We start from the raw sequence: 121,896 nt of genomic DNA, 5'->3' as shown, positions 1-121,896 counted from the left end.
TGCACGTGACAGTGTATGCTTTTAATGAAGCGGAAGGCATACATCATATCTCCCATGATATACAGAAGTAATCCATTCATCTTCTAACCTCTTCTTCCAATTCAGGGTCACAGAGGAGTCAGAACCTATCTTTGCAAGCAATGTGCTTAAGGCAGGGTACACTCTGAATGGGACACCAGTCCATTTCAGGGCAGACGCAGACACATCTACACTCACACAGGGCAATTTTCGCAGAAGCTAATTATATTACCTGTATGCTTTTGGACTGTGATAGGAAACTGGTGCACTTAGAAACCCATGCAAACATGGGAAGGAAACATACAAACTCCACACAGACAGTTCCCAGCTCTGGAACTGAACCCAGGGCCCCAGTCCTGTGAGGCAGCAATTCTAACCACTGCCCGCACCTAGAAGTACATTTCATATACCAAGTGTCATTTGTGAATATGGATTTATACAGATGGGAAGAAGTGTGCAAAAGTGAGTTCTCCACATGAATTATTGAGCTTTATATGCCAAAGTAGTATTCTTTTTGTACTGAGGTCACATTTCATTCTAGAGAGTCATGGGACATTTCTTGATAGTGTGATTGGGGGAATCATATCTTATGAATTTATAGTTAATTCCCCTCAATTTCCTATAAATAGAACATCTTCAAGGTGGACTAAAATATTTGTATCAGCAGTATACTGGGAAATGTAGATGAAAACTGTGAATTGGCATATTATAGTAAGCATACCAACAGCAAACACGAAAAAATACAGGTGATATTGCTAGTAACTACTAGGTTATTATTTTGGGTTAATTGCAAGAGTGGCAATGTTAAAATCCCAATATTAAACTTGGGCAATTTGCTAGGGACTTTTCATTTTAACTTCGTTTGATCTGCAATGTCCAAATCGTCATAACCTGAAATGAAAGAAATAAAATGGAATTTCTGAACCAGTATCATGTTCATTCTTTTCAAAGTAAATTCCAGAAACTTCCAGAAATGTGCTTTTATTCTGATTACCCCGCTCCCCTTTCAGGTGTACCTTACATCAGAATGATTGAAAACACAGAAAGCCAAAACCTTCTTTGCTTTTGAATTTAAAGATTTTTCAAACATTTCGTGGTAAAGATAACGTTACTATACTGAGCGACCCAATCGGTTACAACTGGATGAAGAAGAATAAAAATCCAGGTGGGTAGCTGCGTCAGCATGCGTAGGCTGCAAAGGAACAAGTAATAGGTTTATTCCATGCTGAAAAAAAGAAGAAAGAGAACACAACGTTTCCGCCGTGGAGCCTTCTTCAGGTGTGAGAGAGACAGGGCAGTAGGCAAAGGTAAAGTAGTGGGAGAACAAAGGTTGGGAGGGAGGAGGAGTGAGAGGCGGGAGCAGGGGACAGAAAGAGAGGCCAATCAAGAGGTGTGAAATCAGAATGGGTGCAGAGAGGTGTGAAATGAAACTTCCAATGAATGGAGAAAATTTAAAAGAACAGTAGTCTGTCGTTAAGGGAAGGGAGAATGTGTGATCCTAGCTGCAGAATAATTTTAGTTTCGGTGGTCTTTCTGATGTATGAGTTCGGAAAACCGTCTTTGAGAACACAGACAGAGAGATTAGAGTGGTCGTGGCCGTCAGAGGTGAAATGAGAAACAATGGGCTTGGAGAGATCTTTAATCTTCACAGTCCTGACGTGTTCTCTGAAGCGGTCTCCGAGTCTCCTTCCTGTTTCTCCAATGTAGATGGCTGGGCATTTACTGCAAGAGATACAGTAAATAAGGTTGCTGGAGGTACAAGATGCTGTCTGGGTGATCCGGAATTGTCCTGAGGGGCCTTGAATGAGTGTGGTGGTGGCTGTGAACTTGCAGGTGATACAGCGAGCTCTGTTGCAAGGGAAAGTGCCTGGTGTGGATGGTTGTTGAGGGCGGTCAAGGGAGCTGTGAACAAGGAGGTTACGCAGATTAGGTGGTCAGCGATATGAGATGATAGGGCGATCAGAAAAGAGGGCCCCAATGGAGGGATCATCCTGTAGGATGGAAAAGTTGTGGTTAATGGTCCTGGGGATAGGAAGTGTGTTAGGGTGGTAAGGAAGCACCAAAGGAATGCGGTTGTTACGGCAGGAGTTCCTGATCGGGTTGATGGTCCGGGGGGTGTTTTTGGCTCGGGCAAGGGCCCTGTCAATCACACTGCTGGGGTATCCTCTGTTGATGAAAAATGAGTACATTTCGAGGGCTTGGTTCTTGAAGTCGATGTCGTCGCTGCATAATTGTCGTAACCTAAGGAACTGTGAAAAAGGAAGAGAGTTTTTAGTGTGGTTGGGGTGAAATGAGCTGTACAGGAGGTAGCTGTATGAATCCGTGGGTTTGTAATAAACTGAAGTGGACAGTCGGGGGTAGTTGATAGACAAGTGGATGTCTAGAAACGGAAGAGTGGTGGAAGATATGTTAACCGTATATTTGAGGGACGGGTGGAAGTTGGTGAAATGGTGCAGGAAGAATTCAAGCTGATCGTTGGAGCATGTGGCGGCACCGACGCAGTCATCAATATATTGTTTGTAGAGGTCAGGGACATAGCCAGTGTAGGAAGCGAAGAAGCGTTCTTCTACTCAGCCGACAAAAATGTTGGCATAGCTGGGTCCCATTTTGGTGCCCATGGCAACTCCACTGACCTGTTGGTAAAAGAGATTATTGAAAGAGAATGCGTTCAGTGTGAGGACCAATTCTGCAAGGCGTACCAGGGTGTGGGTGGGTGGATCAAGCACTGTGCGTTTGTCCAGCGTGTGCTTGAGGGCTGTAAGGCCGTCATTATGGGGAATGACGGTGTACAGAGATGTGATGTCCATGGTAGAAATGTAGCATTCGGTACCCTGAAATTGGAAATCATTAAAAAGTTGGAGCACGTGGTTGGTGTCTTTGATGTATGAGGGAAGATCTTCAACCAGCGGTCTCATGAGGCTGTCGAGAAAGGCTGAGATGTAAATAGTTGGACAGTTACATGCTGATACGATGGGGCGTCCAGGGGTATCCGGTTTGTGGATTTTGGGGAGGAGGTAAAATTGAGATACCTGTGGATGTTCCATGATGAGCCGGTTTGCCTCCTGGGGGAGCTCATTGCTGCTGATAAGAAGAGAAATGGTGGATACCACTTCCTTTTGGTAGTCAGTGGTAGGGTCCTGTTGGAGAGGGAGGTAGGCAGAAGTGTCAGTTAGTTGTCTAGAGGCTTCAAAGATATATAGATCCTTACGCCACACCACAACAGCACCTCCTTTGTCCACTGGTTTGATGACGATATCATCCCATGTTTACTGGGTATAGAGAGTGCCTTGGGAGCTTGATTAGTGCATTGGTTGATGAAATAATCAACTGGTGGAAAACGGCCAGAGGAGGGAGTCCAACAGCTCTGTTTGGGATTAATGTTGTTAATGACATCAATAACCGGGTTGTTATCAGCTGCATGTGAAGAGGAATTGTCGGCAAAATGTGCTCTGAGACGGATCCTGCGGTAAAAGCGGTTAAGGTCGACATTGGTCTGGGGGATGTCCAGCTTCCTGGGAACTGGTACAAAACTGAGCCCTTTGCTGAGGAGGGATCGCTCATCCTGTGAAAGGGAAAGGTCAGAAGGTATGGTGACAACAAGGTTAGGGTTGGTGAGGGTGTTCGGGGTGTTGATGGTTTTCTTCTGTAGAAGATGACTGAGTTTTTTGTCCTTCTCTGTAGTGAGAAACTGGTAGAGTTTAGAGTTGAGAGATCTAATGAGGTTAGTTATGAAGGGAAGATGATGTGGAGCTGTCAGCCGTAGAAATTCCTTAGCCTCTTTGATGTTGTTGTCGGAAAGGATAATCTGTTTTTTTGAGGGAGAAAATGGTAGAGAGCATTAGTTTCCTAGAAAATTGTTTTAGAAGTCTCTGAGTGTTACTCTGGGTGGTATCAGAGTCAAAAGAAAAGGTATTAAATTTAAGGCGAAATCCTTTAGGATTTAATCTAGCTGATTATGATTTCCTCTTTGACGTTAATTAAAAAATACGAGCTTTCTTGAATTGTGTATGTGTTTTTTAAAATTTTATACAGGGTATCAAACCAACTAAATTCACGCATGTAATCAAAACGTCTTTTAGTATGATCAGCTGTGAACTCCATGTCTGAGGTCTATTTCCGCTTCTTTTAGTCTGTATCATACTTAAGAAAGCAGGGGATATATATTTTCGTTCGCGTTGCTTTTGTTAAACTTAATTCTAATATGCTTATGGTGCATACTTACCGTATGATTGTACCTGCGAGACTAAGAATATGCAGTTTCTGTAATTTTACGTTTATTTGGATAATCATTTTATTCAGTGCTAGCCAGGTTGCAAAAGGGGGAGCTGATATACCTGTAGTACTTAATGGGAACAATCAGATACTGAACTGTGTGCATACATTTATTTGTAGATAAAACGCAGACAAATTGTTCATGGTTTTAGTTTTATTAAATGTATCATGGGATTATTAATAATAAAAATGTATCTTACGCCTTAACCAAGGCGACTTAAAGTACACAATACTGAACTGTAAAAAAAAAACAGGACACAACTATAACGACCTGCACACAACAAAAAGGTTATTATTTGTATTTTCTTTTTTTTCCTTTTTATTGCATTTTTGTTCAATTTTTACTGTATTTACCTTGTGCAATATGTGTAAGTCGACCTGCTTAATGACGTCTGCAAAGCTAATCATATTAGCTGTTTTGGAGATATTAATGAGTGTGCAAGTCAAATTTTTGTCATAGCTCTCGTAGCAAATAGGGATCCGGGGCGGAGCTACAATGTGTTTCAAGCCACAGAGTGAGCAAACCAGACGTAAAAATGTATGAGGCAACCTGATACTATACCTTGCATCAGAGACTGAGTACTTCTGGCCACCTGTCAAAACCAGTATAACACAGGGACTACAGTATATTACTAGATTCACTCAGTACTTCCTTTAGCTGGTCCCTTGAACTTTGGCACCTCGGCGATCGTCTCCTACCGTCCGCATTTCTTCCCAGTGTAGAGCTGCAGCACAAGGTAGGTGCATCACTCCTTTTCCAAATCGTTACAGCAAAACCTCTTGTTCTTAATTAAGCGCGGGGACCTTCGTAAACCCCGCGTTTTTGTGCGTACCATTATTGTGTGCGTGTGTTTGTTTTACGTGAATACATTTTCACATAAGTGGTAGAAAATGTTAGTACGTGATGCGACCACATGGTTTTTAAAGCTGATGCAATACACAAGACAAACGTCAGCTTGACCCGAGATCTTCCCCCTCCGGTTAGTACGTCGTCGCACTGTCAGACGGTGTAGGCCGGTGTATCTTTTAACATTAAGTCGTTTATTTTTAGTGGAGCAAAACGTTGCTTAGTGGTAGATTTAATTATGTTCTGTAGTAGTATTCCTTGTCGTAGCGCCGCTTTTCAATAATTGTATATATCTAATTTAGCGTGTCCTAAGGCAGGGCTTGTAATGAAGGGCAGAGCAGCACACATTGTGCGTAACTAGCTTGTCCACATGTTCAAGAGTGATGTTAGCTCGGGGGAATGCAGAATAAAAGCACAGAAATCATAAAACAAATGTAATTCATCGCCGCTAATTGAAGCGAAGCATTAAGATTTACTCTGTTTCGTGGGTTGTTGGTTTTAGACTTGCTTAAAATTTAAAGAAAACGTATGGTTCTAGTTACCGGCTACAGAAAGGTTGCGGAAGAAATCGGAAAATGTGCATGATAATGAGCTTAGCAGAAAGGATTTAAAGATGTGAAGCGGTGAAAGCCGCTGTTTCGATTTGAATTTGCAAAACACCATTGAAGTAAACTAGATAGTGAGGCTAGATATCGGTAAAACAAACGGAAACAAAAGTGTACAATCTAGCGAGCTGTGTAAGTACATAGTAGCAAATAAAAAAACAACAGGCAATTAAATTTAAATGATTTATGTTTCACTTTAGTAAACATTATTGTTTACTATAATGTTTTATTGTTTTAGTAATGTTTGTTTAGACAGTGTTGTTTAGTAAATAATCTTTACTTATCACATTCTCGAGACGTTTGTATCTGCGGTGAATGCTACAGTTTTAGGAACGAGGTGTGTATTTTTATTTAAAAGGTTACCAGTTGTAAAATAAGGTATTAAATCAGATTTTATTTTTTGGTGCGCGGTGTTGATTATCATATGCATTTCATGACTTATTGTATTGTGGTTTTATTTGTTGACAGTATTTTCTGAAGTCTCTCTCCCCCTTCGATGGAAGCTAACTAAATTCAAATCCAGCATCTATTCATTTTGGAGAATTATTGCAGCGAGTCTGTGATGCCTTCATTTTGTCAAGTGAGGTGCACACTTCACAGCCCATGTTTTCACAGTATTTACATACTGTAGATATCAACCTTTGTTAGTGTGCCTAGCCAGCCATAGGTGTCTAGATAGCTTCCCATCATTTTTAAAAAGGGTCCTGTAGCTTTTTTTAGTGTTTTGTCCCTCCTGATATCTTATATAAGAAGACAATGTATTACTATAGTATTAAAGTTAGGTAATGTAATTAAACATATATTATTTGCATGAATAAAGTGAGCTTTTTGAAACCTGTAGTGCCTAAGTAATTTTTGAGTAATAGCAGGGAAATACAAAGAAGGGCTTAATTACTTACAGAAGGATATACTTTGCATACTTATTATTTGCTGGGTTATCTTTGTGTAAAGCCGAGTTGGTTTGCTTAACTTTTGCTTGCTTAGCTCGTACACTGAGTTTGTGAGTCCCGATGCACACACCCATGCAAGTAGTGTGGGAGTATTTAACAATGCTGTGCTCGTTTTTTTAGGGCAGACTTGTCTTAAGTTGGCGCCTTTTTTTTTTAGAGGCAGATGATTTTGTACTTTGCTTCTTCTCTCTGCAGTATCTTTGGAATTTGGTTTATTGCGCAGTGATTAGCTTGCAGTGATGGGACCATGTGCTCATTTCCAGATCTGGGATGCTGTCTGCATAGAGTTTGTATGTTTTCCCTGAGTGTGTGTGGATTTCTGCTGGGTGTTCTAGTTTCCCCTCTTAGTCCAAAGTTATATTTTACTGGTAGGTTAATTGACTGTGTGTGTTTGTCTCTGTGTGTGCCCAGTGATGGATTGCTGTCCTATCCGGGGTATATGCCACCATGCTCCCATTGCTTGCTGGAATAGGCTCTGGTTCCCCTGCAACCCTGAATTGGATAAAATAGTTAGAAGTTGTATGGATAGATAATAATTGGGAGATGTGCTTGCTCCAAACAGCTTGAGCTCTGGATGTCAAGCCTGGGTCATGCCACTAAACATACAGTAGGTCATGTCATGTGACAAATCTTATTTGCAGACAACAAGGTAGAGTTCGGGAAGAGTAGTCCAGGGCATCCATAGTTTCCCTTGCAAAATAGCAACACTTACAACTTCCTGGGTGACTGTAGGTTAGAACTGATGTCGGCCAGAGAGGCATCTTGCCTCCAATCAGTGCCGACACTCCTATAAGGCACTGAGGAGGTTGTGGACCGCATGTTGAAAAATAAATGGGTTGCAGGAGTTGTCACTGTAAGCCAAGATGTAAAGAAACAATTGGTGATTACAAATTTTAAAAAAAAACATGAAACACTTACCTTCTTTGGCCCAGGTCTGGTCTTGTGAAGCTGCTTGTAAGATCAGAAAGTTATTTGCGTGCGTCTGTTACATTGCAATATGCAGTAAAAAACATTTCAAAACAAATGCATCCTTTTAATCCTTTTTCGGCATGTGATTGAGACAGATTATATTTAATATGCCTTGATGTGTGGCCTTTAATCCAATAAATATTTAACAGTATAAATTAAAGTTGAAATTTAAAAGGCTTCTAGGACAAACTTATATGATTATTCATCTGTGTCACAGACTTAAAGAGAACTTAAAAACATGAAATTATCCCCCCCCACAGCATATTTCTCCTTAGGGTGTCCATGGAAACCATTGAGAGCTAAAACTGAGACATCAGAGATTGTAATTTCTGTAGCAAGGGGAACCAATCTAGGTCACAACAGAATGGGTAAATGCACTAGTGTTTCCTGTCTGAGCCCCAGCTTGAACTGAAAACAAATGCCTGTTTGTAGTGTTAAATAAGACTGGAAAATTCAAGCCGAGTTTATAGTTGGGTACCTGAAAGTTTGCCTATAATTAGGAAAATACTGTAAATCTGTTAGAAGCCAGCTATTCTTAGTTTGGGTTGTTAATGCATCGAGTTAAAAGAATGCTTTGTAATTAAGAGGCCCATGTTTCTTTGAAAAATGCTCATAAATGTCTCGGTTTGCAATTCCGAAATACAAGCAGCAGTGCTTTGTCTGAATCCAAGGATGGAACGCCCAGATAAAGAGCTGTTGAGTACCCATGTGACAAGTGCAACTCTCCCTGCTCCTTCTGGGATTTGATCCTGGTGGTTCGCTGGCTCGGAGCACGCACAGCGGGACTCCCTGAACAGCGCGTAACCTCTGCCACACCTTTGCTGTGGCTGAGGTTGACCTTGTCTAGATTTCAGAGGGGGTGACTTTCACTCCTGTAACTCACTCAGCACACTGAGCCCTGTTACACCCACGTAACGTACGTCAGACTTGAGTGACTGGCTGAGGACTCGGCTGCCTCGACACCTTCTGTTCCATGCAAGACTCGGGCAGTGATACGCTGGCGCAGGAAGGCTGTCTAGTCATACCTCCGATTAACTGGCATCCACAGAGCGAAAGGATAAACCTCACTTCATTTACTCAAACCTGGATGAGAGATTAGTCCAACTATATGTGGAACAGGACGTGTGCAGCAGTGTCTTTTTTTTACCGCTTGTGAGTTGGAAGTTGGAAAAAAGGCCGTACAATATTGATAATTGGGTGCAATGTTGAATCGGTAAGAAAAAAAAGGCAGCCGTGACAAAATATTAATCTTATTAATCTAATCTTAATCTAATATTTTGCCAGAGCTCGTGTGCTATTCCAGAAATAATAGGTGCGTTCACATCCTTTTCACAAATGTTTAGTCTTCATTCTATACAGTAGCTGTCCTGTGTGGTCCATATTAACACCACTTGGAAGGAGCTGGAAAACCTTTTCTTTCTTAATGTCTGATTATTAGTCTTTTGGAGGTGTTGGACCCCGTAATTTTTCACCTCAATACAGCTTGACATCTTTAAAGTAAATCTTTTCCTTGTTTTATTTTTTTTATTTTTCTGTTTAATTCAGGCAGAGCACATTACATTGCAGACAAGGAAATAAATCCATAACCTTTTTGCTGTCATTTAAATTATTAATAATTCAACATATGTTTTTTTTAATTATTAATAGATATTGGAAATAGAGTGCAACATATACCTTGTGAAGCACTCACTCAGACCTCCCATACTGATTACTTGTTACACGATGCACAGGGCATTACAGATGTACGGGGATCACTACAGGGAAATATTTGTCCCTGGCTACAAAAAAGAAGAGCACTTTATAATTTAATGGAACATAAGAAGCATTTTATTCCAAACAATTATGACTGCATATAGGAAGTTAAACACCTCAATGTTTTTAATGTAGTTTTTGCTTTGTCACGTTACCGTTTCTAGAGGTGCTATGGAAACAACTGAGCTTTTATCTAAAAAGGCTTCAAGATACATCTAAAAAATGGAAGTAAGATATGTTTCATCTGGAATTCATACCTAAATGTTGGAGAGCAGTGCAAGAATGCATTTTTTTGCCTTTCCCCTTTGGGCTGACGTTTTTGTACAGGAAGAGCTTTAGAATTTTCTACAGCAGTAAAGCTATGAAAATTCCCCTGAGCCGGTGCATTTCCTGCTGTGATCTTCCTCCAGTTGAACCTCAGGGTCTTCTTCATTCCTGCCACGGCGCATTTTCCAAGTACAATCCTCTCTTTAATATTGCGCTTGACTTTAGACAAATGGTAAAAAAACGGCAAAATAAAATCTTTTATTACTGCCAGCAATTTTAGTAGTTTAGGTCAAGAATTTTCCCTCTTTTCCGCCTTAAATTCTACTATCCACATGGAGCTAAACTGGAATTCCATGCTCTTAAGACTAGTCAGATGCTAAGGTGATTGCTAAAGCAGTAATATTGGATTTCACCGCTTTGTAATTCAGCATCTTAATATAGTTGCTCATATATTTGGTGTGTTCTTGGAATGTGTTATATTTTCATTATTATGCTTTAAAATTACAAAGTAGCATTTTTAATGTTAAAATTAACATAAGTATTCATATTAAGGGGAAGCTACATATTGTGTGGGAGTGGAGGGATCTGTGCTTTACTAATAACTGGGCCTTGAAACAGCAAATTTCCTCAAATTTCTCTTTTACCAAAAGTAGTACTTCATCCTCTACTGGTTCTTATTACAGATGTTTACAAAAACCTGTAAGAAATGTATCCAAATAGAAAGTGTAGGACTCGTGATACATCTATGAAAGTTGTGTCATTCCACAGTCAACCAAAACACAGCAGTTTTTGTACTGACCTGCTTTGATTTTAATTGTTTTGCAAATATATTTGCTATTGGGAGAAATGGTTACGGAGTAAATATTAGCTATAAGTGCCCTTCTGTTCATAAGCTCCAGGCTGTCAAATCCGGACTCATTTTGACCGCCACCTACTATTTACATAACCAAAACTTCCTCCATTAGGTACAGTAAGCTTTTGAGTATGGGACTGTATTTTTAATGTCTTTAAGGTTTCTGTGAAATTTCACTTCACCTCACTCAAAATGTGTGACCTTGGATTTTGTTCAGATTTTTGGTATAGGCCTATTTTGTCCTAGATTTTGACCTTCTTTTCCTACATGTTTCATTTTCTTTTGTCCAGTTACAACACAGAGCTGAAAGTCTCTACACAATAGGCTGTATTATAATTAAACAAAGGCTTTACTTGTAAGGTAATATTCTCTTCAGTTAATGACACGATACAGAGAAATTAAGTCCAGAAGACCATGTTGTGTAAAGAGTTTAAGGGTTTTCATCTTTCTCTGTCTGACACACCACTTTTCATTTTAAAGTTGGCCACACTTTCAATAGGGACCCTCCACTTTGCAGTCTTAAAATAAAACAGAAGTTTGTAAATTATTACAAATGATATTTTTATTAGTCATGTAATCTTGCAATCTAATAGCAGAATTACTGGTCAACAGCCCCAGTGCTGATATTTCATACAAACAATACTTGGGAGTTTTGTTTTTGAGTTTCACCTGAACAAATTCGGAGTGCTCTCTTTTGCACAATTTATTTATTTTCTTGCCACTTCTTCCAATCCAACAGGCATAAGGCAGGGTACACCGTGGACCTGACATCAGTCCATTGCAGGGCAATAACACAGACACAAACACACACACACTCACACCTAGGGCCGGTTTTCCCAGAAACTATTTAACCTACCCGTATGTCTTTGGACAGTGTGAGGAAACCAGAACACACAGAGGAAACCCATGTGCACATGGGCAGAACATTGAAACTCCATAGCATCCCCAGTGTTTTTTTTACACAGAGCTTGAAATGAAAGAAAAAGACAAAGCAAAAAAATGGTCATACAATGTAGCATGTGATTCTTTGCACTGGTAGGATTTCTTTTTGCTACACAAGAAAATGTGAATGTTCTAGTTTTCCATCATGTTTTGATTTGTCACAGGAGCCAGCCAGCACCAGTCAGGCAGAGGGCCAAAAAATGCAAAACAACAACAGATGCTTGTTTAGAAAGGACAAAGAGGGGAACACAGGTGTAATGCTGACATGGGTCTCCATGTGAAAACAGTCAATTCCTTGAATAATACCCCACACCACCGGCCCCAGTCACATGCGATGTTGTTTTGAGTGAAGCTCTCCTGTCAGGTCATGAAATTTCATTTGTTCTGCAACCTTCACATTCCTAGTATGTGGCCTTCAAAACAACATTGTCAATGTGTCATTACTACTTAGAAACAATTTTACTTTTTCTTTATATCCTTAACTTCTGTTGTTACACACTACTTCATCAAAAGCTGCCAGTGTTTTTTAATGTATAAATTTTACTAGTTTTTAATTTTACTAAAGACTTTAGTATTTATTTTCTCCAAACTGGCTTATTTTACCCCTAATGCCAGTCTTTTAACATGGCTATCTTTGTTTTTATAAAATCATGTTAATAATCCCATTGATTTAAACTGTGCTGCCACTAAATATATATGTTTTGGAGTTGAATGTAATGGCTGCACTAGAAGTGCAGAGTTAAGGGGATAATTTAGACCTTCCATTCTTTCTGTGTAATAAGTACTGTATTTCAATTTTTTTAGTAATATGGGTTTACAGCATTGAGTTAAGAACACTCAAGAGAGAAATATCTAACCAATTCCCCAGACATCTTCTCTTTAGGGATGGAATGGTATCTTATTTTTACTACTGACCATATCATTTTCTTGAACAAGTAAGTGCACTGGTAAAGTTGCCAAAGGATAAAACTGTAATAAAGTGATGCAAATGAAGCTGTGGTTTGCAATACTGCTGTATGACTCAACTAAATTTACTAGATTGATTGCCTAGCTTATGCATACCACAGTTCTAATGGTAGACAGTATCAGTTACCCAAAGTTGTTGAGTCAAAAGTGAAGGCAGCAAGGAAGTACTTTGCTCAGACCAGATTTTCCTTGCTTAAAATCGTTTTCACAGAAAACATGCCAGTTTTTAGTTATTGAAAGATAAACAATTTTCACCCATTTGGCTGCTTTTCCTCAGTCTTAGAACTTTTTTGAGTTTTCAAGGTGAGGTTTTTCCAGATGACGAGGAGGTAACAAATCAAGTGTGTGCTGGTGACGCTGGAAATATCGAAATCATAGCCTAGTCACCTGCGTGGAGGCTTGGCTGCTGTCAGGAGGGAGTTTTTCAACATGATTGGTGCACAGAGGACTCTCCCCCTCTCTGCCCATCTCTTAATTTAGCCCTGGGATACAGGCTTGATGTTAGACATGCTAGTCCCATCTTCTATTGCCAAGAATGTTCCTTCCTGCTTCACGGATGGGCCTACTTTGCCAGGTTCAAATGTAAACTGCTGGTATTGTGCCTTGTACTAAATACAGAACTGTATTTAGTATTTATAGTGCTTTCATTTTTCCATGCTCTGCTTCCTGACCCTTCAGAGGGTGAGTTGATGCTGGTATTTGTTAGAACCAGTTCAAACCTGTAATTTTCATGACCCCCTGACAATGCCAGATGAGCCTGTACCTTTTCATGGGGTGGTGATTGCAAGGTGAATTGCATGTCACTTCCGTTTGGGAAGTACTAGCTTTATCTTATGAAGGATCGGACCTTTCCAGAGCAGTGCGGCTCTGGCCTCCCTTGGTATTAAAGGAGTAACTTGAGCATGCTTCCCGTTAATGGAGGTCTAGCATATTGTAGCAAATTATAGGACTCAACGCATGAAACATGAGCAGAGTTAACATGGAGTAGAAAATAGAGCATACTGAAAAAAACTGAACAGGCAGTTTGGCACTACACAATATACAGGTCCTTCTCAGTTAGATGGTCAGTTACAAAATAGAAGTTTATACCACACTGTGTGGGAGTACTTAAACAGTACATGTTTTAACTTGCTCTGTAAATCACAATTAGCAATGTGTTTTTCTGTTAACCAGAGGCAGAAAACGAATACAGTATGTATACTGTAGATAACACACAAGGGTCTTTACATTAGAAATTTAAGGTCCCTCTTCTTTTGGCCTGCCTTTGATCACTGAGCTGTCTGTGACAGGTGGGATTTCAGTATTGGCTTTGACTCCTGTTTATGTTCAAGTGTATTTTAGGTCAAGGAAAGAGCAGTGCGCAGTTTGCAAAGATCTAGGACTTAACAGATAGATCATCAGCCTTTTCAGGGACTGAAGTAGGAAACAGCACATCAGACATGGTAATAAGTTTGTAGTGTATCCTTGAAGGAGAGAAGATTTTCTCTTTAGTGTTACCAAATGTGTGTGTATTAGGGACTCAGTTGAAGAAAAATGTGTCTTTCTATGCATTGTGTGTTTCTACCAAATGTGGGCTATGATGTGATTCACTTATTTGGCAACTGTGTCTCACATATTACTCAGCAGATCTGAGTACTGGTTAGCATAAGAAATGTACTAGAAACACTGTGTGTATTTTTTGTCTGGAATATACAGCCTGTTGTATTTTAATAAAAAACATTGCTCACAAGTCACCTTGCATATGTCATCAAACAAATGTACAGACTAAATAATAACTCAAGACATTTTTTCCCAATCTTGGTAAACAAATATCTTTTAATGTTACTGCTTATTTTGTAAAAGAACTGTTGATGTGCCAGTTTCAGAAGATTCACATTGCTTAGTGTGTGACGAACAGTACGGACATTATTGCTGACATTAATGTAAGAGGAACATACTGTATTAAGATTGGCGTAGTCTTTGGCACAAGAAGTGCATGCTAAATCCTGCAATAGGAGATTGCCAGGCTGAGTCTAGGCTATGCGTTCGAAAGGTTGTGTTAAAATAGATTAGTGCCAGTGGAATCTTCTTTGTGAAAAAATTTGTTTTCTCTATTTGTTTCATCTAGTTTATTATCAAAATTTGAAAAGAAAGTGACTAACCCTGGAGCAGCGGTAATGTGGGATGTGTAGTACTGTATGTGTGAATAGTTTGGATTTTGCTGTAGAGACTTCAACTGAATAGTTGATGCTGATTCACAATGAGTCATCAAATAAGAAAGGGACTGATTTGTAGCATTTGAAAGAATACTACTTCAGAAGATAAAGGTGCTGATAAAATGTTGTGTTTTCCCACATCTGATTTACGCAACTTTGCCAATATTGGCAATTAAAACTAAAAAGTCAAACCAAGTTTTAAATGGACTTTTTGGGATATTAGTTGCAGACAGAAAGATAATTATCTACACTGTATTGATACACAGCTGAAGTATGTATAATTTCAGTTGTGTGGTCATATGCTTTCCTCTTATTAGAAACTCAGAAAATCCTTTATTCTTTTGATTCTGGTATATTTAGTAAATTAGTCATGTTTGCAGACAAAACCATGTAGGTGGATAGGCAGTCACTTTAGAAGCAGCAAATAAAATTCTGAAGTATTTTGATTAATTCAAGACTGAATTTGGCAGTTGACACTTAATACAGAGAAATGCAAAGCATTACATGTACAGTAGATAGCAAAAACAAATAAATACAAAAATGGGAAATGCTTAGCATAAAGGTGACTCTTACCAGAAAGACATGGATGTTTATATTGACATCTTTTACACCTTTTAGACATTGTTGTGAAGTAATACAACATTAAAGGCTATATAGTTAAAAGCATAACATGTAAAGCAATGGTTATTTATCAAAAGGTTTAGCTGGTATGACATTACAAATATACTGCTGCTCTGGAGTTACAGAGAAGAGCAAGCAGATACCTTCATGGGCCTAAGGGAATGTGCTACATTTACAGGCTGAAGGAAGCAAACCTTTTTAGTCTTGAACTAAGTCTACAATGGGACCTGATCAAAGTTTTCAATATCCTCACAGGCATTGGCAAAGATCCACTGAAACACAAACCAGAGGACTCGAGTTGGAGTTATGGGGAAGTGCATTTAAAACTGAGAACAAGAAGCGCTTGTGTACACAATGGGATGTGGGAGTATGGAACAATCTACCAAGCCTTGTTGTCAATGCTAATAAACTGGCTTCTTTCAAGAAACGGTAAGATGAGATCCTTGGATCAATTGTCTGTTAACTAATGAGCTAGATGGGTCAAATAGCCTCCTCTGGTTTCATATATATATACTCCTTTATTATATTCTTTTAATTTATTATAAAGAGTACTGTAGGTTATCAATGCAGTATCTTCTCATACAGTATATAGAATTGAAAGGTTTTGGTTTGATCTTTATTTGATCATGTGTAGCAGACACTAGCCTACCCTGAGAAACAAGCAGACTGTCAGTTTCACCTCATTTCGTTGTCGTAAGCAATGGCAGTCATATCTTATTGTTGTGGCAATTTCCACCAGTCGGATGAGAGCTGGGAGACCATTGGCTCATGTTTTGTGTGAGAAGCCTCAGTAGGCGGCGCACTGCACAAGTACGTTAGAGTAACTTAGCTAAAAGGAGGCTAAAATGAGTTGGGGGGGGGGGGGGGTGAATTGCTTGTCACGGAATGGCCTGTACTATATGCTGAAACGTGATCTGGCTGTATAGTACAGAAAATAACTTTTATGCAGTGTTGTTTAATGTGCTGCTTAAACTCATGGCAAGTTGAGCAACTTAAATGTTATGATTCTTCAGTATATCTAGAAAAAAAAAGAAGTAAAACTTAAAAGGTAGTGGAAAATCACCCCTAGATTTCATTTGATTCTTCAGTAGTACAGTGACCAATTTAAGTGAAGTTGTATTGTTCAGTGGTAGTGCAGCTGTTGGAACTCCCGTGTTCCATCTGCAGAGATCGGAGACGACCAAAAACTGGAGAGTATCTATTCCTGTTGATATCAGTGGTATGCTGATATCAATAAAATTGTACACTCAGGTTCACAGACAAAGACTATTGTTAGTCTTGACACAAAGTTTTTGTTTGAGTTTCAAGAATCAAGACTTGATGGTTCAGGCCAGAGGTTTGTTTTGGTACTGGTCAGTTAAGACCTTGTTACAGATATATCCAAACATACTGTGCGTGTGGCTGCAGGTGATATCGGGTACAATGTAAAAAGCCAAGCTAGTGCTTTAAATGTGACAGCTTGGCGCGATGTAGGGTGAGTTTCCAATTGTCTGTGGTGAATGGAGTCTTGGGGAGGACGATAACGTTGCACTTCACTGCCCTGTGTGTGATGGCATGTGCAGCTGCTGTGACCAGGTCATGTGATGCAGCAAGTTGCTATTTGTAGGAGGGCCTCCTAACGGGATGTACTTAGTGGAGTGAGAAGAGCACGTTTCTGCAAGTGGACCTGTAACAGTGAACACTGCTCTTTCAAAATCTGAAGCCTTTTCTTTCACCGTGAGTATGCAGGAGTCCTGCTCTGCAAGTGAAGCTTTTATACATCTTCTTTATGGTTCTCCCTTCCTTAAAATAAGTAGCTAAACCATATTTTTGTGGACAATTTACTACATAACTATGCTTTGTGTTGCCTATTGTCATGCAGTTATAAAATTGAGTCTTCTGTACTACTTGTATCTAAAGTTGTAAAGGCTATTTAGAAAAAAAAGTATAAATAAACGGGCATTGTAAAAGTCAGCAATAAGCTTATTCATACATTTTTCCAAATATGTACAAATAAAAAAAATATTCTAAAGATTGACAAATACTGTTTCTGTACTTATTTCTCTTTGGATTTAGTTTTTCATTCTAATTTGTTCTGTTGATATAACATGTAAACTGGTTTTTTGAAAGAAGTTTTTAATTAATTTAATTTTCAAGCAGTTTTAATTTCTAGCATTATTTACAGTGTGCTTTGTCATGACAGGAATGTGTTTAGGAAAAAGTAAATATAAAAATTTATTCAAATTTTGAATTTCATTGAAACCCTATTTCCGCCTGTGTGAACTTTACACAGATAATAAATGATAATAAATATGTTTGATTATTGTTTTTCTCTTCCAAGGAGTAATATGGATACAAGGAGTTGAAAGAACTGTGTATTGTTTTTAGATTATGTCTGTTAATATTGGAGTGTTAGTTTCACTGTTTTGCTACACTGGTTACTTTTTGAAGAATAGAATACTTCATATAGAATACTCATAAGTGGTTAGAAAACCATTTGTTTTAAAAAAACTTATTCTAGATTACATAGCACATATGCAGTTTCCATATTTTCTTTGAAAATCTAATTTTTACATATTTTATGAGATTAACCCTAGTCTGCAAATTTGTAGCTATGAAGTTTGTTTTTCTTGGGATTGGACTTGTGCAAAGATTTGACACAGATGTCCATTGTGTGTCCTGTTGAAATTTTAAAGATTTGAAGATTGCCAGAGTTTTTTTTCAGGTTATTAAAATGCTGTGGCATATCAGGGACTATATTTATCTTGGCTTTTGCATTGAGTTTCTCGTGTGATTTAGGAGAATTGTAATTTCTGCTGAAAAAAACTGGTGTTGATACCATCATTCAAATTTGGCAACAAAATGGAATGTGTCTTACAGTAAGATGGATAATCCTGTACATGTATTCAAGTTTGTTACTAGTCATGCTTCATGGATTTCCTGCTGCGCTGTGAATTCTGTACTCATAGAAAAAACTTTACTTCTTGTATATGCTTTTAAGATAGTCTAGATCATAATGACAAGTTTCAGTTTCAGTTGATATTATTTGAATTATTTTTATTGTGTTGCTTGTAGGTCCAGTTAACGTTGTTCCATAGGCTAAGTCCATATAAATGTCAAAGCAGGTCCGTAAATATAATTTTTATTATGCATATCAAAACAGATACCTTGGTCCATCTTAATTGCTTGCCAAAGAGTTTGTTCCAGAGCCCAGGTGCATAATCATGGCACAATGCATAATTCTGGGAATTGCAGAATGTAGAATATGTGCAGTAATAGAGCTGGGAGTTAGACCTTTAAGAGGTCGTGGGTTCAGTTTTAAAATCAATTATTCCCTTAACAGAGAGCTGATGCAGAGAAGCCAGAATCACTGTAGGTTCTTAATGTACAGACAGCTACAGCTTGGATAACAGATTTCTGTTACCTGTGAACAGGTTGCTGTTGAGGTACTTGCAATCAAACCATTACATTAAAAGCTCCCAGAGGAACAATGCGCCATCTTCTCGAGATCAAACATTGAAACCATATAGCACATGTGGCCTTTTATTCCTTGATGTGGAAAAAGTGATCTTTTGAATGTGTGATTAAATTTGGGTTGAAAGCTACACCTTGATTCATGCTCTCCGACAGTTAAATTTCATCTGATCAATGACTACTAAACCAGTCCAGGCTTCTCATTTGATGAGGAGAACCACACCACATTGCCTCAGCATTACAATTCGGTAGCAGAAAAATGTGCTGCATTTTAATTTCTCTAAACTAGGCAGTTTATATAGATATATATAAGTGTATTGGCCATAGTCTAGAAATAGAATTATGTGTTATCCACAGAGGAGTGAAATCACATGTAATGACTGCACATAATCTAAGTTAAGTCACAACTTTTTGAGATTTTGAAAAGGTAGTGTTTCTAGATCAAATCACTGTGGCATAACTGTGGATAATGGACTAGGGAGAAATTAATAACAAGTTGTCCATCCATTTTCTAACTGCCTCTTCCAATTCAATGTTGGCGGGGGGGGGGGGCTGGAATCTATTCCGGCATGCCTTCGGATGCAAGGCAGGGTGCATCCTGGACAGGATGCCAGTCCATCACAGAGCAGACGGATACAGTTAAGCATACACTCACACCATGGGCCAATTTTCCCCAAAAGCCAATTAACTTACCAGTATGTGTTTGGACAGTGAGAGGAAACCGGAGCACCTGGAGAAAACACATGTGAATAAAGAGAGAACATACAGTACAAACTCCATGCAGAGAGCACTCCTGGTCAGGAATTGATCCCAGAGCCCCAGCACTGCGAGGCAGTAATGCTAAACACTGCACCATGGTGCTGCCAATAACAAGTCATAAAAATGCATACATTCTTTTAATTTAGCTCATAATCTCAGCAATACCCCATACAGTATTCCAAACTAAAAATAGAGTGGTTATTTCTGCAGATCGTATAGAACCAAAATGAACTGATGGTTAGCGGTTTTTTGGCAGTTTTAGTACTGTGGCTAAAACCTGGCAGGAGTGGTTTAAAGTTGTCATATTTAAAAAAAAAAAGAATCTGTAACTCAATCCACCAAACATTCTAGGATTCCACATACTACAGGACTAAAAACTGGAAAATGTAAAGAATTTGGTGATGTACTCTTTGGTAAGAGTATGCGGTGAGTCTGGTTAGAGGTGGGTTTCATAGGGATGCAGGCACTGCTATCTCAGACACAGGCAAACAAGCCACTGCAGATCAAGTGAATCCTGACATCAGGACATCAGCACTGACATAATGAAGCCAGACAAATTTACTGTAGCTGTCTGGCAAGCTGGCTGAACAGTCAGCTACAGGACTGGCCAGGCCAGGCGGACAGACAGCCAAGCCAAGGTCTGAGTACAGACATGGCCTCAGAGTAGCTTGTGAGCTGTAAGACTGAGGAACTGTAAGGCAGGAAGAGACCAAGACCCAGGGTTGCAGGCAAGCAAGGCTGGAGGCTTGCGGCATGCAGGCGATACTACAGATCCACCCACAGGTGAGCATCAGAGGCAGCTTGGATGTGGAAAAAACAGTTGCCAAAAGGCAAGTAAACTAAAACAGAAAGATGTAATGAAATAAACACTGTTTCTTGAACTTCTGAAAATCATCAACAGACCTAATAAAGCTATGAGTATGTAAGACCAAGTTAGAAAATAGGCCCAAATTGCAACAAATGATCTAAGTCTCGATCCCCAAATGCAAAGAACACATTGCATGAAAAACTAATTATCCAGACAACAGTTAAGGAACGACTGCCTATTGTGTCTCCTTAAAATTACACAGGAGATTAGAATTCTCCTTGATTATATTAATAAATAACTTGTGGTATAGTTATGATTGCTAGATTTGTATGACAAATTGTTTTATACAGTGTCATTACAGGAAGCTCCATTCTTGCAAAGAAAGTGTCATGGTCTAGTCACAGAGACGTTAGCGCATGGACACCAAGTAGTTACAAATCTGACTCAAGTGCTTTTAGTGCACTTTTCTTTTCTAACAGATATCTTTTGTACAGATATGTGGGAGAAGATTTTCCTGTATGTTTTGTAGAACATGGGCTGTATCATATTTTTCACATACTATTGTCTTTCTCCGCTATTTCCCTCAGCTTTTAAAAGAATTAACAGCAAAAGGACTTCCATAAAGGAATTACATCCTTTTATATAAAATATAAATGGGAACACTGCACTTTTAAATTCAAGCTGCCAGATTACTAATATAAAACTGAGCTTGTTCTTCCAAGATTCCAATACAAAAATGTGCTTCATTAATGAAATATAATCAGTGCGATGTCTCAGTTTGTGGCCGCTCCCAGTAACATGACTAAATTACATGTCTGAAATAAGTCCACTTCATCCACCATATAGGCTGGTTGAAGTTAAATTTAGGAAGCCGGTTTAGCTGCGACCACCTTAATTATTACTTTCCCAAAATATGCTGGCAGTGACCTGCAGATGTCCCAGACTGCCTGTTCTCTTTCTTAAGAGGTGTCCAGGATGCAGAGCACTATTCATCCATCCATTTTCTAATAATTTCTTCCAGTTCAGGATCACGAGGGAGCTGGAGCCTATCCTGGCAAGAAACAGGCAGGCTACACCCTGGGCAGGACACCAGTCCATTGTAGGACAGATAGATCCCAGTGCGTACTCACACCTTGGGCCAATTTTCCCACAAGCCAGTTAACCTAACAGTATGTCATTTGGAGGAAACCCATGCAAACATGGGGAGAACAAACTCCATGCAGAAAAGGTCCAGAATTGAACCCTGGAGCCCAGTGCTGGGAGGCAGCAATGTTAACTACTGGAAGGATTGTTTTACGGAACTGGATGTTCTGTTGTACGGGCCGTCTTGAAAACAGCTGCTTTGTTTTGTGAATTGTAACTTTAAAATTAGATGAGCTAGTGATTTCATTGTTTTGAATGTTTCAGATTTACATGGGTTGTTAAATTGTCTTGTATATTCAGACAGTACAGCTGCAAGGATATTTATTCAACTATCTAAAGGAACAGCATGTATCAAACTGTGTATAATATTTGTTTTGCAATATTTTTCCTATATGATTCTGTTTTAGTTCTGTTTACTAATCTTCTAAAATGTAGGCTAGGAAACATTTCCCTGAACCAGAGGAAATATGAGGTAAAGGAAATGATTACTGGTTCTACTGGGAAGTACGTTCTTCCAGCGGATTAGAATTAGTGATTGTGCTGGTAATTAAACCAGAAATTCAACAGCAGCTACACTTGTTTGCATTGATTAAGCAGTCCATTAAGGGACAAAATTAAACTGAGTGATTTAGGAACTAAGGAATTCTTTACATGCTCTGTTCTTTCCTTTATTCTTTTTGTTGACCTTATCAAATAGTAATGTTTTTTTTTAATGAGGTGAAATTTTGTTTGATAGTGAATTTTAAAGAGCTTGACATCTGATAAGTTTTGTTACTTTTAAATGTTAATTGTTAATCCCATCCAAATGATCAAATAACCATTTAGCATGAAGGTACAGTGATGTAAAATGGGTAAAGCATGTGAAGTGAAATTTTGTTCTAGTAAAATAGCACAGCTTCAATCACACGACCTCTTGACCCAGCTCATCCTGGAATGCATTATATTGTCATTTCTGAATACATATCCAAATGCTCATATCTAAACTGGTCAGGGTCATGAGAAAATACCGGAACACTTACCTTGTTGAAATGTGATGTTTTTGTGATTGATGGATATGACATGAAAAATATGGCCATATGAGACAATATGGATCCAGTTGAAGTCACTCTGTGTATCCAAAGTGGGATAACCCTATGTTCTCTCTTATTTTTTATTTGAACTTTTTTTAGGATTTTGATATTGGAGCTACTGTATGTATGCAGTTAAGAACAAGCTGGGGGGAATTTAGTCCTCCTACTTCAGTACCTTCTTTTGGGAGGGGTGAGTGATGTCTGTCCCTCTTTTTTTTTCCCCCCTCTTGGTACAGCTCTTCCCGCCTGTCCACGCAGCCCCGCTTGACTGCAGCAACCATGGCCTGCAAGATGCTCCTGGGTTTCGGGAAGCAGCTTCTGCGGGTGAAGGTGGTGGACTGCAACTCCGAGGAGTCCCGGCTCTCGCGCTGCCTCGACACCTTTGACCTGATCGCGCTGGGGGTGGGCAGTACACTGGGAGCCGGGGTGTACGTGCTGGCCGGGGCTGTAGCGAGAGACAATGCCGGCCCGGCTATCGTGCTGTCCTTCCTGATTGCCGCGCTGGCTTCTGTGCTAGCGGGGCTGTGCTACGCCGAGTTTGGGGCCCGCGTGCCGAAGACTGGATCCGCTTACCTGTACAGTTACGTGACTGTGGGAGAGCTCTGGGCTTTCATCACAGGCTGGAATCTCATCCTATCATACGTGATAGGTGAGTCACCACCCCCCTCCCCCCCCCCCCCCCCCACACACACACTTTCCCACCATCCGTCTTTCTTCCACCTGCTCTAAAGATTAAAATCAAGTTTGTCATTTATTTCTTGTGTATGACCTTCAGAGTTTGTAAAACAATATTTTGGTTAACTTAAATAGAAACTGAGCACTAGTTTCAATATGTAATTAGGCTGGAACATTTAAATGAGCGTGATAATACAATGGTAATTTTACATACAACAAGATGTAAATCAGTGACTCTGAATCGCAGCCTGCTTTTGCAACAGGAGCTCATGTAATAAGACTACTGTCTTTTGCTTTTACATTTAGGAAACATAAAGAGTAAACTTACCAGTTTTGAAAAGTCAGTCTTTTTTTTGCTGGGTTTTGTTTTGTTTTTCACTCTTTTTCCATGTTTACACTGTGGTCGGTATGCACTTGCCCATGTGTTAATGAAAACCAAATCTCATGACTACATTTCACAAGTTTCAGCCCAGCTCCATTGTTTTTGCTCCATTGCTTTTCTCGTCTAATTAGTTTACTTTTTAATTTAATAAGCTCACAGTGGTTCATTTCCCTTTTGGTTTACTTTCTTTTCCTGCAAACGTATTGTAGAGCATACAATAATAAGTTAGGCAACAGTGTAGCTTAGTGGACTCATAACTGGAAGGTTGAGGATTCAAATCCCAGGTGGGACAGTATCTATTCAGCTTTCAGGTAAAAAAAAAGGCAAAAACAAAAGACATAATGGGTATTGAAATGCATATTTGAACTTCCTGGGGAATTCTGCAGAGACCAAATTTTTCATAGTGAGTTAGTGACTTGTTAAATATTCACCAATTTTCTAACTGCTTTATCCAATATAGGGTTGCAGGGGAGTCAGACTAACCTGGCAAGCAGCAGGTACAAGGCAGGACACCCTGGAGAAGATGTCAGTCCATAATGGGGGACACACGGACACAAGCACACACACACACTCACACCTGGGCCAGTTTTCCCAAGGGCACCCAGAGGAAGCCCAGTGAAACAAGGAGAGAGCATATAGTTTGACAGGGTTTTGTAAAAGTGTCTGTGGAAGTCCCCAGAGGTCCTTTTACAACCTTTTGACTTGATTCTGCTAGTATTTTCACAGAAAAACAAAATCAGGCATTTTTGGTCCTTTCCCATGTTCATGCCCCATTACATTTAAACTACCATTTAAATACCTGGAAAAGTACAGTATTCCAGACAGTATTTGGTTGGATTCTAAAGACAGGTGATGCTGTGCTCTCGAATAAGGCAGATTAATCTGTCCTGCCTACACAAGTCTATAGTTACCTAAGGTGTATACATTTAATGAAGTGTTGTCTTTTTTTAATGCAAATGATTAATCAAAGTAACAGCCCAATGCTATCTTCTTGGTTCCATGTCTTTGGCAGAACTGTGGTGCACAGTTACACTGTGAAAAAAAGACTCATGCTCCACAAAGCAAATAATCCACCTACACTACAATTGGTATTAAATGCTGTAAATACTGCAATTAGCTTCCTATTCACACTTACTTCTTGTAACTCCCAATACTTCAAAGCTTGCCTTAATACAAAATTAAAGGCAACTGAGCTTAATCTACAGCTGTCTTCATATTGTCAGTTTGGCAAAATGACATCATCTGAACCTCTTTGGCACATGATGTTGGCAGTTGCATTCCTGATTCCAGTATGCTCATCTTTGAAAAAAGGCTACACATTAGCAGCTCTTTGACAGTATGACTACAGTATCCCTTTAGTATTATAAGGAACACAGGACTTTTCAGCCCAGAGGCAAGGGACATTAAGGGACATTATTTAATTCCTTTTTGATTATTTCTTGAAATTGTTTTCATTTTCTGGCAAAATTGGCAAGCTGGACTATTCTTGTTTTCATATTGATGTGGTTGTCAAAATATTTAATGGTCAGATGCATTCTCCATGTTCTGTTATCTCACAATATCATAATTCATACTGAGCTTTTGCTTTAATTCCTGATAATACAGGGTCCCTAAACAACAAAGTAAAAATACTTGATTTAGTTTACTTTAATTGTTTGTTTGGGGGCAGCATAATGGCACAGTAGTTAGCATTGCTGCTTCATAATGCTGGGGCCTGGGTTCACTTCCTGTGGTGCTATCTGCATGGAGTTTGTATGTTCTACCAGTCTTCACATAGATTTCTGCCTCCTTTGGTTTCCTCTCACAGTCCAAAGACATACTGGTGGGTTAATTGGTTTCTGGGAACACTGGCTCTGGTGTGAGTGTGTATTTGTTTCTGTGTGGCATGAGTTGGACTGGCGTCCCATCCAGGGTGTATCCTGCCTTGCTCCTTTTGCTTGTCTGGATAGACTCCGGCTCCCCTGAAACCCTGGATTAACCAATACAGTCGGGAATGAATGGATGTTTTTTTTTTGTGTCCTAATTCACAAAGAATATTTTCATTAGCCTTACATAATTAGGGACATTGGTCTACAACAAGAAAAAAAAAGCACTTTCATGTTACTGAAGAGAACCATATTTAAAAAATCATAAATGTCCTAAATGTCATAATTTTATTTCAGGGTAATCTTGGTCTCAACTGTTTCTCTGGTAAGGGATAGCCTTAATTTAAGTAGGTACAAATTATATATTGATCTTATAGTTCACGGACTGCCTGTAACTTAAAAATAACCTGGAAAATCTCAGAAATTAAACTGGAAAAATGAGGCTGAAATTGTTGTTACAGATTTCATGTTACTTTTCACAGGAACATCAAGTGTAGCTCGAGCCTGGAGTGCCACATTTGATGAGCTGATTGGCAAGCACATTGAGGAGTTCTGCCAAGCGTACATGTCAATAAAGGCTCCTGGGGTATTGGCTGAGTATCCCGATATATTTGCAGTTTTGATCATCCTGATTTTAACAGGTATGTTGCCCAGTGAAGGAACAATGCACTTCTTCTCATGTAATGCCTTAGGGGGCCAGGAGATGGCGTATCCAGTCAACAATCCAAAATCAATGTCATCTTAACTTATTTTTGTTTTCCTCTGAATTGAGGAAAACAATAGTTTCCTTTCTAGCAGCTCCATTCAACACATCTTGGAACAGGAATACAATTTTGAAAAAACAAAACAACAATAAATGACATCATTTGAATTTTCAAGCTCAGAATCAACACTTTGCTATTCAATCATAAAGTTGTCCATTTAAGCATCTAAGACAGGAGATTGGTTTTATTCTGATTGTCTTTTGTCACTTTGTTCTTGTACTGTTGCAGCCTTGTCTAGGCTAACAGCAGGCAACGTTGTCTTTTCCAGGGCTGCTGGCCTTTGGTGTGAAGGAATCCGCCATGGTGAATAAGGTGTTCACCTGCATCAATATCCTGGTGCTGATGTTTGTGGTGGTGTCGGGGCTGGTGAAGGGCACCCTGAAAAACTGGCGCCTCACACAGGAGGACATGACAAACCTCACCAACTCCTCAACTTACAAGTACGTTTTATTTTAATGGCGGCATACCACCATTGAACTAGCTCTTCTGTCACTCTTTCTCTGTACAGGACCATAGACCGCCTACCTGAAAAAAGACCATGGTTTATTGACTATCTAATGTTACTCAGAAATGGGTGACAGATCATGCCTTATTATACTCCTTAGTTGTCCCGTGCAGTCCACTAGAACTCAAGGAGCATTAGGTTTTAAAATGATTTAACTCCTATGCATTAGGTGGTTGGATTCTAGCTCAGGAAGCCAGGAATTAAATGATTACTATGATTTTTTGTAAATCCAGAAATTTTCAAGACCAAAAGAAACACAGAATCAGGAATTCACTATATGTATTTTGGAAGCAGAGCCAAATACAGATGCTCTGTATACAAATGCAGAGCCCCCACTTGTATTTTCTACTATTAGAACAATTTGAACTTATTAAAAATACAAAATGTCTAAGACTTTACACAGTAGTGCATGGAACTGCTGGACAGGTTAAATACCTTACTTTCATTGTACTTCAGAGGACTGTACTTCTTAATCTTTGTTCATCTCGACAGTTCTTAGCTTTTAGGTGTAGGAAGCTTTTCCAACACTTGATTTTAGATGCATTTGGGCATAACAAAAATAGACAAAACGGAAACCACTACAGGAAATTAAATTATTTTTTCATTTGGACATTGCAGTCCATGATTAGGCCATTCTGTAATTTACTCGGTTTATTTTAAATTAATTCAGCTTTAATGGAAAGTCCTAACCCTAAAAGTTCTTAGAACTTAGGCTATTGCAATGGAAAAGGATGAAAGTTGCCTATTGTAGAACATTATATGAATAATACCAAACACTGATGTTTTCTGTTTGGTAGTGTTTCAGAGAGGACAGCATCACAGTGGATCTATGGTGATGGAGGGTTCATGCCCTTTGGCTTCACTGGTGTTCTTTCAGGAGCTGCAACCTGTTTTTATGCCTTCGTGGGCTTTGATTGCATTGCTACCACAGGTAGGAAAAGGTGCCAAATAACAGCACATGACCATAGGAAAGGTTACAAACCAGAGGGGGCCATTTAGCCTACATAGTATGTTTGGAGGGTCTCATCCAGCCTTTTTTTTTAATGAAGCCAGAGTACTGGCTTCGACAGCGTTGCTGGGCAGCGTGTTCCAGATTCTTACAACACTTTGTCTAAACAAATGGCTGCTGTTATCAGTTTTAAATGCACTACTCTTCAGAGGTATTTGATTCAGGCCTTTAAATTTGGAAAGAAACTTTCAGGCTCAAGATCCGGAGAAGTGGATAGGTCAGGATAAGAACTTCTAATATACTCCTGTATAGTCCTAATATTCTGTAGAACTCCTAATATTACTGTAAAGTCATTTGGAATGAACAGTATGGGCTGACTGGCTTTCTTTCATTTGTGATCTTTGTGTTGTCATTTTATGGGGCACTTTTGTGTTGAAGAGGTCCACTAGTGAGCTGTATAATCTCACTTAACTTGACAGGACAAGTATCTGCCTTCATTGGAGAGCTAATATGCTCATCGGCCATCCTTAAAGATGATTATGTCTTTATAAGGACTTAAACAGCACTTTTAATCTGAAAACACTTTCCATATGAAAATTAAGAAAGGTTACAAATGAGATGAGGCCATTTTGGGCCATTTGTCCCACCTGGGAGTAGCTTATTGATCCGAGGATCTCATGCAACCTTTTCTTGAAGGAAACCAAAGCATGGATGTCAAACAGATGGCTGGGTATTTCGGCTGGAATCCACCTCATCCACTACTGAAATACAGCAGCCACCTGCTAGGTTACTGGCAGAGCTGTTATGCACCAGCAGTCCAACTGCAAAGCAGAGCAACCGAAGATTTGAGAAATTGCCTCATCAATTGATTTAAGGTGCAGTGGTTAGAACATTCTGGTCCAGAGGGAACAGTGGTACTGCTCCACCAACACCACTTACAACAGCAAGATCTCTTATTACAGCACTGACCAGGCATAGATGTGCTTAGCTTTGGAGTTCTTAGAAGGAAAGATTTTTTTTGGCTTTTTGTCATTAGACAGCAAACAGGAAATATATCTCCTCCCTAAGTATAGCTTCTAAGGCAGAGCCATTTAAAGAATGAACTCTGTATGTTCTAGACTTCCAGTAAATCAAAGAAAGCTGTCGTTGCTACAGGCTGTTTGCTGGCAGGAACACAGAGCTCCTAATATTCCTTTGGCAGCTACAAGAGTCAAGGCCAACCCCTAATGAAACTAGGTCTAGTTCACTAAATTCAAGTCCATTGACTTTCTAGTGTTTGAATCATAGGGCTGGGTGGAAAATTATATATTTTATGAAAACATCATATTAATCTGCTTAGTATTTAATATGAGTATCTACAGGAAAGGGACATGTTTTGTACTGTTTTGTTTTGTTAACTAAATTCAAGTCTCTCTTGTTGTTTCTTGTTCAATATTAACATCAAACAGGAAAGGTAATTTATCCATTTGAATTTATTTAGGATTTAGATCTACAGGGCTTTGCCCAAAATATTCGTCCTTCTGCAATGTTTCCACTTTTTCATGGAGATCTAAATTACAGTTAAATAGAAAATTAGATTCTGATTTGCTACAGCATCCTTAAATCCGTTCTGGTGCAAATGAATGTTTAAGTTGAACATCTTCTTTGCAGGTTATGCTGACGTTTGACCTGCTTCATAACTTCCAGAGAAAATTACTATTTTAATAGTATCCATCCTTGTGTCCATTTCCTGTCCGGCTTTTCATTTTCTCCAGAATAGTAGTTCACAGTCTAGGTACAGGTTCACAAATTCTAGTTCAAATTTCTCCTCCAAAAAATAACTATCTTCTAAACAATGTTTGGAACGACTCAGTCTCACTGTATGGCCCTGGCCACCCTTTGCCTTGCAAATCTGTCTAAAGATCTAGACTAGTATGTACAGTATGTAATGAAAAGAGACTAGAAGCAGGTGTTGTTCAGTTGTCAGTTTCCATTTCGTTTAACTTAGTAGTAGAGCACTACTGTATTACCCTGCCCCTTAGGTTGTCACACCATGTTCAGTTTGATCATATTTTTTATTCAAAACTACTGTATTTGCAGCTGACAGAATTTGTGTAGAGCATGTTTATTAAAGTTAATAAAAATGTGGTATTATTGGCAGGCGGTGAATATTGTTTACAAGGCACTGTATACATTTGGGGAATCAAGCTGGAAAAATTGAAAGGGAAATGCATGTTAGTTTGGGATCTTTTATATGTTAACAGTTACATCAAGACACTTGTATAAGAACTTTAGTGGTTACCTAAGGAAGATTTTAGGAGGATTAGAGGGAGCTACAGAAGTAGTGGACTGAATTGAAATTCGTTTCAATATGAACTTGTCATAACCCACTCACTCCAGATTTCCTGTGAAAATTGTAGTCAATTAAATGTTGTAATTGATGACCACTGGGGAAAAAAAAAGAACTTTGGAATTATACCTTTATACAATGTCTTTTGTATAAAGACAGCTTTATGTCTGTTCACTTGTTGGTGGAATACAATAAATTATAGTTCATCAAGGTGCAGATTATCCAAATAGTTCATTATTGTGAACATCCTCACTGACAGACTGAACACAGACTGTGTTAATTAAAATGTTCAGAAATCTTAGATGGACAGCCGCACTTGCACAATTACACGTTCTGATTGTTGTCTTTGTAACAGTGATCATGGTCATTTTGTCAGTCTTCCATCTTCTTTGTTCTTTGTCGGTAAGGAGTTACTGTAATTGCCATCGTTCATTCTAGGGATTTGGTTTGAGTTCTAATACAGAGCCCAAACCTTGGTACAGCTGTTCATTCTCCTTGCTAAAGTTGTACAGTGGCCTCTATTGGTAAGATAGCTTACGACCTTTGACCCTGGTGTTTTTCTCTGCGGGATCTCCAGGGGAGGAAGTGAAGAATCCTCAGAGAGCTATTCCCATCGGGATCGTGGCTTCCCTGCTCATCTGCTTTGTAGCTTACTTCGGGGTCTCTGCCGCCCTCACCCTGATGATGCCCTACTATATGTTGGACAAGAACAGCCCCCTGCCCGTCGCCTTCAAATACGTGGGGTGGGAAGGCGCCACCTACGCGGTGGCCGTTGGCTCCTTGTGCGCCCTGTCAACAAGGTAAGCTGGTCAGTCTTGAGAGTTTTGTCCCAGTGGTTTTCTGAAAAAGAATATCAAGACACATCAAACTCTGTGACAGAGCATGATGAACAGTATAAATGCTGTGATATATGTTTTTAGGGCTCCAAGAATGAATAATAAAATTGCATTTTTGCTTCATATCCACTAGTGAATACAAAAAGAAATGCTCAATGGAAGAGCTGGTGTGATATCTGAGCTCTGTTCTCTTCTAAAAATAAGTCCTAGTCATAAAGTCATAGCTCCTAAGCCTGTATTTTTAAATCCATCCTTTGGGATTTCTAAATCCATCCTTTGGGAATGTATTTAACAGTTTACCACTGTTATTTTAGATGCTTTGGCACTTGGCTTTCTTAAGTGTCTGGAATGGGCTTTTTTCTGTATTCATTTAGGTTTAAGATGGATAATATTTAAAAACAGACACTTCGATTATAGTAGTAGTATTGAAATAGTATATGTTGATAGTATTTAATACCTTAAACACCACTTGATGTATAGTAACTCAGTACTAGATGTCCTCAGGTGATGTGTACACAGATATTTCTGTATAGAAATTAATGTTTTTTATAGTCTTTCAGATTTCTTTATTTGTGCAGTATTTTTATTTTGATTGTCTGTTGATCTGCAACACTTTGCATGAAGCTTTGAATTTCCTAATTACACTAAAGCATTTATGCTGTGAAATTTGATTCTGCTTTTTTAGAACATATTTTGTGAAACTTTAAACCATTTTAAAGCAAAGCTAAAAGCTTTTCCAGATTAGATAATTAGAATATGGAATAGAATTATAAAATTGTTGGGTATTTTGGTGCCTTAAGACATCTTTTCTGTATAAATATGGAAGGTTGAGAAAACCCAATCTGCTTTCTGAGTTCTTCACTTCCATAATTACATAGTTGGTAACATTTACAACCATAACTGTTACTAAGTTACAAACATTTGGTAATCAAAACTGTACAGTTTGTTCTACACACAACTCTTAATATGTCACAGGTGATGATTAAGCTATATAAGATTCTACATTAATAACTAAGCATTCCTGAATCTGAAAGAAGCTGAAGCTTTGCTGCTTGGTGACTGCTTTCCCTTTGGCAGACATAAGAAATATCTACTGTATCAAACAAAAAATACCATCAGGTGACTGTTGGTATTTCTGTCTGCTTCATGGGTTTTGATCTAACTCCTGCCTTGTTTCTGTATGGGCCCAGCTTCCCAAATACTAGGCAGACATACTGTATATTGAAACAGCTTTAAAGTTGTAAAAGAGAGATTATAATCTCCTGTCATTTGTTAAAATGATATAATTAGTACCTTGTCCAGCTTTGTAATAGCAGTAATAATGTCATTTCAGAGAGTCTTAGGTGTTGCTGGTGGGACTCAATGTACCATCTCTACCACTATCCATTGGGTTTCGTCTGCATTGACATGCAGGGCTAATCTTCATTATAACAATATTCATCTTATTTGTAGGTTGTACTATTATGCTGTATCTGGATTTGAATATATCCGTTTCCCACATGTTGTACTTGTAACATCCAGCCATGCAAATTCAAAAATTTGATAAGTACTGTGGTCTGTAGATTTTTTTTATTCTTTAAATTAAAATTTAAGAGTATAAAATCAAATCTTGATTTTGTTAACTCAAGACGTTGTCTTTGACTTCTACCATATACCCATAAATCCATAAATTGTCCAGGATAGGATTACCTACATTAAAAATAAGTAAATTATTAATAAAATGATTTCTTCATTCATTCATCAAATGTGTATGTACAGGGTTTTGCTGATGTGTAATTTTTTGTACACTTAACTACCATCAATCCCTTTTCAAACCTCTTTCTTCAATTCTCGAAAAGCAGTGGCCACACAGTGGAGAAACACCCTGGACAGGTCACTGGTTCATCACAGGGCAAACACGGATACATACAGTACATGCTTACACTCATGGGGCCAATTTTCCCAGAAGGCATTTAACCGTCCAGTATGTTTTTGGACAGAGGGAGGAAAGAAAAGGACCAGGAGAAAACCCACCTGAACATGGGGAGAACATACAAACCCCATGCAGATAGCATCCCAGGTCCAGAATTAAACTTGGGCCCCAGCACAGCTAAACTTTAACTTATACAAGTATATTCATCCCCAAAATATAATATTTACCCACTGTTAATATAAAAGTGTTTTGTTTATATTATATTTATCTATGGCCATAACATAATAATTTGGAGTATCATGATGTTCCTGCTATGCTAAGTACAAGAGAATATACATTAAATATGATCGGAGGTATTCAGGAAATTACTGTACAGTATATTCCCTGGATAGAAGTTCCTGTTATTTAGTTGTTGAAAAAGGATTTAATGCAAGTGACCTGTGACGATTAAGTATTTTTTAAAGCAATATCAGGAGGTGTTTATTTTCGAATTTGATAATCTTTTTCTACTAAGCTATCATTACTATTTTTGTTGTTTCTTTGTGCTACTTTTTGAATACCCACACTCCAGGGGGTTTATAGGATCAGAATTGGCAGACAGTGCTGAAAGCAAATCTGAGCTCAGTCCCTTCATCAAAAGGGAAGAACAATGTAGTGTTTCATGTCCAGTTTTTTTTTTCTGGTGTCAGAAATATTCTTCACAAAACTGAAAATCAAGGCTGACTTAAAAGTGAAACACTTTGGTAGAGACTTCATAGACATCATAACAATCTCAAGGTCCCCTCTTGCTTAAATATCTGTCAGCCCTATATGTTAATCTTTCATTTTGCATAAAATGTTGTTAACAAAACAGGAGTTTTGATTATTATTCTGTTGAAGTGATAGTAGGTTCGCTGCATTATGTGGAACTGACCTTCACTAACTCAGATGGCATGGCCTGTTCTCTTTCTCTCATTAGCTTGCTTGGCGCCATGTTCCCAATGCCCCGAGTGATCTGGGCCATGGCCGATGATGGGCTGCTCTTCAAATTTTTGGCAAAAATCAGCCAAAGAACCAAAACCCCCGTAACTGCTACATTAACTTCAGGGGTTATTGCAGGTGAGGCTGAAAGAATAACCACTAACACTGTGATTACAGGAATGTACGTGCTTTCAACCGCACCTGTTCAAAATGCACCTTTACTGCTGGAACTCATCTTGAGCTATTTACCATCAGCAGGCATACAATTTTACTGCTCACTTAGAGATAGCCAGTTCCCAATGCAACAGACAAACATTCAGCAATCCACAGGCCATCATGTAAGAAGGATAAGTACTGTGGTCTGCAGTAATTGTAGGTATAAGCTGTCAGTCATTTGGGCACTACCAGTCATACAGACCTTGATCGTACAAAGCAAGTCACATGCCAACTCTTAATATTCTGTCATAAGAATATAAAAAAGGCTACGAATGAGAGGAGGCCTTTTGGCCCATCTTGCTCAATGTGTCTTTACTCACTGAATGGAATCAGACATCTTGAAAGGGAGTGCATTGGGCTCAAGATTTTAGGAACTAGACAGGATGTGAACAATGAAAAGAGCATTTCCTGTTAATGTTACCTAAACAATTGTAACATCACATGCAGATGTAGTATTATTAAAGAAAATAACCTTGAACCAAAAAACGAATTGCGGAAAATCTTGTCCATTTCCTTTTAGTTTTTTTTATCAAGAATTCCTGCTTTGTTTTTGTTTGTTCTAAAATCCCCTTGCTATTTGCAGATGGTTTTAAAAGGAGAACTTATAAAAATCTGAGCCTGGTGAAAGAAACATTTTGATGTTCTTTAAAAAGAGGTTGTTTTATATTTCTGAGTGGTACAGTCCATTTTCACAGTGTGCACATTTACTTATTCCATACCCTCCACCTCCATCAGCACCAGTGTGCATTCAGAACAGTTTGCAGCTGAATCCACGTAGTAACCTGGTCTCCTCCAGTCTGTATATGTTGTTTATTTAAAACTTCTTTACCACCACCAACCCCCTCCCACCCCATTCTAGTCTCTTGGGTTCCATGTTTCCCCTGCCACGGATTATCTTTGCAATGGCCAGAGATGGGCTGCTGTTCTCATTTCTGGCCCGAGTGAGCAAGAGGAAAACCCCCATCGTCTCCACCTTGATGGCAGGGGTCATGTCCGGTAAGCTCCAGTGTGAGCGAAAAAGCTTGGGCTGCCCCTCAGCTTCACATATTAACAGACTGCACAGCCTAAGCTCTGTGTGTGAGATCTCTTGGAAGGAGTTGGATTAATATGGGAAGGACTGGATGAAAGAAACATCTTGATATACAGGCTTTGCTCCTGGCTGATCCCAGAACATCATCAGTGTGGTGTTATCACAGTCTGCGCTGCCGTCCTGTTAATGCTGTTTGATGGTACCCACCCTAACAAATGTTTCCTTGTTTACTTACATGTCCCATTTTGCTGTTGCCCTTAGATGCTCAGTCTTCAGGCATGTTTCCTAGAGTGTTGGGAGAAATTACCTGTAGCAACTGAAGTACACTCTTCACAAGATATGCCCCGTGGGTTGGTTAGAGAGGGACTCACTTGCAAGAGTTGTCACTGGTTTCCCAAAATCAACCTCATTGTTATTAATATCACTGAAATAAAAGCGTCAAAAAGAGCCCAGGCAGTGCAGGTGACAAGGCATTCATCCTCAACAAAGTACACTGGCAAAATGGGATGTGTAGAAAAGAGGAGGAAGCATTTTTTTTGGTAGTGGAAGGAGTGGAGCAGCAATTAGAGCAATTATTTTTATTTTTAATGGGATATTTGACAAACTAAGAACTCTCTGCAGAAACTGTCTATTATTTAAACTTTAAGTAAGCTTCTTCTTACCTGTGATGATGCTTGTTTAAAAATTAAGAACTTGAGCATTCACAGCCTTTTAATTTTGTACACTTGCTCTTTTGTTACATCTCTTTAACAGCTACACAGTAGGAGATTGAACAGCACATGTCATTAAATAGCTTGTATTAAAAATGACCTTACAGATTTCTGTTGATTGAGTAAAATAATCAATATGAATATTGATTTATAGTATATTGGTTAAATTAACATAAAATAGAGAACTTCATTTTACACTAATGCAACAATATATTTTCACTCGTAAAAATGCATGTAAAGTTATTTTTATCAAGATTACACTAATATATATCTTTAGAAAGTTGAATGTGTATGTTATGTGCATTAAAGTTATTAATTTTTAGCTAATCTAAGAACTCTCATGTAAACTATAAAAATCTGAAAATGCACTCATCCATCAGTTGTTTTAAAGCTGCTTAGTCCTAGTAAGGTTTGCAGAAACCCCTATTTTCTTAGAAAAACAGGATGAGAGACTGGAATATAAATGTGATGCCAGCCTATAAGAGGACACACACACACAATTTATCAGTGAAACTAGCCATTATATCTTTGGAAGTTGCAAGGAAGCCAGAGCTCTGGGTAAAAACTTACACATACCTGAGGAGAGCAAGAATATTCCAGGTATATACAGAAGGTTCCCCAGTCCAGTATCAAGTCCATATCCAAAGAGCTCTTAGGCAGCAGTGCTGCAATGCTGTCATGCCGCAGGTTTGACATTACAGAGCAAAAAATATATACATAGAAAACAATTTTTACTTGTTATAAGAAGCCTTGTATTTTTTTCTTTCAGTTTTCCACTTTTGAGAAAGAAAAGAGGAAAGTGAAAAATATGAAAATGTCTAAATATTTTTCATTTGGTAGTGTTTTTCCTTTACTACAAATATTTTACATGGGAGTATAATATATACTTCAATATAGTTGAAGGCTACCTGTTGTATGCAAATATCAACAGTTGGGGTTGTGACATAATTGTTCACAGGATGTACTGTGTGATCTTTGTGTTTTTTTCCTGTGAGATAATTCTTAAGAGAATTCCACAAGCATCTATCAAGGACAGCCACAATTGGAAAGGTGAAAGGAATGACATTTGTTTGCTGTATTTTTTATGTACTCTTTCTTCCTTCATGTTCCAGCTATAATGGCCTTCCTCTTTGACCTGAAAGACCTGGTGGACCTCATGTCTATCGGCACCCTGCTTGCATACACCTTGGTGGCTGCCTGCGTTCTAGTCCTCAGGTTCGTAACGCAACCCAAGCCGGCTGTTCCTCACCTGCACAGCTGTCATCGGTAGCTGTAGCCTATAGATACTTTGCCTGTAGTAACTCGTACAGTAAAAGACAAGCTCATCACCTCATCCTCATTGTCACTTGTCAGCATTAGCCTCTTCAATCTAAAAGTTGATAGTCTGAACTTTGTCAGAAATAGTGTATCCTGAAAAGACTCCTCAGGATAAAGAGCAGGTTAGCTGAGATAATTTTGGCTAGAGTGTGTTGATAGTTCCATCTTCCAAGACAGTGCTTCTTATTATATAAAGTAACACGTACTCTATTCCTTTCTACAATTTTGTCAGAAACCCTCCTTGAAATTTGCTTCTGCAAGAACTGATGATAAAACCTTTTTTAGAATTTTTGCGGAGACATATTTGAATTAGGGGGAGGGGCACAGTGGTTAGCATTGTTGCACCCCCAATTCGCTTCTGGGAAAATTGGTGTGAATGTGTTTCTATCTTTGTATGACCTGTGATGGACTTGTATCTGTGGCTGTTGCTTGCCGGGATAGGCTCCAGCTCCCCTGCAACCATTTATTGGATAAAGCGGTTAGAAATTAGATGGATGGATACTTGAACTATTGTAGTTATGCCCAACACTAATTGGTGAAGACTTCAGTGCTGAAGGATATGAATGCATGTTTCTGATCCAGATACCAACCTGAACAGCCCAGTCTTGTCTACCAAATGGCAAGCACCCTAGATGAGAGCGAAATGACAGAGTCGGTGAGCAACAGCGAATCCCAGGCAGGGATACTACCAGATGGTATGGAGGAGTTCAGTATGAAGAGGATGCTCTTCCCAGAGAACTCTGATCCAAGCAGCATGTCTGGTTTGATTGTGAACATCTGTGCCAGCATGCTTGGTAAGCCTCAGGAATGTACATACGCATGCATTGTTTTCAACTACAATGTATCTTAAGCCCTCAATGCACTGTGCAATTTCCTCCCAATTTAGTTTTTTTTGCTTTATGTCTGTTAATGTCTCCGCTTTGCTCATATGTTCCAAGTTAGTTCTGAACTGCTTTTTCAAAGCTCAATGTTTTGTGTGAGCTTGATCCAAATCCATGAATGGTAGGTTGTCTTCTGTATTCAGTCTTTGGTTTTAATTGTATTACACCTTGAATCCTGCAGACACACCTGTAAAATTAGTGCATAATTGTAAGTTGTTGGTTTTTTTACTTCAGTCCAGTCAGTGTGTGATCTCACCCAGCAAACATTTTAAAATCTGCATTGGATAACCTGGTGAACAAAGCACCCAAATTTTAAAATGTAGGAGTGTTTGATTGACAGTATGCAATGGTTTGCTATTTTAGAGAGACAACTAAACCCTACCTATGTCTGAAGCCTACGGGGAGTCTTCAAGTTGTAACATAGCTATTGTTGTTGATTCTCTGTTCTTTTATTTACTTTCCAGGGTTCCTTGTCTTCATTTTCTGCATCATCGCTGTCCAAGGTGGCACAAAATCATGGTCTGTGGCACTTCTTACCATTTTCTTAATTATGAGCGTCGTCATCACCATCATCATCTGGAGACAACCGGAGAGCAAGACCAAGCTCTCCTTTAAGGTAAGGACCTTAGTTTTACTTCTTTAAAAGAAAAAAATGGTAAACATTAAAGATGTTGTAGTTGTGAATGTTTTACTTTGAGGCTTGGAACAAACACATTTTTTCTCACAATGTTATCTTAATACAGGAATTCTAAAAGGATAGTGTGTGCCTCATTCTAAGTATTTTATGGATTTTACTGAATTATGCTTACTAAATAATTTCCCTATCACTACTGTAACAGAGCATTATCTGTATCTGTAGTGTGAACTACCGAACTGGATTTTCTTTGAGTTGATGTTTGAAAATAATCATCTTTATTACACCCAGTTTGGGAATTTTGTGTGGAAAGATGAGTTTGTTGTATCATTATACAGCTGTGTGATACACAAATAATACTAAGAATAAGTGTAGCAGACTATATCTTGTTCTTATCATTGAAGGAACAACCATGGCAATTGTACCTGCCAATGAACAGCTTACATCACCCCAATAACTAATTCCTGTTAGTCCAGCATAGTCTGGAGATTTATTAATGCTATCCAAACCCACTAGTGTTACATATTTTCTAGTTTTATTCTTTTACTATAATTCAGTTTTAAGGTTGACTTTGAGTAACAAGCTTTGTGCCACAACTTATTACTCGGATAAAGCATTTTGTGTGAACACAATACCTTAAAGTGACAGGGAAAGCAGGTAATAAACTGCGACTGACTTTTCTGGCATACATCCAGGTGTCAAGGCATAAACACCTTCTAGACTAGATTTTGAAAGATTTACTAGGACATTAGCTGAATTAGAAAGTTGTGGTTTTCTGCTCCAGCATAAGGCCTGCTCTGTGTCTATGTTGGTTTTCTTTGTGTTCTCTGGCTTTGTTCCACAGTCTAAAGACATGCGTCCATATCGATGGACAATAATCCCCATGAACATTTGCAATAAAGATAGCTGATAAATAAATAGTGACTTTTTAGCTATCTTGGAAATGACTCTGTAATTTCTTTTTCACATCTCCAGGTTCCCTTGCTGCCCTTTCTTCCTGTTCTGAGCATGTTTGTCAATGTGTATCTCATGATGCAGCTAGACAGAGGCACATGGATCCGTTTCCTTGTTTGGATGGTGCTGGGTATGTTAAATTCTTGGTCACTTTTAGATCCTTCCCAGATGTAGAAATAAGGCTTCTGTTTGCATAACATTGCAGTGTGTATACTGTATATATATATATGACACAACACTAGGTTGTTAAAGCTTGTTGTGTGTTGCCTTTATCTACTGTAAGTAAACTTGTGCAGCAGAAAAAAAAATATAATTATAAATAAGCACAGCGCATATATTAGCTTTTAAGGTTTATTAATGCTTTTGCAGTAAAGCTTGTGGTTTGCAAACCTAACCTCTAAATGTCTATGCAATTGAATACTTATATACACTTATAAATGCAGCTATCACATCGATACTGTTATTTTCACACTCGTTTAGACCGGTCAGAAATTAGCTTAGTGAATGTTACAGCATAACTTTCAAAAATGAAAGAAGAGAGGGTGTGAGGTAGGATTAATAAGGAATGAGCTGAGAGTTGTGTACTTCTCTAGGTATGTTTTGATGTTTGCTCAGAGACATTAAGAGTTACTGTTGTTGCTTGCTTGCTCAGGTTTCATCATCTACTTTGGATATGGAATGAGACACAGTACAGAGGCAGCCCTTGCCCAGTCAGCCACAGAGAATGGATACAAACAGGCACGCATGTCAAACGGCGAACCCACAGTTCCTGAAAAAGAGGCCTTTCTAAATGATCCTGATGAGCTGGATGCCAGAAACCATTGGCAAGAGGAAGAGGGAGACTCTTAAAATCCCAGGGAGCACCTTGGTCTTCTCCAGCCTGATGTCTGCTTTAGTTGAATACAATTCTGAAAAACAAACAAAAACAGTTAAAAGGGAACCTAGACCGACCCTCACTGAGCTGTGTCGAGGAAGCCCTTGTGAGACACTAGCGGCTATTGCATTGCCTGTAGGTTTCAATGTGAATGTCGTCTCGTGTCAGTGCGGCTACACATTTTAGTGTATAAAAAACTTAAAAGAAGACTTTTAGGAGATGCTTTGGGGGGAAAAAAAGCCAGTCATTTCGTTCGAACATTTGAGTCACATTTAAGGTCAGTAGATACCCGCTTTTTTAGCCTGGAATGGAATCTGCTTCACTGTAACCAATTTCACATTTTCCTAGGAAGGTCTGCTTGCTTTTGTTTGGACCCTGGTACTCATACCAATAGTGACTGAAATCCCAAATCAAACATGTTCTTCATAATAAGATAACAATTTGGTTATAATGCCTGTCATCTTCCGTCCACTCTGCTATATGACTTGGTTGGTTACCAAACAGTACCAAAAGTTACAGAAGCAGTTATAGAAGTCTCTTAGGTTGTCCAGATGTTGAATGGTGTTGTAATGAGTCACTTGATATAGATTATGCTGCAGTAAATTGTCCGTCTGTATTACAGGACAAATTTACCATGCCAGTAATGTGACAAGAACCAAACAGTACAATCCAGAAACGAAACAAGACTCAGGACTGTTTCTGTGATTGAATTACATGATCTTTCTGGGAGTGAGTTTGGGAGAAGTCAGCTCTAGGTAACAGAATAAAAGTAATTCTTAGAAAGAAGTCATGATAAGTAAGGCTTTGGATTCAGTGTCAAACTATACTTCTCTGTAGGAAAGTGTCAAGGAGTGTGTGTGTGTGTGTGTGTGTTTTTGTTTGTATAAAAACAAATTGGGGAACTTATTATTCCTGATGTGTATAGACATTTATTTTTCCTTCTTTGTAAATACCTGCTACTAAACAAAATGATGCTTTATTTTTAGATTGAGTCATCTCTTTGCTATGGGTGATCTGGGATTCACAGTAGTTTGTCTACTGAGGTACTTGGCAGTACCGTAATCAGGCAGTCTGCACGGACCTAATGTCTGAAAATATCGGAAGAGAATCAAAGACCTCTCAATCATTCTGAACTGGTTTGTTCATGTTTTTTTAAATATGTGAATACGATACAGGGTAATGAAGAAACCTTCCAGTTTAAAGCTGCACAGCTTTTCTGCATCTGAAGCAGTGTATGGAAATAAATCCTACAGTACTGTACATGTGCTGTTTTCTGCTAATTTTGTTGAATGAAGTTACTCTATAGTGTCTGGCAAATGTCAGCCAGGAGTTTTGCTAGCCATCATATGTACAGTAAATGGATTCACTTGGAGCTCAGGGTCACAATGCAGGCCATTGGCTCTCCTGTGTTACAGTATATAAAATGGAGGCATACAGTATGTTTTGTTAGCACAAATTAAGCAAAGCAATCAGCTATGTATTTTAGAGAAGAATACATGAAAAAATTTTAAGCTTCAACAAGTAATTCGGTAATGTTTTTGGTTGAAATTTTTTCTCTAGATTGGATAATTGGATGTATGTGTTGTATCACCACCTCCGACTGTGATCCTGACTCACTGATGCTTGACCCGAGTATACAAACTGTTCTTGTTGGATTAGAAGAGATGTTGTGAGAAGATAGAGAATTGCTTGTCAAATGAGTAGTGAGCAAAGGAAGTGTCAGGTGAGTCGGGGCTGTTGCTGTTAGGATACACAGCGTAAACTGACTTCTAAGGAACCAGTGTTAGCCAGTAAATTTAGTGTTGGGACTCCTCAAACTCTGGCAGTGTCCAGGAACCAGTGTTAGCTGGAATTCAGATGGAGTTCTCTGCAGACCCCCATCCTGTAGCCTAATGCAGGATATGTCAGCTGATGCCAGACTGTAAAGAGTTTTCAGATTACATGTATTTAACGTTCATATCTTAATTTTATTTCAAAATTAAGTCACCATAGAAAATAGGATAAAACTGTAACCGATACATTTAACACTATGCATGAATGACTAGGGAGAGTAGCAACAAAATTAAATTCTCAGTCAAAAAAACACATTGTACGAGACACACTAGTGCAATAACAAATTGTAAGGCATACAAGCTTTAAATGTTAAATTTTAACCGTGGTTCATAAAAGATTGTCAGCATTGCTCTGTATCTGTGGGAGACGCTGTTAGATCCTGGTTTCAATTCTAAGCTGAGGTGCTTTCTGTGTGGAGTTCTTCTCTCCACAGGGGATTGTTCCAGGCACTGTGGTTACTTCCTGCCTTTCAGAAACATGCTGACTCGGTCAGTTGTCTTGGTCGGTGTCTGTAAATTGTCCCTGCAATGCACTGGTATCCCAACCCAGCTGTAGTCCAAACATATGCCTTATGCTTTCAGGAGAAGCTCCATGTTACTGCCCAATAAGTAGAATTCCTGAAACTGCTTGTTCTTACTAGGAAGAAGCAGCTTTCTCCTCATTAATAGATGGATGCTCCTTAGCTTTTCTGGCTTTATGTCCAACCTTTCAGGGTTGTCAAAAGTGAAAAAGTATCTGATTGTCAGGTTTTCAAGGAGGTGGTAGACAGTTATCGGAGAAATGTGGAAAGGGGGCAGATTGACACCCTAAATATGTGATAATTGTGGAATTTTATATATATTTTTTAAATAAATGCTTTACACAAGCTTTCATGGTGTGCTTTACCACACTAGAATGTTAAAATACCATGATTTACCAAAAGGAATATTTATAAAGGTCGATATATCATGGTATTTTCAAAGGCTAGCATATAATATTAGAGTGAAAGTATGGTAAAACCAAAGTGAAGGGAGGGTTAAGTGTGAAACGGAAATATAAAAATGTAGAAGAAATTATCTAGCCGATAATTTTGCTTCAATAAATTGTGCAAATCTTTTTTTTTACAAAGATGTAGTCTCCGTATAAACATGATATTTTTGTGAGTAATTTGCCTTTTGTATGTTGAACTTTTTAAAGTGATAATCATCCTTTGGCTGGCCGCTGCACTGTGCTTAAATGTTGGTACTGAGTTAAGTGTATTAAAAAAAATATCCAAGGAGACAAACATACAGACATGTCTGTTCAGTCTGTAGGTTTTTAGAAGCAGAATGGCTATTGGGTCACTGCAGGCTATAGTTTTGCTGCACTAGTCATTATGAAACTTGAAAGAGCTTGAAAGAAAAACAGCATCAATGAAGAAATATAAGACATACAGTAACTGTTGTAATATTGGTGTTTTATAGTATAGCTTGTCAGAAGCTGAGCTTTAGCTGTGCCTTGAATGTTTTAATGAGCTTTTCAGACAATAAGAGAGGGACAGGGGAGGGTGTTGGATTTTGTTTTATGTGAATAAATGTATTTAATATATGTAAAAAATCTTAATTGGTGCTCATTATCATCTTTACTGATTAAGTACAAAGAGTAGACATTTGCCAGTGACATCTCAGAATTCCCTGCAGAATGAGGTCATGTAATGGTGATATTATTCCATTTTAGAAATGTAAGTCATTTCTTGAATTCTGTATATAATCACTTAAAGAGTCCCTTAACTTGAAATGTGATGCAAGAATGTAGAGTAAGTGTGTATGTTTTTATGTGCAGGTGCTTCAAATATAAAGTATGTTGTTGATACAGTATATACAGTATAAGGTAAAATATGATTCATGTACGCTTATTGGTCAATAAAATAAGAACCTCCAATGTGTGATTTGCTGGAAGAGAAGAAGAGGGTCATCTTTTCCTAGTCAGAGCAATGCTCAGGTATCAGCCCTTTTGAAAATGTAATCATTATGCTCAACTGAACTTCAGTTGACAGTGATTGTTGTATTGATGGGATGAGATTGAGTCACATGTGCTGTATTTCATAGCTTTGAGACACAAATGCCTTATACAGTTTTAAGGTGGTTTTGTTCATCATTTACCCACCCCAGTACATTCACTGAGGATTCTTAAGATTTTGGCCATTGAGTTTATCTGGCCGATGCTGAACATTTTTTAAGATAGGGAGGTTATTACTAAAGAGCAAAATAACTTTCCACATTGCTGATAAGATAACATTGCTCAGAAATATTTTGTCCAAGTCCATTGCAGGGGAAAAAAACAGTGGAATTTAGAGTACAGCATAACAAGGAAGAATATTTTTTATTGCTTTGACCCGCTAACTTAGTGGGAGGTTATAATATTTAGGCATCTTGTCCTAAATTGCTGCTAGGAAATTTAGAGGAATCTTTATCCTGCTATGTTGAATACATGATCATGTCATACCCAAGTGCAAGTATTCACCTGTCCAAATATGCCTACAAATTTAATCTTATCATGCACTTATCATGATCATCACTTGTAAAGCTCTCTGCGGTCACTTATTACCAAGGGTGCTATACCAAATAAAAATCAATGTAAATCTAATACACATATAACATTGTGATAATATACACATAGTATCAGGGATTTTATGTTGCAATATACAGTACAGACATATTTGTATCAGTTGTACTTTTTGTTGAACACATTGAACATCTGCCTCAAATACCTGAAAAGCTGCCAAAGTGTATTACCGTTTCTTTACAATTGCACACTGTACTAAATCTCTGGGTACATATGGTATGCTTTAAACAGCACAGTTGAGTTATTTGGCAGAGCCTGTCCAGGGAGGGGATCATGGGGGACTGTATGGCCTGTATGTACAGTATGTCTCAAGAAAGGAAGCAGTTACTTATTTCATATGATATCATTCAGACTGTAAAGTCTGAGGAGAGGCAGAAAACAAAAAAGTGTTGGCACTTGTTGGCAAGCTTTTCAGGTTTCTGGATAAAGGATGTGCATTTTTATCTGGGACAAGAACATCTTTGAGATTGAAGGGCTACAGTTGAGTTGCCTCCTCTTTCTTGTCGGAGTGAATTGTGAGTCCCAGCATAGTAACATCAGCTGAGAAACAAATTTTATTGGATGAATGCAGGCGCTTGAGACAGAGAAAAACTGAAGAACAGATTTGAATAAAATCAGGATTGCGAGTAGAAATATCTTGTGACATCTTAAAAGTATCCTAGAAAGTACTTGTTATGCTTGTGAAAGCTCTACATGTGTCTTGCTGATTCCTTAATAAATATATTGTCTGAAGACCTGTAATAGTGCTACATGTATCCAGATTCCCTGTCAGAAGTTATTGGGATACTGGATACCCTATATTCTGCCTGATATCATTTTAAGTTATTAAGAATCTACAGGTCCTGAATGTTTTACTAACTGACCAGAATTAAGCCACATTTTGTGAAAAGGTTTACAATGTATGAACATGTAAAATGTATATAGACCCTTTAATTCTCCTTTATCACAATTAATTATTCCTATGTGATGAAATGGCCATGTAACAGCAATGTAAACTGCAGAAATTTTGAAATGTTTAAAATGTATTCCCATAGACTAAACCAGACATGTACTCATCCAAATTTTATATATTGAGCTACATAAGGATACTGTATGTACTGTAATAGAGAAAATGAGACCATGGTTAAGTACAGCCCCACAAGAAATTAGTGATTCAATTATTCTTTCTCACCTATTAAATTTATTTTACAGCACTTTAGAGACTAAATCTAGCAGATATTTATCTTTGTACATTGATTATCAGTTTTCAAAGCTGATGTTTCTTTAGTGTGAAAGGTATAAGGGGAGGAATGTGTGGCTCACAGTGATGGGTTTCAGATCATTAACTTTTCTGTTTGCTTACAGCAGGGATTTCATATCTCAAAATTCCTGAAGAGCCTAGTGTCTTCTGTTTTTTCCTTACTTGAGAAGTCAAACATACTAATTTTATTTGTTTGACATACTGTATATAGGTTTTCTCTTACTGCTTTTTACAGTGTATTATTCAAACTTTCACTTAATCAAACAGGTGTGTGTAAAACACCTCAGAATACAGTTGTACACTAAATTAACTGATTAGACCAACTATGTAAATTAGCTTTGGTTATGTAAATTAGCTTCAGAAACAAGAAGACACTAATCCCATCAGGAGTTGAGTTTGAGACTCTTGACTGACAGGGTTAGATGAAAATTTCATTTTAAGGCTGTATTGCACTTAATTTTATAATTCAAATGCAGGTCCATTTTTCTGATTTGTATACATACATCAGTAATCATTTGCCCAACAAGGGATAAGCAAACCAAAACTATCTTGTACAGTACAGTTCAATGTTATTTATGTTACAGTGGTTTTCAGCCTGTGCATATTGTGTGTTCCGGACCATTTCGAATGTCGTAATGCTACTTTGTGTAAATATAAGTTGATGTCAAAGTGTATTTCTTAAAATGCATTGTAAAATACAGCAGAGCTATTCTCTTATTTGCATATGTAAATAAACTGTGCTTTTGAACAAGCTAGTGTGTTCTGACAAGATTATTTTCATTCTTATTTCAGATAAAAATTGAACTACTGCATGAACCAGGCTAAGGTTTGGAGATGTCAGACTGCATTCTCTATTGTGTATCATGTTTCATTGAGTTTTCCTGTTGCATTAGGGGGATCAATTTAGTCAATTTTAGGATCTCAAGCAAGTGACGGTTTTGGAATTAAAACTTGATAAATTGATAATGCTATTCTCTCCTGACTACCATAAGTGAAGATGTGGATGGAAACGCCCTTTAGAACAATGTTACACTGTATGGTTCTCAAGAAGTTGAGTTTCACATTTATAAGTCCATCACATTTGTGGATCAGAACAGACCTTTGCAAAAGTTCTGCAAATTGTGAAGACAAACAAAGAAAATGAAAGGATCAAAGCATCTGTTGGGAACACTACTGATTCCTACTAGGGTCACTGAAATGAAGCGTCTAGTCCCAAAAGCACAGGGTGCAAGGTGAAACTTCGCCCTGGATTATAGGATGTCTATGGCAAGGCACTCACAGGGACAGTTCAGAGAGACATACTAACCTAGGGGGTAGGTATTTGTGATGAGAGAGAAAATAAGAGCACCCAGAGCAAGAGCACATGAACACTAGGGGGAAAAAAATAAATTGCTGTGTAAGAGGAAGTAGCATTTAGCAGTATAGCAGTGGCTCTGTGGCTAAGGATCTGTGCCTGTGGCTGGAAGGTTGCCGGTTCAAATCCCGCAGCTGGCAGAGGAATCCTACTTAGTCGGGCCCCTGAGCAAGGTCCTTAACCCCAACTGCTCTAGGGGTGCTGTACAATGGCTGACCCTGTGCTCTGACCCCAGGCTTCTCTCCCTGTGTGTGTGTCTGTGTCTCATGGAGAGCAAGCTGGGGTATGCGAAGAGACGAATTCCTAATGCAAGAAATTGTATAGGGCTAATAAAATGACGTTATGTTATGTTATAGTGTCCCCGCCACTGTAATGGGGCATTAGGACCCACACAGACCATAGGGTGGGCGCCCCCCGCTGGTGCCACAAACACCACTTCCTGCAGGCTCAACCCTGCTTAGTTTCAGTAGGTAGCCAGTTGAGAGCTGCAAGGTTGCTGGCCTGTTTATGAACTCATCCTGAGTGCCTAATATTTCCCATACTTGCAGCCTGCCAGTCTATGACATTTTCTGAATGAAGCTTTAGAAGGTTTTAGCCTTTTAACATTTTTTATAATTATTTGCAAGATTCCATTGAGATTCTATAAATGGGATTTCTCATACACTTATTGCTGCGTGTGTAAAACAAGGTTTGTTGCTGTGGTTGTTCAGGTCATCATGTAAATACTGCCTGGAAGATCATTAGAGATTTTAGTTGATTTGAAAGCAATAAGATTTTAGTTGATTCGAAAGCAATAATAAAAGGGCATAAGGATAGCTAAGCGCCACTCCAACAGTACTTGAAGGAGGATGGTGTTGTTGCCATAGCACAGTAGTTGGAGAACTGTATGACTAAGAGTAGCAGTACAAGTACCCATTACAATCACAAGACAGATGGTGTGGAGGAAGTAAAATAGTATGTGACAGCTAATGCTGCCATCAGAGGATTTGTTAATGAATAGATTTTTAACAATTAGCTGTGGTAACTGCTGAATTAAATGCAGCCAATCAGTGAGAAATCTGGTCCCCACCCCACCATATGGTTTCACCCTTCAAAATGGAGAGATATCTTTTACCCTTGGGATTGGGAAATGTGCATGTGTGCTTAGTCTCAAACCCCCCCCCCCATAAAATCTAGAAGAGGCCCTGGTGAATTATTAAAAACATAGTCCATAATTCCAAATGCCTCCTATCTTTTTAAGCAGATTGCAGCTATTTCAAAATTTAATAATCATTAGTTATTGTCAGGTCTTTGGGGAAATCCTTTGCAAATCACAATAAACCATAACAGAGTGGGGTTTGACAAGTTGGTGACTTAGTAATGAATAAAAGTGTCATATCATGGAGACATCTCAAGAAACATTCCTCATTTCCAAATGATCAATCAAAAATGTACTTCAAACTTACAAATGCTGTTCTGAAACTAACAAACAAGACAGTGTATCTAAAAATGAATTACACTCTTCTTGAAAACCCCCTTCTATCCCAAATATTTAAATTGAAGTTTATGTCTCTATTACATAAAAACATCAGACAATGATTTTCAAATCATTGAAAATATTTTTTATAAATAATGGAGCTCAGAACTTTAATACAAAAGAGACAGGAAAGCATGGATTCACATTTGTAGAAATGTGAAGTTTTGGTCTCCAAATAAAAAAAATTCAATTCAATTCAAATTAATGCATAGGATATATTTAACATCCAGAAAGTTTTTCAGATGAAATTACAAAAATACAATCACTGGAGATATGGTAACACAAGCTATTTTTTCTCACATGTTTTTTACACGTCCTAAGGTTTTAAAGATTTTGGAAGGAAATAACTAAAATATTAGAATGAATTTACCCTTTCCTTTAATTTATCCACCAAAATTATTTTAATGAATAACTTTTCTGATTGTACAGGTAAGTTGAGAGCTATTAAATTAAAACCAATTTAAGATATAAAACCTCCTTTGTTTGACACTTTGAACAAGGACAATATTAGTAGCAGTCTGCTAAGTATATAAAACTAGCCAGGAATTATTTCTTATATTAATTAGTTGAAATGTTTTTTTTGTTTTATTTCTACTTTTAGTATGTAATTCATACAATCTCTGATTTGATGTTTATTATATGTAAATGAAATATAATTCTGTGATAAAAAAGTACCCTGAAAAATGGAGGTGTATAATAAATCATGATGCATAGCTACAACAAAGAAAAGACTTAGTACAACTGACACTAATGGGTGCAGAAGGTTACACTGTCACGTCTCACCTTTTAACCCTGGAACAAATCTCAGCTTCTACAGATCCAAAGGAGTCTATTGTAAGCTCACTGTTCTCAGTGAAATCAAGATCACCCACTTCGTCACAGCCTGAAAGAGAAAACAAAAGTGTTTTTTTTTGGTAATCATATACACTCATAAACTGTTTGAGATTTGTAAGGGATGAACTGTACTACATTAACAATGAATTGCAATGAAAATGTATGCTTTTTTAAAAAAATGAGATGTCCTAATTGTGGACGCATTTCTAATATCCCCCCACACAGCTGGGGCCCAAGACCCCTTCAGAGTGCCATCTGGAAATATCAGTGTTATTGCTGCGCTAGAGCCACAGGCGGGAACTTGCTTTTCATCCAGTTGGTCAAGCATACAATAAGCCTCGAAATGAAAAGTGTTTGGTATTCACATTTCAAACCTCTGTCTTGTGGGAGTGGGTTTTTGTAATCTTTTCAATTTTTTTTTGTTATACCCAGGTGGTTTTTTTGGAATTGTTATTTGTTGTTTTTTAATGTCTCAGCCTACAGCTATGAACCCAGCAACCTCACACAAGGGAGGATGAGAAAGTGTGAGTAGATTCCTCCCACCTGCCCGCCTTTGATCCACTTGTCTTTGAACACCTCACAGGCAATGCTCCTTGGAGGAAAGCATGTTTTGGATGACATCCTGTATGCACCCCCTTGCGTGGTTTGTCCACTGCCCTTCTTGTGTCAAGTAGTAGGGCATCTTACACTGTCCCAATGCGGACAACAAAGGCCCTGTTAAGAAACTGTTGGTGGAGCGAGTGCATGTCCTACCATCTCAGCCCTCGGTGTGTCTGAGCCAGCAGTGGAGACTGGAGAGCGTGCCACACAAGGAGTTATGTGTGTCCTTGTCGATGGGGCATCTTAACCACACTCAGGCACTTTCAGCAGCATACACTGCTCATCTGGCAGAGGTGGCAAGGACACCATACTGCCCTGGCCTCAGGTCCAGTCCATTGCCTCTCGCTGTCTACAACTGGTCCAAAATCAAGTTCAAGTTCAAGATTATTGTCATTATACTCATACACAGGTATATGGTATAATGAAATGCTATTTATCCAGCTCTCAGACGATAAGTAGCACAAAAAAAACTACAATACAATTGAATAAGAAAAGAAAGACAGAGACAAAAGGCAATGGCAACACAACAACAGGAAACAGGTAATGTGAAAAACAACATCAGTTGTGCAAAATCATACATCAACAGAACAAAATAAAGGATAGAAAATTCTGGGGAGTGAACTTCTTGACATGTGAGGTAGAGGTAGATTTCAATGTGTGTTTGAGATCTGATAAAGAGAGAAGGCACTGTGAGGGTTCAAATCGTAGGTGAGAGAGGCTGGGAGTTTAATAGTTTGATAGTGCGGGGGTAAAAACTGTCTGTGAGTCTGGTAGTCTGGGCCCGAATGCTCAAGTACGGTTTTCCAGATGGTAGAGGGTCAAACAGTCTGTAGCTGGGGTGGGTGGGGTCGTTGATGATGCTTAGAACTTTCCTCAAGCACCATCTGTCATAAATGTCCTGGATGGATGGGAGAGTAACCCCAGTGATGGACTGGGCAGTTTTCACCACCTGCTGTAGGGATTTGTGGTTCGCAATACTGCAGATGCTATACCACACAGTGATGCAACCTGTCAGTGTGCTTTCTGTGGTGCATCTGTAAAGGTTAATGAGGATCTGGGGACATATCTTAGCCTTCTTCAATTGTCTTAGGAAGTACAGGCGCTGTTGTGCTTTCTTAATCAGACAAGTGGCGTTGAGCGACCATGTGAGGTCCTCAGTGATATGGACGCCAATGAATTTGAAGTTACAGACCCTTTCCACTCCTTGGTTTCGCTGACCTTGAGGGTGAGGTTGTTGTCTTCACACCACGTTGTAAGGAGATTGACCTCCTCCCTGTAGGCCCTCTCATCATTGTCTGTGATCAGACCTACAACTGTGGTGTCATCGGCAAACTTGATGATGGAGTTGGTGTTATGTTTGGCCTTACAATCATGGGTGTAGAGGGAGTAGAGCAATGGACTAAGCACACACCCATAGGGTGTGTGACACAGGCTATTGGTCATGGTATGGTGGGCAGTAGTTGTATAGTACAGTTATTCTCCAATTTTTTGTCCACAGCCTTGTATTCCTTGTGTCAAGAATTTCAAAGGCACTTGATTGTCTTTCTCCAGTTATATTGCTATATTACTCGTGTGAGTCATTTTAGAGACTGAGGAATGTACATCTTTCAAATAAGATAATTTGTCTGTATTGTTATTTTAGAGCAGTGGTTCCCCATGCTGATCCTTAGGGACAACTGCATCTGGTGGTTTTTGCTCTTTTAGCTTTGATTTGCACACTGTACATTTTCATTTAGATATTAAATTGTAAAATAAAATATTACCTTATCTTCCAGTAATACACTACCGTGCAAAATATTACTGATGCTTAAGCCTGCAGCATCAGGACTGAGAACTCTGATGTACTAAGTGCCCCAGATACTGAGACATTATATTTATATTTTAGTACAGCTCCACACATTCAGTTAAACCAGGGGTCTGCGACCTAGTCTTATCTTTCACCTGGTTGAAAAGGCTGAAAACACCTGTAAACGTTTGATGAATGAAAGCAGGTAATCTGTTGAATTAATACAATACAAAGGTCCTTGAAGGCTAGAGAGTACTTAGACTTTAGTCTTAAATGATCTGTAAATTACTTACTTTGACAAGTCACCTGTTTGATCACAATGGGATCGTTTCATATATTAAGACACAAAATAATGATGACCTACAAAAGGTGCTGAATTGGGACCAAGTTCCATGTTATAAATCTCTATTATACAGTATGTATTTTACTTGTTCAGATTTGTGCCGAAGCACTAGTATTGCAGTCAGTTTTTTTTCCCATTGTATAAAGGCACCATTCACGATTAAAGCCATCTCGCAAGGAACTAAATCGCAAATAACCAATCTAAAATAACTAAAATAGTTGATAATTTCATCTCACAATACAACCAAACTAATCAAACACGTGGTACAAAACCAATGGATATAAGAAACCTTCGTCTTCGTACAAAGATCAAGAACAAATCACGGTTGTTGAACTGTAGTTAGAACTCCCTTTAAAAAAAGAAAAAAAACGTATTTTATATTTTCTAACGTTAGCCGATAAAAATTTCTTCTCAACTTCTCTGACGCTGTTGTGCACCTACTGTATGTTGCACCTTCCTGTTCTTTGCCAGCAGGTGGAGCCTTCGGCTTTCCGAAAAGCATGGGTTCTCCTGGGGAAAAGATCCAGATTGCTTCAGGAGGAGAGGAGAGAAACATTCTGCACCGTCTATCTCACCCCCAACCGTTTTCTTCGTTGCGTTCAGGATGGTGGTTAGTACCTGGTAGAGCACGAGGAGGCGGATGCTCAGCATTTCCACGGGAAAACGGAATCAAAATAACAGGTATGCACTGTTAGTTTCCGGGCGAGAAGATGCACAAAGCAGAGGTACAGGCGGTGCATCTGTTTATGGAAAAGGTTATTTTATTCAGCATCGACTTGCTACGTTATATTTTTGCCTGCATTGCAAAAAAAAAAAAAATAGCACCCCACCTAGATGAAGAATGCAACTGCTGTGCTGTCCGGTGACAAAATTGCCTTCGCTGACATTCAAAGGAAAAAATGTGTTTATGGCAACTTCCTTATATACTGTTTTTGTGTATGCTGTATTTGGTGGGCGTATTTTCAGTTCAATTAGATTAAAACTAGTTGTGACGCTCTGACGCACAACAATTAGAGCTTTTTTTACAGGACAAAAAGGCTTCACGTCGAGGAAAGTGTTAAAAAAATAAACGTGGTTGTTAAATAAAACACCCTGACTGTAGTCGGTGCCACAAGTAAAAGCCCTTTGCTGTGCTAACTGTAAGATCTCTGGAAGCGACACCTTTGGTATTGACCACGTAAGCTTGATCTATTTACGTCTTTGCAGTGATACCTGAGAGTGTGAGCGAATCTGCAAGCGTGGTCTTTGAGACGAAGTGAAGGGTCCAGGAATGAGTGCAATTATAAACGTATAACACATTTGCATGTAATTTGTGGGCTTCATTGGTTTCCCTCTCCATAAACACGCATATAGTGCTCTGTACTATGTTGTTTTTGTTGTTAGAGTTGAATTATGCAGTCATGCTGTACACATTTTGCGCCTGACGTTAAGTGTGCTGCTGTTCTTCACCTCTCAGCGCAGTGCTCTATATGGTCAGAAAATGTGCTCTTGGTGCGCCAGTGACAGTGTTGTGTAACAGTAAACATAAGGAGGAATTTGCTGCAATACTATATTAACTGCAGAGCAGAGCTATTTTAAGCATGTTCTCTTAGTCGTCGGAACTACGGGTTGTAGATTGTTTTGCAATGGTTTCCTTTGTATTATAAACTCTTCAGTTTTATAAGAATGTCTTTATAATAGTTTACAAACTGTCCAGGGCAAACAGTATTAAACAAAACAAAAAACATTAAATTGCTTCCTGAATGTGATGGTGTTCAAATGGAAAATGTGGGTTAGATATTAAGTGCGCCAGGGAAGAGAAGAAATGATACAGCTTGAAACTCCATGCAGGTAGAGGAATTAAGCGAGTCCTGCTCATTATCGGGGCTCAGGACCTTCAGTACATCTTGATCGTAGAGCTAAACAGCTGTCACTCAATATTAGTTCAATATATCATACAACGGTTATGATGACTTTTGGACAATAAATGTCGTATGTAATTAATTAGAGTCAAAGATTTAAAAACTCTTTTCGCAAAGGCTATACACATTGAGCCGCTGTGATTCTTCCTAAAAAAGACAGAAAACAGGATTAGCAACCAGGCACCATTTTAAAGACTTCCTCTATTTTGGTTCCTATGTATTTTTCTGTCTCTCTTATACTTATTTCAGAGAAATCAGTTCATTTCAATTGTGCCTGTTTGAAACTGAAATTGTTTAGAATAATCAGTGTATTTAAAACAGCAGCTTAATTTAACCGCTTTGTTTTACCTTCCATCCGCAATATCACGTTGAGTGCCCGATGGTTACTTTTTGGTTAACAAAACCTACAAGCTTTTATTCAATTTTAAACTGTCATTGAAGATATTTGAAGTTGGTCAGTCTTGACTTAAAGTAGTCTGTGTATGTTTCCTGTAATTTTTGACTTACTGTAGCCTGTATCTGGGCAGGATTGTCTCATTCCCCATTTAAGCTGAGAATGCATTTCTTATTTTATGCTGATGCGGACTAAAGTCAGTTTAGACAAAAATACCTTGAATTATCTTTTAGTTTTCACCTTAAATGTTTCTCGAGGTGGAGGTTTCATACAGCTTGTGCAAGACCTTTTCTCTTAACAAGGGCATTAGTTTAAATATCATCCAGGTGGATGCTGCACATTGGTCTATATTTTAGACATTAGTTTAATTCTTTTGCGAAGTGTAGAGTCTTAATTGAGGTCAACTCAGTACATGTAAAAGTATTGTTTTGCAAAGTATATAGCATTGGTGAAATTAGAAACAGGGTTATGCTACCACAATGTATTTGTTTTTTTTTTTAATTGAGTTGAAGATTTGATTTTTGTTCTTCGGGTCTGTGAAAAAGAATTATTTTATCTGACCCAGATCACTTTATTAGCCCTATACAATTTCTTGCATTAGGGATTTGTCTGTTCGCATACCCCAGCTTGCTCTCCATGAGAATCACAGACAGGGAGAGAGAAGCCTGGGGTCAGAGTGCAGGGTCAGCCATTGTACACCTGGGGCAGTTGGGGTTAAGGGCCTTGCTCAGGGGCCCAACAGAGTAGTATCCTCTACCAGCTGCAGGATTTGAACCAGCAACCTTCCAGCCACAGGCACAGATCCTTAGCCACAGTGCACAGTGCCACCGCTCTGCCCTCTGCTCCAATTTTGCACAAATGCTTGCACCGCCTAATACCTACTGTAAAATGGGCCAGAGTGCTATATAGTGGTGATGCCCATCCCATCTGATCTTCACAGTTTTTTATTTTTGTATCCACTCTGTATTTTTTAGAAATCAGAACATGATCACACTTCCCAATGGTTGCATTGATTCACTTGGGGGGTGACTGAGTAAATGCTCTTTTGGTAACAAATCGAGGATGTCCTAAGAAACTTCACCTTACCCGTTGCTAGGAGCCCTGATCCAGGTACTGTAATCCTGGCATGCAGTGAACCAGCAGGATGGAGTTTGCTCAAATCCAGGCTGAGAACAGACTTTTTTCCACTTGGCTCAATGAGGAACTGACCAAATCTTCCAGTAGTAGCATGGAACCATGGCACTTCTTTTTTTTCCTGCCAAATCCTTAAATTTCCATTTGGATTCCATTGTCATAATCATGATCACAATCACAAGACACCAAGGACCTGTGTTTCTTTTTATACTAAGAGCATCTTTGGAAGTGTGACCAAGAAATTCTTATGTGTTTTTTTTTACTTTGTTGTTTACTACTGTATTTGTATTTAATCATTGAACAGGCTATGACTCACGGAAGAAAATGTGATTTTGAAGAATGGTTTTGTACCTGGTATCTACTGGAAATGAAATATTACTGTAATTCACAAACGCTAGCAACCTGTTCCAATAATGTCTCACTTGACCTACAGATAGTAGGTTAAAGCAGGGTTTTTGATGGTCTGTGTAAGTGTAGCCAATATTATAGTCCTTCTTCAGCTTAATGGAGCACTTAATTCACCAGAAAGTGTTTTTCACAACCTTGAGCTTTTCTTTTTTCTACAAAGTACTGTACAGATTGTAGTTTTGCAGATTCCCCCCCACAATATTCACACCAGAACATTTTAGATCTGTGAGCAAAAATGATAGTTATTCCTGCTTATGAAAAAGAAAAGAGATGGTAGATATCCACTGATGGGTTATAATATCTATAATACAATTTCCATCATCTTGACCTGAGAATTGCATGATGTGAACACAACCATACAAGTTGTGGAGATCAAACAAGAGGAATCTATCATACTAGAAACTGTTCTTTTTCTTTTTAGATGCAGTCTTTTCTGTAGGTGTTGTTAAATAGCAGCCTTTTTATTCACTGTAAATGGAGAGCAGACATTTTTAGGAAGAATTAATGTGCTTTATTTTTATATTTTTTTCTTTAGAAAAATCTATAAATGATACATTTCTGGTGCAACTCAAAAAAGTAAGCAGACATCTGCATTATCTCTCAAATGTGAGAAAGATTTGAACTTAAAAGGAATGAGAATACATTAAATATACAGTACTACAGCTGTGCTTTATTAGCACATGCTACAACTAGCATAATGATGTTCAAAATTTCCATTATACAAGTTATTAAAACAAATTAGAGGCTGACAGATTTAAAAACAGATCTTGTATCATATCTCATATCCATCACATGCTACATGGGTACAAGAGAATAAAACAGTATCATTATCAACTTAATCGGGAACAGAGATATAAAATAAATAACTTTTATACAAATTTGTATTTAAATGTTCAATCTGCTGTAGTTGAAGTTTTGGCCATGTTCATATTAAAATAAGAAATTAAAAATGAATGATTTAGTTTTTTTTTATTAGCAGCATTCTTGTGATCTAGGGAGTTCCATTTTATCTGTTTTACATTGCAAAAATTGTAACGAACCTCCTTTCAGGATGACGTAGTGTAGTGTGATATTAGAAAAGTAGTCCAAGCATTAGTATCTCTGGTATAGGGCATGCTGAGGCTTTTCACGTTTCTGTATATAAAAATTGTTGGAGTAGATTGTCTTTCTCCTACAATACATTTATTCCTCTTTTGCCACGACGGACATGTCTACAATGCAACATGTTTTCACTTTCCTATATAGCAAGTGTGGAATTCAGCCTGTTTTGTCGCGTCCTTAAAACTCTTATGTGAGCTCTTCTTGTGTTTTTTTCCACTGGCTCTGGCACATTGCCATTTTGGACAGGCCATACTTATTTTCGGTGAGAAAGTGATGGCTGTATGGCAAAACAGAGCAAGAGTACATCACTTTCATACTCTGGAATGGGTCTCAAATTATGAGGTTATTGAGGTGGCATCATACCAATATGTCGTCAATGTTTTGCAACTTGGCAAATTTGAAAATTAAAGATGACACACAAAGAAGGAAGGATTAAGGATCATGACTGGCTGGGGGGTTTGTAACTAGCAAAAGCAAAACAGCTTCACATTGAGGATGTACTGAACCTTAATATTTGCAGAAGAAAATAAGGTTTGATACCCCTATTGGAAAAGTTATCTTGATCTTTATTTTTCCAAATAATTCTAGAAACAATTTGAAATATTTTTTATTATGTATTTGCTAAAAAAATAAGATCTGCGGGGATATTTAACGTTGTTTCTGAAAAGGTATGCCATGCTTAACTGACTTTGTTGAACAAGCAACAATAACACATTGAGTTATCGTATATTTAGATTATCTGAAGGATTTTAAAAATGTACTTATAAAACAATAACTTTAGTAATAACTGAATTTTTAAAATCATTCAAATATTTGAAGTAGGTAGTTTGCTTACTTTTTCTTAATTGAAAACTAGTTAATGTATAGATAGTGGAGAATCCTCTGACTGGGGTGATATACGTAGTGGAATACAACAGGGATCAGTGTTAGGATAAATTATCTACATTCTTAAGTAGTTAGCAAACTGTTAAAGTTTGCAGATGACACCAATATAGGACGATTAGAAGTCACTGTATAAGCAGCAAAGGAAATTCTAAAGGATTTAGATAGAATTCAATACTGGACAAACTTCTGGCAGATAATGTTTGAAATAGACAAGTACTGTTTGGTACAGTGTATGCGGGTAGAAAAAAACATAAACCATAGAAACTACTGTAAATGGGTAATGAGCCTGAAGAGGCTATGTATTAAAAAGGCTTAACTATCTGTGCTGCTATATATACTGTATTTACATCATCTAGACCAAGTGGGGAAGAGTTGAAGGGTAAAACATTGGTAAGATATTGGGTGAATTAGAAGTGTAGAATTGACATCAAGGGATTTTATATTAACATCTCACAATGCACTAGTGAAAACTCATCAAGCATATTGTATACAGTACAAATCTAGTCACCACGTTACAAATATTGCTGTGCTGGTATCCATCCAGACAATAGCAACCGGATACGTTCCAAAGATTAAAGTAATGTCCTATACTGACAGGCTAAAATAACTCAACCTTTTCATTCCGGAACAGAGAAAACTACATGAGGAACTGATTCAAGTGTTCAAATGGAAGTTAACTTCTTTCAGTTTGACTTCTTTAGTCAGTCAGTTAAGCAAAAATCAAACATCACAAACAGATAATAATGTGTAATTGCTTTTAAAACTGAGAACAGATGGCACTTTACACAAAGGATAGAAAGTCTCTTGCATGGGACAAGCTGTCCTGCCATGAAGTTGAAGCCGATTACCTGGGTTATTTCAAGAAATTGCTGAATGAGTTCCTGCGATCTGTTAGGTACAGTACTTGCATCTAAAGAGCATACAGATGATCTGAATGGCCTGAACCCCTTGGCAATCTTTCTTACAGTATGTACCTGTGTAACTAGCTGAATGAAAGAACTGTAAATAAATTTTAAGCACCTTCTTTAACATTGCTGATGCCATGTTGAACACTCGTCCCAGATCTGAATTCAGTTTCAGCACTCTTGACCCATTCAGTAAATCTACTTAAATAACCACTCGGTGAACCTTAGCTTAGAAAGACTAACTGTCAAGATGGATTAGTTAAGATTTCTTCTGGGACATAATGATGAAATTAGGGAAGGTATGTGGATAAAAGAGGTCTTGAGATCACAGGCTGTTTCAAGGTGGTCCCTTTGGTGGTTTCTCATTAATACTGAAGATTAGCTGGCACACTGTCTGTAGTCTGAATAGGATAGTTAACCCTCATATTACAAGCCTTAAAGAGTCACTAAACTGGAATTTAAATAGTAAGTATTGAAACAAAGTCACTTGGCATAGCATTTCTTGGTTTTCACTTAGTTTAGTAGTGAGGCTTATTGCTCAATGCCTTACCAGACAGTGAAATTAGGACTTCTAGACACACTACTTTGACATCTCCAACTATAAAGGCTGTTGCATATTTTACCCCTAAGTATAGAAACAAATGGAGAGGTTTAGTCATCCCATTACTTTTGTTTTTCAGAAGCTAATTGATCCAAGGGACATGCCATGACTTCTTTCTGTAATTGGCTGGATATCAGATAAGATAAATGGTTGCAAAATAGTCCCACAAGCTTTTGTGTAAAGTAGTGCCTTCTGTAAGTGGTTTTAAATGAACTGTTTCCACCTGTGTTCTCTGGTTTGTGTTCCAATATTAACATACTTCAGGTTCCAGGCTTTAGAGCTAGAACCGAATGAAGGAGTGATGAGTCTGTCTGACAAGCTTTCTAGTGCCCTGCAGTTCCAGGAGTGGGTTTTGTACAGCAACACAAGGGAGCAAAGGCCTCTCATACCTGACAGATCCTGGCCAGTTGTGCCCTGCTGCTTGAAAGTCCCAGTCAGAGTCTTCTAGCGTTATAGTTCGGACTTGAAATAGCTGCTTCTGGAGTGAATGAGCTCACTTTGCTTCTTTAAATGTTGAAACACTGCTTTGTTTAGCAGCTTGATCCATTTCAGGTTTTGTGTGATGCCGACTCTTGCAGAAGAAAAGCTAATATACTATATAATGAAAATACTTTAAACAAGTATTTATTTTACCTTTAATTATTAATTATACAGCACTAACCAGTTAATCCATTTGAGCATCATATTAGGAGGTTGTGGCGTACCTTTAGAAAATATTACCACTTGCATTCCCCATTTGCCAGCCCTGTTATCTCTTACACACTTGTGTGGGAGGAAATGCACACTTGTCATATTTAGTATTAGAGAAGGTGAAGTAAGCAAGCGATAGAAGTCACTAACCATTTGACATCTACCCACCCACCATCACTAAACTCCAGGAGTACTATGTACTGACAAGAAACCTTTCACCCAGACCAGGCTGCTTGTAACACCTCAATGAAACAACCTATTTACACCTGGGGGTTTGCAACAGCAGCAACAGTTATGGAAGTTATGGCTTCTAACTCAATTGGGTTAGAAGTTATGGCTTCTAACTCAGTTGGGTTCCATGGAACATCCATAAATTTAAACAGTCATTCAGCACTCCTACAGTAGCAATGTCATTAATTGGTGTCTGCAGATAGCACAGTTACAGATAACACTTGAGCTTTGATGATAACTGCGTCCATACTATCTGCCGCGGGAGTTTACATGCGCCATCTTTGTTGTTGTTTACATTCCACCTACGGCAAACACAGAGGCAGCATGTGACATCATAAACACAGTCACAGCCAGGCTACAAACAAAGCACCCTAGCGCTTTTATAGCTATTTCAGGGGACTTTAACCACATATCTATTTCCACCACTTTGCCTACTTTCCACCAGTTTGTTAAGTGCCCGACCAGAGAAAACAAAACACTGGACTTATTATATGCCAATGCTAAGGATGCATATAGTTCCACAGGCCTTCCCTCCCTTGGCAGATCAGATCACAACCTTGTCTTGCTTACACCAATATACACGCCTATTGTCCAGCGCCAACCTACGACCATGAGGACTGTGAGGAGATGGTCTCAGGAGGCTATGGAGGATCTACGTGGTGCTTTGGAGGCTACCGACTGGGATGTGCTGTGCGAACCACATGGGGACGACATAGACAGCATGGTGGACTGTGTCACTGACTACATTAACTTCTGCGTAGACAACACCATCCCCACCAAAGACGTACACTGCTTTTCCAAAAACAACCCTGGATCACCAGTGACCTGAAGGCTCTGCTGAATGACAAGAAGAGAGCCTTTAGGAGGGGGGATAAGGAAGAGGTCAAGCGTGTACAGAGGGAACTAAAGCAGAAGTTAAGAGAGAGCAAGGACGCCTACAGGAGGAAGGTGGAGGACAAGCTGCAAAGGAATAGGGTGAGAGATGTATGGAGCAGCATGAGAGAGATCACTGGCTTCAAACAGGCTGGGGGTGCAACGGAGGGGAACCTGGAGATGGCCAACAAGTTGAACCACTTTTTTAACAGGTTTGATTCAGGGCCCCCTGTGGCCCAACACCCATCCCCCCACAGCCACACCCTACCTAACCCTTCACAGCTGCAACTGCCCAAAACCTCCTCCATCCCCCCACAATCATGGCCGCCTACAGCTACAACCCCCGACAGCTACTCACCCCCCATCCCCCACAGCTGCCACTCTCCAACACCTCCGCTATTAACACCTGCAGCACTGAAAGCGCTATGAGCACCATCCCCCAGGCCAGGCTGACCATCACGGCTGACCAGGTGAAGAAGGCGCTGAAGAGGCTGCACCAGGGTAAGGCCACAGGACCAGACAACGTCTGTCCCAGAGTTCTGAGGGCCTGTGCTGATCAGCTGAGCGGAGTGCTCCAGCGACTGTTCAACCTGAGCCTGCGCTTGGAGAGAGTCCCTGTGCTCTGGAAGACATCATGCCTGGTCCAGGTACCAAAGAAAGGGCGCCCCTCTGTCCTCAACGACTACAGACCAGTTGCACGGACTTCTCACGTCATGAAGACACTGGAGAGGCTGGTCTTATCCCACCTGAGACCCCTGGTTAGCTCATCACTGGACACCCTACAGTTCGCCTGCCAGCCCAGTATTGGTGTGGAGGATGCGATCATCTGCATGCTGCAGAGGGCCTACTCACACCTGGACAGGGCTGGCAACACTGTAAGGATAATGTTTTTCGACTTCTCCAGTGCCTTCAATACCATCCAGCCCTTACTTCTAAGTAGGAAGCTGGAGGAGATGCAAGTCGATGCCTCCATGACCTCGTGGATCACTGACTACCTGACTGGCAGACCACAGTCTGTGAGACTTCAGAACTGTGTGTCCGAACAGGTAGTGAGTAACTTGGGTCTCCTCAGGGGACAGTTCTTTCTCCATTCCTCTTCACCCTCTATACTTCGGACTTTAAGTACAACTCAAAGTCATGCCACCTGCAGAAGTTCTCAGATGACTCTGCAATTGTGGGATGTATCAAGGGTGGGCAGGAGGAGGAGTACAGAGGACTGGTCAGCAGCTTTGTGGAGTGGTGTGGGGAGAAACACTTGGAACTGAATGTAACAAAGACAAAGGAACTGGTGGTAGATTTCAGGAGGTAAAAGGTCAAACCTACTCCTGTCTACATCCATGGGAGTGGCGTGGAGATGGTGGACTCGTACAAGTACCTGGGAGTCCACATCGACGATAGACTGGAATGGTCTAAGAACATCGAGGCCATTTACAAGAAGGGTCAGAGCCGACTTTACTTCTTGAGGAGGCTCAGGTCCTTCAATGTATGTGGTAAGATGCTACATATGTTCTATCAGTTGGTGGTAGCGAGCGCCTTTTTCTACGCAGTGGTATGCTGGGGCCCGGGGATTAGAGCAGTGGATTCAAAAAGGCTGAACAAGCTCATCAGGAGAGCAAGCTCTGTCATTGGGTCTGACCTGGACCTCTTGGAGGTAGTGGCTGAGAGGAGAATGGTGTCCAAACTAGAGGCCATCATGGACAACATCTCCCATCCCCTCTATGACAGGCTTGTAGAAATGAAGAGCACGTTCAGCAATAGACTGATTTATCCACGGTGCGACAGGGAACGCTACAGGAGGTCGTTCTTGCCTTCTGCCATAAGACTGTACAACGCATCCACCTTGCGTCTGGACAGAGGCAACATTGACAGTGACCTGTTTCTGGACTAAACACATCTACACATCTACTGCTACATCTGCTCTCTTTCTTTTCACGTTCACAACTGTTTTTTGTGCAATATATGCCAGGGACCCGTGCAATACATTAATATTTATATCTATTTATATCTATATTACATCTATATTTATATTCATATGTGTTATACGATTTTTCTGCATACTGTCCTGTTCTAGTTTGTTCTTTGTGTGTCCGGACTGTGAGTAACTCTTTTAGTGCACCCCTCACTGTACTGATTGTATTGTATGTATTGTACTATTATTATTATTGTATCATTTGTCACACTGTGGCTGTGTTGTCTGTAAAGCTGCTGTTGCACTGCAATTTCCCTCACGGGATCAATAAAGTATCTATCTATAACTGACCAAGGATGGCATTTAGTGATGAAAATTAGGTTAATGATTGTAGGGCATTTATTTACGGTAAAACCCACACAAGGTTTGATGAGGACTCTGCAAAGGAAACCATGATATCATAGGGTGATCAGCTTTGCTTCTGAAACCTGTAAGAAACTTTTGTTGTTAAAGTTTCTTTCCTTCACTTTTTCCCCAGGGCTTTCTCTCATGTTCTCCCCAGCAAGGAACAATTTTCTCTGATGGCACAACAGCACTTCCTTTCTGATTCAAGGTAAGCCTCATTTGTTCTATCGATCTGTTTACTCCTTTCCAGCTGAAGTTCAAAGTTCTCTTTGAAGAAAAACATATTTTCAAAACATCGACAAAAAAAAAGAGAAATTGAAAAAAAGATTAAGTAATGGAGAAAATGGTGTTTATGTTTTGCTGTTTTGTTATCAAGTGACCTGTGTGGAACCTGTGGGTTTTTCCTATGCGGTGTAGTGCCGTTTTTAGGACATTTATGCTGGTATCTATTGAGTTTCAGTGCTGCTGTTGAAATTAATAAACTTTTATAGAATAGAATCACATTAATTGTGATTGGAATTGGTTTCTGTGAAAATGATTCTGCACAAAAGAGAAAGTTCATGTTAAATTAAAATTGCAAACTGATTCAGAAGCCTCAAGAGTCCTCTAGTCCAGTTCTTTGATATGGTGATATACTGAAATTTTGCTTCTTTTAATGCTACCATTACATTAATGGATAATTGCATTGTGAAATTTCCTTTTGTTGTGTCTAATGCATTTTGCCAGATGAAGAGACCTTAATTTGACTTGAATTTAAGAGTTCCATACAATATAATGTACTGTATGGTACCTTGCAGAGGTACCATATTTATATACCTATTATATCTGTGTAATATAATGTAAATACATATTTCCAAGTACTGTCCTGAGATTTTAATGGTAATGATGATCTTTATTATTTGATAAATATGATTTTAATTGTGTTGGCTTGCTAGCTTTCATTGCTGCCTTACAGGATTCCAAACTGGAGTATCTTCTGTCTGGAGTCTGCATGTTCTGTATTGGTTTTCACCAGGTTCTGTGTGTGCCCTATGATGGACTAACTTCCTTTCCTGGGTATACGCGGATATCTGCCTCATTGCAACCTTCTATAACGATCCCTGATACAGCCAGCAGTAGCTTTTTAAATAATGAATAGTTTCATTACTTTATTTCTTTAAATAAGAACCGCAATTCCTTAAATCAGAATGTATCCTGCTAGGTATTTTTTGAATATGCAAGGTTTTTGTTCATTGAGTTCCTAGACTGCTTCTGAAAAATTGTTTGAATGGTGCAAGGGGCTCCTCTTTTCTTCCTAGAAATGGAAATTTCCTGTGGTCATTCATTTCCATATATGAGAGAATGGGGTGATTAAAAGGAAGCACTTATTCAGAGCAGCAATCACATTATATTGTAACGCTTACGGCCGACAGGTACTGTGTAAGAGCCGGCTTACCAGAGCAAGTGACGTCACCGCCCTTCCCAGTAATAGCAGGACCACAGCCCCTGGGCTGTGGAGAGATCTCTCTTTGGCTCACCGGGCTGGGTCCTTGTTGAGTGACGCGGGAGTCCCGGGTTCGAGCCCCCGACGGTGCGGGGCTGACCTAATGTGGCAAGGGCACCCGCCTGAGTCCCCGTTGTGTTACATTGGTGTCAGAAGCGGGGTGGGATAGCCCTTCGCCGGGGACGGCGAGTTAAGCGGGGGAGAGTGTAACGCTTACGGCTGACAGGTACTGTGTAAGAGCCGGCTTATCAGAGCAGGTGACGTCACCGCCCTTCCCAGTAATAGCAGGGGAGTGATCTCTCTTTGGCTCACCGGGCTGGGTCCCTGTTGAGTGACGCGGGAGTCCCGGGTTCGAGCTCCCGATGGTGGGGGGCCGACCTAATGCGGCAAGGGCGCCCGCCTGAGCCCCTGTTGCGTTACAATATGAAAAATTATTATTTGTCTCAATTTGTAAACCCCTTTTTATTATTTATGCTTAAAAATGTTATAGAAAAAACTGTCATTGTAATTTGTAGTTTTTCATCAACTACAGTACATGCACTGTTTATAAGGAAAATATTTAAGGAAAGCAAGATGGTTGTTAAGGTAGGTGCCAGTATTGGGGGAAAAAAAGAAGCATTGCAGGTTATACTATTAGCTGTTCTTTTCCCCATTTCACTCACATTTTTAGTTTTGCTATGAGAGTATCTGTGGCATAGTTACTTAAGCATAAATCTTACACGGTGCCAGATTTTTAAAATCTGAGTGAAGTGATGAACCTTGTGAATGTTCCTATATGAAATTAAGCATTAAATTGATATTGCTCCTCATTTTTATTGTATTGCCCCTAACATTTTGGTAGTGTGCTTAGTTTCTTAATTCAAACGTTTTTCATTTTTTCATGAATATAAATGTCCTTTGTCTTTTGCCAGATCGGCTGTAAATAATCTGTCACTGTCACATAGTAATTTGCCATTGGAGGACGCTAATGGATTTATATTTTTGTGCCAGGAGCTAGATATCAATTTTGCAAGATAACTTTGTCCTTAACAGCAAAATGTTAATAATAGGATTCCAGTTTTATTGGCAGTAAAATTTTGATTTAAAGCATTGTGCACCAAGACAGTTCCCTAGTTTGTTGCTTAAGCATCCTTGTAGTAGTTCTCAGCAATGTGGTATTCAGCACTAATACCTTTCAATGATACTGTAGATTGCCTCTGGTTGTAGATGCCTACGAGAGAGACTAATACCCGTTTTCAACTGTTATACTCTATAATTCCCGCTGTTTCTACCACAAGCTAACCTATCAATGGTAATTGCCAATGGCTACACTGGCTGTCTTTGGGCGATGTGAGGAAACAAGGGCACACAGCAAAAACAGATGCTGAGACGAGGAGAATATCCAGACTTCACACAGACAGGCACCAAAGGGCAGGACCCTGGAGCCGTGAAGCAGCTGTGCCACCATGTTGCCAGCTTGTTCCATTACTAGCTCACTTTTACTGGGGTCCTCCAGAGCAAGCACTGCACAGATGTGTTTGATTATGGCCCGTCTTTCTTCTCCAGCTCGAGCTGGCCGGGATATCTTCGACTTGCTGCGTAACAGCGCTCCCAGCAGTGGCTGCCCTCAGTGCTGTGAGTGAGAGGCTTTTTTTTTTTGCTCCTTTGGAGGGAATCTGGACTTGGAGACTGAAGCCAACATGATGCCAAATGTGTCTCACACGCTGTGTAGTTCACATTGCAGAAACTGAAAAGACTGACCACTCTGTCAGAGCCATCTCTCAGAAAGAAGTACTGTACTAAGTAAAATATGTACAGTCCACACCTCTCAGTATTCTGGTTATGGATCTCATAGAAGTAGCTCCAGAAATGGGTGGGAGAGAGAGATGGTCATGATCCCGTATTTAAAAAAAGAAAAATACTTTTGTTTCGGAAGTATAAGCAAGATAGAAGGATGTCCAATAAAATTCAGTGAACCATTTTGAGAGACCTTTGAGCAGAGAAACCTTTTTTTTTATTGCCTAAGTTTTAAGACTAATTATTCTAATTATTAATTAGACTAGTGCCAAAAGATATTTCACAAGTATAAAATAGTAAGGGATTAGTTGTCACCAGTAACACATTTATGTTTAAAGTCTTTCTTGTTTGATAGATTTCACACTGTGTCCCAGTTATAATTTTACCTAAATGTCATGGTTTTTGATCTTCTGATCAAATAGTGGAACCAAGTGACATTGAATTCTGTTTAAAAGCTTTTAAATCATGGCTTATTGATCTGTGTGAGCTCAACCTACATTTTATAGCTTTTTATGTCAACATGAAAGGTGTTCTTCCCTGACCAGCACAACGAATCTCAAGAATTTTTTTTTTACTGCAACATGTAAGGAGCAGCTCAAATATGGGTTAATTGCATACCAAATCTCTGAACTGTCTGACAGGTATTTGGGGATAATGGTCTTTTCCATGCATTATGTTATCTTTATTGACAGTTTGTATTTATTTTCTTTATATGAGGAAACATTTAGTCTTTAAATGGATACCGACCACAGGTTCAGTAACAGCCTAGTTAGAGAGGAGAAGTATTTATTTCATGGCCAGAATGGATCAATCTTTCAAGACTGAAATTGATGTTGATTTCACTCTTTCCTGTCTGACTCTAATCCTCTTCTCCTTTGAGGACAATACAATGTCATTTAAAGTTCTCAATTCCCAATATTTGCAGCCATAGGTCATCTTTTAATTTGAGTTGAAGTGGCATTAAATTCACGTGTAATAGCTTTTCAGTCATGCCTTAGTGCTTTGTAGATTATATTGATTTATTGATTTGGATTAGAGAATTTTCCAGTATTTTGATTGATTTTGGACATCCCAGCTTTTAAAATAACTTGTCACCTTGATCAAAATGCATCGTTCTCTGTACGGTATATAACTTGTTTCTTCAGTCTTTATCAGTTTCCTGCTGAACAAAGCAGTTTAAGATTATTTGACTAAATTCATGACCCCTTTGAACGTACTGACATAATCTTTCATTTTCTACCTCTTCAATTATACTTGTTCTTTCAAATGTACTTCAGCTCATTATCACTCATTATTTGAAATTCAAACTCCTAGTTTTCTTATGGGTTAATTGACCACCTCTCTGTCTGTGTAGTCCTTTTCCCTGTAAGTAGAATGCAGAGAAGAAAGGCACTATAGCTTCTACACTCATCAATAGGCAATAACAGAATGATCATCTGCCTTTTTTGTGAGGATGAACTGCTGGAGAAGCCCATTAACCCTAACCTACATGTATTTTGGAAAAAACAGAGTACTTGAGGAAGACCCACCTTATTGTGGAGAGAACGTGCAAGCTGGAATCAAAGCAGGAACCGGGAGGCAGCAGTAAGGCTTAAGTAAAGACACTGTAAGGCTTGTAAAGACACTTTTTTTGGCTAAATTTTCAGATCAGTTTTATCAATTTCCGTATCTGGATTTGGTGCAAATATCATCCAAGGGCTGGCTTCAGATTAATAAACACAATTTATAAAGAGGACAACCTCTTCATTAAGGTCATACAAGGAAGGGTGCTCCTTAAGGTGATAAAATATGTCTACTTTGCAGCCACATTAGATGAAGTTGTCAAATTGATTAATGAAACCTATATACAGTACATCTCCTGTAGTTTGCTGATGACGTAATGATGTTTGTACATAATTTGTTATGCTGTGTGTGTACATTTTTTTTCAGAATGCTTAAATTAAAATATCCTTGATCTGTTTCTAAATTGCGTGATTCAAATGTTTCCACATCTCTACAAACCAAAAGCTAAGATACTGAAAGTGATTGAATTTAGCCTTAAATTCAGCAGAAAACAGCAAAAAGATTTTAGTTTCTGCGTGCAAAACCAGACAAATATTTTCTTTGTTTATTGCTGTTGGCTGTGTGCCCTTAAGTCCCTTTGGTGTCCAGATCAAAAGCTTCAGGAAACGCACTTTAACATTGATGTTTTGTGTTGTAGATTTTTATCTTTTAAGTTTTCTGTCCATATCTTTAGGTGTTATTTGTTATTTGGAGCCTGGAAGCACATCCTGAAAATTCCTTCCCTTAGCAGCACCGGTGCAATGTGTAGAGACATCATTCAAAATCCTGGGTTGCCAGTGTCCCATTTTCCTTACAGAAAAAAAATGACACTCTTCTGTTAGCCTGTAATTTCTGTGCATTACAACCCCCAAGAGAGATTATTTCAGGGTTAGTGGAGTGTTGGTCCATATTCGCAACTGGCTTAATGACCCCTCCCCCATCACTGTCTTCAGCATCCAAGACCACATGAAGCCTAAATAATTGATTACCCCCCATATTGAAATCCATGACAGCTAAAACAGAGCACAGAAATTATTCCCTTTTTTTACAATGTGCAGTGTGCAAGGTTAGTCCTGATTCACCCTCTTTCATGTAATAAGGAAATAAATACAGTACTGAACACTTTGAGGAGGAGCACTGAGTAACATCACAGTTAGTCATGTTGTCTTGAGAACTCTGACTGCTTATTGTAGACAGATGGTGGCTTCAGCTGTTTTAATTGTAACCATACTGACTTGGAGCGTGGTTCTTGTCCGATCTAATAAGCTAAGCAAGAGTGGACCGGGTTGGGTGTTGCCAAGAAGGACAGGACTGGCAGTAAATCTCCTGTTGGGTGGGCAGTAGTAGTTTTTCATGATGTTTAGCTTGCACTAAGTAAAGACACATGGAGATAAAGAAGTATATATGTAAAACATTTACATATTTTGTAAATGTTTCAGCAGTGGAGCATGAGTTTAAGTTCATGATCATGTAATTGTAGAGCTGGATTGAATCCATATACTGGGTCTCTTATGTATGGTATGTCCTTTGCTAGCTGTTTGAGCCATTTTTAGTCTCAGGGTTGACTAGTGCTGTACATTTTATGCTTATTTTGTATTTGCGTAGATGCTATGTCATTCGTCAGGTACACTTGTACTTGAGCTTGGAGCACATAACTTCTTAGAATCTAGTTTCCATCACTGACATATCCTTAGTATTCTATTAAAAATTATAAAGTGTAATTTAGTGTCAGTGCCAGTGCAGCATTGTCTTGGACAGAGCTCTTTTAAGAAAAGCTCACCATTCATTATTACAGTTCCAGACGTCAGTTAAAAAGACAAAGCAAGGGAGCTGCTGCTCCTTAATTTGTAGAATCTAAGATTCCTCCTTCATTACCAAGGAACAAAACCATAGTTTTATAGCAGGTTCTGTATTTCACATTAAAATACAGTGTATGCTATAGACATTAGAGTTGTCATGACAGGAAAATCCATTGGTGACTTAGAAAAAAGCCTAGCTAATCATTTTCCTTCCAAAAACTCACATTCTTGATCAGATCCCTATAATGAAACTGGTCTTGAGCTTTGTAAAGTATTTGATACATCTACTACTGGTCATTTCTAAAACCTATCTTAATAATGACTTATGAGAGACAAACGTTGATATATTTGTATCCATTCTACAGCTGTTGTGTTGAAAGTTGAGCTTGGCTTCATTAGGCTGACATTGTCTCCATTCTCATCATAATGACCAAAATGTAAACTTTCTGTTATTGTTCTGATTTGAACAGTAATACTTACTGGGCTGCATACGTCACATGCTCTATGATTAAATTAGTCCCAATTTACGCTCGTGCCTGCACCATTTCTGTTGTGCTTTTAGCGAAGACAGAGGAAGGCAAACAGCTGTTTGGGGAAAAAAAAGCTTCCGTATGCATATTCTCCAAAGAATGGTATTGCCTGAAGGAATTGTAGCAAAAAAAACTAAATGGAGAAAGCCAATCATCTGTGTCACCATGTCAGCATTGTTTTCTTTCTGGTGCGCTCCCTGACAGCAGTCCAGAATTAATTTCCATTTTTTTCATAGCCTTACGTAACTAGTCTAGGGGCATTCTATTAAGTCTGCCTGGCTTCTTCAGCTGGTTCTGCCAGATAACAGTCCTCCTTTTATGAAGACTGCTGTTTTCTGATTAATCAAGAGCCAAGTGTTAATAGGCTCTGGTTTGATGGATAATTTGAAATTATTAGAGGGTCCATCTCATTAAAAGAACAAGGCCTTTGGAGGTCTGAATCGATGGCTAACAATTACAAGCATAAATATTAGGCATTATTTTTTCTTGTCTGCAATTTAATAACTCATTATTTTTCAGGTTAAAATAATTATCGATAATTTAATTCAGTTACCTAGCTTAGGATTTAGGAAGTGCAGTACAATTTAAAAACTTAAGACACAGCTGAGTTTCTGAAAAGAGAGTGCAAACAGAGGCATACTATAAGCCTCAAATAGTAATTGAATTGCTAAAAATCATTGAACTGCGGATTCTAGCCTTTTCAGTAATACTTAAAGGAACTTTGGGCATTAAATACATTTTTACATTTTTGTTTGCCAATATCCTTGTGCTTTTTAATCATGTCTGTACTTTTATTGCCAAACTTTGAATCCTCAGATCTTTATATCACTGGGCTTTTTTCTTGCTCAGTTGCAACGTACTGTATCTTTATTTAATCAACATTACACTACTGTAACTCCTTGCTTATTAGTACCTTCTTAAGTACCAGGCTTTAATTTGTCCAGAATTCTGCAGTTAAAATGTTAACTAAAACTAGTCTGCATTACAATATAACTTATAACTTCTATAACAATATAACTTCTGTAAATTGTGCTGTCTCCCTGTCACATTGATAGTTGATTCTCCTGGTCATGCATAAGGCACTGAATGGTCTAGGTCTAGGTTAGCCTAAGGGTTTACAGCATGAGTATAGTCCAACATTTGGTCTGAGATCTGCTGATTCAGGGCTTCTTTCTCCACACAACAGAGTCTTTTCCTGTGCATCTCCATGACTGTGCAACTCAACATTCACATCTGTTAGAGACTCTGTGGCATTCAGCTTTTTAAACACTTGCTTTAGACTGTTTGTTTTAAAGGGGATGTGCAATATTATTTTTGTATTTTGGGATGATAATGAATCAGCAATGATGAGTTCATTTCAGACCACAATGAAATTACCAAGTATGTGGTAACATGTATAATGAGGCAACAAAACTTTCAGTGATGTGAAAGCAGCCCTATTACATTGTAAATATGGTTTAGACCAAGCAAATTTTGCTATTATATTAATTTTAGATGTCTTCATGAAGACCTGTCATGTTTTTTAAATACTGAAGTATTGCAAAAAAGGAGCAACCTACCAAACAGCTAAAATACCCTCATTTATTTTCAAGTTTTGCAAAAGTTATCTTTCAATTACATGGGTGATTATTTTATGGTAAATCGCACCTAAAAGAAAAATTCTAGCAGGACTTATATATTTGGAGGACTTGCTGTGCCATAGGCTCTGTCATTGCCTGAATAGCTGATTGGAATGAGTGCAATTTAATGGAATTCAGCATGTCGACTTCCAGATGGTTTTGCTGATAAATACTATTTGTTAACACCGCATGCGGATCATGTTTGAACCTTTCTGGGGTGAAATATGTCGCACCACCTGTACATATTCGATTTGTATAACACACTGAATCTTGCTGAGAAACTTGTCAATGGGATCAACATCAGTGCCCATGTTTATTACCCATCTCTTGGCTAGCTGAGTATCCCTTAGAAAGGGAAACAGTTTGACTTTCTGCTGATTTGAGAAAGTCCTCTGTTTCATATGCAACCACTATGTACTGAACAGCCAAATGCTTGACAGTGAGGCATTGTTTAAAATATATATGCAAGTTCAAAAACACAAAAAAGGATTTATTTTGTTAGGAGTCATTTGCTTACAGTGACTTGTGAGCAGGAAAAGCCACTTTTACATCACAATTTACATAAACTCTCACTTCTAGCTTCTTGTCTGGCAGTGACATGGCAACCATATAGTAGTTTCACAAAGTTTACAAATTTGTACTTAATTCAAAATGTGTAAAATTTTGTGATACTGTCAATTAATTTATTCTGTTACCACGATTTAATAACCGGTTTGAGAAATTGGGCCTGCAGTTTCCCTTTAATAAAGTGTTTAAAATACTGTTTAGTTTTACCTTTGATTTTATTACTATTTTATATTAAATATCCTGTTTTTATCTTTTCAGTTCTGTTTAGTGTATTAAGCATGTATTATGTACAGAACTGTGAATTTTTTGAAGTACTTATAAATAAAAAGTACAACTGTTATTACTACTGTACAGTATGTACTGTATGTAGTGGCCCTTTGACCTTGTGCTTTAAATCATGTGTAGACTTGTGTCCTTATCAGACAGGACAATTAGAAATGAAATGTTAACAACATATCTCTGTGTGTAAGATAGCGATAGTGCTGCAATCAGGCATTTGGCATGTTATCTCCCCATAGCAGAATAGAGGAGGAAAAAAAAATATTACAAAGAAGTGTAACACTGTGCCCATTTGTTCATCATGGCTAGTTTGATTCAATCTTTTTTTTAAATCTCCCAGGAATTAAATTTCTGTCTTATCATTAAAATGTCAAATACAGTCAGAAATGGTAATGTTTGTGTGCTGAAACTGAAGAGCAAGGGTAAAAGCCTAATATTGCCATAACAGTGCCTGACCAATTTCTATTACTGAACAATCATAGCGATACTCTGTGTTTGTACGTTCTTTGCATATTAAGTACTGCCATCATTTCTAAACAAATAGTGTATGCAGTTATTAGGTACAACCTACTCTTGGTAAGCAAATTAATTTGAATAGTTTTCATTCAATAGATGTCAAATACCACAAATGCACAACTGAAGGCTGAAAAATGAATGAAAGCAAGCCATCGAATACTGTGCTTGCACAAATGCAGTATATCAGAGCTGTCCAGTCCTGGCCCTGAAAGGCCAGTGTGTTTGCAAGGTTTCTTTAAAGCAGCTGCGCCTGAAGAACAGGGAAAAACTGTCAAATTGGTCCACTTCAGCCAATCATGGGCTATTTTAGGATCTGAACCTCCCGATCATGCTGTTGTTACCAGCTGTATACATTTTAAACCATTGTTAATGGAAAATAAGTTTAAATGTGCCTTAGCATTAAAATCGCTAAAAAAGAAACAGGATGGAAATAAGCTCCCGTGAAAAAAAATAAAACCAAGGGATGCTTTTCCTTTGTTCTGTGAAATAGTATGGTGAATATCTTTGATGGAAGTTTTGGCAAGTTTCCCGATTCCGTTTTGTTAGTTTACGTGAATGCTGCAAGTAGTGTTTTATACAGATGGTTCATTCAGTAATTTTCAGAGAAAAAAGTATTTTACAGGAGGCTTTACATTGCTTCTACATTTCATGATTACAATTGTCGACACTAACATTTTGTATGCTCCTGTATAGTTATAATACCGTACACTGGAGAATTTATCTGACGGTTTGTACAAAGTGCTTGTTGTGTGAATTGCAATCGATTAAATGCATTTGAATTAGGGAACTTGACAAATATGACACCTTTCTCAACTTCATACTTTTTCCTTGTTTGTGATGGAAAGGTGCACTCAGTAAAGTAGCTATCAGGCAAGCCAGATATTTGCAGTGACACCGATTTGTGCCTTTTTGCTGAGCAGTGTATAAAACAAAAGCCTTAAAAACCAGAGGAGCATTTTGTGCAGTGGTCCAGTAATTTTTAATTCTGCTCCAGCTGTTTTATTTCAATACATAACATAGTGGAGAGAGCTTATACTTCTCACTTTTTTAACGGTGCTCCCTGTAAACATTTTCTCTTCAAAGCTATGAGGGAAATGTGATGTGTGAAATAGGACATTTCTGCCATGGTTCAACAAAGCACACAAACCTGTCAGACTTTGAAAGTTCATTAAAATAAAATGGAGAGGGGAGAAAAAGAATAAAGAAATCACATGCACCAAAAACTGTGGGATCTTAATAATGCTGCTCCTATTGGCTCAGTGTCTTCTCCCTACCCCCACATCCCCTGCAGATTTAGGCCTAATGATTTCATTTGTTGGGTTAAAAATCATCATAGTGGGAAATGACAGTGTGCTAGAAAAGATGGAAGAGACCCCCCTCCCCATATCATAGCTTATGGTATGTGAAGAGCAAAAAAAAACAGGGCACCCACACTTGTTTCTTGCAGGGAGGTGTTTTTACTGGCCATCCGTGACCAGCTCTGCTATTCCTTGTTCAGTTTTGGTCAGAGCAGGTACCTGAGGGAGAAAGCACAAAACCTCCTCTAATTAAAGAATAGCTGACTCTCTAGTCAGGAGATTTTTTTAAAGAAATTGGTCTATGGTGCATACACAGCAAACCAACATAGTCACCAATCATGCAGTTAATGTACTGTAGACAATAAAGCTTTGGCACTCATGCCCTAAGTGCAGCTATAAAGCTAGATTTAGTTTCCCTCACTTACATACCTTTCGTTTCCCTGTGATAACCATAAGAAAACCCTTAATGTGCTTTCAGTCTGTGAAAATATTTATTTTAAAAGCAGCTTATTGGTTTTTGTAGTCATGTGTGTCTTTCTCTTTATATAAACCTACTTTGTATAGATTTGAGAGTTTGTCTTGTGTTATAAAGTGGTATATCTCTTTTTTATATGCCATTTTAATGAGTCCTGGGTTCAGTTCCGGACCTGGTGTGCTATCTGCACTTGGTTTGTATTTTCTTCCCTTGTTTGCGTGGGTTTTCACCAAGTGGATGGGTGATATGCCAAAGAATGAAGCAGTTGATATACTGCCATTGACCATTCTTTTTCAATTAAGTGCAAAATGGCTTAAATAGTGGTTAGAAATGCTCACGGTTATTGAAAAACAAAACTCAAAGTGGACATCCAATATCCAAAAACGATATGCTTTGTTCTGTGTGCTTTTTGTTTAAGATTGTTGAAGTTTCAATTGATGTTTTCTTTTGCAATACATAAATTGATCAGGGTTGCCTGCAACTGGAATTCTTTAGCAAAAAATACTATTCATTCCCGTAGAAGTGAAGATCTTATAAAAAAAGATACAAATACTGTTATGGTACAGCAGTGCACTGAATACCCGAATTAAGGCAAGCAGCACAAGGAGAGGACAGAGACAGACATACGAGGGAAAAATGGAACTGTGGCATCATTATTAAATGTTGGGGATAGGAGGAAATCTTGCAGTTTGACGGAGAGAGCTAAGGGGGGTGGAGAAAAAATGTAGAAAGAGGGGAAGACCAGTAAAAGCTGGTCTTGAGATTGAACCTCTCAAGTTGTTATTTAAGCAGTAACTGCTACAAAGTGCAAGAGAGGTAAACCAAATGCTGCTTTCGATTACACAAAGAGGTGAAGGTGATAATGGAGGGGGATGGGGGTACAGTTTTCTGCACTGCTGAATTTTTCATGAAGATCCCAGATTTGGCGATGGTTGTGATGTGAGATGATTCCGGCATTAATTAGTCTGCTGGCCCTGGAGTAATGAGGGGGAGTGGGGGGTGGGGAATACCTCTCAGGACAGGACTGGAGTACTCCCCCACTTGCACACAAACACACGCGATCACCCTGCTCTGCGCTGATACCTTTGTGATACACGACTGTAAGATGCTGGGGGAGGGATGAGGAGGGGGGTGGGGGCTTCAGCTCCGCTCCCTGCTTACTTGACACTGTGATTGTTCGTACAGTCCTAGCACGCAGAGGGGTTTGAATAAGGCAGAATGCCATAAAAAAAATAAATCACTGTGGAACTTGAGCTGCAATATCACATGGTGGGTAAGTGTCATTATTTGTTTGTAGGGTGAAACAAAGGGAATGCTTAACGTGTTCACCTATCCAGTGGTGACTGCATGCAGCACTTGTTTATTCAGTGGGTCAGTTCATCAGAGCAGGAGAGAAGGGACCTATATTTGTGTACTCTGACTGCATCATGTTCATTCTCCCTGAGTGCGGTAACTAGAAAGTTTGTTTACAGGAGTGTGGAAATACTTTAGAATAGCAATCTTAACAGTAAAAGGTCTTTCACCTCTGTTTAAGGTCATAATTTTCTCTGTGCTTGCATTCCATTGTTATTCACATAAGACCAGGTTTACCAACCGATTTTACATTATGATTTGTGTCTGTAAAAGGAATTTTTGGAAAACATCACTTTTTTGATGGAAGGTGCCTTGCTTTTACAAAGAAGACTGTTAATAATGCCTGATTTGTGTTACTTTCTGCTAGTGCTTTGCACAGTCTGCGATTAAGGATTTGAGGAGTTTTCCCATCTTCAGGTATAGTAGTGCAGATGGATTGTAATGTTTCTGATATTAGACAAAAATGCCTCTTACATTTTAAAATGTTATTATAGACTATTCAGCTAAAAGTACCACAGATTGGATTAAAGAACAGGGATATGGAGTGATTAAATGCATGGTAAGGTACTGAGATGTGGTAAAACATGATGCACACAAGAAACCATGCTAAAGCAGAATAAAGGAATGTATTGTATGAATGTGGGCAAAAATGGATTATAGATGTTTATACATGGATTATGCAATTATACTGTACACCTATCTCACCTGTCCTTGTACACTAAACTTTTTTTCAGTTTGTTTCAAATGGTGTTTGCTTTAAATTTGTCACTTGTCACTTTTGACATGTTACCTGTATATTCTCACCTCAGTAGAATAGAAGTTTTGGGAGCTTAATAATCAGGTCTGTTGCATTTGGCCTTTCAGTTTTAAACATTAAAATGTGACAGAGAGGTGGAATATTTGCAATGGATTAATTTGTATTTGGTCACTGTCTTGATAATGGTGCTGGTTCCAGTATCATCATTAACTCCACCCATCTATCATTGTATTTCTTGAAACTTGGGAGACAAAGTTCATGTAGGCTAGATTTTTGCTTGGCTCACATGGTGGTGCAGTGGTTAGCATTGCTACCTTGCAGCACTATGGCCCTGGGTTCAATTACAGACCTGCGTGCTATCTGTATGGAGTTTGGATATTCTCCCCATGTTTGCATACCCCCCCCCCAGTTCAAAGACATACTGGTAATTGGCTTCAGGAGAAAATTGGCCCTGGTGTGTGTGTGCATGTCTGTATGTACCCTGTGATGGACTGGCACCCCATCCAGGGTGTACCCCACCTTTCGCCCGTTGCTTACCAAGACAGGTTGCTGCTCCCTCGCAACACTGAATTGGATGAATGGGTTAGAAAATACATTCATTGGAAATTTTAAGCTATAGCTAAACACTCAAGATGAGATGTCTCAGTGACTCATATCACATTTATTGGATTCCATCAGCATTTGTGCCTACAACTCTTTTGAGAAACTATGTATTTTTGAGACACTTGTGTGCCGTTTCAGTGTTAGAGCCTGTCAATGAAGACTCTGTCCTGTGAGAGACGGTTTGCAGTTTGACTAGTTTGCTATGAGGCAGGGTGTTGTCTGGATCCGGCTGAAGTTATAATTATGAATACATCGTCTTGCTTGCAGTAACTGTACAGTGAATGGAACTTTATGTTGTCCTGTCCCAGATGTGATTTCTCGTCTTCAGGCCAGTGCCAGAAGGTAACTGAGCAATCGGTGCTATTATGCAGATTATTTATGCTGTCATTTGAGTCGTAGATTTAGAATGTTCAAAGAAAAAGCTAGTATATCCATATTGATTAAATATTTAATTTACATTTACTTAGGAGATGTCGTTCATAGACAGTTAACAAAACATCTTTAATGGTCATGCGAGAGAGGCAGTACCCTTTGGTTGGAAATCTGCTAATGTAGCACCCATCCATTAAAAAGGATGACAAAAGGATGACCACCCAAATTTTAAACCAACAAGCCTTATTAATCCATTACATACAATGGATATGAAAATTAGAACTAGAGGATCATCTACATGGCAGTAGGATATTGGGGACATAGCTTGGATTTAGAAAAGTCAGGTCTTGCTTAATTGCAGTGCTTTGAACAAACAATAGCAATAATGGACGATATGAACAGTAATGGATTGTACATTATGGAGTATTCACATTTTCAGAGGCATTTTGGTAAATCTTCTCATTAAAGATTAAAGACTAATTCTTAAATTGCAGGCAGTAGGATTTCAGGGTAATAGTTCAGGTGGGTAGCTGCGTCAGCATGCGTAGGCTGCAAAGGAACAAGTAATAGGTTTATTCCATGCTGAAAAAAAGAAGAAAGAGAACACAACGTTTCGGCCGTGGAGCCTTCACGGCTTCAAGGCTCCACGGCTAAAAACGTTGTGTTCTCTTTCTTCTTTTTTTCAGCATGGAATAAACCTATTACTTGTTCCTTTTCAGGGTAATGCCTTTGGATTGCTTATTGGCTACGAAGCCAAATGAAAGAAAAATCACAACTGAACAAACACCATATTTTGGTGGCTGATATTTAATGTATGCAAGTGTTACAAGCACATAGTTAAAACAGAGGATTGTAAGTACAGTATATACAGTAAGATTTACAGTAAGTATATCTCACAGTTATACTTGAGAAATACCGAGCTTCAAAAAAAGAATTTCCATGGAAAAGACTTAGGTGTTCATAATATATTTTTGTTGTCTTCTAGGCAATATGGGAAAGCAATAAAAACATACAGAATGTTAAAATATGTAGTGAAGTAGAAGATTAAGATACTATTGAAATTAACATGTAAGAGCTTAGTTAAAATAGTGTACAATTTTGGTTACCACTTTACAATATACTGTACAATATATTGCTGCAGTGGAAGAGTGTCTAGATACATTCTCAGGCTTAAAGGAATTACCTACTCTGAAATACTAAAAGAACTGAATCTTTTTAGCTTTGATTTGACCCAGTTCAATTCTTCAAAATCCTTAAGGATAATTACAAAGCCATGCTAGCCATGGGGTCAAAGCTAACACTCGGGGTTTTCTTGCAAGAAGCAGCTGAATAAGTCCTGTACCAAGTAGCTACTAGCAACCAAATTAGCTGACCAAATGGCCTCTTTTCATACAGTATGTAACTTTGCTTATGGCCTAATGTTAAGCACTAAGAGGTACAGTGAGCATTCATGCTGAAATGCTTTTCATATTGCATCATAAAAATACTGTACATGCTCATTAGTGATGCATGGGGTGCACCAGTTTCTGGAGATTTTGGCAGTAATATGATTCACCTGAGACAAGTCAGCCTCTTTCCAAAAAACAAATGGGCCAATGGTAAAATATGTATGGAAACAACACCAGATGGTCACTGGTAGGAAAATGCAGTGTTGCATGTTGGGGCAGTCTGTTTTCAGGATCATTCCTCAACTGGATGTGGTAGCTAAGGATGAGGAAAGCTGTTACTTTGCAAGTAGGGTAGTAACTGAAGAAAAATTTGGTTCCATTGATACCTTAATTCTGAATCCCCATCTGCTACTGCCAGTTCATCACAGGACTGGAAATGACCATTTCTCAAACCTAGGACTCACCACCGTATCAATATGCACAATATGCCCATGGGAAATGCTGTAATCTGTAGTGTTAATTTGCAACCTGTCTGGAGAGGAAAAGCTATATGGAACAGTAACCCCCCAATTCAGTCTATTTGAGATGTTCTTTACGTTAGACTGACTTTCAATAAATTGAAACCTTTCAAAGCTGCTGGACAATTGTCTTTTTAATCTGACGAAATAAAATAACAGGGAAGCGCAGAAGGAACATCATTGCTAGAAGCTATCATTCGTTGTAGGAGCAACCTGCGTGTTCTGCAAAAGGTGCAGTAATTGCCGTATCTCTTAACAACTGGAGATCCAAAGCCTTTGGCAGGATGTACAGGACTTCGTAGTGTGCTGTAAGTGCTTTTCCATGCATGAAAAGTAGCACTTAAAAAAGTGCATTATGGTTTCTATAAAAATTTAAGGTTGCAATCAATGGAAGAACCACATTTTAAACAAAAATGATTCTGCGGCAGTTTGCCAAACTAAAAATCCATTTGAAATATTCACAAAAGAGTGAGTGTATTTGGGGAGATTGTGAAGTAAACAACATAAATGTTAAGCTATACATTTTCATAGACAACTATATTTTAAAAATGTGATTAATTTGGAAATGTGTTAAAAAATCTTCTACATATTTAGTTTATTTTAGTCTCTTAGGTATGATGAGGCTGAAGGAGTATAGAAAATCCATCCATCCATTTTCTAACCACTTTATCCAATACGTGGTTTCAGGAGAGCTGGTGCTTATCCTGGCAAGCAATGGGTGCAAAGGTAAAATACACCCTGAACATACAAACTTCACTCAGCACCCCAGAAACTGAACGCAGGGCCCCAGAGCAACAAGACAGTAGTGCTTAACATTGTGCCACTGTGCTGCCCCACTGTCAAAAATGTATTTTAAAAATCTTCTGAACAGATTGACAGTGGAAAAAAAAGTACTTCTGAATAAAGGATAAGTGCTGCAGAAGTCTGTGACATTTCCAGGTGCTTATCAGTGTCAGAAAGCGAAAGGTTGATATCTCGCATAAGCCCCATCCTTCATGTCCCCCAAACCTGAATTTTGCTTCTTTCCATTCATTTGCCAAAGACTGTTAAAGACTGTTGAGTTAAAAGAGACAGCAGCTGAAGGTTTGCATGTTAATGTATTACTTCTGCAAAAACACTTTGATGGTAGAGGACAGACATTTGACACTAATATTTGGACCAGTAAAAGGACTTATTCCACAGTTTCCTATTGGATATGCTCCACGTACAGCAAGTAGCAGAGAATGATTTGAACCTGTTGCTAATTAAAATTACAGTTCTAATGTGTTTAAGTACTTTTGTAAAGAAACAGCCTGTCACTGTAGGAAATTGAAGGAAAAAGAAAACTGTTCCATGCAGACAAAATGAATATGTAATCTCCTTTAAAGCCACTTGTTACTTGGGCTCCCAAATGTCATGGAAACAAAATTCCATTTTAACAGAGGAACTTGACCTTTCAGATGAATGCATTGCTATTGCTTTTGAGTGTGAGATGGATTAATCAGCAGACATGGCATCCTTGCAGTACTGTTCTTCCAAGTCTGAAAAGCTCACAAAGAGACTGTAAAGATTCTTTGCTACCAGGTCTTCAGCATTGATGGCTCAGGGAATTTGGGCTTTTGTCACAAAGACTCACACACACACACCAGGGCCAGTTAACTTACCAGTATGTTTTTGGACTGCAGGAAGAAACTGGTGCACCTGAAGGAAACCTACACAAATGAGAGGAAAACATACAAACTCCACATAGATAGCACCCCAGAAATTGAATCCAGGGCCCCAGCGCTGTGAGGCAGCAATGCTGATGACTGGGCCACTCTGTTGCCCTCCAAGGATATTTTTTATTGCATTAGTTCTTAAAATTGTAAATTAATCAGAAATCCGCTTACTTTAAAGAAAGTGGAAATCGAAAGGATGATAAATCCATTTGTTAGGTGAACCCCAAGTTAAGCAGCCAATGCAGGCACCACTCCAAATGTCCCATCTGCACAACCTGAATGAGTGCCAAACATGTTACTCCAGTAGAGTTGTCCCATGGAAAAGTGTGATTGAATATACTATAGAGACGTGGGGAACCAGTGCTGACCATTGTAATAAGGATTAGGGACAAATAAATACTTTTGTCTTGAGGTCAGTATTCAAAGTAACATCATTTATTTGCTATAAATACTGAAATACTCTGATTGACTGTACATTTCTTGTTCATTTCAACATTGTTCTTAAACCTCATTTAAGCCTTTCATATGAACTGGAAGGTTAGAAAAGGACTGTAAACTCAAATCTCATGGATATGCATTAAGTGTTGAACTTTATTTTTATTATCACTTTATTAGCCCTGTACAATTTCTTGCATTAGGGATTTGTCTTTTTCACATACCCCAGCATGCTCTCCATGCAACACACAGACAGGGAGAGAGAAGCTTGGGGTCAGAGTGCAGGGTCAGCCATTGTACAACACCCCTGGAGCTGTTGGGGTCCAGGGGAGTAGGAATTCTCTACCAGTCACAGGATTTGAACCGGCAACCTTCTAGCCACAGGTGCAGATCCTTAGCTACAGAGCTACTGTACACTCCACCCCCAGCACTGGGAATAAACGGGAAAGTGGTTTGAAGCTGAATTATCTAGTCTCAGGGACACCCCTCTAAACCCCTCGTATCCTAGCTATTCTGCTGGCTCTAGCCCCCCTGAAAATGCCATCGTGATGTGTGTTGCAGGTGCTTAATTTGTACGCAGTGTGCACAACAGCTCTTCTCACAGTTTCTAAATATTAGCTTGCTCACTCTCTTGGTGTGCATTTAAGCATTACTTCAGGAGATATAAATTCACAACCTTTTTTTCTGTTTTTAAGTTGAGGATTCCCAAGTATTTTTATTTCCTTGCCTCTCTTCCCTTTTCTCTCAAGGGAATAAAGACAATGTGCTTGCTTCCTCCAAGCTGTGCATGTGGTGCTATCAATCTCTTTTTCACACTTACAGCATCTGTTTTACAGCTCTTGCTGCTCCTTCTCCTTCTTCTTGCTATACCAATGTATTACATACAGTCGTTGGTCACCTAGGGTTGACCAGGGACCCAAAACTAGAGCAATTTAGAAAAGCCATCAAACCTGACCTGCTTGTCTTTTGAAGACGGAAGGAAACCTAACTGCCTGGTGCCACTACACAGAAGATGCTCCTATGTGGTCCAGTTTGTACTCTGGATGAACATTGAGCAAACTAGTTGAGCCACATACCTACTAGAAGGCCCATACCTATAAACATTTAAAATCTAATGTAATGCTCCCCACATCTGGATACAGTAGCTGTTCTCTTATCACAGAAACCCTTGTGGTTATGACAATGACAGAATAATCAAGAACAGGCATACTGTATCCTCATCAGTGCAGCCTGCAAAGCCACAGAGAAATGGTTCCAAACTTGATAGCCAGTGACCACTGGAAGATTTCACAAAGGAGAATCCCTGAAAAGCGAGATGCACATGAAAGCGAGATGAATAAAATTAGTGAAGCCAGCTGGAGAAGCAGTAATCAGCTTTACTCTCTGAAATGGAATTACCTTAAGTATGCAAAATGTTGTGACCTTGCAATACTGTTCTTAATTTTTTAAAGTTAGTTATTGTTATTATAATATAATAATGGGTGATTGTCTTGTAAGGGCAACCATTAAAAGAAAGGTTTGGGAACTTCTAACACAGAGACTGGAGCATTCTGCCTGTTGCTGTCATTGAGAACTGTTTTTGACAAGGCTGTTTACAAGTGTGTACAGAAGAGGCTGCAACAAATTGTGATATATACTGTACAATACAGTAATACAAGCAAAGGAACAGGACAAAATCTTAATAATAACATGTATTATGCAATATCTAGATATAGATTGAATTGATTTATCTATTTATCTCTTGAAAAAGTATTTAGGTAAACAACATGTACTTGATAAGAGGAATCAGTGTTGTCGGGGCTTTTATGTACAAGTTAACCAAAGTTAGACAAATGCCAAAAATACAGTCCAGCTAATACAAGGCCAATTGGAGATCTGTTAAAGGTCTTCTCTCCTCTTCTTTGGCTTGTTGGTTTGTGTGTTAGTTCCACAGCCACAACCTTCTAACAGGTGTCAGTTGTGCTTTTTATCAAGCCACCAAGTTCTGTATTTTGCAATAAGCCCACTCACTAAAGAGTGAGCCATCAGTTGGTGCCAGAAGTTTGTTAAAAAGGGGACAAGATTGTTTCAACAGAACAAAAATATGCATATCTCTTCCACAGATGACAACACTCCCTTACAATTCTGTCATATTGTGTGAAAGCTTAGTCTGGGGATTTCTTGAATACCACTGGGAGAATAAAACATTGGTCTAAGTTGAATGTTGGGAACTGCTAAATGGTACATGTGAACTGTATATACGTATTTTTTGTGCTAGCTTGAACATTACTTTCTTCTTCGAGTGTTATGATGATAAATCTTGACATTTGTGCATGGAGTCTAATCACCGTAATAATCCTATGTGCTAATTAGATTGTGTTATGAGAAGAGATTCAGAAATGCCATATGTGATAGAAGGCAATTTAGCGAGAAGTTTCTTTTTGGCTTATACAGCTGTCATGCATTGTGTTTTGATTTATGAAATGATGGAACTATTATCCATTATGAGGTGTGGTTCAAATAACAGGCAGAAGAAAATGCATTCTAAGAAATTGAGATTAAATCTCCTTGCTGGAACCTGTCCAATTTACCTGGTTTTGCTGCCAGATTCCAACTGTTTGTAAACCTACAGTAGATTAAGTCTTTTTGCCTTTCCAAATTTATCTTGCTTCTTGCTGTCTTGTCTCAGAAACAACCCTTGGAAGCTTTAGGCTGGTTAGATGCTTAGAGTCTTTTACAAAGGTATTCAGGCTCTTGCACAGCTGTCACATTTTTATTGGCTTTAAAGCTTGCACTCATGACCTTCAAAGCTATGATCAATAATATACAACTTTATTAATTATATAATTAATAGGGAAAGTCAAGACTGCATAAATGTACAAACCCTAAATAATTTAGGTACACAAAACTACCTTAGCAAGCCACAGTTATTTGACTGACGTCTGTCTGTGTGCTTCACATGATTTCAGGATAAAAACACCTGTTTCAACCATGAGTCATCAAAGCTGGCCTTTTATGGCAGAGTGGAAAACCCATCGCAGGTGAGGTTTGCAACAAAGCATTTACTGCAGACATTTGGTTTTGTGATCAAGCAGGACACAATCTGAAATTTGTGGTCATATTCAAAATGTTACATCTGCATCATTCAATGAACCCCAACTCTGCAGCATTGTGTTGTGGTTCTGCTTCTCATCAGCAGGAAGTGAGAATGTCATCAAGACTGGTGGAAACATAGATGCTATAAAAATGACCTTTCAGTGGGATAATGATCCAAAGCTATGCTGGAGAGACTTGAGAATAATAAAGTGAAGATCATTGAGTGATCCAGTTGAAGTCCTGACTTGTATCCTATTGAGAAGCTGTGGAAAGACTTGAAATTTTCTGTCCATAAGCAATCCCCGAGCAACATGAGAGAACTTAAGGAAATCACCCAAGATGAATGGGCAGCGATAGTGCTTAGCCAGTTTGCAGTTGATAGAGCCTTTTCCTAAAAAACCCGCAGATGTACTGTAAATCCTGCCAAAGGTGCTTCTGTCAAATATTGAGTTCATGAATCTGAATGCTTATACTGTACAATTGACATACAATATTTATGTTTTTTCTCTTTAGTTTTGTTAACAGTTACCATACGTTATCTTTGATAGATGTCTAGTTTGAGTATTCAGGTTTTGAATAAAAAAACTAAGTATAATTATTGTGTATGCTTCATTTGGTAATTTTACAGCATAGTAAGGTTCTGAATACTTTTTCAAGGCACTGGAGCTATTAACACTTGTGAAATATAGTGTGCTGCCACCCTGCTATCAAATCATTTTCCAGAAAACTAATATCCTTCCATAGTTCTGGTGGCAAAGTAAATCAGAAATCACTTTTATAGAAAACATCAAGCAAATATTAGCATCAGTCTACCATACAAAGTTCTAGAATACTGTACTTCACCTCAGTAATCAATAATTACTAGTAGGGTAGTTCATTGTTTAAAGTGGCTCTTGCCATTGCCTTGCTGTGGTATAAAATCAAAATACAAACTTATCTCTTTATTTAGATATAAAGAAGTATTCTTGTAGTATTTTTACTCTTCTAATTAAGTATTATATTTACTAGTACTGAATATTAGCATTAGAACTGTATTTCTATACCACACTCTGCAATATGCCATGAAACATATTATGTACAGTAGGTCATACTGTCTATCTGTGGTGGCCCAATGTCTCGTAAAGTGATTTTACATTCACTTTTATTTTTATCTACCCATAAGCTAGAGGTACATTCTATCACAACCTGTGAGTTGTTACAGAATATTGAATCTGAGTTGCATCAGTGACTGACTGCAATTACGTAATTATTTTGCTTTTGTTTATTTGAAGCTGTCTAATAAGACATTTCTGGAAGTGTGAAGTGTGATTTTTTAAGTACAATACTTTACATTTAATACAGTATTGCAAAACTAAAAGTAGTGCAGTTGGCAAAAAAAAACAGTGTGAGATTTGTGATAAATGACATGCTCTGTGGTTAGATTATAAAAGGCTCTTGCTGAACATGCAGTTCTGTTTTTGTTCTTTCTACAAATAATGAGTGGTGATGACATACTCATTTTCCTTTTTCTCCTTATGTTACTCCCTAAAGTTCCATATGCAAATACGTGCATTTGAAAGGCACCACGAAACAGATCAGAGGTCAAAAACTCCACCGTTTCATCAAACACATCTTTCTTCAGGTCCTGGGAGCAGCCAGATTACTGTTTTTTTAAATCTCTTTCCCGGCTCGTTGTGCTGCAAGATCTCTTGAATCTGGCAGTGAAGGGTCAATTTTCTTTTCAACTAGATTGTTGTATTTCCTTAACTCAGCCTTCCTTGGAGATCAAGTTCTTTAATTACTAACTGCTAACTGTGAAGTTTGTCTTTATCCAGAGTTTCTGGATGAAACATTTTAAATCTTCTTATACCCCCTGTGCAAATGAAGTAGACTATTTCATTGGAAATATTAGAAACATGGCTGTTAAAAACATTTAATACATTTTTAATTAACTTTTTCTTGGCAATAATATTAGCTAGCTTTGTGCAAACTTTACACTTCCGTAATTGAAGATATGACTATGACCTGACCTGTTAAACCATGTGATTTTCTTTCTTTGGTATAGAATTCTTGACCAGAAAGAGATGATTTTCATCTTTCTACTATGTATCTTCTAGGTGTATCAGGGGCCATGTCTTCTGACTGCCTGTGGTAGGCATTACGATTTTTAAAATTTAATTTGTTTCTTTAAACAGCTATTGTCATAGACACTATTCTTTGGCTTGTTGCCTACTTGTCTAATTAAGAAGAATGTTCCTTTCTCAAAGCTAAAGGCAGCTTTGAAAATGGAGGGGGAGGAAAGTGAAAGACTGTTGATGGTGTCAAAACCTGATATGCTACTGAGAATTTGTTTTGGATGTAAGGCAGCTCTGCATGCAAATTATGGCTCCAGAACTCATAACACATTCATCATCTAAAGGAACTGTATGGGCATTTTCCTTCGTAACTCTGGGAATTCACAAAAATAATATTTATCCAGAAATAAGTAGTAAGCAATAGCAAGCCTATGCACAGGAACTCAGTTTTTTATAGTTTTGATATATTTTTGCTATTTCCTAATTTAAATTATGCTAACAATAAATATCTGTTTGTCTACCTTAGGAAAGTAATGAATCAGCTACAAAGAAACAGTGCCATGTGGGAGACAAGTAGAAGAGATCTTGCCAGCAATAAAAGCCTGGTACATTGTACTACTGAATCAGTAGATATTAATACTTAAAGGGCTCCATTACAACAGTTGGTGTAGTATTAAACATGTTTGCTTATCTGTCAAGTTTCCTAAATGTTACTAAATGGGCTAGATGGATGCTGAATGACTCTCCTTTATTTGTAACTGTTTACTGTGTATAAAATGTGTGTCTTATTAAATGTTTGAGAAAATGTCCCCACAAAAATCAGAATTCCTGATAAGTAAAGTAATACTTCAGTAAACTGAGTGGCATCCTATTTTCCTATTCCTTCTATCCTATTTTAAAATCCTATTTTTAAATCTGAAACTTCCAAAATTGTTTCAGGCCTGCTTTGATTCCAAATGATGTTTCATTTAGCTGGAATTTAGTAAAGAATAGAATAAGAAGCCAGCTATATAAGAACCTGGTGAGTGCCTGCTGCACCATTTTTAGACTGTACGCTGTTACATTAGGGTGTTCTTAAATCTACTTAAGTAACCAAATATAGCAGACTTTTTAAATTCTTTTGCCAACTGATTCCTAGATACAAAATTTAGATTTGAAATGTAGGGTGCTCTGCACACTGAAACAAACAAATTCACTTGATGTACTGAGTTCTGAGATTTTTGTTTCTCAGGTCTGATCTCTGAAACCTTTAAACTGAAGCATGGAGGTGCGTTGTCAAAGGCTGATGCTTGTGCTAATGTTCTCTTCTGTCTGGTTGATAAAGATGCTTTAGTTCTGTTATACATGCAGATGATAGCAGCGATTATTATTACTATTAGAGTGTCACAAACTGTCTTGGCCAAAAGTCAGCTAACGAGTAGTACACCGTTAACATTTTGGAATTCCAAATTATTTTATTTATGCACTCCGGTTTGGAATTGCCAATATGTTAAGACTCAGGATTTCAGAATTGGCTTCTGTACTGTATATAGAGTACCAGGATTTGCTTTTTTGGTGTCTAGTTCTATTTTGTTTTCCTGAAACAATTGGTGCCAGTTGAAGGAATAGTTTGTCTCTTCATACACCACTGCAAGTCACAGGAGTCACTTTTTATTTAACTAAGGGTCCAGCCAGACTAACCTTAACCTGGTGATGCTCAGCCCGTTGCATCCTGGCTCTTGGAAAACCAGGTTACAGTTGACTAGTGACAAGGCCTCAGCTCAGACCTGTGATGTTTTCTTTGATTCAGACAAGCTTCGCTCTGAGTGAGAGCACTTATTGGTTGAGTCTCTTGAGATCTTTGTTATACGTGTTTGTGTTAAAACAATGGTATTTGGAAATGTGAATTAACTGACATGGCTTTGACAAAATTGTCAAACAAATTCTAGGTCTAGGAAGGTGTCCGAGTCTGTATTTTTCCTTGTGAACTGTCTTACCTCTCTCTTGTGGGGTGTACTGTATGTGCTTGTTCTAATTGATTTTAGCCAGAATACACAAGTATTACAGTAGTGCCCCCCTGCACACACACTTTTTGGGGTGTTTGTAGGTGCTTTCAATGGTGCATTTGTGCTTATGGAAGTGTCTCAAATGTCACTCAAAAATGGTTCTGTATCCTGTTGTTACCATTAGAGATCGTTTCACTGGAGAAAACCCCCTTTCCAGTGAAGGTTTGCATAGAAGACCTTCTAAATAGAAGGGAAAGACTTGGACTGATCTGCTCCTGGAACTGCCTGCTGTGTAAAGTGCCACCTTGTTTGAGTGCTCAAAGTGCAGTGTTAGGCTGGTGTAATGAGATTTCAATTGTAAATCTGTTGTGCTTGGCCGTTTAAATGTTTTATTGTGCCTGTCCAAATAATCTTCTAAATGTCATTGGTGTAGTGGCATATATCTTTGGAAGTGAATAAAATGTCTTGATTTAATGACCTTCTAAATGAAAGAACAAATGCATCCTCTTTACCCAGAGATATGAAAAGAAACTGTCAAACCCAGCTCTTTACTGATTTGTCTGAGGCAAATGGGTGAAAATGGGTTTAGATATCCTGTTTTTTAAATCATTTTTACTGGTGTATAGTATTTTCTCCGTTCTTCCTTGGTGCCATTTTTACAGCCACGGGTCCAATTCTTTTGCCTTTTTCCAGCGAAGGAGTGTGACATGCGTATTGTCACTTTAAGTTGTCAGTAAAGTTGTATTTAAACTCCTTAAATGTCACCTAAACCAGTGGTGACAGCAGTCATCGGTAGTGAAGTCATTTTACAGAGCAGTTTCATGCATGGTGAGGGTTATCATTTTTTATGTTCTTTATTCCTCCACAGAGAGAGGGGGGCAATGCTGGCTAAAGGCCCCTAAAACTACCTGAACCCAGAAAGCCTGCCGTCACACCCTCACTTGCTACAGTGTAATTACTGTATTTACAAGTTTACAGTAAACAAATAATGAATGAAGAATAAAAGCTGCGAAGAGCTGCAAAATGTGTAGTCCAGTTCTGTATAAGGCAGAGTTAATAATACAGAAGTTGGAAAAATGCGCTTTCCATTTGCAGAAAAAGGAAAATAAATGTATACTTAACAACTTAAATTTTGTCCAAGGTAAAAGCCAGAGCCTATTAGACTGGACAATGGACTGTACATTTTATGTAGTACTGTCATGTAGTCATAACAGAAGCTGTGGTTCGGTTCCCAATTCGTATTGGAAAATACGAATTATCATTGTGCTATTACTGCATAATAAAAGTTTAAGTGACATCAGAGCCTGGGTACAATATAGAAACGCATTTATTTATTTTTTGACAGTATATATTTTGGATTCTGGTCGCAAGTGACCAAAAACAATGCAGTTTTTATTATTTTTAATAACAGTCTTGCATGATGGTTTATTCAGTAGTTTAAAGGAACAAGTAATAGGTTTATTCCATGTTGAAAAGAGAAGAAAGGAAACACAACGTTTCGGCTGTAGAGCCTTCATTGGGTGTGAAGAAGGAGATGAAGAAGAACACCCAAAGAAGGCTCCACAGCTAAAATGTTGTGTTTCCTCTCTTCTCTTTTCAGCATGGAATAAATCTATCACTTGTTCCTTTGTAGCCTAGGCATGCTGACACAGCTACTCACCTGAACTATTCAATATTTTATGCTGGGAAAGTCTAATTTACACTTGGACAACATCTTATACTCACACCTGGATGACTTCTGTTCTCCCAGCAAACTTTTAAAGCTGTGTCCTAAGTATACAGTACTTACAAAATATGAATGTAATTCAGACCTCAGATTCTTTCCAAATGATGAGGAATCATTTCTGATAAATGAAAGTTGATTGAGCCAGTAAATCTTTTGCATTCCACGATGCAATTTCATTGCTCACAACATTGCTTCCAATTTTAAAAGAGAATTGAAGTTTCTAAGAAATTCACATTCATCCCAGCACATGAAAAATCATACCAGTGCACATTAGATTGATTTGTGCTTAAACAACATAGTATTGCATTTAAACAAGATACTTTTTGCATTTATACTAAATACCATTGCGTTAAAACATGATAATTTTTTTGTGAACAATACTGTTATTGTTGTTCAATCATTGCAGCTGTAAGCACAAACCCTCAAAAGCTTAAGACTATTTTTACATCAAATACAATGAATTTTGAATTTGGGATTACACATCGAAATGCAGGAAAAGTGTCATTTGAAGGGAGAAGGAACTGTATTTCTGTGTTTGCACAGATATGAATGTAAAGAGATAGAGGAATGCCAAACAAAAAGAAAAACAATTCCAAGATGGCACACAGCCCGTTATACAGTTTGTACATTGTTGGATTTTGGTTCCTATTGTTACCAACAATAACAGTAACATTAAGCCAACAGTATGTACTGTAAAGAATATGTCTTACTGCCAAGTCATCATAAATGTATTTTGCTCATTGTTTTAAGAGTAGGCAAAAATCTATTTACAGTACGTTTTCTGCACTTTCACATAACATACAATTGGAAAGCTGTGTCATTTCTACTTCTTATAGAAATGGTGAAAATGACGCTTAACCCAGCAATGCTCACCAACATGGTGTTCTACTTCATGTATACAAAAGACAGTACATGTGCTCCTGTAGATGAATTCCTTTGCACAAAGGGGAGTGTGATGATGTTCTTCTGATGTTAAAGTAAATGCTAGTTTGTATGGAACAATATTATTGCATCTATATTGCAAGATAGTAGAATTAAAAATAGTAGGCAATGTACAGTAGTTCAAGTAGGTAGCTGTGTCAGCATAAGTAGGCTGCAAAGGAACAAGTAAAAGCTTATTCCATCTGAAAAGAGAAGAAAAGAAACACAACGTTTCAGCTGTGGAGCATTCTGAGAAGGAGATCAGTAGGAGAGTGTAAAGGAGGCAGGAGCAGGGGGGAAGCAGAGTGGGCACTTACTCTAGATGGTGTGAAGTCGAGAGTGGTGAAGACAGGTGTGAAGTGGAAACCTGCAAATGAATAGAGAAGATTAGAAGGAAACGAGTCCGTTGTTGAGAGAAGGGGGAAGGTGTGATCCTAGTTTCAGCATAATTTTGGTTTCGGATGTCTTGCTACATTAGGAGTGAGAACACAGATGTAGAAATCAGTGTGATAATGGCTGTTAGCGGTGAAATGAGAAACTATGGGCTTGGAGAAATCTATGATCCTCACAGCCCTAACATGTTCTCTGAAGCGGTCTCCCAGTCTCCTTCCTTTTTCCTCAGTGTTCAATAGATAGCTGGTCATTTTCTGCAACTGATGCAGTAAATAAGGTTGCTGGAAGTACAAGATGTCATCTGAGGCAGCTGTGAACTAGAAGGCAGCTGTGAACTAGAAGACTACGCAGAATAGGTGGTCAGCAATATGAGATGATGGGGGCGGTCAGAAAAAAGGGTACCGATGGAGGGATCACCCTGTAAGATGGGAAAGTTGTCATTAATGGTCCTGGTAATCGAAAGGGTGTTAGGGTGGTAGGGAAGAATCAAAGGAATGCAGTTGTGAGGCTGGATGTTGCTGATTGAGTTGATGATCCCAGGGCTGTTTTTGGCTTGGGGGAGGGCCCTGTCAATAAAATGGGTGGGGTATCCTCTGTTGATGGAAAAAAGTGCATTTTGAGTGTGTTTGGGGTGAAATGAGCTGTACAGGAGATAGCTGTGTGAATCTGTGGATTTGTAATAGACAGAAATGGAGAGTCGTGGGTGGTTAATGAGTAGGTTTATGTCTAGAAACGGACAAGTAGTGGAAGATATAATAACTGTATATTTGAGGGACACAGTCATTGGCCTGTAGAAGTCAGGGACAAAGCCGGTGTTGGAAGCAAAGAAGCATTCTTCTACCCAGCTGACAAAAATATTGGCATAGCTGGGTCCCATCCTGGTGCCCATGGCAACTCCACTAACCTGATAAAAAAAGGTTATTAAAAGAGAAAGCAATCAGTGTGAGGAGCAATTCCGCAAGACGTACAAGAGTGTGGTGGGTGGAAGAAAAATCTGTTTATCTTTTTCCCTGGGTCTGTCTGCTTGTATGACAGAAAAGTAAGTAGAACATCTTCAACTGGTCGAAAAGTGAACAACACTGGACTAACATCATAGTTGTCTCCCTGAGAGAAAAAGAGAAGACTCACTTTCCTGAAAAAAGGTCAGACAAGAAATTCATTTTATTTGAAAAGTCTTCAGTAAATTGTAAATGGCACCAGCATGTAGCCCAATTTGATTAATCACAGTTTGATAAAGATTATATTACGGATTTCTGTAGCCATGAGACAAATGTACGCTTGGTTTTTGCCATGAAGGGACTTAGGGTTTTCTCATGGAGAAGCTTTGTTACAAGTAGTTTGGCAGCAGAATTGCTATATGTGTGTTCAAGCATAATTGTGTACTTACTAAATCATTTTGTAATGTTTCATATTATCTGAAACACTGCAGAATAGTAAAGCAAAAAGCAGGATAGAACAAGACTCCTTAATATTCATCTGAAGGACACGATTGTACCGTTTTTAAATGTTTATTGGAAGTAATGAGGTGCCTGTTAAAAAATAAAGGCTTGTTTTATTCCCCATTGTAAGACTGAATAGTAATTGGTGCAATTTGATTATAGCAGCTTCCATCACAGATTTTTTTATTGTTTACTCTATATACAGGTTTTGATTTCAAAGGAGCTGCTACTTGCCGTTTACTTTATGTCACAAATGGTTCCTTCTCCTGTCTTGATGTGTAATTCAAAACTGCATCATCAAAGTCTTACTACAAAGTGCTTTCTTCCCTTTACCTCAGGGGTACCAGCAAAGTCAAGCACTTTTGAAATCATTTTAAATCGCGCTAGTTTCACTCTTGGGGGCTGTTTGTGATGAGACAAGAGAAAATTCGCTTTGGTTTTACTGGTGCTTCTCTACCTCTTTTTTATATATATAAGCACTGGGTAGAATCCAGACCAGCTTCTAATAATTTGGGGCTGTTATGAATGCTTTACAAATGTCCAACTTTTCAGTACTTTGTCACATTGTTTGACATTGTTTCCAGAAGATTACAAATTGACGCACCTGTATTTCCCCCTCCTGGGTCCGTTTGGCCAAGTAGTGGTTATTCTCTTGTTCTTGCCTATTTAAGCAGATACAGCTTTTTGTGTTTGGGAGGATGAGACATTTGACACTTTTTTAATTGTTGATTAGCTTCAAGAGCTTAGTGTGTCCGCAAGTTCGCATTTTAAAACAAATCTCTACATGTACTTCTGGCACTTTCGTCTTTGGATTCAGATATTTAAAACCGTTTCCTGGAGAAAATTATGTCTGTCCCAGCAATCATTGGGAAATGGTAGAAATTGTGGCTAATGATGACTTTTTGTTTTCTGGTAGTTTATTTTCATTTTACCCATTTAAAACTCACTATCAGTCACTATAGTGCCAGCAGGCCAGTGCTTTAATGCTTTGAAATTGTTAGGGACAATTTTGATTGCAGAGGGGAATTGGAACACAGTGTACTGCTTTTGATGATGTTGGAAAGTCTACAACATTTTGTGGGCCACATTCTGTGCTCCTAGCTAACCAGCTAACCCATATTTTAAAGGCTTCTTTCATTTTACTTGGTGTGAAACTGCTTTTGTTGCATGACATGGGAGAACCATTAGTCTGAGATCCTGCCTACTACATTTTTTAATATTTTATATTTTTTCCACTCATATTTGTGAGTTGAAACACTAAAATGGTCAAATATAGCTTATGGTGTAAGTTATTTAGCAGAGTATAGAATCCAAAAGAATGATTAATGGCAAATCATCTGTAAGAAGGAATGTAGAGGATAATTTATTCTTCCGCTCCTTACAAGGATTCAAAATTGTGTATGAAGATAGGACACAAATGTTGTCATACAGCTATAACTTCTTCAAAAGCTGGTATTCCAGAATGCAACTGCAGTATTTCAAAACCATATGAATACAGATTTTAATTGAAATGGGAATTCTGTTATTCAAGGGAACTATCAGGTTATTAAACATAGCAATTGAATAAGTGTCCAATTTAATAAAATACAGAGAACTGCAGAATGTACTGCAGAACGCGACTGCTTAATGCTTGCAAAATGCTAAGTACAGTATGTATTCTTCAATGTACAGTCAACCTTTTTTGAGATTGCAAAGGATGATTTTACATACAATTTTTTGCTACAACATTAAAATATTCTAAACATTTACAATGGTCAACAATAAAATAAATTACCATTTAGATGAGCACATTTATTGGGTTTTTGGTTTTTCAATGTCTGTGTCTGAGAGATTTCTGAAGGAGCCCCTTTTCTGCAATTTGCCACTGCAGAAAGAACAAATAATGGAAGCCAGTAATGAGCTGTGCCTGCTGGCAATATTGAGTGCTTTAAATCCCTATGTGACCCCTAAATACACAGTTTCCTAATCTGGATCATAAAAATCTCTCTTCCTTCAAACTGTTTTCATGTTGGATGTAGAAGATGCTTCTTCCTAGCCTTCAGTATTGAGAAGAAGGTAGATGTGGCTTCTATACATTTTGTATAATACTGTAGGTGCTACCATTTTTGATACCTGTCTTTTTTTCAGTGATCGCACTAAAGCAATAGCTTCTGCATTAGATTTGACAGTTTAATTATATCTATTTCCAATGCAACCTTAAAAGAACATCATGAAATCCATTTACATTTATATTCGTCTTGGTATCACAAAAGTTTCATGTGCTATTCTCCTTTTCTTTTTGTGGAAGGAATGGAAGGAAATGATCATTTTAATGAACAGTTTTTTTTTTAAACAAAATTTAAGAGAACACTGTCGACAATTGATTTATTTCTCGATAGTTCTTTTTCTGTTTTCAAATGTTTTCATGTTTTTCTCAGTGGTCCTTACAGTGTATCAGTATACTACAGTATATCCAGCTTTACCCATTATAAAATATTTAGAATACTGGCTTGTGCCCTGTTTTGGTACATGCTTTACTGAAGTTAAAACAAAACAGTGTCCATACTGGAGCCACAGTGGGTCTGATATCATCCTGCTTTTTGTAACACCTTCTGGTTGGGACACTGGTCAATTCTAGTGATTGCTTCCTCAGCAGTGTAAGTGCCCACTTACTGTACAGTATACTGTACAGCCGAGTGCACTGCAGCAAATGGGGTAAGGCTGGGTCCAAAGGCTTACCCACTATGCTACTCCACCTCTCACTGAGGTTCACCCTGCAAAAACATACCTATTTAAAAAAAAACTACATTTAATAAAAATATGAAGAAATAACTTGCCAGTTTCCTTTTTGCCTTAAGCATAAGAAGTGCCAAGAGCACAAGATTTTAATTGGTTTCTGCCTCTACTTCCTGGGAGGTGAACCCCTTTTTACATGACAATGCCCACAATCGCAGAGACTCATGTATGATGGCTGTAACGCAGTACAGTACCTTAATTACTGTCATGGGAGTAAGTTGTCCTTAGCAACGCTGAGGATTCATTTACATTTTTTTTACCTGAGAGCAATTAATATTGTTGGACAAAAAAGAGTGTATCACTTAGATTAAAGTGATTGCCAGATGTATTTTTGATTTGTCCAAATGAGAGTAACCGTTTCAGTTTAAAATTATGTTCAGCACTAGGTTAAGTCCAAAAACCCATACTTGAATATACAGCTTGGGACACTGGGGTACCATGGCCACTTTTACATTGGTGGATTCTCAGGAAATGGACACACAAACTACAAAGAGGTGTGAAACAGTGTTTTCCCACCAACAATGCCACTTTAACTCCTTTGTCCCACTTCAGTTGACTTACTGCCCAAATAGGTCAGTTGATGATGTCACATCTTTAGCGATACATACAGTACTGCCCTAGAACATTAGGAAGACAGTTTGGGCACCTACTTGTATGTTAGGCTATTTGTTTATAGATTACTGCTTGGCCTTTAACACAACTGATCCTGCCAAACTTGTCCCAAAACTCAGGGATCCTGGCTTACGTAACTCTATCTGCAACTGGATAGTGGATATCCTGAAGGGCAAACCTCAAGTGGTGAAAATTGGCAAAAATATCTCCTCTACAGTGATCCTAAACACTGGAGCTCCCCAAGGCTGCTTTCTCAGTCCTAGGCTTTACTCCTTGTTCACGTACAACTACTGCCACTTACAACAGCAACCACATTACGTTTGCAGTTGACACCGATTATCAGGGTGATCAGCGACAACGATGAGTCCGCATACAGGAGTGAGGCGAAGCATCTTACAAGATGGTGCCTTGACAATAATCTGGCCCTGAATGTCAACAAGCCAAAAGAACTCATTCTGGACTATAAGAGACCCAGAGGGAGTTACACCCCAATCAACATCGATGGCACAGAAGTGAAAACTGTCAGCCTGCAGATCTCCACTGTCTTGGCTTGGACTCGCAACACTGTAGCCTGTCTGAAAAAGGCACAACAGCGCCTGCACTTTCTGCAGTGCTTAAAGAAATGCAGTATGGGGAAGCAGCTGCTCATGAACTTTTACCTCAGCACTATAGAAAGTGTCCTCACTACTTGTATCAATGTGAGGTACAGCAATACTACCATACATGGCAAAGACGCACTACAAGGGGTTGTGGCAATGGCTTAGAGGATTTTAGGATGTGATTTACAGTACCATCAATGGATGAGATTCACACCATCCACTGCCACAATAAAGCCCAGTTCATCATACAGGATCCCAACCATCCCATCAAATTGTTCTTCTGTGCTCTGGTAATTGGTACTGCACTTTAAAAGCACGTACTGTACCACTAGGGTTAAGAACAGCTTCTACCTTTATGCAGTATGCATCCTTAAAAGCTACTGTAACTGCAATGCCTCAGACTCGATGCACGTCTGCACTATGCACATTTTGCAGCGTCTATCGTGTTTCTTTTCAGTACTGCATATTTATTGTTCAGTTGTCATTTATTATGTTTGGAATGTGCTGTCTACATTGTATGGTGTTGTCTGCTATACTCTCTATGCCCGAGAGATAAACCTGGATAAGAATTTCAATGTACATGTACATATGGAAATAAACTCTACTACTCTCCCTGTGTGCTGCGAAGTTCAAGGGTTCTTCTGTTTGATACAGTATGTACAGTGGAAAAAAAGCATACTGTATACAGTAAACAGTATGACTTGACGGTGTTGCATATTATATATACTATCTAATAAGCAAGAAAAACACACTTCTGTACATTCTGAGACAAAATGGAGTTTAGATGGGACAGTGTGAGAGGGACAACCAACCTTAACACTTCGTGAAGTAAAAAGTGCAACAGTATGGTGAAATCAGTATCGGAACCTTGTAGCCTCATCTTGTCAGATCTCAGAAGCCAAGCAATGCTGGACCTGGTAAGTACTGGGATGGGGACTTCAACGGAAAACCAGGTGGCTGCTTGTTGGTGGAACAGTCAGCAAAGTCTCAAAACTTCTAAACCCTGAACATCAGTACAGTGCTTGGGGACACTGTGCTGTATGTGGGGTCGTCCTTCACGAAATGTTAAACACAGCAGTGTTCTAACTAAATTTCATTCTGGGTTTGTACAGTCTACCCTTCTTAATGTTCTCCTGACCTCCACTGATCTCCACTAATTGTTTCTTACTTCTCGGCTGCTGTGTGTCACTCAGATAGGTGCTGCACATCTGTGATGGACAATCTGGGTCCCCTTCTATATGTAAATGCTAAAATAATATTCATATAAATAATAATAGGTCAATAATCACATATAAATAATAGAATAAATTAATGTTATTATTAAACTCCTGATTTTCTGGTATTCATTTATTTGCATACTTCTCAGATCACACTTGCAGTAGCTCCTTGACTCATTCTGCTTATAGGTCCAGTAGCTTTGTCCTCCTCGTATAAGTATGTTAATACTAATATTGAACAGAATCATGCTAAGAAGTAATCATAAAAATTACTAAGATCTTACAAAATGTAAATTTCTTTTTGTGTGGAAGAAACATAGGGTTACCTGTGAAATATGAAGACATTTAAGAAGCACGATATTTCAGAAACTGAATTCTGAATAAAGTATCCCCTTTTATTTATATGTAGTGAAGAAATCAAGAGCTGCTATCAATTAAAAACCTGCCATTCCAATTTTTAGCCACACATGCCAGCTCCTGATCTCCAGAGCCCAGATGAATGCCAAATCTGTGAAACTAAAGTTTCATTCCCTGGTAAAAGGAGATATTTTTGAGAGAAATCCAGGAGAGGAGTTCTCTAACTAGCTCATTCTACACAATGGGATTGTTAGAATAACTTTTTTTAATCTTTACAAGCTGCATCATAAAATATCACTGTGAATAACTTTAATTGAAATGCCATGATATACATTCATCTCCATACACTGAGAGATTATCATTGACAACCAATGTGAAGAATATGAAGAATTCAGAAGTTCTGCATCATAAAGTTACTTTCATTTCAGCTTTGCTGAATTCTGTGGTAAAAATTATATGTTCTGAAAAAGCGCCTTCTCTATTATCTATTCAATAAAAAAGATTTATGTATGCATTCAGCTTTTTGCATTGTACATGGAAGTTAATGCTGTTGGAGCCTTGAGATGTTGCTAGAGATAATATTATAACAATTGTTGGCTAAACCAGAAAAAAAAATAAATAAAATGTATTGATCTTTCAATCATTGTATAGTTCTTTTATGTTGCCATTCAAATGGATATCTAACTGATGTGCAATGCCTGCGTTTTGTTTATAACTTAAACCACCCCCCTAGTGGATCATCAGTTAACTCATTCCCTCTTCCAGTTCATTCTGTCTGAACTTGCTGCATTAATAATTCCTTATTATACTGACAAGGCAGGCTGCTTATTATTTTGTAATGGGAGATTGCTGAAAATCAGATCAGTACTCCAACAGTAATATTAACGGCATAATGCTGTACTTAACAATACACAGTGAACAAATGAACTTTAGCTGAGGTTTAGTGGTGAGCAAGGTACATTTTAAAGATTTGTAGTTTCATTTAGGAAAATCATTTTGTGAAGAATTGCGCTTTGAAAATTTGTAAAACATACAGTGGTGCCACTGGGAAATAAATATGTTTTAGAATATCATATCATTAGGCACTGCCAGCTGTAGTGCTCAACAAAGAATGTGCCAGAGCTCGAGGGTAGCTGTGAATCACTATGTCTGAAGTTCAGTTTCTTTGTCCTTAGTGCTGTTGAACTGTTGGATTGCACACCACATGGTTGAGCTGGAACACATCTCAAGAGCCTCATGAAGCATACAGTGAGGTCATCTGGTGAGTTACACTGAACATTTCATAGTGAAGTGTAAACATATAACACAGTCCTGTCATACCAGTGATAAACAGACTATAAATAGTCTTCTCCAGTTTGGTAACAGCCACAGGAATTTCAGCCCACACAGTGATTGAAAATTCAAAATACACAAGCAATTTGGGGATTTCATATGTCTGTTTGCTTCAGAAAACAAAGGCTCTTCTCATCTTATCATTAACAAACATCCTAATTTGAAGTATTATTGATTTCAATGGTTTCTGACCATAAATGAAATATAATAAATATATCCTTACCTTTGGGTATGGATTTATTTCAGAGTGCCGAAGCCTTCAAAAATCTCATTATCTCAGCGCAGAACTCAGCTGAAAACAAATGCTTTCTTTTTGCCAGGTCATCAGCTTCTAGTGAGACACCATGTTTTAATTAATAAGATACTCTTCTCTGTTCTGTTGTTGGTTTTCAAGGCACTGCTCAAACCTATAGTAATGCTCACTCTCTCACATTTCTAACTGATGCTTAGAAATGACCTCATGTACACCTTGTTGTAGTGTCCCTTGTACCAGTTTGAAAGGCCTTAGACACTCCGATGAGCTAGAAAATATTTTTTTTCTATTCAATTTTTTTGCTTTTCATTCCTAATTCATTTTTCTTTGAAAGGTAACTAGTTCATTAACCATGTCAAAGGCCAAGGTTTTCCTTGTTTCGCCACAGAAGGACATTTTATAGAATCAGTACACCTGTGGCTCATTAAACCCCACAGAAGAACCACACGTGTTTCTAAAGGAGGGGTTATTTCCTGAAGACCCTCCCCCTCATGTTGCTGCAGTGCTGTATGGCACCTGTTCCTTTCTTTTTTTACCCAGAAAGGGATTGGGCCTTTAATTTCTTACTGAACTCCCACCCTTCAGCTGAACCCTGTGGGGAAAGCCCAAGCCTGCCATGGGGCAGCCCATGGGCAGTAGGAGTGGACGAAAGTACCAGGAGAGTAATTTCCGCCCTTCTGTCATAGAAAGTCCCCCACTTCTTCTAATGCTCGTCTCTTAGTATCTATTCTTCATCTGACTATCCTATTGAAAGATGTATCTCCCCTTCTGGAGATGCTGGGCCCTGCTAGCAGGGACCTCTTGCTGTTTTTTCCTCTTAAAGAAGCCAGATGCTACAAAGAGGAATTGTTTGAACTGAGAACAAAACAATCGCAAAGCTTCAGAAGTTCACTTCTGGGCAAGCCTTAGGTTTATGAAGTCAAAAGCAACAGAGAAACAAATCTGGACCGTTTTGCACACAAAACTATTAAATCGAAATTTGTTTTTCACATGTGTGTAGAACACAAGTTGCAGTTTAATAGATATTTTCCCTAAACCCATAGTTAACGGTATAATGCAAGGAAAAACCTCTAGGAACCTCTAGAAATTCTAGAAGCCTCCTGTTATGGGAGAAAATCAGTTTACATCCAAATGTGTGGCATGGTGGCCCAGTGGTTAGCATTGCTGCCACAAGACACTAGGGCCTTGGGTTCAGCTCTGGGCCTGGAGTGCTGTCTATGTAGAGTTTGTATGTTCTCCCCATGTTCATATGGGTTTCTTCCAGGTGCTCCAGTTTCCTCCCACAGTCCAAAAACATACTAGAAGGTTATTTGGCTTTGGGGAAAACTGGCCCTGGTGTAAGTGTGTGCCTGGCTGTGTTTTTGTCTGTCTGCCCTGCGATAGACAGGACGCCATTCTGGGGTGTATCTTTCCTTGTTTGTGCCCATTGCTTGCAGTTAGAAAATGGATGGGTGGGGACCCAAATGTGTTTTTTTTAACAAGATGATTTGTCTTTCTATTTTATTGTTGTCTTTTACCTGTACTTTAATTTTCACTAAAAGTCATTTTATATTGGCTTCTGAGCATCCCTGCCTCTAAAAGCATTTTAGAATATAGATTAAATCCTGTATCCCAGAAAATCTTGTTTCAAGTGTGGAATGTGTAGAGTTATCTGTGACTCATTTTCCCCATGGGGTGGTGCACATGAGTCAGTGCTAGGGAGGTCTGAGTCTGCCTGGGTGCCCTTAGTTCCCCATCCAAAATGAGGGACTGTGCCATGCTGAGAACCCATTTTAATGCTGTCAGCGAGAGCTGTATCTGTTCTCCGTCTGAAGTTTAATCTTCTTTAGAGATTGTAATGATTGGATGACAGAAAGTGGCAGATGGTACTGCTTTCCCTCTTTGTTCATTCAAGGATCTTAGTAGTGAGCCTTGATCATACAGTATAAAGTAAATTATAGAAGATTTATAACTTCTGACTGCAGGTGTGAGTGTATTTAAAAATGTGAATTCTAAACTTTTAGAAAAAAGCTTTTTATCTCTTCTACCTACAGATCACCCTAGAATGACTGCATTCCGTTGATGGTTCAGGAAGTTGTAATATTCTTATATTGTGTTCTGAAAATTGTAAATTTACTTGAGACAAGCTGAACGTGCTGCATTTTAACCGAGTTTAGGGATGATGAGCATTTACTGTAAGAAATCCAGTTCAAGTGAACCCATTTGTTAAAGTTATTTTTCTTGCAGTAAGTTTTCTTAAATATGTACTGTAGCTTCAAACATGAAGAATGTTTTTTGCACTTGAAAAATGCAACATACCACTAGGTGAAACTTTACTGTGACAGTTGTATTATGTGTATGTTCCTTCTTTTTGCCATTGGCAGAAACTGTGGTAAACAGCACTTCATATTCCAAAAATGTTTTTTGTTCAAATGCAGAACAGATATTTTAAAGACCAATAAAGGCTCATTAGTGATGTCTTCCATGGTTTTCAAAATATCCCTAGAAAAATAATATAAAAGGAAAAACAGGATCTTAACAACACTGATAATTACAGTATAGCTCTTACAAGATCAGTGGCATTTAATTAGTATCACAAAACCTTCTTTTTCTTAAGTGGTAAACAAGAGCCAGAAGGTTATGCTAGTGCTTTAGATTCTCACTGATGATATTTTGCATGCTTGAGGCATGTTTACATTTTTTGGGTTCACAATTTCTCTGCTGTGTTTTTCTGCTAGAACAGGGTCATGTGTCTTTAAATAGCACCAGATTGGCAAGAAACATCAGATCAGTATAAAGTACTTTCCTTGTGGGGAAAAAAAAGACAAGAGGCTTAAGGGCAGTCTTGGAATGTATTTAATAAGATACTTCCTTTTGTTTCTATGTTCAAAGTAGCTTTATATTGGGAAACAATACACACATTTTTCGAGTGTATTTCTCAGAAATGTTTTTGATAAATGTTAAAATACCCCCTAAGGTCTGTGTCTTTCAGAATTTTTAGAAAGGTTTACATTGTCTGCAGTAAGTGAATATTTTGTTGTTTCATGACATTACCACCTCATCTGTGAAATATAGAGCATCTGTAGCTCCTTTCCTTTGTCAAACTTTAACCTTTCTTTTACTTTGGTAAAGGCTTATCTTACTCTCATCTGTCCATAGAACTTTGTTCCAGAGCTTTCCCTGGTGATCTTTGACTTTTAAGCACATTGTAAAACCTGGGAGACCCAGTGCCAAGGCTTGGGCCCAGACTGGGATTGACCTATCTGAAGTGCATTAATTAGATTATTTTATTGGGGATAAGGGGGTAGGGGGCATGTTGGCAGGTTAACTTTATCAGCAAAACATTTGCAGCCTTAAACCTCTGTAGGAGCATCCAAGAGCCATGTATGTAGATAAACTATTTTACAGCAAACATATTTATTTTAGACTTTTGCCTAAAAGTGTACCACTTGCTATAACGATCAGTTCTTTCCGGACCCTATGCGGACGACACAATCCAGAATCGTGAGGAAACACTAGGAAAAAGTCATGCAGGAATACGGGGAAGAGAACAGGGGGGCGTGTCCAAAGTGCGCTGGTGCACGGGGGAGGTGTGGCCGAGGCAAACAATCCAAAAGTAATCCAGAAGGGGAATCCAAAAAACACAACAATAAGTCCATAGCCAGGTGATCCATCCAACAAGGAGTTAAAACACGAACCGGGTCGGAACCGGCAGACAGGGAACGGGAACAGAGATAAAAACCTTAACGGAACCAGGTGCTTCCAGGTCCCGGACTCGCACAGTGCGGAAACCAGATGCAGAGCCCAGATGAACGTCAGCGCCTGACTTTTAAGGTGGGCTGGGAACAGGGGTCAGGTGCACAGAATTAAATCCAAAGTGAAAGAGCCGGAGCGCCCTTAAGGAGGGACTACAATCGTGACACTTGCAAAGAACTTTATTTATACAATATATACAGTGCAGTACAGAAGAACTTTAAGCAACCCATATATACAGTATATGAGTGTGTAATGCACCTTTCTTACAGTTCTGTACTGCACTGTAGTTTCCCATCACCTGTCTGCCAATAAGAACAGGTTCGTTTGAAACACTGTTGTCTCTCTTTGCAATTTATATTTAAGTGATTTTAGGGTAGCCATTATTTCGGAGAGTTCTCTTGAGATGACATGGGTTTGTCTTTGATTTGATAGTATGTGGCTCTGCAATATTTAAATGGTAAGCATTAAAACAAAAGAGAAAGTGTATTTGTTTTTCTTTCTAACAAGGCAAAAATGATGGAGTACAAAGCCTGTCTTTAAACCTGGGTTAACCTATTGTAGGCTTGACAAAGCATCTAACTAACACAAAGCTGCTCTGGAGTATTTTGTCACTTCTAGCAAAAACCCATGAACTGGTATGTTCCACTGGTGCTTAAACAAAAGTGCCAGTTATTAGTTGTCCTTGCTCTTTGTGTAATGATTCACTTACATTAGATTGACAGCTTCCTGTTTGCTCACAGGGAAGGTTTGGCTCCAAAAGCCATATCAACTGCCTTTTATGCTTATTAGTTTTCTTTAAACGGCAGTTGATGTGCAAAACTTCAAGTGGATAGTGTAGGTTTAAAGGGTATTTTTGTATCTGTGACAGGCTATTTTTACTACTCCTCTAAGGTTAAACAGTCATAATTCCTTGATCTTTTCTGCTACATTCTCTTTGCTTCAGTGAGAAGTGAATCAAACAAAAGAGCATGATCTCTTGCCCTCTAAACCAGGATCAAGGAAAGGCTATGATTCTAAAATCCTCATTAATTTCAAAGGGAGTTATAATTTACTACTGCACTGCACTAAAACCAGCTTTATGCACAATGCTTAAAGTACTTGTTAATTGAAATTACAATTCCTTCAGTGTTTTCACACTTTTATTTTGTGACTTGTTTGCTCAGTGTGCCTACCAAGGAATGATGTCAGAATTGTGGCTGTCTGCCACAATTCAAATGGCAAATATCATTATGACCTTCAGGTAGTGCTTTGGCCTTCCCGTCTTGGTAGACTGGAGAGTGTACTAGTATCTTCTAATGACTTTTCTATGCTTTTCAGTGTCACCTCATCACAGGAGAAGGCACATTTTGCAACAAATTAAACGTTCAATGCTCAGGGTTCTTGAAAAAGTTAGAGATGAGACAAGATTAACGAATTTAAGATTTACTTCTTTGCATTTTAGAAACATATGAAGGGAGTTTAGTTTAGAAATTATTTCAAAGCTAAAAGGTTATTTTCTCTCTACTCACCACTTACTCAGTTCCATCTTTTAGGTAGCATGGATATGTTCTGGCGTAATTGGTCTCTTCCAGGTTTACTAAATGTGTACTTTAGATTTCTATGTAAGGAAGCCTGCTTTTAAATTTTTTCATTAGCTTTTGAGCCCGGGGGCTCATTTTTCTCTTGCAGTGATGCTAGCAGTGGCAGACCTGGCCAGTTGCTAGTTTGGGGGAGAGACTGCAAGCTAGTTTTGCTGTAGTGGGAATTAGCTGACACAGGCAAATGTGCCAGTACTGTTCTCCACAGTTGCTGCTTTGTGTTTCCCTTTCACAATTCACAGTTCAGCCTCTTGGCAACAAAGGGATTGTCTTCTTCAGCCTGGTTCCTGGCTTGTGTTCAGTTTTCTTGCAGTTTAAAAAGTGTCATTTCTGACAAACTTTACCATTTTTTGAATAAAAATACCACTTTGACCATTTTTTAGATTTAGTTCTTTGCACTTGGGAGCACTGTTTCACGCAGGTTAATTATTCATGGTCTTGTTTCTACAAGGCTGTTAAAAGTGTTATTATTGCTATTTCTGTGGAACACTTGGGGACCAGCCCTTTGTTCATAGTTTCTCTGTCCTTTTTGGCCTTTAAACAATTACTGCATACAGGAATGTCAGAATCATATTTAAAATCTATTATAATAAAACAGCTTTAGTTTCATTCCTTGTTCAAGTGATGAATTTGAATCTTTTCTCTAGTACTTATAATAAATCTTATAATTGATTCCAATTAGAACACGCTTTACTGAAAAGTAATATGCACAGGGTAATAAAATGGGTCTTAGTAATTGCAGTTATCTGTCAACAAAATTAGCCTGCTTGTGCATTCTCTTTTAGTAGAAAAAATTTCACATTTATTATATTGTGAAATTATGGGAAAAGACAATAGCAATTTAATAAATGTATAAGTAGAAAAATGTACATTAAAATAACAGTTGCACAGGTGAGTTATTTCCAAGTTTTTTTATACATTTACAGGTTACTGAATAACTCCTGGTCTGGCTTATCTTTAAAATAGTTTTTCATCTTCTGAAAATCCTTTCCACTGAAAACTTCATTGTCAAGTGTGGTCCAAAACAACAACCTTTTGAAATTTTCATGTCAGGACTAGTGTCTTGCAAAATAATTAATCTCTTTCCAGTGATGTTCCTCATTTGTTGAATTACAAATTATGTATATACTGTACATTTTAAAGTATTGTTTTAATCACAACTTGAATGTTCAAACCAAACAGGTTTGTAGGTGAAAGAAGTTAAATGTTTGCAAAACCTGCAAAGAAAACCAAAAACTAAAATATGTTGAGAATAAATATTCACAACCTAGATGAAACTGTAACGAAAGCGTTCTTTCTGGACCCTATGCAGACGACACAATCCGGGGATGAGTGAGGAAAACACGGGGAAAAAAAAGCATGCAGGAGTCAGGAATGAAAACAGGGGGCCTGTCCATGGTGCGCAGGTGTTCGGGGGGTGAGTCCGGGGCAAACAATCATCCAAAACAGAGTCCAGTGGGAAATACAAGACGAAGGCAAAAAGTCCAAAGCCGGGCGGTCCATCTGAGACGAGGACAAACAGGATTAAAAACCAGAGCGGGATCCAGTGGAGGCTCGGGGGGAAAAAAGAGGGAACGGGGCCAGACGCTCAGATCCTGGACTCGCTTGGTACGTGAAACAATGCAGAGTCTGGAACAGAGTGAGCGCCTGGGTTTTAAGGTAGGCTGGAAGGAGGCTGGAACAGGGGGCAGGTGCACAAAATCAAGTCCAAAGTGAAAGAGCCGGAGCTCCCTTAAGGGGGAGGGACTACAATCGTGACAGAAACACTTTGCATTTAGACCATGACCAGCGGCCATGTTTGCTGTTGTACTGTACTTTAATGCTTTGCTGAAAACACCATGTGGGCTTTGAGATACGTTTGCCACTGTGCTGTACAGGCAAGCTTTAGTTTTATACAGTAGGTCAGAGTCACACAGCATATTATTGACTTTGGACATTTTCTCCCATCTGGGCCATTGAATTCTCAAAGTGGTTGTAGAGGGAGGGGGTCAGGTTGGAGGGACTGATCCAGGCAGTGTCTGGGTAGTACAATACACCTTCCACTCTTAAAGACCTTAACCATGCTCAAAAGGATATTGAAATATCCAAAGGAACCTTTTATAAAAATTATATAAAAATAAAAAACGAACGTTTCCCCATTCATGAAGAGTTAAATATTTTATTTTTTACTTGCTTTTCTGTAGACATCAAAGTGAAAAACACAAAGTAGTACAGTATATACAGTATGTAGACAGAACAGTATGTACAGGCCTTTTGATTTTACCTAGCACCCACACTCACTCTATAATTCCTAATAAAGCCTTGATGTTCCCCCTTATCTTGCATAAAATACCTCTGATTTTTTTTATTGCTTTGAGAGATTATGCAAACGCTTTGAATCGGAACAACCTTTTCTAGTCAAAATTTGCCTCAGAAATATCCTGAAAAATATTTGCAATGAAACAGGTATCAAATGATTGAAACATTAAACATGCACCTGTACTTCAAATTTGAATTTTAAAGAGAGTTCCTTTGGGGGTTTGGTCTCCTTCCATCTTTCGTGAAATGAAGGGTAATTTATGTGAGCCCAAAATTGTATATATTTTTGGTTGCGCATGTCCCTTAAGGCATTTCTCTGACTTTTAAAAGCAGTAGCTCTGCTCCGTCTGAGAGCTGCGTTTCAATTCTGAGGTGGCAGTTGTTATGGTGATTACTTGGGTTGTAATTCAATTATGGTACGAGAATACGAGTTTACATTTCTACGGTAGCTGGTGTCAAAGGCTCTTGTTAGCAGTTTTGTTCTGTCCTGCAGGTATATTGGTCTGCTCTTTTCTATTATTTCTCGTGTGTGAGCAGCACCATCCTGTTTATGCATTCATTGAATGAATGAGGTTAACATGTTTAGAACAGGGGTCTCAAGATTTAATATTTAACCACATACATATCTAAAGACCAACTTTACTTCTATTAGTGTAAGAGGAATCAAAATCATAAAATCATTCCTAAACTGAAATAATACTTGCTAAATTGACCAATAAAATCCAGGTTATCGGTCCTCTAAGATACTCACTGATTTTCGACACCTGTTTACAAAGACTGAGACTGTTCTCTCCAATCAAGGTTCTAACGGCTCACATATGGATAAAGAAGTGCCTCTTCTCACTTTATTCAAACTTCTTTGTAGTTTCCACTTGAGTCATCTGGTTTGTTTTTTACGGTTCATTCTGAAGAAGACTACCAGATTGACTGTCAGTACCTTTGAGGATATTGAATACTTGCATCAGGTCTCTTCATAATTATCTCTGTTTAAGATTAAAATGGTTCAGTTCCTTTAGCCTGTCAGTGTAGGACATAGAATGTTGTTCTTCTCTGGACTAGTTCCAGAGCAGCAATATATAGTATTTTTCTAACATGGTGATTACATTTGTATGCCCTAAACTAAATGAAGCCTTACTATTGCATTATTAACATCTCTTTTACCAACAGTAAATTTCGTGACATTTTGTTCACTTTTTTATTTGCTACTTCTCATTGTCTAGAACATTTAAATTACGTTTCAAAATAAACACTGAAGTCTTCTTCATAAGTGGGTTCGTCAGTTTCACTGTTTGCCATTTTATATAGTGTTTTGCTGCTTCCATGCAAAATCCTGAACTTGTATGTGTTCATAATCATCTGCCTGTCATGAATTTTATCTAAATATTTTTAAGTTAAATTTATCGCTTCTACAATGTTTACTTATCCTGTAAATTTTGTATCATCTACATTCTTGCCTAGTTTATTATCTACACCACAGTCTAGATCATTAATATAAATTAAGAACAGCAGTGATTATACAATTCCTTGTGATACACAACTAATTATATCATTCACCCCTTATCAGTGTTGACAGATTAACATTTGTGGTAATTCACCTTTTGCGGCTGCTGGAAGGATTCCTAAGAAAACCACTGATTCAGTCTATTTTGTTCCCAGATTTTTGGAATCTGTGCAGTTTCAATCAAGTAATCAGACACGCCCCCTCCTCCTGGCTACTTTAACCTGCCTCACGCTCATCTCCCTACTCAGTATTGGTTGAACGTCTTGTGAGACACTTCAGAGCCTTTTGCTATCTTGACCTCTTCCTGGTTTTTCTAGACTTCTGGTTTGCTTACTTGACTTCGGTTTTGGATCTTGTTTTTGAATTGGTCTTTTGGATAGGTTTCCTGGTTCCTGATAGGTTTTTTGGACTTCCTGGTTTTTGGCTTCTTGTTTTCTCGTCTCCCACATGGGGTTCATCTTTTGTCTTTTGCTTAAAGCGTAACTCCTAGGAACCTGTCCACTGTATGAATAATATCGTAGCTCCAGGAAAAAGAACAAACTGCTGTCATCTTGTGGTTCCTGGTGCATATTTTTGGTGCCATGTTCCAGAGAATGGACTGTCCATCAACAGCCACTTTTCTTTTTTGCTTTCTTGCTAGTCCTGGTTGTAATTGAGACAAGTGCTTTGAGATTATGAAGTAGTGATGGAGGTGCCCTGTGAGTCTGTGAGTGTCTGTCCTGATCTCCCATGTCTGATTCCACATCATGGAGAATATATTTTGGTTGTCTTGTTGAGGTGTGTTTCCTTTTACCACCTGGGCCCAGGTTCCTTCAGTCACTTTGTCCAAGTTGATTTGTTTCAGGCCTTTGAAGCCCTTTGAAAGCCTTAGTTCCTCCTCGAGTACATGAAGGTTTTTGAGCAGAATTCGGACTTTGTGGCAGTTGCCACAGATGTAGTCTCTTGGGGATCCCCCACTGTCTGCACTTTGTGTTTTTACACTTGTTTTAACAATCGAGAGACTTTCTGTAAGTAAGAATTCCATTGTACCAGCACATGTACCGGTTACATATGGCAATAAAGTTCAAGTTCAAGTTCAAGGAGTCACAGTTTGTCACATGTGATCCAAATCAGTGGTTTAAACACCTTTTTTTCCCCAAGTATGAATGTATGGTATTTTATTTTGTATGGTACAGTATGTATGGTTTTTATTTTGGAGATGAGAAACGGCTGTGCCTGTGTACAGCTGTTAATCCTATCAGCCTTCCTGGCTACAATTATCACCTTTTCTGCTCTTCCTGCAACACTTTGACTTGAAAAGTAGTCACTAACAGTCATCAGTTTGTCTGGCCTGTACTCGTACCTCTTCTACAATGAAATTTCATTTTTTGCATTGTTGGAAGCAAATAGTAAATTTATTACTGCATCTGATGAATTATTACCAAAGTATAAAATGTTATGCGAGGTATAGAAAATGGTTGGTATATAGCTCCAGAGACACTGTGAAATGCTTTGTATAGCATTTCCTTTGTGCTGATGCTGTGTTCCGAGCAAACAGTAGTGCAGCCCATAAAAATTTGAATGTCTTAAGCTGTATCTAGCATTGGACAAGCTTTTGTTGTGGTAATTGGTATATATCTCAAGTAGAAAATACAGTCACGGAAGCAGATTTCAGCTGGGTTTTTCTTGCATTTGCCATTTAAAACCAAAGTGCCCATCAAACTAATTTCTGAGTCCTCTAACTTGAGAATCGCAGATTGAGAATTTAAATAATGGTTTTCGGTGCCCCACTAGACAAGGGCCCTGGGGAAAACCTTCTTCTGACAGATAACAGCGCTGTGCATTTTTCCAGTCTTATAAAGCATGTTAAAATCTGTAGAATATAGACAAGACCTATGTACAGTATATCCTGCTGAAATTCAATAATGGCTGTGCACTGGAAGAATGATTTATCTACTCATACAGCAATCCTCATTTATCTCTTTCTCTGTAAACTGTTTTGCTGTCCATTATACTGTTTCTTTGTCTTTGATTTGGAGGCCTTGAGTTTCATCTTTGCTGCACCTGGCTTGCTCATGAGGTAAGCATAGGGCTGTCAGGATGTGTCCTCCGATTTAACACCAAATCCAATTAGCCTTTCACCTTTGCTGAGGAGGAAATGAAGATCTCAGGTGCTCTTGTTCAGAAGAGGTCTCATCTCATGATTATTAGGGAAATATACCAGATTCCCGTCTTTAGAAATGCATGAGGCAAAACATCTTGGCAGGCAGACCTCTGATCCTGGCTTTTGGGTATTACCTCATCTGTGATAGTCTGATGTGCACTGATACAGTTCCCAGGGCAGAGCCAAGGGCTGTGTACACCACCTGCAGTTTGGGTTGATTCAGTCACTTCCAATAGCTGTACCTCATCTGAACCCAGGTGGTGCTCCTCCATGTCCTGCCTAAAAGTATTGTATTATTGCAGCTGCCATGTGTTGCCTGTTTAATTGTAGCCCTATGGGCTTCAAAGAACGGAAGGTGGTAGCTTTTCACCAGGTTGAATACTAATTTTGAGCTGGCAGTGCTAGCTAAAAGATCCTTGACCATGTGCTTGCTTATGCCAATGTGTATCATGTGGTTATTGTTGCCTTTATATATAAACAGTATATAAATCTCAGCTCAACAGGTGCCTATGGAGTAAATAGCCATTGTCAGTTATACATTACCATCCATGAAAAGTGAAATGCAGGTCCTTCAGTTGTGAAATAATGCTTGATTTAAATATCTGAAAAATCCTCTCTTTATGGCCGGTTTTGTAAAGCTGAATGGTAAAATCTGTGTTTCTATGCAATCCAAGTACAGTTTCTGAAGAGACCACAGTAAAAACACAAATTACCCACAGCTGACAGCTGTAATGAGTGATCATCTCTGTTTCCTTTTTCTTTATAAAGAATACAGGACCTACTGTCAGCATATGATTTTCTTTTATTGTGTTGATGTACTACAGTATACATCCTTAAACTTTAAAATTTACAGTGCTTCCCTTTGAGTTGTGATGTTATTTTATGAAACATTAAATTTGAAAGGTAATGATTTAAAAAAAATCATTAAAGTCCAGACAATTTACTAGTTCAATCCACTTAAAATAAGAATATTTTAATATTTGGGTTTTTTTCTTTTTATATCTGAAGAAGGCAGGGGGATAAGACTATTCCTACTGCATAGTTCTTATGAAAAATGTTTCACTTAGATCACTTAAAACGTAGTGGTGCATGTCTTCAACGAATATGGACAAAGACATAATTTAATCTCATTTGCTGAGCTACCCTCATTTCTATCTACAAGAAGTTAGCTGGTGGAGTGGAAACTATTGCTTTTGAGTTTTGTGGTGTGGCTCACAGGTCATGTCTCCCGTTCATGCCCTGGCTTTGCCTGCTCTTCGGTAGCCGTTGGTCTGCTATGGTAAGACAAACCTCATTTTCCTTCTGCATGTACAAGGAGTATGGCTTTCCCTGTTTGACCAATACAAATGTTGTGCTATGTCTCGGTCTATATATTATATTCCACAGCCATTGGTAGAATGTGTCCTACAGTACCTTCGGTGTTAATTGACCAAATGCCATCCCTCACTTCTCCTTGTACAGTAAGCACAGATGAGCACATTCAAAGACTGGCATACAGTCTCAAGTGTGCGCCAAACATTCAGAGAGACCTTCAATCAAAGGAAAGACAATCTAACAAATGAAAATAAGTAGACGGTGAGCATACAGTTCCAGACTGTTCATAGTTTTGCAGTAAAAAACGTGTCGTTTGCAAGAGATGTACACTGTAGTATAACCTGGCATTCTGTATGCCTCCTAATCAACAGTGGCAGCATTTGACTTGGTAGTTCACAGAACTGTGGTTACATGAAACACCTTAAGCATTAAATGTGCCCCATAAGTACAAGATTTCATTAAAGTATTTTAAGATGCATTGTGTTAAGAGAATAATTAAGATTTAATTTAACTTATGGGTTTATTACAAGTAATCGCAATACTGAGTGTTTAAAAAAACTATTTTTCTCTAAATACAGTATATTCGAAGAGCCAAGTATTGTGCAAAACAAATGTGAACTTAGAGAGTAGTGACCTGAATTTAGATATTCTGCTATAGCTGCAGCATCTTAGGAAAACCAGAATTTTTGATTTTGTACTTTCCTGCAGAGAGCAGTGTGAGTTGAAATTGACAAAAATGCTCTTTCAGAAACACATCACAACAACAGCAGGTCAAAAGAATAAGCAGTGATGCTGTATCTTTATAAAAAATAAAATAAACAAGACAGCCTTGCAAAGATGCCATATGGAGTGACTTTAACAAGGTGCAGCTGTTGGGAAAAAAACATCTTGGTTCTTTTGCTCCAAAAGTTTACCAAAAAGTTTTTTTTTTACTAGGCTCTCCCCCTCCTTCCACCAATAAACCCTATACCAGTCTAAAGAGAGTATAGCCTGTGTATGTTTTAATAGTGTTTTATTAAAAATAAACTTTAAAAAGTGTTCAGTACTTAGGTCAACTGTAATGTATTGTTGTTATATACAAGGATACTTGGCTGTGGTAGCAGTTATCTAAAACTACTCGTAGGACTTTAGTGGTCATCTTCACAAATGAAGTATCCTGGCACTCCATACAGGACCTGTATGCCAATTAAGAAAAGCAGTGTAAAATTAGGTTTTTGAGAAAAGGTTTGATATCATAGATAGTTTTTCTTTCCATTTGCTGTGCTGAGTGCAGTTTTTCACAATCATTAAGGAAATAAAAAAAGACGTGGTCTGCTCAGAATTTACCCCCAAAGGACAAGTGATTCGGCTTCCTGCATACTAAATACAACCATCAAGATCTTTTGTGCTTCGTGTTTGATTGCTGGAAAGAGCTTTTAGTGGACTCGGTATAGGAGCAGTTGCAGTGATTAGTGACTGTTCAGTAATTCAAAAGACAAGACCACTGAAATTGCATGGGTTGAAAGCCTACATCTACAGTATGTGTGTGTATTGGACATTAGGAATAGTGCCAACACTTAAACACATTAAGAAATTATAAAAATATTATTTTAAAATTTCAGTAGTTACCGGATGTTTGATGAAAGTGAATAACTGGCCCTGGATAAAGAGCAGGATGGTGAACAACTTCATATTTGGCAGATCCCAGAGTAAACAATTTAATTTGTAACAGAAACGGGGATCCTGCATCATCAAAGTATGGCCTGATGCTGTATTCAAAAGCCCCTTGAAAACCTTCATAGGAAGCACTGCACCGATCTATATAAAACTTAGCAGTTTTTTCATCAGCTGAAGTTTTGCACCTAATAAGTCATGTTAACCCAACACTGGTTTGTTAATCTCAAACATATTGATATACTGCTAACAATATTATGGAAGTCTAACTTGTATAGTTTTATTACAATAGAGTATTTCATATCAATTTTATATATGTTTGTTTATTTTTTCATTTAGTATAATTCATTACAATTTGAGACAACATTGAAAGCAATAAGCCTTCTTTGCTTTTTTAATTTTGTGGTGATAGTTTTTGGTGCTTCCACCATTACATTTATTATTGAAATGTGGTTTAGGGAATAAATGATATTTATCGTGTACACAATAAGAGTACAGTATATAATAAGAACCTGTTGTGTATTATATGGAGAACAGTGATGTGTTGTAAAAGGTAGCTGTAATGCACAGAAGAGCCCTTCAGATGAACAGGATTAATATCGCTATTAAAGAATTTTACTTGGGGGATTTTTGTGATCAAGATGGCAAGGGATTTGTTATATAATTTTGAGATCATATGACACCAAAATCAAAGTATCTTTGTGATCTCTACGGCTAGAGTTGTTTTGTTTAATGTATAAAGCTCACATGGTAGTTCACCAATACCTTATTGTTGTCCCTAATGTTTAGAAATAGTTGAGTTTTAACACTAACAGGACTAGGCCAATAAATCTTTAAAGGGCAGCATTCAAATCTGAATAAATTCAGTTAAAAATAAACTTGAGATTTCTGACTGTATATGTTGTGGCTGGATTCTACAATGATCTTTCTTTATTGACTTTCTACTTTGGAAATGGTAAAGTAAGTGGGGAAAGTGATTCTTGGTGGCTACTTTGAACTGGATATGTGCTTTAACATGATTAATCTGTGATATTAATGAGAGTTTATATCGAACTAGTCTGTTACCCAATGTACTCAGTCAGTATGCTAGAAAGTTTTTTATTCTTCCACTGCATTCAATAGAGATGGGGTTTTTGAAAGGTCACTCCTTGAAAGAAATCTTACACATCTTGCACATACAGTATGCAGTATTATGACCCCCTCGAATTTGGCATCGGAATCCTTACAGATTCCTCCAAGCGTCTTGACCTACTGTACTTCAGGAATCTTTTCTTTTTTGTGTATGGAAATTGCCTGTTGAAATTCTAAAGACATCCCACTTGAAATAGGGTGTTTATAAAGTCAGGTAGACAGTTCTGAGACAAGTTTGTAAATATTCTCTGTATTTCTGAATGTGATTTTTTCCCCCTGCCATTCGCATGCCCTCTGCAAGTTTAAAATAACCTTGCAACACATTTTCCATGAGGAAGTAATGATCAAATCATCCAATGATCAAGTAATGTAACAAACAGTAATGCTGAGATTGTCAAATCAAGGGTCCTCCATGTTCACAAATAACTGTAAAAACAGTTACAGCTGCCGATATAGTCATTGCTCATAAAGATTGATTTATTGTGACATTGTGACTAACTTTTTAAGTGGGTATTTTTGTCTTTGGATTTTGGTGAGGCATTGGGTGTTATTTTTATTGCAGTTCTTAATGTTTCTACTGAGGGGAAAAAGGGTGAAGCTTTGAAAGGCAACAGACAAAATGGCTATCACTGTTACCATAGATTATTTATGAAGCCATCTGTCAGATGTTATCATTCCTGAAGAGGGATGATATGCCTGTCCTGGGGCGGCTCTCGATCTCCAGGACACAGCCCAAGAAAGCGTGGTGCCAGTTTGAGTACCAGCCCCGCAGCGATTATTTCACTGATCAAGTGGGGGAAAAAGAGGCTTTTTCTATCGGTAATAGCCTTAATTTAACAAATAATACTGTAAATTTTCACTCATATAAATACCTGTTCTCACAGCAGAAAAACATTTCTCAGTATTACCATTTAAAAAAACTAGAGCACACTATTATAAACACTTTTTTTCCTTTCATGTGTCTTATCTGCATATTGAAAACATTAAAAGAAATCCAAAGGAATTAAGCATCAAGCCATAGGGGTTACAAGTCCCTTTTTGCTTAATATCACATTGTAAATATATATGTATGCACGGTGTTAATTTTAATTGCTATTGCTAGTAAAATGCCAAACCCCTTGTCGTGTGAGCGGCAAAGATTCGGAAGCACTACCTAAAAAAGTATGCCTTCTGTCGCTGGTGTCCTAAGTCTTTCAGAATTTGGTCACAAAGTTTCATTCAACATAAAGAGGCAAGACAAGAGGCACTTTATATGGTAAATGCAGAGCTTTATAAGAGATAAGATAAGATCTCTTTATTACCCATATATAATTTCTTGTATTAAGAATTTGTCTTTTCACATACCCCAGCTTGCTCTCCATGAGACACACAGGCACACTGAGAAGCTCGGGGTCAGAGCGCAGGGTCAGCCATGAATGCGGCACCACTCGAGCAGTTGGGGTTAAGGGCCTTGCTCAGGGGCCCAATGGAGTAGGATGCCGTGGGATACGAACCAGCAACCTTTCAGATACAGGCGCAGATCCTTAGCTACAGATACACCACATTTATAAGTGAAATGAGAGTTGTACGGTAGGAACTTATGTTTGCAGTGCTATATGTTCAGCATTTTCACCAAACATTAATAACCATCAAGGCTGAGAAAGAAAAAACTCTTTCAAAATGAGGTTCCTTCTTTCAAACAATTTCACCTAGGTACTGTAAGGAAGGGGTGACATCCACAATAGGTGTACTGTACACGAGCATGGGGCATAGTCATTCAGGACAACATTAAGAGATATGAAACTCATTTTTATTTTGTCCCATAGCATAATAGGGTATTTCTCTGAATATGTACTGTAATCATGTCCGTAACATAACATTTACAGAGAGTCCCTTCACCCATTGTACATTTGGCAAAATGTAAACTAAAGAGACTCAAAATTAAATAAGCAGGCAATATACCATAGGTGTTTTTTAATGCTACGCTACTGCGTATTTCAATTAAGTCAAATTAGTGCAATTAATTTTTTGGTATCCTTTGTTATATCAGCCATATCCTGAAGTGACTGGAGGATTTATTAAAATGGAAGTTTGTGAAAAGCATTTATTGCGTTTTTGACAGGACCCCAGTCACACAGCTCCCATGAAGCAATTAAACACCATAGAAGCTCGAAGGAATGTGTGTTTAAGACCTATGAAAAGGGTCGTTTTTTTATAAAGATTAGGATTCTACTTGTCTTCATTTCTCTCTGAAATTAAAAACCTTCCTAGGGGGTTTATTTAAGGCCTTGAATTGGTCCTGTAATTTAGATTCTGGTATTAACGGGACATTTATTAATTTAATGTTTGATTTTTTTTCCTGGAAAAATTCAAATGTTTAAAAGGTCAAATATAATTAATTTCCAGTTTGTTGGTTCTTGATATATTCTGTACCATGTATTGAGCTTAATCTAAATTCAGTTGAACTGTAATTGTGTATTCTGGAATGAGAGCTCTTCCTCTGCCTTGAATTAAGGAAACCTTGAATCTGAGAAAGGGAAACTATTGCAACAGCTGTGCAAGTTTATCATCAGGAAAATATATTTGTAGCAGGAGTGGTGATATTTATGACAGATGACATACACAAAGTCATAATGCTTTTTTAACATTTGTCATTGTGAAATTCTCAGGTTTGTTCTTACCCAGCACATTTCAATCCAGATTATTGTCAAGGCACATTACATAAATATACATGTAAAATTGTACTGTGAGCAGAAAAGGAGAATAAAATACCAAAAAAGATGTATAAATAAGATGTTAAAAGAAGGAATTAGTGTAAGAAATTAAACAAGTTTTGAGAAAAGATTTAAGAAATCAGCAGAAGATGCATTTTTAGGGAGCTAGAGGAACAAAGTGAGTGAACTGGGACGTGTGGGGATAATAACTTTTGGAGGTACGCAGGAGACAGACCATGTAGTGCCTGATACAGTAGCTTATCCTGTAAGAAACGGGTAGACCGTGCAGGATTTTCAGCACTGAATAAGTATGTTCTGATTTTTAGACTTGGTCAGTGCTCACGCAGCACACTTCTGGACATACTATAGTTTCTGAAGTATTTTCATGGATGATCTATCTATCAAAGTATTGCATATGTTTAGTCTTGAGGAGATGAAAGCATCAAGTAATTTCATGGCATCAGTAAGAATTAACTGAATTTGGTTTGGAAGCATAAGAAGAGAGTTATGCAGACTTCATGGATACAGTACATGATTTGAAAGAAAGTAAAGTATCAAAAATCTCCCCAAAGCTCTTAACAGAATTTGAGGGAAAACTTTCTGTATCACCAGCAGTGAGCTTTAGTTTTATATTTCAAATGGATGGGGAGAATCAATGAAAATCATCTCAGTCTTATTCTAGTTTAATATGATATTATTTTGAGCCGTTTACAACTGTATATCTTCAAGACATTTTTGGTTAGTGTTGGAGAAGCAATTTAAGGACTCAGTGATGTATGAAGGCAGATCTAAGTCTCAGCATAACAGTAGAAGTCCGACAACATCATTTTTGATAATCTGGCTTAATGGCAGCATATAAATATTAAAAAGATATGGGCCAAGGATTGAGCCCTAGGGAACTCCAGAGATAACAGGGGTGGGGTCTGATTTAAATTCTCTAAGGCGAACTCTTACAGTATACAGCATGGGTCTTTTAACTGGCCTCTCTATCTTGCCTGTTCATCCCTCAGATGTTCAGTGGGGCTCATTCCTGGCAAGTAGAGCACCCGTAGCATAGCTGTCATCTGTGTTGTTCTGCTGTAATGTTGACGTGTCAAGATTAGCCTGCCATAGGGCAGCCAGTAATGTTCCAGTCCTTCATAAATGTAACCATTTATTTGTAGTCGGGGAGCCATGAATCACTACAAATGGGGTTCTGCAGTGCTTGGAAAACTGTGCCCAGGCCATCACAATTGGACCTCCTCATTATTTGGCATGTTATACCCAAAAGGTAGTGTAATGTTTGGCAGGTTTGTTATAGACAGTCCTCATGGACACAAGACCTTGAGTTTTGCTCCATTCCTGAGAAATCTATCTGAGGTGTAGTCAGATACAAAAGGCATCAATATGTTGAAAAATTGAGCAACTTTTTTTGTCTGTGCTTTTCACTATGCTTGGCATTCAACAGGTTAAATCGCCTCAGCGCCTGTGCCCAAACAGCTCTCTTGCTAATGAGGTGATTTAGAGTTTATGCAACAAAGTCACACTTGAGAGTATCCACTAATGACTTGAATGATTAATCAATGTGATGCCCAAAACATGTAATCAAGATCTAAAATATGTATACTTTATTTTTCTAAAAATATGAATGTGTAATTAAAGTGATATGTTTCTTTGATGCTCAGTATATTTGTCCCAGGAGAAATGTTCTGGTTATGAAAAGGGCGTTGAGATTGTTTCCGCAATGAGTTTCATGTGTTTTCCGTGCATTATGTGTAATCTTCTTTGCCCCTTAGAGTGTCCTAAATTAGTAGATAGATAGGTGACCCAGGTTTGTTAATGTTGAGGGATTAGGTAGTGATTGCAAATCTCACTTATACTATAACTGTGTCATGTAAAGAATCGACCAGCCTTCTGTTGCATTTTGAAGCATCTTTCTGACACAATACTACTGGAATGCACTTAGTGGGATTTTGATTTTGAGTTAGATGACAGGTCAAGTGTCTGGGGCTTTGATACTAATGAAACAGTGTGTTTACCATCGTGGTAAATTATGGAACAAGGAAATAGAGGGGTGGTGAATGCACTAACTGTAGAATAAGGAGTTCAAAAAAGCCAAATGTATGGTATAACATAAACATTTTTCATAATATTACCACTACTACTATAATTATAAATTTTATTAATACCATAATTGGGATTTTAATAATACCAATTACTATTGGAAGGCAGCCTGATGTTTTGATTAAACTCTTTGGTCCTGTCCCAGAGGAAGAGCCCCTGTTCTTTGGATGATGAGCTGTGTTGTCTTTGCGCCA

General features: G+C 38.4%; 1 protein-coding gene and 1 long non-coding RNA gene across 7 annotated transcripts; both read left to right on the top strand.

Annotated features, from left to right (window-relative positions):
* The first annotated feature begins 4,840 nt into the window (after nt 1-4,840).
* Nucleotides 4,841-46,690, top strand: LOC148830686 (high affinity cationic amino acid transporter 1-like). Of its 6 annotated transcripts, XM_088921754.1 has the most exons (13): nt 8,664-8,874; nt 15,513-15,686; nt 22,727-23,139; nt 25,895-26,053; nt 26,445-26,616; nt 27,479-27,612; nt 30,537-30,759; nt 33,666-33,805; nt 36,736-36,838; nt 37,523-37,734; nt 38,286-38,437; nt 39,431-39,539; nt 40,062-46,690. In XM_088921754.1, the coding sequence occupies exons 1-13, from the start codon at nt 8,864-8,866 to the stop codon at nt 40,256-40,258; spliced, it is 2,199 nt and encodes a 732-aa protein (XP_088777880.1). In that variant the 5' UTR covers nt 8,664-8,863; the 3' UTR covers nt 40,259-46,690. The 6 variants fall into 6 exon arrangements, with proteins under 6 accessions (XP_088777882.1, XP_088777880.1, XP_088777881.1 ...); XM_088921756.1 differs by lacking the exons at nt 8,664-8,874; nt 15,513-15,686 and adding an exon at nt 4,841-5,027; XM_088921755.1 differs by lacking the exon at nt 15,513-15,686.
* Nucleotides 46,691-52,955: 6,265 nt separating this feature from the next.
* LOC148830685 (uncharacterized) lies at nt 52,956-65,848 on the top strand. The gene is made up of 2 exons (XR_016091347.1): nt 52,956-53,053; nt 63,943-65,848. It is a non-coding gene; the product is annotated as an uncharacterized LOC148830685 (long non-coding RNA).
* Nucleotides 65,849-121,896: the final 56,048 nt, after the last annotated feature.

Source organism: Atractosteus spatula, chromosome 7 (assembly GCF_055471065.1).
Source record: "Atractosteus spatula isolate fAtrSpa1 chromosome 7, fAtrSpa1.hap1, whole genome shotgun sequence".
NCBI classification, from domain to species: Eukaryota; Metazoa; Chordata; class Actinopteri; order Semionotiformes; family Lepisosteidae; genus Atractosteus; species Atractosteus spatula.
This window is presented reverse-complemented; position numbering and strand designations above follow the sequence as displayed.

Bases quoted from the DNA above. Each gene is read 5' to 3' on its own strand.
- LOC148830686 (XM_088921753.1), top strand. From the start codon at position 15,478: ATGGGACCTGATCAAAGTTTTCAATATCCTCACAGGCATTGGCAAAGA. The intron at 23,140-25,894 runs GTGAGTCACCAC...TACTTTTCACAG, and splicing joins CATCCTATCATACGTGATAG to GAACATCAAGTGTAGCTCGA. The intron at 26,054-26,444 runs GTATGTTGCCCA...TGTCTTTTCCAG, and splicing joins GATCATCCTGATTTTAACAG to GGCTGCTGGCCTTTGGTGTG.